The sequence below is a fragment of the Hirundo rustica genome, chromosome 11 (genome assembly GCF_015227805.2).
Source record: "Hirundo rustica isolate bHirRus1 chromosome 11, bHirRus1.pri.v3, whole genome shotgun sequence".
NCBI lineage: Eukaryota > Metazoa > Chordata > Aves > Passeriformes > Hirundinidae > Hirundo > Hirundo rustica.
The window spans coordinates 4,750,593-4,894,771 of record NC_053460.1 but is presented as its reverse complement, the minus strand read 5'-3'; the positions used below and the strand labels follow the sequence as shown (position 1 = coordinate 4,894,771).

Below are 144,179 nucleotides of genomic sequence, written 5' to 3'. Positions count from 1 at the left end.
CCATTTCAAGATCATTCCTAATCCCAAACCACTTGTTCTATTCTGAAGGCTCTATAAGGAGCTTCGTCTCTGCCCAGCCCTGCTCCACTGCTCTTCCCATCCCTTCCCTTAGTGCTGCATTTCCCTGGATCTTGCTAGACTTGTCTTTGGGAAGTCCCCTGGCAGCCCTGCTACGTCCCTGCCCATCTCCAGCTCTCTGGCATCCCACTGCCTCTCTCTACTGCCTCCATGCACAGGAAAGCCTGAAGAATAAGGCAGGCTCTTCACAGCTGACTCCACAGAGAACTTGGCCTTAAAAATACACTCGGGGTGTATTTTTGAAGGTCATGTAGGCTATAAAAGTGCTGCAAGGATGCAAAGTGTCACTGACGTACTCCCTCTGTCTCCCTCACACTCGGCTGCCCTGGACCAGGGTGCTCATGTGCCACTACTGCAAACACTCACTGAATTTACCCCGTGGAGTTCCCTGATGATGCAGAACTGTGTTAGTTCAGTGGAAATTGATTCACTAGTCATGAATTTCATTTGAGGAAATCATGTAATTTTTGGTTCACTGTCTGCTCTAAAGTGACAGCAGTTCTTTTACATACCCCAACAGGCTCAGCAAACTATTTAGTCAGTTTGGGATTGAGAAGAAAACACTGTTACATCTTCATTTCCCAAATGCAGCTGATGGTGAATCACTTGTGCCTAGTGAATGGTCTGTCAGGTCAGCAAAAACAAACCCCTTCCTTATTTTTGGGCACACATATCCAAAAGACACTTATTCTTTGGATAGAAAATGTGAATGTACTTTACATGGTAAAATATACATAAGACACTAACTCAAATTATTTAACACCTTACACTTCATTAATGTTTCACGTGTCTGCTTTCAGAACACTCTTAGAGCGTTCTGTTTCAATTTATTGAACTGGTAATTTTGAATTCATGGCATAGAATTTTTAAAAACTCAAACACTGAAGAAAGATTTTTTTAAGGTAAATTGTTAATTTTTTATAGATGTGCATCTTTCATAAACAACTTCTTTTTAAGCCTTAGTACTTAGGTAGTATTATGACTCTAAATTAATTCAAATATGTATTTAGCACTGGAACTTTTTGCAAACAAACAAGGCTGTTGTCCTGTTTCCAGAAGGGTACAGATCTATGCAGACGTAAAGCAGTTTGTAGACAGATGTGGGTAATTATATAGTTGTTTGCAGTGATCCAGTATAGCACAGTGAAAACATCTCTTTGGCCATGTGACTGAGCACATGGGTACAGATTTAAGACAATAAGTAATAAACTTTTTGCATACCAGAAATAAAACTGGGGCACAGAACTGAGCACATCTTCCTTGCATTTAATTTTTCCATTTTTGTAAGTCAAAATTGCGCCGGTTTAAGTGGAGGTCCATTGTTTTTCTAAGCAATAAAACTAAGAAAATAAGTTACTTATACTGATCTGGTGAATGCAGTTATTATAGTCCCACACTTCATAAAAGTCCCCTCTCCCAATAATATACAAAATAACATGAATTTGAACTTTAAACACAAGTGATGACCCCTAACATTTAGAATGAAGTTTCAGAATATGACTCTAAAGCAGCTACAAAATTATAGACAGAGCCATCACATTAGCTCCCAAATTTTAAAAAATGTAAAGAAACATGGAGACCATCTGTTCAGTAAGTTGCAAGCCACTTTGCAGGATTTAATGTTTGAAAAATTAAATTAACCAAGAGATATAAAAAGTGCCAGTGACTGGAGGTTTACCCTTCAAAATTAGAGTTGAGGCACACTTTTTAACATTAAGGTTATAGTGTTCTATTTATGGGACTTGGATTCACTACCAGCAATGGTGTACTTTCTGTGAATCACGTCAAATCACATGATGACTTTGTAATAATGTGGTTTAAGTAAATCAGATTTTGGGACCTCATGCAGAACATGGATGAACAATGTTCCTGTGCAACCCAGGCTGAATTCAGTTGGTATAATTGTCTTTTTGGCATTCAAATCTGTAAATGTGAGCCTGTAAGTAATATCATAACACAAAAATAAGCAAATCTGGGCCCTCATATTGAAAAGGAACATGGATTCCTCTTAGCAGAGTGGCTCTTTGGTGACCTGGTATGCAAAATATACATCTGTATTTGAGCTTTAATCTATGTTTCCTTGGGTTTTTAGAGTTCTCAAGACACTATATCCCCAAAGGTTTATAGCCATAGAATAAACATTTGTCAAAAAATGAAAACTTCGGTGACACTGAAAAAAATTTGTGATATCATATGTCATTTACTCCAGAAGGTCACTATTATTTTAATAGTTTTGTTACACTAAACACCTAAAATGCTAGAAACCTCAAGCTCAAATATGCAGAGTCTGTCGCACCATTATTTTCAGAACATTTGATGAACAAGATATTACTAGATTCTAATGTTAAACAGTGGTTAAAAATCTGTAGTTCGAAGAAGACATGATGACCAACTCTTGGAGAATGAGTTCTAGTGTGTGAATAAACTGTAAAGTGTAGATCACTCTAATGGAGCAGAAACTTCCAATACTTAACGTTCTTTAAAATAACAAGTGCTTTCAGACTCTAATTCTTTAGAATTTTACATTTTTTTTCACTGTACACACAGTATATTTAGATTACCACTGGATGCCCTTCATTGAGCAATGCCCACAATTACTTACATAATTAGATTTAATGTTGCTGCCTTATGAGTCTGTGACTAGATGGGCACTAGAAAAAGGAAAGAGCCATGTCTTGGGGCTGTGCCTCTACAGCTGCTCCCTGCTGTGCCTCTACAGTTACTCCAGGGTTTGTGCTACACTGGAGCTGTTTGGGAGGTCCCACGGTCCAGCTACAGCTGCAGAGCTTCTGCTGCCTCTTGCTTGCTGCCCCAGGCCAGCCTGCCCTGCATTCCAGCTTGCTGCTTCTGAGGTTTCCTGCTACAGCTCCTCTCACTGTCCAGAGGGGGCAGGGGGATTGGCTGTCCCGGTGGGTTCATAAAGGAATTCCCTTCTCCATGCCATCCCACCGGCTGCACCCGCCGTTACCGTGTGGAGAAAGGCGGCAGTGCTCACGCCGCAGCGCCCCTGCAGGTGTGGGGGAATCATTGCACCCCCTGCCCGGCCGGGAGCCACCAGTGTCCCTGCTGGCTGTGCCCAGAGCTGCACCCAAGGGGAAAGTGCTCCACCGAGAAGGGCTGTCCCTGGTTCTGGAGGGGTGACGTTCCACAGTTTCAACAGGGTTTTTTCACTTTCAACCCCTGGTATCCATTTCTCTCATTGACAGAAGAAAAGGGAGTTGTCAAAGCCCTTTTCTCCTTAGAGGAAATACTCATTCCAGGGTGTTTTCTTCTGAAATTTGTCTCAAAACCAAGACAAACCAAAATCATAGAATGCAGATTCTGAGGTAAAGAGAGCCTGAAGAATATCTTTGTTCCTTAAATATTTAAATTTTTAACCATATTTTTTTAAGACTATTTTAAAAAAATTTGAGACCAAATAGATTTTTTTTTTTAATTGAAGATAAATTGCACTTCTGACCTGTACAAAAAATTGAAGTGGCTTATTGATTAAATTGGACAGAAGTGTTCATTTTGATACGTATGATATTATGAAGGGTTTAAAAAATGAGAAAATACATCACCAAACAACTGAAAGTAGAAAGATTTCAGATATTCAGATTATTTTGAATAAAAATTATTTGATATTTTCTGGCCATGAGAGGAATTTATTAAACACATCACAGTGCTCATCTGAGTAAGGAACATTTCCAGCAAAATGTAGGAGATGTACAAGTGATTTAGACACTTTTTTATCCCTTACTGTCACCTTTGGAAGACTTTCCAGTCAGAGAGAAACTGGAGACTATTCCATCCATTTTTCCCCAGTGTCATCTAACCAGTATTTATCCTTACACGTGTCATAAAATATCTGTGATTCCCTCTAGAAGTAATTCACAGGTGCAAACTTGCCTTTTAAAACCTGCACTAACTATTTATGATTGTTGCATTAATGGAATCAGCAAGGCAAGAACTGCAAAGATCCTGGAGCATATGTGCTTCGCCCTGTACTGCACAGTCCGTGTGACATTCAGCAGCCAAGGGCAAGGTCTTTTCCAGAATAACAATGAATTTTTGCATAGCAAAACTAACATCTCTGTCTTTGGGGCACACTAGGCAATCATTAGCACTTTTCTGACAGACACTCTGTGCTAGATTTCGTGATTAACATATTCTGACCATTTCATTTCAAGAACAAGTCAAATGTTATGGTACGTTACGTATTAAAGGAAAGTGCTTACTGCTGTAAGCTCCACCTGTAATGTTGCTAAATAACAGTAATGCTCATTAGTATCCATGTAGGACGATAGGTTTACATGGTGCTTTGTAACTATGAAAATAACATTTCAGAGTGGTAATTGGGGAAATATATACTCTCTAGGGAAATCCTCTGATTATCTAAAAATAAACTTGGTTTGTTTAAATCCTTCTTGCATGACCACAGAAGTTTCTTGTTTCCTTGGAATTAAAATAAAATTAAACATGTGCACATCACTTTGAAATCTTCAAAACATGAAATACTTTCTTGTTATCTAGAAGGCAAGATTAGTTATTCTAATACCTTGCATTAGTTATTAGCCCTAAAAATATTCCAAAAGGGTTATGTTCCTTCATTGGACTACAGCATGAAAGCACATATAAGCATAATAAAAGCAAACTTTTCTCAGTATTTATCAGTATTTCTGCTGAGGTACTAAGAATATAGCACCTCTCCATCATGGGTGTTACTGTTTATTTCTTTGATCTTCTTTCTGTGTATGTCTTTGTACATAACTGCTCTTTGGAGAGAAACAACGGTTGAAGTGTGATCAGAAATTCCATATGTTATTCCAGAGCCATATAATCCAGCTGTAGTCTTTTTCCCACGTATTCATCTTGTGAGTCTTACCCCTCCCAAGTATGCCAGGAACCTTTTGGTCTTGTCAGGCCATTATACTGCATGTTCTGCTCCCAAGGTGTGGGATGCAAGCAGTGAACACCAGTACAAAATGCATATATACAGCACAAGTTAATCTTGGGAATTTTTTTCCCATTTTTTATTTCTTACTCCACTTCAAAACAGATCTGCTTCACCAAAATTTTCATTTTGTACACTGCTCTACATACAAATTATTTCAATGCACCTTTCCCAATTTCAACACTAGGTCTGAAATTACTTCACAGAGTGGGTGTTCTTTTTGGATGAGGCAGATAAAAGCAAAGAGAACAGTTTAGATGGTGACAAGGAGCAGAAGCACAAACTCTGACCTTGAAGTCCCATCTAAACCTCCTGTCCTGCAGAACATTCTATTACTACCTCCGCACAAACCTCCAGGACAGGTACAGGAAACACAAGTATATTTTGATTAGCATATTTCCTCTTAGCTTTGTGGTAAAGGTTTGGCAACTTAGCCCTCTTACCCCCGACTTTAATTCCATCATATTGAATGAAGAGCAAATATATGGCTGTTGCCATGAAGCATGTTGTATGTCCACACCCCAGCTTAGCACATTCCATGTTTTGTTTATACCATGAATACTGAATGTTCATTCAAACACTGAAAAGACACTGAGCAATGACTCTTCACAATGCATCTTAGTATTAAAAAGCATCTATTTAATGACTAAGGAAGCCTTTTTAGCTTGTGGGCAGCTGACCTTGGTCATCCAACCCATCTTTCTTTTGTACATCTCGAAGAGTGAATGGCTCTTGCTGTGTGGCTGAAGGCCAACAAACCCTGATGGTACCCGGTCAAATAAAGTTGGAAGTTCAAAGCCGCTTGTGGGAAGCTCCCTTCCAGCTGCCTGGTGAATCTAAAGTGAGATTTATTGAGTCAATTCACACACACTTCCGCAGATTGCACAGAACTCAGTTTTCCAAATGAAGATGCTTTTCTAAGTGGAAAAGAATTAACAAAGAATTAGTAAATAATTAGTAAATATTTTAGGCAAAATGTATTACAGAATCATAGAATAATGCAGGTTGGAAGGGACTTCTGGAGATTATCTGATCCAACCCCTTGCTTAAGGCAGTACCAACTAAATTAGGTTACTCAGGGTCTTGCTCAGTAAAGTTCTGAATATCTCTAAGGGTGGATATTTCACAGCCTCTATGGACATCTGTCCCAGTATTTAACCACATGTATGGCTTGTGCCAGGCATGACAGTGAGGACAGCAGAAGACTATTATTGACTCATTCAAATCAGATTAGTTAGCTGTCCAATTCATAAGAGTCCTAGAAGTTAAAAGTCCTTTTTGTAAGATCATAAACCATCTTCAAGTGGAATCTTAATACTAAATGTTACTCAGAGGTTTGTTATACTAAAGCGGGAATTTAAGCTTCCATTCGTGAAGTATCTGTAAAACAGTTTGGGTGTTGGAGCACCAATGTGCATTGGTCTCTGCACTAACCCTCAATTAATAACAAGCAGACAGCTGCAGCCTTCCCCAAGCTCCAGTTTGTGACTGGCATAGTGCCATGGAAAGAACATGCACTAGCCCAGTCCCAGAGACACAAATGTAGGGAATAAATCTCAGAAAAACCTACGTTTATAAAAATACAATTCTGTAATTGCCCTATTCTACTGAGGGCCGTGGAACAAAGCCCTTTGCCACATCATTGCTGCAAATGCATCCAGGAGCAGCTGAGGTATTCACACAACCGCCAAGTTGGGAATCTGACTAACAAATACATGGAAAATTTCCTCAGTAATATATTCACTACTTACATATTCAATACTGCTTCAAGCATAGACATTTCTAAATGGTTCCTCAGCTTCATCAGTGTTCCAGCCTCACCCTGACGCTGGATGGGTCTGCACCATCTCTGAACAGAAACAGAAGGTAGCTGCTGCATGGAGATGTGCACAAGCCTCGACAGGAGCCCTTGGAGTGATCTGGCTGGTGTGTGGAGCAGGATGGCAAGGTCTGCACCACGCCACCTGAGAAACCCCAGTGTTGTTCCTTAGGACCTCACTGAAAGGAGTACTGGATTCCAGTCTAGAGCAACTCCTATGACTGGAAGTACTGCCTGGCTGGAAATACTGCCAACACTTGGCTGAAACCTTATCATCAAGAAACGTAATGACCTGAAAGAACTCAAGACACATCAGTTGACAAGTCCTTGGCTTGAGTGAATTACCAGGGGTAACAGAGGACTCGCTGAGATCAAGGAATGGTACCCATCTGTTGCCAAATGCAGCTTTCAAGGGATGTAGGGCCTGAGGACAGCGGGAGGGTAACCCATGGTTGTCTCCTCAGCAGCACCATCAGTGGATGCGATGGCAGCTCCCTGCACTGCCAGAGGACTTTCAGGGCAGCGTGTGGCCAGAGCGTGCCATGCAGTGTGGTGTGGTCAGCCTGACTCACTGCAGACACTGGGACAAGCCCAGATGTGTCAGTGCCTTTCACCCACCCTGGAAGCAAACAGCCTCCTCAGAGCCCAGCTGATTGCTCCAAAGCACACTTTTGTTAAAGCAGTGGATGTGTTTCCACACGTCGTGTCTCCGTGTTTAGAGCACTGTCCCCATATTTTAAATGCAGATTAGCTGCACTCTCAGATGATTTAAGATGCATCTGTGAGATGAACGATGACAGCTCTGATGACTGCCTTTACTGCTGTCCTTAAGATAATTTGTTCCTTCCAAGCACCAGTAGGAAGTTGGTTTTATGCTGGGCAGAATTCAAATCACAAACACAAATTAAATCCACAGTGAAAACCAATGCAATAATTGAGGCCAAAACTTGGCCTACTGACCCTGCTCATCTTAATGCTATTTCTGAGGGGATAATGATGTATTATTCTTCCTTTTTGACAATTACTCCTTCACAGATAATTTCTGAAATTTTCTGTGCCATTTTTCTGTGATGTTGCTCTGGTATCCTGGATACTTAGTTGTAATATTCTGTGCTCCTGTCACGCCATTATAGTTGCCTAAAGCATGTTTCTTTATTCCTTTTTCTGCTCTACCTTTCTTTTTGGCTCTTTCCTGTATTCTGCCACCACATTAACTTCATTTGTGTAACCAAGAAAATGAAGAATTTTACTAAATTCTGAAAGAAACCTTTGTGTTTCATGAGTTTTCTTTTCTTATTATCCCACTACTTTACAAACTGCTACTTCAGCTTTTCACTCAGAGGATCACCCCTCAGCCTTCTGTATTGTACAAAGTCATCTATTTTTAGCCCTTTCCCTTTAAAACCTATCCCTGCATGGCATTATTCAGAAATTTGACTGTTACTACTTTTGCTGTATGGATGTTCCAAACCAGTTGCCCCCTATTCTAGTCTGGATGGAAAGTATGAAGTGGAAATATGATTTATCCTTCTCATATCACCTTATCCCTGTCCAGTCACTCATATAACATGGACAAGGTTCTGCATTTCCTCCTCCCTTCTGTATCAGTGATGGGGAGAGATTACTTTCCTCCTTCACATTCAGGCCCATCAGCTGGGGATTACTTTTGACCTGCTCCTCTGTCAGGTATTTATTACTGCTGTCCTGGTTCTGGCCAGGACAGGGTTAATTTTTTTTGTGGTAGCCAGGAGGGGCATGGCCAGTACCCTAATGTTGATCTGTAACATCTCACATCATTGCCAGGGGCTGGGAAGGGGACTCTTCCAGGGAGAAGGCGTTTCTTCCAGTCCAGAAAGTGCAGGAGATGGAGCTGTCTGGTATTGTTTACTTACAGGGAGTTTTTCTGCTTGAATTATTTATTTTCTTAAATTTTCTTTATTTTCTTATGCTTCTTGTCACCGTTACTGTTAATTTTTCTTATCTCATTGCTGTTTCCAGAAAATTGTTCTTATCTCAACCCATGGTCTTTCCCTTTTGTGACTCCAGCTGGAGGGGGAGCAGAGAGTAGTTTTAGTGAGAGTACTAAATTGGAGAATATCATTTCTAAGCCATGACAATAATTTAAAAAATAGTTATATCCCTGTGTGCAAGAACTACAAAACACATACTGCCACTGCAGATTCTTTACACAAAAAACACTGTTTCATATCCTAGATCTTGGAGTAACTACATCTCACTGTCCATTCATCTTGTTTTCCAAACCAGAGCCTTCATTTTTACCAAGCTGTCACTTCAAACCTTGAAAATATCTGCGAAACTATTGCATTATCTTGCCTTAGATATCACTGTAAAATCCACTTTGAGCCCTTTAATGCAAGGGCCACTTGGACTGACCAGTGTCCCCTTGTAGCCCCCTCTCGTCCCTCATCTCTTTGCCATGTCACCTTTGCAGAGCCAGCAAGCCTTCCTCTCCCGTTGGTAAAGCCTCTCTGAACATCTGAAATCCTAAATCCTCAGTACCTATAGACACATGTAGTGATGCAAAGCTCCCCAAAACCAAGGCTTTCACATCTCTGTGCTCAAGTTTACCACTTTGCTGTAAAAGGGCTAAGAAAATATTTTTCCACCTACCCCACAAGAACATGTGGTTTGTTTTATGACAGTCGTACCAGTAGCATTTGGAAAGCAATGACTCACTGAGTGGTAGTACAGCAAATAGTTCAAATATTTGTTTATGCTGTATTATAGCTAAACCTTTGTATTTTTTTAACGTGGAATCTTCACTTCTGACTAAGCTTCGGGATGGATGTAAAAGTGTTGAACTGAAGTCCTGGCCTTGAGCTGATTTTGAATGAAGCCCATATGGTGAAGAAAAATACTGCATGAGCTGTACAAAAAACACAAAAAAAAAGCCATAACTGAACAGGGTAGAGAAGAAAAAACTGTCAATGAATATAAAAGAAAACAACATTAACCATTTTCTAATGATTTCAGGTAAAAAGTTCATGTAAATTAGTAATTTCTTCCTGCATTTCTGGAGATGCTTTAATGTTGAAGAGCACCTTTAATGATAGTCATATTTTTATTTTTAAAGTATTACTTACACATTTCAAAATCTATTTGGAAACATGAGTATTTTTAACAAATTCCAGGCAGTTCTACTGAGAGGACATCATATATATCTGTTCATATAAACACTGGTTTGCTTAGAAGCCTCTTCAAGTCGTGCTCCTGTTCTTACAAACTTGTTTTAAAATCAAAAAAACTAAAAACTTCATGGTTTAAATCTCAGGGATTCCTACTTAGATTTTACTTGTATGTAAGCAAATAGGGAAAAACTGTGCGGACTTGTAGTATTGTAAAGGAAGTATAGACAGAATCTGGACCATACTAGGTTGTGCTGAACTCCTCTTTGCTGATAAACACACACATTTTCCACACACACGCTCTCAGGTAGTAGAAAACTGGAGAATCCCATTGAATTTTGTAAAAATGAGTTGTGCCAGCAAGTTTGTTGTAGGCGTGTTCAGAACTGACCACTTTTTCACATAAAGAACACCAAGAATTTGGAATGCCCTGATTCTAGCTTTCTTTTCAACTATTACCACTGAAATACAATAACAAACTGATATATTGTACGAAAGAAAACAGATATTTGATAAATAAAATGTGTCACTGTGCTTTAAAATCAACAGAAACCTACATATTCTTTGGATTTCCATGTATGCTGTATGTAATGATTATGTCTGTAAGTCAAAAGGATTTAAACCATTTATGAAGGAACAGATCCAAAGAGGTGTCCCCCATATTCCATAACAGTTTTTGATGACATAGATGCACTCTTGGGTTGCAAAGGAAAAATTCCTGTTCTTCCTCTATATAAAGAATATTCTCGTGATTTTTTCATGCACTTCTCTTGCAACTTTGAAAACATTCTTGCTTTCCAAACGAAAGCCTAAAATGTTCTTAACAAAACGAATGCATTTAGGAAGAAACGGCTGTTTGCTGTGCAACCTGTGAGCAATAAGGTTGGACAGAAATACATTCTGTGTCACAAACATGTCCAATATGAAAGAGTTTGTATGATGTAATTGCCTTCAATGACAGGAACTACACAGGTTGACTAAAAAGTCTCTTTCTGATCCCTGTGTCATCTGCCAAGTTTCGTGTTCTAGGGGACAGTATCAGTTTGTACAAAACCACCCTCCCTCCAGTGCAAGATTCTTGTGTATTTTCTTATTCCTGTTTGCTTCAAAACCCACAAGATTTGTGATACTTCTACCACAGGTATAGCCTGTACCCATACACTTCAGGATCCTAAGAAAAGAAAGTGATGTAGATTACATCCTTACACTTACAGTGGGAGAGGGAAATGGCTTTAACAGAGTCGGAGATTTGAGCACTCTTAAGTTCTGACAAGGATAAATCTTTTGGAAACAAACCAAGAGAGGACAGGGTCATGAAAATGGGTCCTGTTGGTAGAGTGAGCAGCAGGGACAGATGGGACCAAGGGGAAACCAGGGCCCCAGTGTGGGGCTGGAGGTGCAGCACTAGGACAGGTTTGAAGAGAGTAGGAAAAGAAAGGAGACCAGACCAGAATTTCAGTTTCAATGAGACTGAATTTCACAGAAAGGTGGGACTTCCCAGAAAACTGGCAAAAGGTCAGTGAAGATATGAGTGTTCATGGAAGCTGTGGTTGGTTCAACCAGGGCTTCATTGGATCTCCATTGCTAATGAAGGGAAACTCCCTCTGCCAGAAGGCCTCTTACACAAATGTTGCTCAGGGAAGGTAACTATCAAAGTGTACTTCTGCAGGCAAAGTCTTGGCTCCAGAAAAGTTAGGAATCCGGAAACAACACATGGAGCAGTAACTCCTAATGGCTGCACCACTGCTGTAAATACAGCCGATGGCATTGCACTTCTGGTTTTCCAGCTAAACCCCAACCATGGAATCTCATAGCGAGCTGCCTCTGCAGCGTTACTGTCTCTCAGGAAGGGAAAATCAAAGGTGCAGGACAGGGAGACACAGAAGATCTTACAGCATTTATTGTTCTGCTGTAAGTCTTCCCATGTCTTTGTGGAAGGACACGTACATCCAGTGCAGTGGTTTCCATACCAGTGGTTTCCATACCAGGTTGATAGGCTTTTCCCAGTGAAAATGCAGAAGTTCCTGGAGTTCCCTACTAAGTTTAAGATCTCTTCTGATTCCAAGAAAATTGGAAAACAGAAAAGAAAAACCCCATATGTTTAAAAAGAAAAAAAAAGAAAAAAAAAATAGAACTGAATAAAAAGCAGTGTCTTTTGAGATTAATGGAGTGTTCACTGGTTTTTCTAGGAAGATGTCATTTGATGTTTTCCCTAAGAGTAATTCTGATGAAGAATGGCTTCCCTTTTGTTTTTAAGACTATCTAGCCCTTTCACTTTCATTCTGACCTTCCAGGTAACAACACAAATTTAGTACTGAGGGGGTTTCATAGCTGGACCTACTCTGTGGGTCCGATTCTGAAGATAGCCCCAGCAGCCATTCCACTGTTATTTTTCTAACATGAATACTGGCTGCTTCAGAAGATATGTTGCCTCTTTTTTTTTTTTTTTTTTTTTTTTTTTTTTTTTTTTTTTTTTTTTTTTTTTTTTTTGGTACATCTGGAACAAATGCTCAAATTACCAGATTTTGTGAAATCAAATACAAATACAAGAAAAACAAAAACAAGTTACAAAGACAAGAAGGCAAAAGGTTGACTGCTAATGAGATACAGTATTTCTCAAAGCAAAGGTAACAAAAAGGTGGAAGTTAGGGCAATACTGAATTTTTAAAAGACAAACATGTTGAATCAGATGGCCTTTATCTCTCTCAGAAATCTTACTGCCTTTCCTTCCTTGGCACTTTCTTCAAATACTCTTCCAACACCCTCAGGCACAACATGGGACAAAGACTTCCAATGAAAAAAAACCCCACATAAACCAGTACAAGTCCTGTAATCATGGTAATGAAAGGCAGTTTTTCTAGTGTCTGTCAGGCAGTCACTCTGATGCTCTGAAGAGTTTACTAACAGAGACCATCTGAACAGCACTGATTACAGTTTAAATTGCTTACATGGATGTGCATGGCAAGAAGAGGAGATGACATGTATTTATTTTGGAAATCACTAAGTAGATATGCAACCTTTCAAACCTTTTTAGAAGTTTGCTGATCTCCCAGAAGGTGTTTTCTGGGAGCACAAGGATTTTTATTTATGCTCTTCAGAGCTGTGAACTGAGGTGAGTATGCTGTGCTTTGACTTTTTAGTTACAGCTGTAGAAACAATTCCGTAGGAAATATCCTTTTTTAATTTACCCTAGATTTAATTTTTTTTTTGATAAGCAAACAATAACATTGTGCGGTGAAATGCTTCTGACACAGAATTTTCTGTGGAGGAAGGGCGGTAAGGTTGTTGTACTCTGCATATAAGCAAAACACTCAAGTTCATGAAGCTCTAGATATTTGTACTTTAATTCATTAATTTGCTTTTTATTTCACATGAAGTATAGAAGGCAGCTATATTTTTAAAGGCCTTTTATTTATGACTTTCATCCTAGTTTGTGCTAGGTATAAGGCTACTTGGAAGCTAAAGTGTGTTGCAAATGCATTTGCACAGATGCCATGTTCTTATTCTATTTTTTCTCTTTATCAGTATTTATATGGTAACATACCAGAACCTCATTTCATCCAGAATTAGCCAGCAGGGGCAGGGAGAGAGAGAATCTAGGGAAGTGATGGCGCATGACGTTTCTAGCAATCTTTTAACTGTGACACCTCTGCAAAGTTTGTTTGTGGACATTGCACTTTTATTAAATTTAACTCCTTGGTTTTCCGAGGCAAACACAGTGAAATCATGGATTTGGCAACTGTAACTACCAGGGTCACTTTCAGTAACATGTTACTCAGTTGTGATTAAAGATGTAACTGAGGGGGGAAATGGAAAATCAGACACTTGAAGCTCTAGATATTTTCTGCATATTTCTCAGAAACATGTATTGCTTATTCTAGGGGAGGATTTAAAGTATTATTCTTAATAATCACTAGCTGTCACAGAATTATTTCTCATTAAGAAAACTGATGTGATTTGTGCAACCTTAAGTAAATACAGAAAGATTATTATTTCACATAGTACCTGTTAAAACAAATACACATCATTAAAAAAACAAAGTAGTGATGTTTGTTGTTACTGTGGACTGTGGATAGAAGGAAAATGAGACAGACAGTAGCAGGTGTGGCTAAAACCCTGATATTTATGCCTCCACTGAAGCACTTCCCAGTGGTACTCTAAAGGGGATAAATATTACTGAAGAACTTAAAGCCCTGTGCTAGAAAAGGGACCATGTTGAGAGGTCAGGTATATTTGATGCTACCCTCAGATGCATTCAGTGAACAATGAGGCAGTAATGGGGACAGGAAAATAACTACTCAGATTTTTTCATGTGTTGGTAGTCAAGCCAGTGGGTATTATGGTTGAAATAAAAAAAAAAAATTAAAAAAAAAAAAAAAAGGAAAAGAAAAGAAAAACAAACTAATTATGGATTAAACTTTTTTTTCTCCCCAACAAAACAATAAACTGAAAAGAGGGTTGACCAGAAACAAAACAGTTTGTCTTCAGTTTATTTAGTCTTTATTTTAGTTAGTTAAATTTAAACATTGGCAGCTTAGTTCTGAAAATGCTATAATGAAATGGTTAGTCTCTCCCAAATATATTTGCTTTCTGAATGTTTTTTTCAGAAACTATTTATTAAATTTGACCCAATTTCATAAATACTTTTATTCTCCCTTCATGATATGTTTAACTGGTTAATCACATTCTCCACTGCCATTATTTTATTTCCCAAGAACAAAGACTACTCATATTTTCTCCTTTTATCCTCCTAATTGAAATGCAGGATGCCTTATCACAAAAATACTTAGAGTGTGTTCCATATTAAATAACACCCTCCACAAAACCTCTTTACATAGAGCAACAGTGTGAAAATAGGGAATCTGTAGTTAAAGATATGCGCACGAGTGAAAAAAAGATGAGGATGGAGAGACGGTTTTTGTATGTGATCCCGAAAAAGGTGAGGTGTTTCTCCATCCTTTCTGAGGTTCTTCCTTCAAGTGAGGAGGTTGGAGAACAAAGCTGGTGCAATCCCTCAAACCAAAGACAAGTAACTCCCAAGCAGCACCAACCCGACACGGAGTTTGTGTTCCAAGTCCAAAGTCCTGAATTAAAAGGGAGGGGAATGCATGTGTTGTTTATCTGGTACAGACAGAAAAGCAGTAACCCGGACTCTCCAGTACTGATAGCTGTGGTCTACCAAGTTTAGCAGCAATATAATTTTTTCTCCAGGATGCACATGTATGTGTTTTGCTCCCTTGGTATGGCAAGCTGCAGTAATTAAGGTAACAAATCCACAGGCAGCCCACATGGAATTCCATGGTTCAATGTACAGTTTTTCTGGCTAGTCCCTGATAGGAAGATGAAAGTATTTTAAAGCCAAGGATAATTTGGACAGCTGCTCTCTATAAAGTCAACAAGATCATAAGCCTGCTATTAGTTTGGCAGTTGAAAGCCATGCATCCCACATGAGGACCCAAAAAAAAAAAAAAAAAAAAAAAAAAAAAAAAAAAAAAAAAAACCACAGTTCATTTATTTTGTGAAGCCTTTTCCCTCTTTTCAGACAGATGATCTCAAACTTGCCCAGGCTGAGCTTCAGTTAATTGTTTTGCCTCTCTGAGCAATCCTGAAGGGGACTGTGCTAAATTCAGAGTAAAGAGGGTGCCTTGTTTTGCTTCTGAGGTGGTTCTGTGTAGATATTTGAAGATATTTGATAAGCCAGAGCACAGGAAGGAGCTGTTTCTGTTTGGGATGTTGCAGTGGGAGCCCTGGAGATGGAGGAAGGTGTCCACTATGACTCAGAGACAGATGTCGTAGCACAGTTCCCATGTAAATGAACTGAGATAGAAGTATAATGTTTAGTTGCTAATTACATTTAGCCTCCTTTGGGGAACCCACCAAGATTTCTATGAATGTACAGTTCCAGCCAGTGAACAGACAGAATTAATGTACTGGTTTGCTCTAACAAGGGACCTAAAATGAACAATTACTTACACTGCTAAGATTGCCCTTCTTCAAGGTTAAATTCTCCATACAGATTTCACTGTTGTTCTTCACATGAGATGATTTTTCTTTGGAGAGCAATGAAAGTTGCTACAGGATCTTTCCACTTATTTATTCTTCTAAATTAACAATATTGCTTTGGGTTAATGATAATGATTTTTTTAATTATTATTAGTGGCATCTTTATCCTTCAAAAACCACATATTAAAAACAAAATTTAAAGATTAAAGAGTAAAAAATTAAAACTTTGGAGAGTCTTTGAAAGTTTCCTTATCATAACTGATCTTCCAGCATTGACTTTTCATGGCAGACGTATGCAACAAAGACTGTTCTAAAAACCCTCTCTACCTTCCTCACGTTACCAAGTATTATTCTAATACTTAATTCCTACTGCCATTACAGCATTTTTCCTAATGATTTCATCTGAATTTCACTTGGTGCAGTTTAAACCAACTCGCTGCCATTGGTGTGTTTGGATTTTCCTCTGCATTCTCCCTCTGCTTGAGGCTTGACCAGCATCCAGGTTCCACAGCATCATGATGCTGTTAATTCTCATTCAAGGTGCAGTCCCAATACAGTCCCTTAGCCTTTAGTGTAGAAATGTTCCTTATAATGGCATTCTCCAGCACAGGCTGATTAAATTCATTCCTTCCATGTAAGAATTCTGCCTTTGTTTGCCATTTTATTTTTTAATTGGTGCGTTCAAAAATTTTGTGCATTTACTCAAATATTGCATTCCTAAAAATACAAATTTTTGTAAGTTGGAAGCAGCAAAGTGGATGTACACTACGGCAAACAAGATCTTTGCTGTAAAATACTGCAATTTGTTGTCATCAGTTCTCTGTTCAAGGGAGTTTCAAGACACAAAGAAGACTGGGGAAGCTTATAGGGGCATAATAAATGTGTGGATCCAGGAGAATGATCAGCAACTAACAAAGCAGCAAAAAAAGCTTTATTTGGCTCTTTGAAACAAGAGGTAGCTGAGAAATGTAACAGTAATAGTCTCACTTTGCAACCAGATTTTCAAAGAAATTGTGCTTTGATTAATGATCTCAGACTCTCTTGTTTCTTCACATTGGAGCTACTGCAAGTGCCCAGATCAGATTTGAGGTTGTGTTTTCTCTTTTAATGTTTTCAGAAGGGGCAATGGCCTTACTGTCAAAATACCACTGGGGCTCTGCATTTCACTCCTGTACTGCCAAGTCTGTTCATGGGAATTCTTTCTGATGAAGTTTTGGTTTTTCCTTTTAGGTCGAGAGGATTGTAGACAAAAGGAAGAACAAGAAGGGCAAATGGGAATATCTCATCAGGTGGAAAGGCTATGGGAGCAATGAAGACACCTGGGAACCTGAACATCACCTACTCCATTGTGAGGAATTTATTGATGAGTTCAACAGACTCCACATTACCAGAGAAAAGCGATCCCGGCATGGGAAACAGGCCAGCACGCCAAAATTATTGCGGGAAAGCCGAGGGTCTTCTGTTGAGAAAATATCACACAGACCTTCTGAATCTGGGAAGTCTAAAGGATCAACACACAAAAGGAAGAGGATTAATCCGTCTCATCAAAAACAGAAACGAGGATATGCAGCAAAGCCAGGATCTGCAAATGACAGGGCTGCTAAAACTGTGACTTACCGAACTACTCCCAGCGGTTTACAGATCATGCCACTGAAAAAGCCACATAATGGTCTGCAGAATGGAGATGGCAGCCATGAGAAAGACTCTAGACATTTTGGGAATGGCTCACAGCAACAAAACGTGGATTTAAATGATCACGAAGGAGAACAAAACTTGCCCAGCGTGTTGGAAGTCAGTAACAATTCCCCTGTTGTGAATGGAATTGGTATGTGATTTAAACAACTCCTCTGTGCGGGAGGGGGGTGTTAATTACAGCAACTGCAAGTAGGGCCCACTCGTGGAAAAACTGTTGTCACACATGTGACATGGTGAGAAGCACACAAACAAGTTCCATGCTTTCCCTACATACTGTACACTTTTTTTTTAATCAGTTGGCTTCTCTCTTTCCTTTTCCCACAGAGCGAAGCGAAGCGGTGTGGGCTCTGTCATGTACCTTTGCAGTGTAAATCCCTATGGGAAGTGAGGACAGGGCATGGAGTAGGAATGCCATCTGAGATAATGGATAATGCTGCAGCTTTGGGTTTGTGTATCACCACATAACAAATCACTGCTCAGGTGTATTCAGACCCAGGGGTCTAGAGAAACCAGAATTATTTTAGAATTAATACCACTCTTGCTAAAGTGCCCTGGTAAGGGTGGCTGAATAAGATTCGAGTTCTCAGTATTAGTGCTTGTCATCGTCAGGAACACTCAGAACAGCCAGATCTCTGTCTCTGACAGTGACTGGGCACATCAAAAGTCTTAAGGCAGACTTTAGAGGAAGGTACAAACAGTCTTGAAGTGAACAGGAAGATACTGGAGGAATTTCTCTCTAATCCTCATAGTTACTGACTGGCTTAGTTCTCAGAGACTGAAGTTTATATACTCTATAAAAACTATTCAGCTTAATGGAGGTTAAATTGCTTCTTGTTATCTATATGTGTAAAATCTTTTTAGTTGATTTGGTTTTCATCCTACCAAATTTACAGTGTGTTTTGTGACAGTAATTTCAAGGAGTTAACAATAAGATGCACATTTTTTTTTGATCAGGTTTTGGGATTTTGTTGGGGGGAGTTGACCTTTACTTTCATTGAATGGCCTCTTGTCCCTCTGTGAAGCGATGAAGTGGAGGATGCCCTGTCAGTCCCTGGCAGCCCCAGTCTTTTCAGCCTTCCTACCACCTGGAAGGCTTTACTGATTCCTGAGAGTTTTAAGTATCCTCTTGTGCCAGTGGTGTGGGGGGGTTGGTTTTAATACCTTTTAAAAACAGCAGGAGCTGTTCCAAATGATTTCCTACTGCTTACTGATACAGTGATGATAGAACCTTTGGAGAATTATTTTTTCTGCTCTTGCACACTGCATAAAGGTTTTCATTGAGTGATCCACAGTTGCTCTTGGGGTTTTTTTCTTTCCTTGTTACAGTTAATTTAGAACACAGCTTTATGTATGATCCCTTTCACTACGCATTTAATCTGCTTTACTGTTGCCAATTCACCTTTTTCTTTTGATTCAGTGAAGCTCTTCAAAATTGTTCCTAGTTTTCACTCTACTTATTTTGTATTGCCTTCAAATTTTCCTCTCATATTTCTCTTCCCAGTTCATTAATACATACATTAAATAAACTAATCCTTCTGCAGGTCCTTGGGACAGCCAGCCTGACATGATAAAAAGTAAGCATTTGTTCCAATTATTTATTTTTATTAGCTACTTTATATAGCCCATGATAGTACTCATTTCCTTAACAGCTTCTGGTGAATTGCCCTGCCAAAAACTTCTCTGAAGTCAACATAAATTATTTCACCCCGCTTTCCATTTTCTACCCTACTGGCAATCTGGCAAATGCACTTAGATTTGGAAAGGAGAACTGATCTTGCCCAGTCTTACTTGGCTATATGTGATAGCTACTGGGATCTTTCAAACCAGGCTTCAAATATGCTATTAGAAACTCCCAAACCAGCAAAATACATGGTCAGATTTAAACGTGTAAGTACTCCTGATTATGTCAATGAAATTTGAAGTTAAAGCACTTAAAAAGTGTATTTTGGCTTTTGCATTTTGAGGAGTTTGAGCTCATGTAAGAATGCTTAAAAGGTTACCTACTTCTTTAAGGCAATTTGCATATCTAATTACAGATGCATATAAAGTTTTGTTGGTTTTTTAACTGTTTCTAATGAAGCTTTTCCAATCATTTGTTTTATGTTATTTGTGGAGAAGTTCTGGTACAAAGCGTATCTTTGAAATGCATTAATTCCCATATTTTAGAATCTTTTGTTTAATGAATAAAGGGTCACAAAGAACTGTAAGGTCAAATAAGCCTTTCCTCTGTCCCCACAAGAGGTAAGGAATGGCCTCCAGCACCCTTGACTGAATAACTCCTGTCAGAGAGCTCTTGTTCAATGGAAAGCTGCTTTGCCTGAGCAGCCAGGTGTTCTCTCTTGGCCCAAGAGCTGATCTTTGCAGCTCCTTTCAAACAGTTCTTTATGACAGCTTCTGCATTCTCCAAATCCATCACTTGGGTTCTGTGTTTTGCTCCCCTTGCATTCTACAGGCAAAAGTAAGAGATCTTTCAGTCTCTGCCTGGTTCCTTTCTGAAAAAGCCTATACTCAGCAGCACTGCCAAGGTCAGAAGTCCCTTGAGTCGTGCTGTGTGATACCCAGCACATGCAGAGTGGAGAAAACTACAAAGAGGAGAGATGAGACTGCCTGAGTAAGAGCAGACAGAAACTGGTGAAGAAGGGTCAAAATGAAATCACTAGGTTTTTTTCTTCATGTTGCCCTGCAAGCTTGAGAGAAGCCACATTTCTTGATACAGGGGTCTGAAATGTCAAGTGGAAGAAACTTGCACTACTCTTCACCAAGTCCAACAATTTCCTGAGCTCCCTCAGTATTCACACTCGCACAGAGGATGCCAGTGTGATTCTGCCCTGTGTCCCGTTGTTATCACAGAAACCCACTTTAATTGGGATTGATGCCACACTAAAACCAGGCTAAAATTTTACAAATTACAAATGAAGAAAGTTTCAGAGAAAAACGCCCAATTTGTTGAATAACAGAAATTTTGTTCCAAACATCTTGGGTTTCAAAACTTTCTCCAAATCTGAGCCAAGGTCCTAAGGCTGTGTCCCTGGGGAGCGGGAGCAGTGTGGCAGTCTGCTTGGCAGGACTCCCACGTTTAGCTTGGAGGCAGCCAGCTCTGCCAGAGGTTTCAGGCAGTCTGCCACCGAGTCTGGAAGTTGAAAGCCTGGCATGCTCCATCAGCATTCACAGGGCTCCCAGGCAGTAGATGTGGAACAAAGAGGGAGCCCGGAGGACCTGGTTTGGCTCCCAGAAGCTGTGGCTCCTGGGCAGCCGCGTTGAGAATCTGAGGATGCAGACGTTCGTGTCAGCTTTGAGATTGCCTGTGTGGAACCCAAATGAATGGCAGATTCATTTCACAGCTAAGTGTAAGACTGCACAGAAAATATGTTTAGAAATTTTAGGTTTCTCTTGAGATGAAGCCTAGATTTGGAAAAGTCAAAAATTCCCTACAGTTTGAAAACCCAGCTATAGGCCCAACTCTGCTACCAGTGTGGGCTTATGCTTGAAGGTCTCCAAACCCCACCTATGTGAACCAGTATATTTCATTTTATAATAATGTTTAACCACCAGTGCATTGAACCAAGCAATATAGACAGTGATGTTTAAACCAGTAGTAATCAAATAATAGCTATTTTGTCTGTCTGTCCATGCCAGTTCTGTTCAAACGAGTAACAGCTATTTGAAAACCAGCTTTTGATGACTCCTTGAATGAAGTTCGACCAGTCTGGTTTTGTGCATAAATCCACTTGGGTACAAGTGTTTCTTCTTCAGCCTCTAGACAGACTCCCATCAGGAAGCTCTTTAGCCCAGAAGGATGAGTACCTACAGATGTGTGCACAAAATGTTCAGTGCATCCCAGTGGAGGCCGGGGACCTTGTGGAAGTTGGGGCAGATCTTTAATACCAAAATCTGTCTTCTACCTTCTACACATCCTGCCATAAGGAGAGCAGAATCATCTTTAATGACAGTTATTTAAGGGTCTGCAAATTGGAAAATATTGAAAAACTCTGTGAAGAACATCCATTGATGCTCCCAGGAGCCAACAATACCGATCTTTCTGATGATATTTGTTGTCTTCTCTTATCACATTTCTGTTTCTCTCCAGCTATTGTAATTGAGAGTGATTGTTTTGTCAATTTTCTTGACAGCACCAAAAAACATCCCCTTTTAATTTTCTCTTTCCTTTTTCTCCGTCGCTCCTTTTCTGTACCATCTGCTGAAGAATTTCTGCCTGTCATGTATCTCTAACCACTGTTTTTCTCCATTACAAAGATTTTTGTAGTCTCATGGTGCTCTTGATTTAAATACTCTCTATGACTTAGTCACTGCTTCCTCTTGGTTTTTTAGCTTATTCTGTTTTATTTATTCTGAAAGAATACTGGCAGTAAAAGACAAGCAAGCAAGCTTGCTCTCTCAATTTGGATAAAAACTCATTGCTTTTAGATATCTTACAGATGCTCCCTTAGCTGGAGAAGTCTGAAATTATTAGTAAATTATCAACAGAAGGATGTACAGTATTAACCATTACCCTCAAGAAAGGCAGAAAAGAGGCAGTTAAAGGCTGTTGGGAAACCTGAGGCATGCCAAGCTGCTTTACCAGGGGGAGTCAAGGACCATGGCTTATTTCACCTAGAAAAATTAAAGCCTCAGCTCCATCATCCTTTCCTTCCAGCATAAATGCATACTGCTAACAAAAGCAGCAGTCCAGCTCTCCTTCCCACCACACCCTGATTGTTACTCCTCTCCCTCTCTATGCCCCAGTTTTAGTGCTCTTGAGGCTGCAGGGTGAACTGCATCTGTTTGAAAATTAACCACGTTTGCAGGGCGAGTTTTCAGCCAGAGCAGATCACCAGGCCAGTTCATGGTGTGGCTGCTTGTACCAGTACTGGGGTTGCTGTGGAGGGTGGTGGCACGACTGCACCATTAAACTGGCTCTGATGGAACACTCAGAAAAGATGTGTCTGAAAATAACAGGAGCTTGAGGTGTCCTCTAGCACTGGGCAGAAGTGGTAGAAGGAGATGTGGAGCTCCAAGTCCCCCAAAGCACTGAGGGTCAGTGTGATCTTTCCTCACTTTCCTCTCCCACTCTTTGTGTGCCTCAGCTTTTAGAATATAATTTTCTAATGTGTTTCCTGCAATTCCTGGTAGAATGGAGCCCCAGTCTCAGACCTTTTGGAAGTGGTGGAGTATTGTAGAAGATGCAGGGGTGAACAGCTAAAATGGAGGGGATTACAGGAATAAAAGAGGCTTTATTCCTGTTAGGAAGAGGGGGTGTTAGGAGAGTTAGGAGTTAGGAGAGTTAGGATTTAGGAGAGTTAACTCAGTTAGGAGAGGGGGTGGCTGAGGGGCAACATGGTCTGAGTTTACAAAATCAATGAGGTCTCAGGTATACTAAATGCACAACTGTTGCTCCTGAAATCCCTCGATAGCAGAACTAGGGACCACTCACTGAAACTGAACATCAGAACATGAAATAAAAGCACAGATGAAAGAAAATTCTTCTCTGTGTAGTGGCTACCCGACCAAACTCATACCACAGGATGCTGTGGAGACAGACAGCATCAACAGGCTCAGAAGGGGATTAGAGAAATCCATGAAAAGGTCCACAAGAAGGAAACAGGAGGGATGAACCCTCTCATATTTCTATACAACACTTAGGGATGATACTATGGGAAAGGACTGCAGAAAGCAACAAAGCTTGCATTTTCTCCTTAAATAGCATCCTTTCCTGCCATCTTTTACTGCCATTCTTGGCAAAAGATTACTGTTTGCAGCAGTGGTCTGGGAACATCTCAGGTTCCCTTAAAAACACACTGAAGCTTCTTACAAATATAAATGTTGGGTTAGGTATTCCACAAGTTCTACTGCTGATTAAACACAAAGTAATAATTAAACTCCCAGTAAAGGAAAGAGTATTTTCTCCCATTCTGTTTTCTTTTTGTACTTAGACTCACTTAGACTCACATCAAATACTCACTTACTATTAAGCCAGAAAACCACACTTAGATGTATCTAAAGCTTCCTTAGCTAATTTGTGATATCCTTAATTTGTTTTGTGTGCAGCATAAATTCCTTTGAGACTTTGAATGTCTCTTTTTGCCTGTCACAGTCATTTTTCACCTAGGCATACTCGGGTGCTGCTCCCCTTGTGTGCACTGAGCAGGTGCTGCCTATTGACCCTCATGCAGGGACAATCCCAATGGCTGCAGTGGTTCCAGAGCAAACCTTCAGGAGCTCCACCACCTCCATGCAGCAGACATGCCAAACTGGCCTGGTTCCACATCGGTGTTGTCTTTAGAGTGTGCTGATCATTTTCTCCAGTTTATCGGATTAAACAGGATTACAGGGATGCACTGGAGACACGGAAACAAGCTACTCGCTATATATTGTTCTGTTAATGATCCACTTTTGGAAATGGCACTTTCTCATTTATGTTTCTCTCGTATTTAATTTAGATCTTTCCTCTGGTTAAAGTTCTTTCAGCTGGCATCCAGATAGTTAAAATACTGTGATAAGATCTATAGCTTCTTACATCATTTATTCATTTAGAAATATATAAGGAAGAATAAAACAAACCAGAAAAAATTACAGTGAAGCTTCTGTTGAGCTGGATTATCTGAGTTAATTAATCTTCTACTATTCTCTTACCATCTGTATTTAAAATAGATGTAGCATAATCTTCCACACGAGGTGGATAATCAGTACAGTTAGTCTGACACACCTTCCCTTCAGTGAGGATTTGTGCCTCTGATTTTGTAAGTTTTACACTTTTTTGGGAGTTTGAAATCACTGCAATTCAGTAGCTTATTGCTGGTTAAGGGTTAAGCATTGAATAGATAAAAATGCAGTATTTAATAGCCTGCCTCAGTCAAATTAGTTAATTAGTTTCAGTACATTATTCCCTATGATATTGGTGTTCTATTAGTAATTTCACAAGCTGATTTCTGTTTGTAAGAATACATGTGGGGAAAAAAAAAATACCTTTTAGGAAAAAGAAGAAACATGCCATAGGAAATTATTCATAGCATTTAAAGTTCAAGCACATGGTAATTTCTACACTTGTAGACACTTTTTGCCAAGAAAACAAATTTCCATCTCTTCTGGTTTCAAATTATTTTTTTAAGTGATGATTTAATGGAATTTGGCCACGTTTACATTGCACCAGGTAAATCCTCTCTTCAGTATAACCCAGGCAATGCTTTAGATGGTATCTCTTAATTCAAGAACAAAAAAGAGTTTCCTGATTGACTGAACAGGCTCCTGGACAAAGGTGCATCCCCGTGTGTAGATGTGTGAGTACCCACATGCACACACCACAGGAGACCCAGTCACACACTGCTGAGCACTGCCTGTGTTTTCACATCCCATCTCCTGACTGCAGTGCACATACAGGATTTCACACACTGTGAACAATTCCACAGGCCACTGCCAACTGTGAGGTGTCAGACAGATCAGTTACCTACGTAAGCATCAGGCTGAAATATAGCTAATCCAAAATGAGGGTAAGTGATTTTGGTTTAGAGTCATCTGTCATGAATTCACTGTTCCCTTCTGTTCCAGCACAGCATTTTTAATTCAATGGTGGTCACTTAAATGATAAAATTTAAATCTGTATTCTTATATTCATGTTGTCTGCCCTTTAAAAATTCCTGGCTATTTGAAACCAGGAGCTGGAACAGGTCAGCTTTGGCAGGAGTAAAGAACAGAACAAACAAAGGTGTTTTCGTTTAGCTCTCTCTTGGCCTTTCTTAAAAATGGTGCATTATGGGCTGGTATCTATATAAACAAAAACCAGTGACTTTAATCTCTGTCCCTCAACAACCTGTCTCTGCTTTATTTTTAATGGCAATAGTGTGAAACATCTGTAATTAGAAAAGGATTATTGCATGCAAACCTTGTAAAGTTCCTTCAACACCCCCGCTCAGCACTGTTGCCAATCATCATCTATTGCCTATTACAGAAACACTGTAGACATCAGCAGAGGAACGGTTTGCAGTTCATACACAGTGTCAGTCAGAATAAACTGTCTTTTAAAACTGACTTATTATTGCTCTTACTTGTTTTTAAGGAGGAATTATATCTTTTTTCTCACAGTTCTCTTTTTCCCTACTACTGGATACTCTCCAAAATGGCATCAGTTCCTTGGGTCTAGAGGTTGTCTGATCAGAGAACAGAAAGTTCTGCACATTGGAGTACAGAAAAAGAACAATGGCTTGAGGCCACATTTGACTAGCCAGGCACATTTTTTATTTATTTTTTCTTATTATTTTATATTTATTTATTTTTGTCAAAGCTAATACAGAGTATCACTCCATTTCTTTGATGGTATAGAGGTAATTATGCTTCGATTCTTTCCATCTGCAAGGTTCTTCTCTGGCCAATGGAAGCTTGAACCTCCACAGCACTGTGAAAAGGAAACTTGATGGAGAGAAAGATTATGTCTTCGATAAGAGACTGAGATACAGTGTGCGACAAAATGAAAGTAACTGCCGCTTCAGGGACATTGTAGTCCGGAAAGAAGATGGTTTCACACATATTTTGCTGTCGAGTCAGACTTCAGAGAATAATGCACTGACCCCAGAGGTAAGTGTTTAGCCCTAAAAGCCAAAGAAAGCCATCCTAATGTGTGGGTTATCTTGCAAATACTGCACTTGAATTCGATTTTATGTCTTTTTTTCCTAATTGAGGAACTTAGAAATCTGGAGTACAGACATATCTAACTTTTTCATGCTTGGGATTCCTATCCAAATGAATGCAATGGAAATTAAATTTTAATTCACGTGTCTGGGGGGAAAAAAAAAGTAACAAAAGGAATGGCAGGATCAGTATATCCAGCATGGAATTGTGTGAAGCAGCTTTTCACATGTTGACATTACTGATACTTACTATCCTTAGGAGAAATCGGGTCTCTTTCCATTTACTAATTTAAATAGTGCTCCAGTTGCATACAGAGAATTTCAGTCTATATCCTGAGACAGCCGTTCTAAATTCTATCTCGATCCCTAATTACTTTTTCTCTGAATCACTGTATGAGCCCTTATTTATGAAATCTTAACCAATTAGGGGCTCTATCCTCAGCTGAATTGCATAAAGTCATGCAACATATAAAAGATATAAATGATTTCCCTTGTTCCAAACATCATACACACAAGGGCAGACTCAGACTTGCAGCTTGTACCACCCAAGTACACACATGGATCACTGGAAGGGCTGAGGAGCTTTTCCTTCCATTCCCTGTGGCTGCAATGCCCTGTTAGACCATCCCCATGTCGGAAGAAAAGGGGTGTCCGTAAGTGCTTGCATCAGGATGTCCTGGAGAGAAGAGAGCACACCTGAGCCCTGTTCCACAGCAGCAGTAAGGGGCTGATGGACAGGGGCTGCCATGGATCGGGGAGGGAACACCAGGAGCTGCCTCCCAGCACCAGTCTGGCCTGTCTGAGCATCCTGCAGGCAGAGTTCCTCCAAGGGCCGCCCTCACTGGGGAGTTCTCAGCCTTTTCTGCTCACAGACACTCCAGCACAGCTCTGTCCTACACAGCAGCTTCAAGAAAAGAGTGTATGAAATACCAGTTTGAGCACCACCAGAGGGAAGAGTAGATTGTAGCTTTGAGGAATCATTTTATTCAATAAGAAAATGAATAACTCTGAAGTTAATTACTTAAAATGGGCAGGTATGATGATTCCCCATCTCAAATGCACACGTACACATGGGCAGTAATACACTGAGTGCTATTAAATGGCTAAAACTGATGGTACATAACATTTATCACTCCTAGTTTTTAAACTATCTAATATTTAGAAGGACTATCTTGGTAATTACCACAGAACACCAAACTCTCGCTTTTAAGACTAATTTCTTAAAATGCATTAGATTGCATCAGATCCATCACTCCATCTCTGTCTTAATTACCACTAATTGACACTGCAGGTAATTTAAATGAAGGAGCTCAAGAGTCTGAAAAAATATCAAACCATGGACTTGCTGTGTTCAGTCAGAACAGACATACCTTTACATTCCTGGTCGTGCTGTTCCACATCAGCAGTGCTCAGATGGTCTAACCAGGGGATTAATTCAGGCTTTTTCAATCTGCCAAACCAATCCATTTCATCCTTTGAAAGTTTTCAATATGCCAGGAACCCACCTCTGTGGAAGAATAAATGATAAGCATGTAATAGTCTTCTCCCTGCATCACCAGCGTAGACTATTTCTAGAACCTTTATTGAAGCTCACTTGAAAACCAGGAAATACATTTTAGAAAACCACTTTACTGACCAGGATGGTCAGGAATTAATCAGGTATTGAGTGCTTCACATGGAGATTGTCTGTTTAAACCTCATCCAGGCCAAGAGCAATCGCAGGCTCTTGCCCTTGGAAGACTCATGGCTGTAAACATGAAACAGGTTCTTTGGCCTCGGTCCAGGCTGCTGCCTATCATCATTCACACCACAAAATCCAGCACCTCCAGGACTGGCAAATTCACCATCTTGCTGGCAATTACAGCAAAAACCCCAGGAACTGAAAGGAGGAATGTGTTGAATGACTTGTCCCTGGTTTGTCACTCATAGCCATAGGTGAGACAAACTGACAAAGTATTTTAGGGAGTTTTAGAGCATTTTCAGCATTGATTACTTTTATCCCCAGTGAATACAAAGTACAAACACACAATTTCTACAAAATGAAGAAAACTGTGTTCATTTTGTGTAAAAAAATGCTAACTTCAAGCTTTATTAGACATTCAGTAAATTATGTTTGCCAAATAGCAAATTAATCATTTATTCAGAGCAGGTCTCTTAGATATGCTTAAATAGTGGCCTGGTTATACTTGGCCATCTCCGTTGAAGAAAGAAAAGGTGTGCACTGCAAACAATCATCTTAGACTTTTAAACCTAAGCTTACACAAAATCCCTCTCACCCCTCAACAGCTCTGCTTCCCTTTGTGCTTTATAGGAATCTTTAGATGAAATTTAATAGTTGTGTTCAACTATTGGCTCCTGCTATTTATGCCAATTTAATTAAAAGCGCAAAGAACTTACTTATAAAAAAAAAAATAAGAAAGTCTAGAGAAGTCTACCTGATTCTTCATCCTGTGTTGTTGGTAGCCCCATTAGTGCAGGTGATTTTAGCATGAAATGTGCCAATGCTCTTTCCAGCAGCATTTGCACTGATTGATGTTGGCTCAGTGCCTCTTTAGTAATTGAGTTTTTTCTACGAAAATGTTCAGGGCACTACAGAAATTCTTTCTTATTTTTTACAAGAGCTTATAAAACTTCCAAGACAGTGTCATGAAACAGCAGGGTTTGTTCTTATTTCATTAGCTTAGGCTTGCTACTTTTAAGATTTGTTTTTAAATACAAAAATACATTTGTGAAATATTTCATTATGAATTCCATTAGGGCCATTTTTTTTCTTGTGGGACTTTTGCTGCTCCTGAAGCTCTTTCTCCAGTGATGCTGCTGCTGTTTTAACTCAGCACATCTCAGGGATCCAAATTCTGTTTCAGACTAAATGGACCCATCTGCTCTTCTCATTTAATGCTATTAACAGAGCTAGGAGTTAATATTCCCCTGAATTAAAAGCAAAACATTCCCTAAACAGCCAGTGCTTCCATTGAAGAGTGACAGAACTACCTCAAGTACCTTCTCATACACAAGAATCAGGTTTCAAATTTCAAATGTGATTAACAGGGTTTAAAGTTCTGCCAGGTGTATACTGGCTTGCCTTCACTTTTCCCAACCTGGAACTAATAAAAAAGAGGCAGGTACAAGTTTACTGTTCTCTGTAGTTCTGCTCTCTGCACAAAAGTAAATTGTGGGTTTGGACCAGTGCTTGTGCCTGCAGCTTTAGAGGTTCCCAAGTCCTTTAGGTGCTGGACAGAAAGGACACGAGATCAGTAACACAAAATTTATTTATGTAAAAAGGCACAAGTGGGGAACAGGTTCTAAGAACAACTTTAAAATTTTGGTTTACCATAATATTTACAGAATAATTACCTTTAAGAATATCACAGTGAGTCCTCAGAGATTCAGAGAAGTTAACTTTTTTTAACTAGTGCTTCTATTTATGTGAACAAGAGATTTCTGTTCAAGATACTTTGTGTAATTATGGTGATAAATTCCTAGCTCTTTGATTTTCCCAGAATGTATGCAAGATGGAAAGCAAAGGGCAACAAATGCCTTTGGAAATTTCCTGCATCCAGCAAAAGTCATTAAAATAAGCTCTTAGAAGTTTAATGAAGTTTTAACTGATTCATGTTTTTTTTGCAATATAAGATGTCCTGTTCAAGAACTAATGAGATTATTTACTTGACAGGATTATTTACTTGACAGGATTAAAAATATAAGCAACTATAAGCAACAATAAAAGAAGGTGATAATTTTATTATATATTTGTGTTTCAATAGAACAGTAAGTGAAGCACTAGGTCTGGTCTAAATTTCCAGTCCAGTCAACTATCAACCTAAATAACTGGCCCATAGTGCTCTGTAAATACTTCCCCAGAAATTTTCATCAAATGCATTCAAATAGAAATACTGTCCCCACAACTGAAAATTACTTAAAAGGCCATAAAAGAGCTAATTAATAAAAGCACGGATCTGGAGAATATTGCTAACGAGCTCTGGAAATAGTAGTATTAGATCTGGTCCACTAGAGAAAATAAAATTTAATTGGACAAATGCCATAGTTTTAGCAAGATGGGGAAAGGTTTAAAGGCTATGGAAGAAAGGAAAAGAATATGGAACCTGATAAATGAATGTAACTAAAGACAGGTTGTATCTCTGTATTTGAGAACGGAATTCACCACCACATTAAACAGAAATTTGTCCTTAAAAACAGAGGGCAGTTGTGAACTAAAATTATATTTGCTTTGCAGTACTGCAGTTCAGTACACAGTTCTGCACCCTGAACACAGCTCAGCTCTTTTATCACTATTTTCCTGTTTGTAGCTTCCTGTAGTCACAGAAATAGCTGGAGAGAAATGCCCATTTGGAGGAGTTGCCATAACCAGGCTGAGTGACAAAGGGACCTGGGGAATTTTGGACTGCACCAGCAAAGGAACCATGGCAAGGTTCCCGACCAAGGGAGTAGCAGTGACTTGGCAGAAATTGCTGGATTCCAATGAGCCTCCAAGCACCTTTGGATGATAAAGTTAATGACAAACTTAAGGCTCTTTGGAAAAAAACATGCTTTTTGGAGCCCGAAAATGCTGATAATGGAGCAGGAGAACTAAATTTCCCCTCCTGCTCAAAAAAAGTAACCAAAGCCTTCCCACTTTTAACCATATCTGAGAAATTGATTCCTAATAACAGACTCAATGTCATCCTCTCCAGAACACTGAAAAAACAGATGGCAGAATATTGGGTTTTTTCTTACAAGAAATGTAACGTCTGCTCAAAAATTTGGATGGGTTTTTAGATGGCTTTAGTCATCCAGATCGGTGAGGGGCAAGAAAAAAGAGGGAGGTTTGTAACAGCAATGATGTGTGTGAAGGACAGCACTGGTAACAGCAAAGAGGTGGCATATAGGCAAATACACTGGAGGAAGGAGAATCATGAAGAAACTTCAGCATGGGTATCATGGCCTCATACTTAATGCAGCGTTCCTCACTGGATAGAAGAATGTTGGACTGGTATTCCCCAATATTTATACATTCACCCTAAGAAAGAGCAGATTGTGAGATCTTTTACAGGGAATGGAAGAGGACATTGCATTCACATGGAACTAGGAAAACCAAAATACTTTTTTTTAATATCTACCACATTCTAAGTTTCTCTTTTAACACTGAACAGAGGTTTTAAGGGGTTTTCCCCTTTGTGTCCCCATTATATGTGCAGTGTTGCTGTGTTTCTCCCAGCTGAGGGCTGAGACAGCCTCTGAGACACTCAGAATAAACAGTGCTCCTAAAATCGCTGATGACATTTTCGTACCTGCATAAGAATTTCATATACACTTCCAAATGCTGCAGCTTTTAATTACTTCACTCCCACCCACCATAACACGCTCAATATTACAGTTGTTCTGAAGTGCTCTTGTAGAAGTGAAGCATCTAAAAGTTCACCACCTGCTCTCTCATGCCCATTCCAGCAGCCAGTAATACTCATCTCTACACAAACCCATAGGGAAAGCAGCACAATCCATAGGATTTTAAAAGGCTACCTAGGGGGTGGCATCAACAAAACTCCAGTGCTTAGGGATATTCCTTAAACAAGGCGTTCAGAGATCTAAAGAACTTTTGGTAACAGAAAGTAGTGAACAGAAATAATCACAGGCTAAAAATCTTGTGTTCCTCTCACATGGAAACTCTATTTAAATCCCCAGCCACATTTAGCTCTCTCTTACCTAAATTTACACCAACAGCAAATCTTTCGGTGCAAAAAAGAAAAGTTTGAGCTAGCAGGACCATGTCTACGGGAAATACTTCAACACATGGGTATGATTAAGGATAGGAGGTGTCACACTAGATTAAATCGGGGCCCTTGCAGTGAGGAGCAAATTATTTGCAGTGAGGAGCCCATTATAGAGGAGAGGGGGCTGAAATTAGTTACAGCTCACAAACCATGCCCAACTGTGACCAAACAAGAAGTTACCCATCAGAAGTTTATAAAATAATATTTCCTTTTAAAAATCATTAGGAAACAATTCTCTGCTCAGGTGAAAGGCCATTTTCTTACAATACCAACAGCTCAATTCTATAAAGATTTTTATGCAACTAATAGCTTGATCCAGTTGTAAAACAAAGTCAAAATATCTCTTTTTCAAGGGACTTTTATGATTTAACTTTTGTCTCTAACCAGAGAAAAATGAAAAATATATTTGTCATGTTGATGTATATGATGTCCTTTTGTCCTGCTTTCCTCTGTTTGAAGTCATATAAACCAAAGTAGTTGAAGAACTGAAAACTGGGGTTTAAAAATTTTGCTTTCAAGCTGTTGAGGTTAATAAAAGGCTTTTGCAGTGATAAACGTGTTCCCAAGGATACAGTGATGTACACGTTGAAAATAAAAAAGTGATATTTGAAATTATTAAATTGCAGTCAAATAGCGTGAGCTGGGGAGAATTTCCCATACAAAAAAGAACCGCTAAGTCCTAAAACCTTTTTGAATTACTGAAACATCAACAAAGCGCTGCCAAATATAAAATATTTTGCAAACTCTCAGTGTTATCGTTCTAATGATTCTAATACCATTCTCTATTAAAATTTTATCTATAATTGATGTAACTATTAATAGTGCCCAAAATTTAAGTCTCTCAAAATCAATAAGGGTTGTAAAAGTAGGGAAATGATATTGCCACGGCATGCATGTCGAATTGTTTACTTTTCTTTATCCACAGATCATGAAGGAAGTTCGGAGAGCATTGTGCAATGCATCAGCTGATGACAGTAAACTCTTACTTCTCAGCGCAGTGGGAAGTGTATTCTGTAGTGGCCTAGATTACTCATATTTAATTGGCAGGTTATCCAATGACAGAAGAAAGGAAAGCACTAGGATTGCAGAAGCTATAAGGTGACCCAAGCTTACCTATGATCTCTAAATTATGAAATGCAGTGTGTGATTATAAAAATATTGATCAGGTCCAAAAATGTTGTATATTTAAATGTTGATTGCATTCTAATTATAGTCCTGAAAATTTGTTTAGTAAAAAGAAACTTGGACCTTTCCGTATATGAAAAGAAAGCACATTTCTTCCAGTGCTAATATCCATAGGGATTTTTTTTTATTCTGATTCTCTGTATTTAGTATTTCAAATCATTCCTCCAAATTCAAATAAAACTTTGTTGTTTTTCCAAATTCAGTATTGCTTAATGTTCCTGAAAGGCACATCTTTTACTTGCTTTAATGTTCATCATTTTAATGAATTTCAGCCCAAATGGGAATCCATGGCTTACTCATACTCTATTGAAATAGCAGTCTGCCACTGTATTTCAGAACCTTACTAGAAGGGTCTCCACTCTTCTTCTTAAATTTAAATGACTTCATATATATGTAAATGTAGTTTTATTTTTGTACCTAAAATGTGACTTTCCTTATATATATATATATCAATCACATCACCTTAGTAGAATTCCAGGGTTTATGACATGCAGTCTGAAAATCAATCTGCACAACACATCACCAAATATTCCATAATCCACAAGGTAGATTTTCCAGTATAAATCAACATTATTCCACTAAAGCAAGTGGTATTTCACCAGTCTGTACCAGGCGACAATTTGGTCCCTTTTTTCCTCCCCATTTCCTGCAAATAAATATTCCTCTGAGAGCTTTAAAATTTTATGCAACAATTCTATGAAGGAATATTAAAGATTTTTTTTACAAAATATGTCTACTTGGGATTTATTAGTATAACATAAGATCAGGTTTAGGTATTACACAAAATATTTTAACTACCAGTTATCCTGGTTACAAATACTGCAGATCAGTTTGGATTCCGGGTTAAAAACTTTTGAAATTCTCAAAGTAGGAATTATTTTGAAAGATTTTAAAAGATACTTCTTACTACATTTAAGTTACAATCTGTTTATAAGACCCCTAACTATGTTTGAATATCATGGAGGGACACTTTTTTAAAAGAGAAACACTTTGAAGGACACAGCCTAAGTTTATTTTTCTAAATGTGAGAATTTTTAACAATGTGGAACCAAAAAAAAGTGAGGGAAGAAAATCACTATTCTTGTTTGAAAACACAGCCACACTCACCACCCACGAAAAGATACAAATTTAGTATTATTCTTGTAAAACTTGTGCAGCTAGGTGTTGTTATATAAGTTTACATTTATTTGCACACATCTAATATACAGGTATACTTATCAATCCAACATTTAAATAAGTATAAGCCAGACTGTGATACTCAGTTTTTCCACCCTTGGACTCACAGAACACTCTTGAAATACTGCTACAATGCACTGCTCCTTGTCAAGAATGTCGGCTTCCAGCCCACTGAAAATAGATTTTTATTGTACTTCTGGAAACAATACCCTACGTTTTCCATTTAGCACTCTCTGTGCTTTCTATGAACAAAGGACTCAACTCATGGAAAATAAACTGTAGTAAGAGAAGAAAAAATGTCCATTGCTTTTTTCAGTGGTTTGGATGTCCTAAAATACAGCCACGGATCTCTGCCTCCACTGCTTTACATCAAGTTAGACCTGTATCAAAGTGAAACTGAAATCCTGGTTACCATGCATTTCCACTTTGCAAAGCTTGGCTCTCCTACACTGGTCACAAGTTACAAATGAACTTTCAATCCCTATCGAGTCTCCTCTCCCACGAATGGTTCCTTCATTGGTGTCGTGTCCTCAGCCACTGGGGCTGGCAATGAACAGATGTGCGGCACTGCAGCTCCTCTGGAGGATCTGTGACCAGATCCATCCCAGATCCATCTCAGACCCACCAGCCGGAGCTGCCACCATCCACACGCCCTCCCACAGCAGGAAGAGGGCACAGTGTGGCCTGCAGAGCCCTGGCATTGACACACTCCCTGGAAGGCATTCCCAGCACTGGGCTCACACCATCAGCTGGGCAGCGCTGTGGGATCTGAGCCACGAGATTCTGGAGATGCTCAGAGGAAATCAGACAAGGACAGATTTACTTGCTCAGCTTCTTTACAGACCTGGATGTACCTACAAGCCCTGACCAGCAAGAAGAGCCTGAATCAGTGCAGAGGTGTCTGAGCATCCCACTTGTATTTGATGGTCAGCCTCCCAGATGTGCTCTTGCAAATCCAGAAGCCCTCTGCAGTCCCTTTTTCCTATCTTTGAACGTCTGGATCTACTATAGCAACAACAGCTATAATCTGAAATCTTTTTCAAAGACTGCTTTGAATTGAAACAAGGATCTTGTAGCCCAGCCCTGTGTGAACTTATGGTTTGGAGACAAGGAAACACGCCAGGTTCAGGGTACAGAGGTGACCCAGTGAAACAACGCACCAAACAGGAAACAAAGATAAATGGAGCTTCAGTTTCTGGAGACCAAAGGCAGGCATTTGTTCCTCTCATCATCTCCCAGTATTGTGGCTTTCCACTCCATCCTATAGGTGGCACATCCCACATGCATCCATTTTACCATCCTCTGTGCTCCCCATTCTTCCCTCATGACAGAGGCTTGCTGTGCCTTCTCAATGTTATGTTCCACTCTCTCCAGGTTCTCTCTTCCTTGCTCACTCATATGAAGACTTCCTTCAAGCCTTCCCCTCCATTAATGTGTTCTGCTTTGTTCTTCCTCCACATTATCTGTTTCCTCTCCACATCCCTAATTGCTTTTCCATATTCACTTCCAGTCCCGTTTATCACCACAATTCCTGCTTTACTCCACCACACTGGTTTTATCTGCCTCCACATGGTCCTTAGATTTACTCCCACCATTTATCCTTAGTTTGCTTTCATTTTACCTATCATTCATCACATACCTATTCCCAACTGCCGTCCTGTCTGGAAGGCTTACGTAACTCCTGAGGTTCTCAAAATTCTGGAATTAATGAGGTGCAGTGATCCACAGTCACTACTCAGTCACAAACAACTAAAGAAATGATGAGATAAGGGAACAGCATTGTTTCTGCAACAAAAACAGATCACAACTCTCCTTAACCCTGCTCTCCTCTAGACAGAAACGGTCTCGAACAGACAAAACCAATGTTCTTTATTTCACTCTCTTTGTCTTGACAGTGATCTCCTGGATTACTACTGTGAACAGAGCTGCATCAATTCTCTATTCTCCCATGGTCAAAAATTAACTCCTTACTAGAGGACTTGAAAACCAGAATTTATTAATTGAAAATTTAACACTGGGTCATCTCAGACTCTTTGTCCTCATTTAAAATACAGCCAGTGCCCCTGCACTTCAGCCCAGTTGCCACATGCAAGGCCCACCTGTACTCAGGTACAGAGGCCTGGATCCTTTTGACTTCAGTGGGAGAGCAGCAACTCATCAAAGGGTACATTTGACAAAATGTTCTTTCCTAAAATCTGCCCGCAAAGACACACTCTGAATCTAATACCCAGTGCAGTGCAGGGACAGAAGCTCCTCTTTCGCTTGGAATTTGATTTATCCATGTTTTTTTTCTAAAGTAACCGAGCATCTCGTTTGCCTCCATATACCTGCTGTGCACTGAACTGCTGGAGCTCGTAATTTGCCACAATTACACTCTTGCTTTTTCCTAATTGGTGTAAAGGCTGTTCCATTCAACAGATGTCTTTCCACAGTTGCTGGTAGGTAACTTATTTGAGAGATCTCCTCCTTGCACAGAATTTTGCATATTCTAGTTCATTCATCCAGATGAATCCAATGACATTTAACTTCCCTGTTATTTCTCATCACATTACTGGGGTAGCCAGGCAAGGGCATCTGCTTTGTTACAGCTTTGCTGAAGACTTTTGCAACGAAGACCCAACTGAAGATCACTCATCCTGTTCAAACGTTTTTTTCTCTGACTCCCCTTTGTATGTCTTGTTCTTTCTGCTGGTGTGCCATAAACATTGACAATCTCCCAATCCACTGATTGGACTTGCAATAACCTTTGACACGAGATCTTAAGAGAACTTTTTGAAAAAAATAATATTCAGACTAATATTTCTTCAGTAGCCAAACCGGGTCCATCCCAGCCACTGCGGAGCAAACCAAGAAGTGCTGTGTGTTCAAACTCAGGAGTTTACTTGTCCAGAAGTAAAACTAAACCCAGCCAAACCTTTCTGCAAAAAGTACAACACTCAGTGCAATCCAGTTAATACAACATACACAAAACTATGCCATAGTCCAGGTACTCAGAAAAATTAAATAACTAAAAATAAGCAAACTTTTCCATGTGCAAACAAGAAAGTATCTTGCAGTTATGACCTCATAAAACTGGGCATTTGTTGTGTTCTTCTGTGGTTCTAATTTGTTTTCAGATTAAATACTTTAAACTTGGGTATTTATGCGTTACTTCTGTATTCAAGATCTTTCTTTTATTTTTTATTTTAGGGATTTTGTAAAAGCTTTTATTCAATTTAAGAAGCCAATTGTGGTTGCTATCAACGGCCCTGCTCTGGGGTTAGGAGCTTCTATTTTACCACTCTGTGATATCGTTTGGGCAAGTGAGAAGGCTTGGTTTCAGACACCATATGCAACAATCCGACTCACTCCAGCTGGCTGCTCATCATACACATTCCCACAAATTCTGGGTGTTGCACTGGTAAGGTTTTCCATCAAATTTCATCAAATTGCTGAAGAACCTTTCATAAATTCCTGATCTTCTTTCTCTCTTTAAAAAATAAACAATTTTCTTAATTGTCTTTAATGGAAATGAAATCTGTGGAAAGCTCATCTTATCACTAGTGACAAAATAACCTCGGAATTCAATACCTTTATCACAAAATAACCTCAGAATTCAATATACAACACCTGCTGTACACAAGAAAGGTTGAAAAAGCAGAGGTTGTTAACATCATGGTAGAAAAGTGAGGAAATGCATTAGCAGAATAACCTTGCAGAGTAGTTGTCTGCATTATGGTAGGAGTGGGCAGTAATACACCCAGATACAGCTCTCTGCTCTTTAAAGATAATCCACAACAATTCCAGTAAGACTGCTTGGCTTTTGTCAGTATAATAAAGTAGAATTTGCCCCACAAATATTTCCTACTGGGCTCCATGGCTCTCAACACAATATCACTGACAGTTACTCCTGTAAGATCAGCAATACAGATTCACCATGCATGCCAGCACATTTCTCTTAAATTAAACCCATGCTGTGCTCTGGCCACCTGCACAATCCTTAAATAGCTACTGAAACCCCTTTTAAAGTATTTTGCAGTACGGAAAGATACAGAAGAACATTTGTAATTTAATCATAAAAATAGCAGGCAAGTATGAGAAAAAAATTAAGGGAATTATAACCCAAGATTACCAGACTCTTTTGGTTTCACAGGCAAATGAAATGTTGTTCTGTGGGAGAAAGCTGACAGCACAGGAAGCTTGCAGCAGAGGACTGGTGTCACAAGTATTTTGGCCAACAACATTCAGCCAAGAAGTGATGCTCCGAGTGAAAGAAATGGCATCCTGCAGTGCAGTGGTAAGAAATCAAACTCCCTCATTAAATGACATTTCACAGAAGTAAGGTGTGCTCCCAAGGCTCATCACAAGTGGGACCTCAGTTTCCACAACCATACCTGTGAAAGGCTGACATCAGAATACCTGGATAGGGATCAGTGAGCTCATGGAGTTTCTCATTTTTCAGGGACAGGGGTGGGGGGTTATTTCCTTTTACCATACTTGGATTTTTTCAATGAGTGACACCTCCTTGCCTCTGGTTTTGGAGGGGGCTTTTAACCTTCATGAAAGTGTAATAGTCTGGAACTCTACAACTGTACAGGGAAACCTCTGTAAGAAAACAGATTTGCCTTTCACTTTGTCCTGGCCTACCATGTTTCAGCTGAGTCTGGCAGCTTTCTGCACCTGCACAGTTCTGCTGCTGCAGAATGTTCTACACAGCACCCCAGAAGGGTGGGATAGTGCCAGCTAAGCTCTGCTGTGAAGGAGAGGCGAGATCCAGACAAGAGGGATTTGAACACAGTCTGGTCACAGTGTATTATAACTTTCCTTTTGTGTACACAAAAGTTGAAAGAAAATCCTTTCTTATCTTTACTTCCTAGGGGTTTTTCCCTTCAGGCAGATATACTCCTAGTCTGGGCACATCCTTGTTTAAAAAACATGCAGTGAAGAAAGTGATACGGGCTGCAATACAACTGCAGTAATTAAAGTGAAAATTGTTATCGTTTCTTGCTATATTTCCTACGCCTGAAACTGTCTCAGCATCCCTCAGTTTCATTTAAAAGATCTGCTATAAAAGGAGGTAGAGACACAAGAGATTTTTAATTAAACAAAGTGTAGATTAGATCTCACAGAAGACATTGAGAATGAAACACTCTGAAAATGTAGCAGAATTTTATTTGATGATGCTGATACAACGTGTATTATTTGAGTTGGGAAAACTTCTGGGCTTTACTGTGAATTCTTCCTTCCCTCACTGCTATTGCCTGTCAATGAAATTTTCTCAAGACTCCTTAGGAAGACCAGTGCTGATTTGTGGACCCTCAAAGATAAACTCTCAAAGACTTTTCACTTACAGACCACAAAAAATACACAGGCCCCTTGATTTGCTATGACACCATTTACTTGAGTTAAAGACAAATACCTCTCTGCAGTAGCAGTGTTGAAACCCACAACATGTAGGAACTGGGCTTAACATGAAGGTGTTGACAAAGCTGAGTGAAGAGAGTGCACCTCCCTTCCCACAGAGCAGGGTTAGTTATATTAAACCTCCTGTCCTCAGAAAATCAGTAATGTAGGAATTATTATTGGATTTGTTTGACCAGTTGAGTTCTTTGTGAGATACATACTGGCGGTGTGTATTTAAAAATTAATTTTAAAGGAATCAATCTCAATGTGCTTAAAAATGGGTCTGGGAAAAACAAGGTGAATAATGGGAGCAACTGTGGACCTGCAGCTTGTGCCTTTCAGAACTTGTAACAATTACTAAGGGCTTGAGGTTGGGCCTTCTATTGCAAAGAACTCAGGTGATTCTTTATATCTGCCAAGTAAATCTAACTCCAGAACAGAGTCAGAGGGTGCTTGTTTTGCTAAGAACCATTCTTTTACAAAATATTTCACTTTTATAAAAATGTAAAGGCTTAAAAAGGGATTTGCATTAAAGGCCCTTTTCAATTAATTTCTGTATTGATAAGTAAATAATAAATGATGAAAAAATGTTAAAGATAATGGACATCCTCATTTGGGTTTCCAACACATCAAACTTTAAAGGCCACCTTCCAGAAAACAGGCAGTCAGTATATTGTCCCTCACACATTTTCATTTTAATGTGAGGGAGTTCAGCTCCTTGTTGTACTTCATGGCAGACCTTCAATAAACTAAGGTACTTTAGAATCCCTCATTCTTTTAAAAACCTGGCACTAACCCATCAACCTCAATTCTTAAAGATGCTGACTATCAGCAAGTGGAGTTGTGGCTATAAATCAAATGTAATTTCTGTGCCCAAAGGAGTTATTCAGATTGTAAAACAGTCCATAATCTAAAAATGCTGGTCACGCCATTATCCATAGTAGTTTTTTCAGATTCAGAATAAAATACTGAGTCGTATTTTGGCTTTAGGTATTGGAAGAGTCCAAATGTCTCGTGCGGAGCTTCCTGAAATCCGGACTTGAAGACGTGAACGAGAAAGAGTGTCAGATGTTAAAACAGCTGTGGAGTTCTTCCAAAGGACTGGATTCATTATTCAGCTACTTGCAAGACAAAATTTATGAAGTCTGATATCTTGGCCTAACTTAAAAAGAAATTGCTCCAGTTGTGACCAGAGTCAGACACGACCATGTTTGAGAAGCAGAGGCAATGCATCAGCGAGGAATTTGTGACAGTGATCCCAATGCCCGTGGCTGTGTGGGACACACAGCTGCTTGTAGCCGGTTTGATTTTGTGTAACCAAGGCGTGGGCAGGCGTTCAGTGCGCGTAACCTGTGCAGAGGCTGCATCTTTCACATTGCTCATCCACATCCAACTCTACATTCCACGTGCTGAGAAGCACCACTGAGGCCCAGCAAGTCTCACCCAGCTGTAAGGGTTTATTTTGGCTGTCCTTAATTTACTCTTGCTGTTGCAGCACATCTGGGCTGACACAGAGGGCTCAGTCTAAAATCCGGGTCAGCACAACCTTTTGTAGACCCAAAAACCATACGTTAGAAATATGTTAATTTTTTTTTCTAAGTTCTAACAGTTTAATGGAAAAATCTGATAATTTATATGTATAATATGTAAAGTTAGTTTACAAAAACTACTAGAATTTTTTTTCTTTGTTAAATTTATTTAACTTATTTATTTTGTGTTCATATTCAGCTGTTTAATGATCACAGATCTTATTTTCATATTTCCCTTTGACTGAATTAAAGGCATCACATGAGAATGCAAACACATTTTTAGCAGCAAACTGAATAGAAAAATAAAGAAATAGAAAAATAAAGAATATATAGAAAACCCACAGAATGTTGTGGGCAGTAAATGAAACAGCCACATGCATGCTCCTCTATGTGTAAAATTGTACAAAAAATGTATGAAAACAAATTCATTTGCCAGGGTTAAGAGAACAAAAGTGGGTTCTGACACAGTGAGTCCCCCTTAAGTCTCTCTTCACTTTCTGCCTTCTTGAGGAGCACTGAAGGGCTTGCCAACCAGATGCTTTATTTAAGTTTACTATATTCCTGTTAGCCGGTATCAATAACAGGGTGAGTGGTGCCGTTCCGTGGCATCGTACTGTTTTTCAGGTTTAAACACCCCTTTTGGTCTGAAGTCTAAAAGCAAATCCTTATGAGCCTTAGTCTAGTTGCCTGATTCCTCAGGTGTGAGATAATTCCTGCTCTGGAGGCCTTTGGGTGTGGGCCAGCCGTTTATACAAGGTGCTAGGCATTGAACTCGTGGAGGCAGAGGTTTTTTTGTTTTTCCCAGCTCTCCACCTGGCCACCCCACCACCTGTTTAAAGAACTTATGGCTATCCATAAAAGCAGTCCCCGATAAACAAGGAAAATCCAATCTGCTCTTTTCAGATGTGATCCTAGTCGTGTTCAGTGACACTGACTGACTTCTGAACACTGGATCTCTGTCAGTTCTTTCCTGCTATGGGCAGTTCATATGGGAAGGACAGGAGCATGCTCTGAGACTTCACCTGCCATTTTAGTGCGCCCAAATTGAAACCTCTTGAAGCAGAAGCTTTGCACGTTTGTTTGCGTTGTAATTTGTGCACTTGCTCTCCATCCTTGAGCTCAGTGGTTATGATTTAAACCTCTGCAAATGAGGCTGCTCAGCTTTCTCCCTCTTAGCATTTCCATAGAGTTTCAACAAAGCCTTTGTAAAGTTAACGAACAGGTGATTACAGTAAACAGCAGCCTTCGACATATTAACGTAACTTTTCTTTTTCCACAAATAATTAGAAGTGCTGTTTTTATGTCCTAATTGTACCACTGAATTTTAAGGAAATCATTACCCTAAATGCAGACGTTCTCATGGAAATTCTTCATTAAAAATACCGAATCTGGCTTCTAATTAGCCTGTTTAAAATGTTCTTTTAAAGAAACTTATTGAAACCATTAGCTTATTTCAAAATGACCAAAAGAGAACTCTTCCAATAACTATCTGAAGTGATGGATGCACCGCTTGTTTTACACCGACCCTTGCTTTTGTCCACAACCTGCCAGCAGCGCCGCGGGGCGCGTTGGATCGAGGCCCCGGGCTCCTGGCGGGGCGGGTGCACACGAAGTCACCTGGAAAAAGAGGGATCACCCAAGTGAAAACCACACACACACACACACACACACACACACACGACTTTGCACAACCAGGCCTCCAGCATACACCTTCAAAAAAAGGAAAAAAAAAAGGCAACGGAAAGTACCATGATTCCTCGGTTTCTTTTATTTCCTTTATTCCTGTCCAGAGAGCCATAACTCCTAATCATGTGTTAATAAGATATTAGGAAGTTTATTTCCATACTATGCTTAGGTTTTGTAGATAAATATAGGAAGTTTGCTCAGCAATGTGAAGGAATGCGTTCTGAATGAGATTTGCAAACAGAGAAGAATCTTATGTTGTTGGATCTTTTAAACTGCACCATTTCATATGAATTTTCAGATATCTGTATCTTAGCATTTTTTATGACAAATGAATGGTTGAAATACATTTTCTATAATTATTTTTCCATTAAAGCAAGCGCTAACCATAGTTAACATTTTTAATTATTCATATCTATACAGTTACAATCTAGTTTTCATGGAATCTATTTTCCCTTCAAGAAAGAGTAATAACAATGTTGAAAGCTTCTTTTCCAGTATTTAAATATCAGAACCTGAATTTTCTCTTGTGTTTCTATCCTTACTAGGTATTCGGATATTAGATGTACTGTACATATTAGTCTGGGTACCTTTACTAATATTCACAGTATTTAAGATTAAAAATGCAATTTGTTGTTTAAGTATGTTATTTTATTCTTGTGTAAATTGTTTTGTACAATCTTTAAAAATCTACAGTTTTGCATTTGTAGATATTAAAGGTAAGCGATTTATTTTGTGTTGTCCTGCATGTATATTTTTGCTGTAGATAAGTGTTGCTTAGTTTACTATTTCAGTAATTTCTGTTAAAATAAATAAGCTTACAAACTTTAATACAGTATATATTTTCAAAATATAAACTTTTATATTTCTGTGGTAGGTTAGGGTATGCGTTTTAGGCAATCTTTTTCACTACTATGAACTGTTCTTTTAATCTGTAATATAATGGTTTCGTGCCAATAGTTTTTCATTAGAATGAAATGCTCTTCTAATGTTAGGGATGAACAGACAATTTTGGTTGGGGTTTGTTTTCTTTTTGGTTTTGGGTTTTTTAATTATTTTGCCAGCCTTTACAGTTTTAAATATAATTTATAAATGTATTGCATTTGTGAATAAGCCTTACCATTAGGTACAAGAAATCTTTAAAGCTGCATAATTGCTTATGCAGCACTAAGGACTTCCCCAAATAATTGCTGTAAGAAAGTTAGCAAATCAGAGTACAGGGCCTTAAGTTTTTCTTGTGAAAAGGGTAATACGGGTTGTTTCTTTAGAACAACATAGGTAGACTCGTCAGCATCGGCTTTGTTATATATAAACTGTGCATTTGTGCTCCCAACCATGGTAGTTTAATCTCAGGCTTTGTGTGGCTGGGTCTATAAAAGTCAAATCTGGCTAAAGCCAGCACTCTTTAGGAGACACTAAAGAAGTTTACATAAGAGACTTATAGACAATCTTATCATAGTACATTTGGGTACTTGCTATCCTCGATGTGTTATCTGTGTCTGCCCAATTAACCGTATGTTTTAAGCCATATTAAATCTCTTTACTGCTATTTTAAATAATACACTGAAAGTCATTCACTAGCTTGCTTGCTCACAGACAGGATTCCGATTTTTAGTGAATAAAAATGTTATGCCTTCCATAAAAAACAAAGGACCAAAGAATTGCATTATTCTAACAAAGCATTAGTTCCTTTGCCAGTGAACTAGTTCGACATTTGTACCGAAGATCAGTCTCTTTCTGCTTCAAGCACTGCGTCCTCATCCATGTCAGGTGTAAGGGGGAAAGATGTATCCACTGAGCTATTGGGAAAGGAGTGATGTTCAGCTGGGATGGCATGTCTATTGGTAAGGCTTATTACCAAACCTCTGAGATGAAGCAAAGAACCAAAAATTCACAAGTTATGTCAATGTAAATTTATTTTCAGAACTTGCACAAATAATTAATTGTAGAACTTTGCAAATTAGGCCCTTAAGTTATTTTGTCAGAATGCCATGGAACAGACTAAAACAGTTTCTAATATTTGTAATGATGAGTACATATTATAATATTATAAGGGTACAGGCACCCCTATATCACAGTGTTGTAAATATTTTCTGAAACTGGTACAGTACTGAGGGACTTGTATCTTCTGATATATCAAATATTGACTGTCTAGATCAAATTGTACACAGTTTATTTGTTGATGGTCCTGTAACTAGTGTATGGACACATTTCTGGGTGCCTTAGAAGTTGTATTTTTCATGTGTGTTAATATGCAGTATTTATACATTGTGAGAAGCTGCTTTGAATAAAAACATTTAAACTTCATTTCAATGCAGTGGTTTTCAGTTTTACATAATCAGAATGAATGTGATAAGTGGTAGCCATTATACGTAATAATACTATTCATGGGTTTCTTCTTTCCCAAAGAGACCAGGCACACAGTGGGCTTTTCAAAAGAATTTTTTTTTTTTTCAAATGGCAAAACCCAAGCCACTAAGAGACATTGCATTAAGAACTCTCTGAAATCAATCATGATCCATTTCAATTACCATTTCTTGATCAAGTCCAAGAAAAGCACCAAGAACTGTCTGACAAAAGCGCTTCCAGGACACCATTATCACCTCCTGTCTTTGATATGTGCACATCACCTAAAGCGTTCCTGCCCAGAACCAGCTGTTCCAGGCAGGATTTTGGCTCCACATGAGGGAATTTGATTTTGAAGTGGTGTTTGCCGGGAGGGCCAAGACTGAGCCCAGCCCCAGCCTGGTGCAGGAGAAGGTGGATCAGCCTGTGGGCCCCCCACATGGCTCTAGAATATATTCTTGCCAGGGGCTCTTGTGTACCAGAGGATCCTTTGCCCATAGCATCCACAAATGCTATTTCCAATCATGTATCTCCTGTGATTAGAAGAGTAACTGTAAATTACTTCTGCCTGAGGCAGAAAAGGGAGGATATTTTTATAGAGAGCCAGGGTTAGCCAACCCAACTATACAACAAGGTCTGAAAAAAAGATCTATACTTCACTCAAAGGAAACAATTATATTGGTTGGCTTTAAACTGATCAACACTGTTAGTAAAAAGCATGGTCAGCTATCTGTATTGAGTAATTTAGTCTTGCTTCACTATCAACAAATCCAGTTATTTATTATGGTGACTCTTGTCAGGAATTAACTTACTGCAGCATCCAGTGGACTGTGAGCAATGTGCACATGATGAAGAGGATGTGACACCTTTCCTGTCTAACAGTTTTATTGATACGAGTGATTTAGTTTTGACACAAATTGTCAACATGTCAGTTTCATTTTAAATAACTCATCTTTGAAAGAAAGCAAAGATTCTTTAAAATTAAAAACTTCATCCAAATATTTTGAGGAGTTTCCAGCTTTTTCAAATGTCAGTCCTTGTTGCAGCAAATTAATAGACAAATTACATGGAAGGGGAACCTGTTATGTAGATACAAAGAAATAATTGCATGTATAAAAGAACAGGAAGATATTAATCCCAATTAAGGTATAAAAACAGGTCAAAGCCCTGCATACACTAAGAAGTGCCACTTCTCATTTTGAATAACAGAAACAATATTGCATATGGCAAGAACAAGGAGAGGTTCTGAAAGCAAATGAAAGTATGTGAAAAAAAACCAGAAAGACAATTTTAAACACTGGGGGAGTTGAAGGCAAAACAATTGTCAGAAGTTGGACTAAGGGACAGTTTGGTTGCAAAGGAAAAAGTCAGGTTTGATTCTGGACATATTAACTTCAGTAATTCACCTCTCCTTGGGTGTCTTATTTGCCATGAAACCCCCTCAGAAGTAAAATTTAAGCAAACATACTCCATCTCTTCACGACTCTGACTTAACCTCAAAACCAATCTCCAGTCATAGCATGGAGAGTTTCAGATTACTAAGAAAGCCAGACTAACAACCCCCTCTAGAATTCAAACCATTTAAACTTTGTTAGCAGCACTTCACTTTAATTTATAATATTTCCTTGGTTTTACAAATTTGCTCATTATAGATATATAATAAAAATAGAACTGTTAAAAACTTTGTTGAATTCCAATTAAGTCCATGTGGTGTGACTCAGTAATTTTCATCTGGAACAGTTAAGAGTACTATGGGAGAAAGAAGGCAATTTTCATTTTGAGAAAATGAAACGTTTTGTATTTAGTAACTTTAAAAATTCTGTGTTGGACTGTATACCTTTCCTTATCACTTCATGACACTGGTGTCACTTGAACAAACCCCATGGATCCAAGTCAAGAGCCACCAGCATCAGCGGAGGTCCTACCCTGACTTCACTTGTTTCTAAAGAAACCCCAGTGGCTGATGGATACCACAGCAAACTCCTTCACAGTAATAGTACAGGAATATCTTGTAGCCATCTCTTCAAAAGATGAAGTGCTGTGATGAGAAACACATAATTAGCTTTGGAGGAAGGGTTTCATTACTTCAAAATTTAACAGAAGCATCTATGAAATTTATAGATTTCAACATTTTCAATGTTATTGCTGACTCCTGTTAGTAGAAAAGTCACGCCCTGCTGTTTTAACCTTCCTCAACTCTTCAGTCACATTTATCAGCTTGAATTCTGGATGACTGTGTAACACATCTGTGAAACTGATTTTATACATTGGTCATAGACAGAAATATATTGGTGATAACTCTAAAGAGAAAAGAGAAAATGCACTTTGCAACCAGGAGTCATGTTTGAAACAAGGGCTGTTGAACTGCTGTTGCTTCCTAAGATGAAATTAAAAAGCTTCATCTAACAATGGCATTTCTAAAATGAAATAATATTTAAACACTAAGCAGCAATCTCGACTTGTTAGAACTGAGTTAATTACTATCATCTAGAAATCAGTTATTCACAGTCATCCAGAAATGTGTTTCTGATGTGTCTGTAAATAAGTACTAGACTATCTATTACTCCAAAAAGATCAGCAATTTCCTAGTGCTGTCCTTCCAGATGCCTGGTTACCCACCAGGCTCTGGGGTATTCACTTCCACTAAATTAATACAAGAATTCACATAAAACTCTTCCCATGTCTAATTATCCAAGATCTACATTATTTTAGCCTCTCGCTTGTTATTTTATATGCAGCTGCAGCAAGCTTGTCAGGGGCTCAGACTCTGAGAAACAATTCCCTTCAAGTCTACCTTTTGCCCATCAGACTCAAAATGAGCAACAACTCCAAACTCCCGATGGCTGCACTGCTGAGGGATGCTCCTGCTCCAAAGGTCAGATGAGCACAGCTTTGAAGGCTGGGAGCAGCATTCCTCTGGTTGGACTGTGGGCTCCAGAGTTTCCCTTTATTTCTGAGAGCAAGCCTTACTGAGATCAGTGGTCCAGCCCTGAGTTTTCATGTAATGACCTTTTATCACTCCTTTGCATAGGGCTGCTCCCAGAATGAGGTCTGAAGCCATGTAATTTATTAACTACAAAGCAATCCACAAGCTCCTTATGCCCATGGCCAAGGCATCTGACAAAAACCCCAGACATGGAGCTGATAACACCCACCCCACCCCCAGCACCTGCCTTCATCAGACCAGAAAAACAGCACATTTTATTTTTCATGTATTTACGTGTAGCAGGATAAAGCAGACTTATTTTCCTGGATGCTAATGTGATGCCAGCTGCAAAGGAATATCCCAAAGCACATTAGACCTGGTAGGATTCATCTTCCATACATGGCTGTAACTAGTTAGAACACAAAGACACTGTCTCCTTCTAAATGATGCTTTTTAAATAAATGCTTTTCATCTGAAAATATATTCAAAGATTAAAAAGTGAGCTTTAAAGGAACAGTCTGCAATGTGGCTGATTTGAAAGGCTAAAACTTTTCCCAACCATTTCAAGTATGAGAAAATCCAACAGCTCTCCATTTGTGATTCAAGCACTTGGTAAACACACTCCACAACTGTACCATGGCTATGTGCCAATGAAATGGTGAGTCAGCAGGCAGGGGAGGGAATCAAGTGTCAAGAATGCATTTAACCCTCACTCAGAGAACATTCTGCTTACTAGCTGAATGAAAGCACACCATACAAATGCAAAAAATTACTGGATTTTTTTAACCACTAATACGGGCAACTATCTCAATTTTCTTCCAACTGTTAGAGAATTTCTCAAATTTTAAAATAGGACAAACACTTAAGAAAATAGGTAACAGCAAACTGAAGAGAAAGAGGTTAATGAACATGTATCAGTGAGCCCTAAAATCCTTACTCTGACCAAAATCCCAGTGATAGCCCTGGCAAGACTGAGTGCTGAAGGGTTTCACAAGGGCATTAGAATTGAGAATATTTGATACTTGCACAGATATAAAAAGGAGAACATTTTCCTAAAGAAAATATGGTTGAACTCATCTGTCCTATTCCCAAAGGAGTATCTCTGCACACTGCTTTGCTTCACAGTGCTCTTGTGGAGTGGTTGATAAAATCAGGAGTTTTTTTAAATTTATCCCTTGTAAAAAATTCCCCACTGAAGCATGATTGCTCTAGGTACTCTATTCAGGATGGAAAAAGAGCATACAAAAGTGAGGATTAAAAGAAATACATATGAAAGAGTACTCAGTCATCCATCTGAAGATTTGAACACTCATTTACAAGGTTGTTAAATACTGCCAAACCTGAATGGCAGCATTTTATACCTACTTTCTTACTCTTCACAGGTGTAAATAACTACATTGGACATCTGGGGAGGAGGAGAAAGGAAGGGAGAGAAAAGACTCCAGTTATTACCTTCAGAGTGTTAAGGGTAATTATAGACCAGCTGTAAATTTACAGCTTGCCCCCATTATGGAACAGATCCAGTTTCCAGTTAAGGCCAAGGACAGCCAGCTCTGCTGTCCCCACGCTGCTTGAGCCTACAAATGCCTACCTAAAGCAGATTTTTTAAACATCTGGCCCCACTGACCTCCATGGCCTGAGCCATCTCCTCCAGGAATGTGATTCACAGCCAGTATAATCCAGTTACTGTTACTTTGTCCTGCCCTGATTAAGCCTGTGAAATGGCAAAGAATTAGTTTGTATAGACACCTAGCATGTCCAGGGTGGAAATACAGTAAGCAACCCTGCAAAGATCTATGAAAGTTTGTTCTCCCATCTAAAGGCCCTCCTAAAGTCTAAGTCAAAGTTCAGACAAAACCATCACCTATGGCATTAAGAGACAAGGCCTGGCAAACCCTGCTGGAGTGGTCAGAAAGATTTTTTTTCCCCATTTTTCAGCTCCTTCTGCCAGATGTTAACAACTGCAGGGGCTGCAGATTACACAGACACATCTGAGCCAAAGGAGATAAATCTGAGCTGTGAGCTCAAATGGTTGACCAGAGTCTAGGACACCTGAAAGATGGGAATGTCCCACAGAAGAACACAACAGCAGGAAGGAGATTTTCTCTTCAAACACCACATTCCCCTCCATCATCTTACAGACTGGAAATGCAGAATTGTGACCAAAGAATAATTTTATGAGAAACCAATGTCACTCACTGTGAAGGATTCTGCCATGGGTTGCAGTTGACCTACACAAGTGTGAGAAGAGAACCAAGTCCTGCAGAAGCTCAGTTTAGGAAATTTCCCATGCATGTTGCTAAATTCCTTCATCTGAGATTTCAAAAGAAAGAGAAATGCAAAGGTTGTCAGTGTGCAGTATTAAGCTTGCAGTTTATGGAAGGAAATTAAGACACATCTTTCTTGTATGCAGAAGGCTCTAAGTAATCTTCCATCATTATAACAACACTAATTCCCAGAAATCCTGCAGAGCTCCAGAACTCTCTAGAGCACTATTTTATATACCCAGCACTCCACCACTAAAAACTATCTTTTAAAGAAATCCATTTACAAATAGGAAATTCTTTAAATTTTCTCCCAAACCCAAACAAACACCTTTTTGGTTTTCTTTGTGCATCTCCCTGGGAAATGACAACATCTCCAGGTCGTTCCATTCTACACTGCTTGGAATCTATGGAACACACCAGGAGAATCAGAGAGTGAAGGAAATGACACATGTAATGACACTACAAGGCTAAAACAATTGTTGATTTAGCACCAAAAAACTCCAAACACTTTATAGCTTGGTGGCTTGTTGTATGAAGCCTCTTCAGCTAGATAATGTGAATAATTGTTGAGAATTTTATTTATATAATTATCAATTTTTATGCAGAAAGCATTAGCAGATACTGTTTTAAATAATTTCAGATACTCAGCACTAAATAAGTGGCTCACTTTCAAGAACCAACCAAGAAAAAACATTCCACAGAATATCATATATTCCTTCCAAAGCGGAGCTACATTTCATTAGCATGGAAGCTTAAGTGGAATAAGTCTCAGTATGGGGACTGTTTTCAGCAATAGTTGGTAATTAAGAAGTAAAGTACTAATAAAACGTTTAGGCAGGTTGCATTTAAATAGCAGTATAATGATATGTAATTACTAAAAAAGAGTGCCAGAACCATTCTGCACCACATTCAGTTTTCATGCACTGTGCAAATCCATTTGAAAACAGAAAGGATTCCAATGTCCACTGTACAGTGGCCAGGGCACAGGCAAGCTGTGAAACTTATGCTCTCAGAGCAACAGAGGAGAACCTTTTACTTAAAAGCACACTCTAAGTTTCTCTCACAGAAGCTACAGAAATGAAAAGAAAATATTCTTCACACATACAGGAACAAATAAGCACGCAGTAGCAGTGAGGCCAGCAGCTCTTCTGCAGGGTCATGATGAAAAACCACCAGGAAAACAAGGAAGAGCCTGTGAGGAAGGATAATACTCACTGGCCTCACCACAAGGGACACAGCAGGAACTTGTCCCCACAGGACGTGTCTAAGTGTGAGGCATTCAATCCAAAAGTAAACTTGGTGGAGAAGGTACCAAAATGTTCTGCTGCAGCAAGGGATGGGGAGATAAGTGTAATTCTTCCTGGTTAAGCAAAATGTGAAGTAGGCAAAAGGAACTTGGCACAGTGAGGATGAATTTCAACCACTAGAAAATGCAAATATTTAGAACTTAAAAATGTGTCAATGAAGATAAAGGCTTGGTGGAAAAAATGCATAAAGGTAAAGCGGAAATGCACAAAATTGCCACCATATCAGAAATTAAATTAAAAAATACTGCAGAGACAAGTGTTTATATTTTAGATATTATCTCTAGAAGATAAAAAACAGTAACACAAAGTACAGAGGTATTTTGATTTTCTAGCAACTTCTCTTGTGATGACAGTAGTTCTCAAACTGTGGTATAAATGCAGCTGACTAGCTGAGAGTCTAGTAGGTCCCAAAATTCCTTGCAGAATCTTTACATTCTTTACAAATCTTGGTATTTCTCCGTTAATAGCCATTAGTGTCTTTTAGACTAACTAACAACAGGCTGCCACGAACATGGGCCCCTGTTCCAGAAAAGGTCCTGTTTGTTCTTAAATCAAATCTAAGTGTCATTCATATAATTACTATGATGACAAATAGTTTATAGATATACATAGTAATTGTGAAAATTTTCATTTTACTGTTATGTGACATTAAAGCTTGGCAGGCCCTTCCAACTTAAATTATTTTATGATTTGCAAACTAACAGAGTATATCTCTGCGCCACTGAACCCCTCTGAATTCCCAAGGCCAGAGCTGCCCTTGTTTTTAACATAATCCATGGAAATGACATGATGGCAGCAATGGGGCTCCTTCCAAGTCAAAGACCAGGCATCTCCTTATGTGATTTTTTCAAAATCTACATCAATAAAAATTAGGCACCAAATCCACAGAGCTGCTTTGAGAACCTCTCTTTTGAGTCTGCCCTGGAAAGCTTTCAGTGTTTTGGCAAAGCCTTTGTTCACCTAGAACTGTGCCAATAATCCCTTTTAAAATACCAAAGTGCCTGCTTTTGTGAGCACTGCCTGACTCCAGCATGACCAGTGAGCATGTGCTCAGTAACGTACCTTTCAGACAGTCAGATGTTTAAAAATATTCTTTCTTGATCACAAACTTTCCTACCACCTTTCAAAAAAGGTGAGAGGTAGGCTGAGATACTGGATTTGTAGAGATTTGGATTGTTTTTGCCTTTGTATTACTAGCAGACAATCTACAAAAACACTAAATCATTGGTCTGGTTGTTTGTTTTTTTTTTTCTTTAAATTAAAGTAGCTGACCACAGGTTATATGAAAATAGCTACCTTTTTAAAACAGGAGGAAGGTCTTGTTCATTTGACAAGAATGGTTCATTTTTTAGAGATTCAAATCTTACAACTAGAAATATAGATCCTCTTCAACTGATATAAAAAGAATTATAACCAAGCAAGTACAAAATTCTGAACCCACATGCTTGGGGTGAGAGTCTCACCCTGTAAGTCAACTAATGCTCTAAAATGTTCTCATTTCTATTATGCAAGACCTCCCAATTTTCCCTGTGCTTTGAACACTAAGAAAGATGACATTTATATTAAGGGAGTAAGATATTCAGCGGGTTAATGTTCTACTTAGTGAACAGATTACCAAGAAAGAACCTTCCCTTGTCATAAAAGGCATTTCTGTTCTGTGGATTCAGAAAGCTGATTTCACCATGTAACTGAGTCATGAAGGAAACTGAGCAGCACCAGCCAAGAAATTAAGATCATAGTGCATCTACTGCTGCTCAAACCTGCATCTTTTTTTGCTCAACCCCATTTGTACACAGTCACAGCAATCCCTTTAGAGCTTTCCTTGTAGAGCAGTTTGGTTTCCTGAAGCACAATAGGAACTTCATTCCCACCCTCCCAGACAAGTGTCCTGACCCATAAATCCCAATGCTGTGTTTGCTCTCTCTCACTGATCTGCAGAATTAACAATTATGAAACTGAACAGACAGTGGACAAACTCACTGGTTCCAATGTGGCAGCAAGGTGATCAGTAACACCCAAATTTTCCCCTTTTCTTTCCCAGTCTTTGATGCTGGCAGACGTGGTATTAAGGGACACACTTCTGTGGTGGACCTGGCAATGTTATCTTTGGTGTTATGGTCAGACTCAAGGGTCTTAAAGGTCTTTTCCAACCTAAATGATTTTATGATTCTATTACAATAGAGATGACATCCTAAACCCAGATTTGTCTCTGTTGCCAAGATGCTGTGGTAACATCGGCAAAGATAGTTCCTGTCCAAGGAGGAGGAAAATTCACCATCAGAAATAGTTATAAATACAGATACATGGAAATTTGATATTGACCTTGCTGCACTAAAATCAATAAGAGATTTTTCACCAACTTGAATGGATCAAGCCCACAGATGGGAGATCTGCCAGCTTTGCTCATCAGCCTTTACCTAGCCTTTGCACAGTCTCATTTATTACAATCATCACATTGGAGGGAGGTCTTTAAGATCAATACAGAAGAGGAACAGACACAGCAGGTTTGTATGAAATGTAGAAATGGGGTTTGAAGCTGGAGATCAAGACACAATGAGACAAAAGACAAGTAGGGAATAGCACGGGTTAGCAGGTGATACAAATCGTTACAACTCCAGAGAACCATGAAACATCTTTAGGAATACAGGGCCTGGAAACCAACAGGGTAAAGCACAAAGAAAGAAGAGGTTGAAAACGGGGCTTTACTTCAAGAAAAGAGGATGGTTGAGTACATTTTTATATAAAGGTCATTAAGGGAAATAAAATGTTTCTCTCAAAATCAGGACTCAATGGATTTGTTATCAGCCCACACAGTGAAAGGCTTTGGGTAAGAGGGCTTTTAGTGATCTGAAGGGAAGTAGGGACTAGTCTGAACATGAGGGACAGAGTAATGCACTGACTGATTTTGAAGTCTGAAGCAACAATTGTTAAAATAACCACAGAAATTTAATAATACCAAAAACTGGGCATTCTCAGAGTGCACAACAACATTAATGGGCAAGCACATTGTTAGTGGGTATCACAATTGATTTTTGGGTTCACTGCTATGAGGATTTGATTCAAAAAACATAAAGATACTGTGACTGATAGCAAGACAAATGAATTAGGGGCTGCCAGCCAAAGAGTCTATTTTATCTCAAGAGAAGGGTTGCTTACTCATCTTTAGTCAACAGGCCCTTTTAAACATACTGGAAGTAATTTTAAACCCCCAAGGAATGATGGAATTTAAATTATTTGTGAGGGTGGAAGACTAAGAGGTTTTCCTATATGACCAGTTATTTCCCAGAAAAATATCAGATGCTCTATCATCATATTTGATATTTTCCCCAAATTAAACTCCAGCCAATACAGCTTAACTCAGACTCATCACAGCAAATAGAATTTGCTCTCCCTTTCTTTGCAACGTACAATTGTTGCAATCTGCTATTTACTTTTCTCATGGTCATATTTCTGAATAAATCAGTGCATTCAAATAATTCCAGTGAATCTGTTAATACTTCAAATGAAGTTCAAATAAATTCAAATGAATCAGCCAGTTTACGGAGAGAAAACAAATAAGTAGGTCAAGGTGGTGGGTTTAGCTCTATGAAACCCAGGTTCAATCCTCTGCTCCAGCATGAGGTGCTCCACACATGTAGTGTGACATGTGAATTGCTTTAGGGATCTGTCTGCAAAATATTTAGGCACTTTTCACTGAAATCCCCTAAACCAGACCATCAAAGAATCCTAGTCCATCAACAGTTTCACAGAGCCATTGAATGATTTTGGTTAGAACAGTCCTTAAAGTTCACCTCAGTCCAAGCCCCTGCCATGGGCAGAGACACCTTCCACTACACCTGGTTGCTCCAAGCCCCATCCAACATTTCCAGGGATGGGACAGCCACAGCTTCTCTGGGAAACCCCTGCCAGTGCAGGCACAGTAAAGAATGTATGAGTAAAGAATTTCTTCCTATCATATAGTCTAAACCTTCCCTTTCAGTTTAAAACCATTGTCCCTTGTCCTGTCACTATCTGCCCACAAAAAGCTTTTTTATAAGCCCCCTTTAAGGCACTGGAAGGCAGAAGAGACAAATGAGGTCTCTCTGGAGCCTTCTCCAGGATGATCAGCCCCAGCTCTCAGCCTGTCTCCATGGCAGATGCGCTCCAGCCCTCTGAGCGTCTTCATGCCCTCCTTTGGACCCCTCTAACAGATCCACATCTTTCTTGTGCTGTTTTCCCTTGTATCCAAATTATCACAAATTGTAACTCCAAAACTGTGATCAGCTGTTTAAATCAAGAGAGGGACAGCAAAACCATAAGCTCAGATATCAGAGGGGAATGGAGACATATTTTTGTTCTATACATGAACGCCACTCCACACTTGAGTTAAATCTCCCTTTCTGAGACACTGAAGTTCCTCTGAAAGAATAAACATCACACAGATTAACCATTCATCCATCCATGAGATAAACTCAAATTTCCAGCTCCACAGTTAAGCAAATGCAAAATAAAGTGACTAAGAAATTAGTCACTGAACAAGTATATTTGAAAATAAATTAAACATATTACATGAATGGTGTCTACAAATGTCTTTTGGAAAGGGCATAACTCTGTAAGCACTGAAATCAGTGATACAGCCCAGGTTCATTTCCACAGGTCAGGATGAGAGTCTTGAAACCGCTACTGAGATCCCAGGCATTTAACTTGTGCTGGATCAGCCCCTCAGCAGACAGCAGGCAGTTACTCTCTACAGGAAATCTATCAAGGATACAAAGAAAAAAATATTAAAAATAAAATGAAGTCCCAAAAGTTCTTTACTATAAATACAGACACTACTCGTGGATGGGTGAACCTCAGCATTTAGCTCCAATACAAGGCAGAGAGCTGAAAGGGAGTACATATTTCCATCTGGGCTCAACTCCAATTTTATATTAATAAACTGGTTCTTTTTTGTAAACAGAATCAATATCCTGCTTAAAAGTGATTCTCAGAAGAGCAGGAAATTAGAAAATATTAATATTAAATTAATCAAACTTCTCTTCATGAAATATTGTTCATGTTAATGAATAAATTTCTTTTTTTGTTTTTTTCAGTGTATATACACATGTACACTGAAAATGCTACCCTATGAGCTATGTGCTCATTTGAGATATGCAAAGCTACATAATTCCTTCTTATTAATTCTGATTTTATGAACACTGAGTGCAATTCTTACTTTCAGGGATTATGAATTATAAATATGATACAATTTTTCAGGATGAATCATAAAGAATAAGTTTCTTTTTGGTCTTTGGTATTTTTCAGCAATACTGGATTTATCTCTAAAATTAGAAAGGAGTGGAGGGAAACCATGCCATAAAGCTGAAATTTCCTAAAACATTTTATTTTATTACTGGCACACCAAATTCCCATTTCCCTGTCCCTGTCAGGAAATTTCAGAAACTCAAATGTCATCAGTTACATCACTGGAGGCATTCTAGCCCATGGCTTGCATTTTTACATAGCTGAGGAAATTCTAAGTTCTCAACAGTTCTTCTTTTCCAGAAAGGTAATAGCCGTTCCCAGTTTAGAAGAAATGTATCCAAGATGGACAGAGGCCATCCTGGGGAAGGAGCAATGAAAGCAGGGATAAGGAGGAAGAGTGAAATGGGGTGAGGTTTGGGGGAACAAAATGTCCAAAAAGATCAGAAATGTGGCTTGGCTTGTGAACCTGATGAATATTAAAAACATTCAGAAATTATTATTTGGTCTGAATGTGGATAAGAGGCATGGAGTAAGAGAGGAAAAGAAAGATTTTGCAATCTTTCTTAAAATCTAAACTCATAAAAAATCTTCTTTAAGAGGAAAAAAAAAAAATCTGCTGAAAAGAAATTAGTTTGTAAAGCAGGCTTACTGTGCAAGTCTAAATTTAGCCATAGCACTCATTACCAAGAACTCTTTAAAACACATCACACCCAGGGAAGGCTGGTTGCTTACTCCATCCAGTCTGTCTTTCTAGATCTCAAAACTTTACTTCCTTGCTGCATCAAGCTGTTTTAACTTTTGAACTGAAGAGTTGCACAGGCTTTGGTATGACCTATGAAGGAAGTTACACTTGAGCAGAACATGCCTGAAAAAATGAGTGCATCAACCAAATACCATACTGAGAATCACTTGCAAGAGTGGTGTTTTATTTCCTGAGCCTTTTTCCTTCTGCACATTCACAAACAGTAACTTTTTATGATGTCTACTGGAACCCCAGTGTGAGAGTTCACTGTGATGCCTTTGAAGCAATAAGTAAACATTTTTAACTGTGTGTGTGCCAGATGAGCTGGGAATTTCCCACGTCCTGCCCTGCAGCCAAGATCACTGCTGACTGCCCCTGAGTGTGGATTCCACAAGCTGCTGAGTGGGAGAGAGATATGACAGTTCCCTGAATTACTCATTCATCCCAACACACACTTGGTCTTTCATTACAAAGTACAGAATTCACTCAGGGGAAAGAAAGTGAAGTTATTCACAGTCTTCAACTTTTCTACCCTTCCACTAACATATTTCAACAACTTCCAATCATTTGTCTTCTCTCTGTTATCTTTAAAATGCTCAGGTACTCATCCCACCAAATTGGAGATACATGTCCTCAAAACTGAGCACATGAATCTCTGAGTTTTAGTTTGCAACTCCTGACTTAAACACACAAATAAAAATGTCCACCAATTAAAACATAATGACTGCAGATACTCAACTGCAGATACTTGCACATTTAGCACAAGCAAAGGCAATTTGTACTAGAAAAAGGTAACACAAATTACAGACTCTCCATTGAATATACTGCAAATGAAACCACAGATCATGGCCAATGTTCTCTTCTATTGTGCTGTATCTCTCATAGGTGTTTTAAAATAAACATTAAATAATAATTGCTTAATGCACCTTAAACATGCCTCTGGGATGCTCTGTGGACAACTGCAGAAAGTCTCAAGTCCCACAATATCCTCAGTACATTCGAAATTTTAACTTCTGTTATAATACAATTATTTTCTATTGTTACCTCTGTGAACAATAATTGCCAAAGAATATTTGTATAGAAAAATTCACTCTTCTGTGTCACTGATTAAGGCTTCAATTCAGCTCCTCAATCAATGCAATGCAACGCAAAGCAATGGCCACAGATACACTGCATTTTTTTCTACAGTCATAACCCGCAGTGAAAACTCTAAATCAGTAGAGAATTTGCTGTTAAACACTAAAATTCTAGGATGCCTCTTTATTTTTATGCACTGAAGAAAGTAGAGGGATATAAATATAGTCAAAGGTTAAACGAAACTGTCTTATTTTATACACAAATGCAGGGTCAACACAGTAGCACATTTTACATATGAGACTGTGTAAAACGCATAACCACACCTAGTAGGTTGGGAAAACTGAATTTTCACATTTGGAACAAAAATCAAACTTGTCTTGCACATTCTAAGCTAAGAGCACCTTTACTGAAGCAGTTAAATGATCTTGTTCCAGGTACAAGGTAGGATCTCCCAGAACAAGCCTGTCTATTAAAGAGGTTTCATTGCAAAAAGTAGTGAGAGGTTACAAAAAGTGTCTGTGAGTGCCTTTAAGAATGATACTCAACCTGATTATTTGCTTTATTCTTTAAGTAAACACATCATTACACCTGTAGCCTTATAAAGCCTCCTGCACAATCCCCTGCCTGGGAATTGCACAGCAGCAGCTCAGTAAGCCACAGCTGAGCTACAGGAACCCTCCGGCCTGGCAGCCCCAGCAAGGGAAAGCCCAGCACGGCAGCTCTCCTTTCAGCTCACAATGCCTTTGCCAGACTTTACACACCCATGCCAGTCGTCTGTCAAGATGGAGGAGAAGAGCAGATAAATAGGAAAGAGAACTAAACCACATTTGGCAGGATAAGACTTTTCAGTGGGAAGGGAAAGGAGAGAACTTGGGAGGTGCTATGCAAGGTGCCAGCAGAACTAGTATTTGGAGAAACATCCCATACATTATGTAGCACCACATGGCCCTAGATTGTGTAATTCCATGATATTCTTCTCCACGCTCCCTGGTGCTCAGGACAGAAACATGTGCAGCTTGGTTTCAGAGGAAAAAGCTCCCATGTTATTGTCAAAGTTCATGAGAACATTTGAAATGGGAGGGCACTCCCATTTCAGAGAAAGGCAAGCAAAAAGAAGCAAGTTCTCATGGTAGAACAGCTGCATATTGCAGAGTAGAATGGGATTTCATGCTCATCTTTGATTTACCTTCTAATCATTGGAAAATCTTTTGAATCAAACTTGGCCCACAATTTCAGAGCTTCTGACTGTATACAATGTTTCTGAACACTCACCAGCTGCACTGGAAGCTGTTCCCTGATTACGGGCTGAACAGTCCACAAGGAGGTTGCACACAGGTAACTTGAGTCCTAGGTGTCACAATTTAGGCCACCAGAATTAGTATAAACTGTCATTAGTTTCCCTTGTTATAGTTTATTACATGTAAATTGGGAGTGGTACACACATCTCTCTGACTGTTTTGAAATAAAATGATAATCCAAGAACAAACATGCATGAAAGCCTCTGAAGGAATTAATCTATTTTTCTATAGGGTTGAGTGTGAATTTGTACATAGGTCAACTGAAAATATCAGAAGAAAACAAAGAACTAAGTTGCTGTCCATTTTAATGTACAAGGAGTTCATTCACAAATTTCACTCTTGAAATGACAGGCTTTCCAGCAAATTTGACAATGTGCTTTCACCATTTTGCATAAAACATTTACAGAAGGGATACCACTCATCACTGAACTCGGCTGACACATAAAAAAAGCAGCAATCAAACCTTCAGTTTTTTAATGGGGGCATGCATATACTGAAACTCCCTTATTTTCTGAGAATGACAAAGGAGGCTGCATAGTATTTTGCATCACAGATCTTCCTCAACATCACTATACCAGAACCTATTTTACTATCGCATTCACTCTGCTCCATGCAGAGCAAGAAGTACAGATGAATTCTTGCTGTTAGAGAAAGAAATTAACCATGAGGTAACACTAAAGCCTCCAAAAAATCTATCTCTCCTTTTGAGCTCTACTTTTCTCTCTTTTGAGTTTTACTTCAGAAAACACATGCACTCCTACAGAACCATGTGTTTATTACTGGAAACCCCAGCTTCCTTACTCCAGTCTTTGTATATGGGTATTATCAGCATCTGCAAGAACAGTTTCCACTACTGCTGAAAAGGAGAGGAAGAAGCACAATGTGGGACAGAAAACTATGTGCACAGCTTATTATGTTAAAAAACAGCTGTGAATTCATGCATTCATGTGCAAGGATTACTGTAGCAAAGCTTACAACCACAGATAAAATTAAACTGATTTTTTTTTCAGCCTCCATAGTCCTCATGTAATATAAGATTTTTACTTTCCCTTTCTGATGTGCCCTAAAGCTTCCTGCATTCCAGTCCCATGGTCTTCAGCAGTGCTTAGAACGAGCCCAAAGCCTCTTGTTCCAGTCAGCTGCACTTCATCAGATCTACTGGGAAGCACCAATACTCAGAGACCTACTGGGGAGACTGAACAGTTCACAGCATTTCCAAGATCACAACTGCACTTCACTGTACACATTTCACTTATTATGTTTTAATTCAGAATTTGAGAGGTGGGGTACCTGAGAATGGCACTGCAGAAGCTGGTTGATTTGGTAACCACAGTACTTTGTCATAGTATTTTTATACAAGGAAAGTTAAAGTCAAAGAATATCATGTTTAAAAAAATCTAAGCCCATTTCTTGTTTCTTATTGATCTGCAGGAAACAATACCAGATTTTAACTAGTTTGTATCATCTGCCAGAAACAACATTAATCTATCCAAGCACACCAACACTCAATATCCTTTTACAGGTGTCAGTGAACACAGCAGGAAGATGAGATCACATCAAAACTGAGAAACTTGGTTTCTCAGTTTTAAAAGCGACACACTATCCCAGGGAAGACTTTTGTCATTTTCACAGCCTGAATGAAGCATGAAGCTCAAAGGCAGTACTTGTACCAGCTATTTCCTCTCTCATACTTCTCAAATAAAACATTTTCTGCTTGTAATTTTTAATGTAATATTTTCAAATCATTTAGATTTTCATTGCTGCAAGAAAGATAGACATAAATATTCATGGCATCAAATATTGTAAGGAAAATTCTTCAGAACAAGATCCCCAAGTTCTAAATTATATACCATGATCTAGTAGAATGTATGGAGCTGTCATAATTTACATCCATGGAGAATCTTGCTCATTTCATACATCTACTGAAATATTTTGTCCCTTGGTCATGATACAAACATCTAATTTAGGATGCTTTCATTTTGTAGGTCCTCTGGTGAGTACTTCACTACAGAAGGCACTGAACCTTATAAAAAAACAGAACATCTAGATGAAATAGTGTCACTAATTTCAAAACATGCAGCTGATAGTAACACATTTCAATAACGCTTCTAATCTCCCATCATAAATTATAAACCAGCTCTCTGAAAGGCTAAATAATCAACTTCAGCTGCTATGATCTGCACAAAGACCCTGCTTTAGTAAAAGATATTTGGTTCCATAATTTTAATATATCAGTTTCTGCTGTACTAGATAATCAGTTATCCAAGTTTTAATTTCCCAGCTCTGTGCTGTCAACATTCCACAGTGTTTTCAAAACATGAAAATCAAGAATAAAAATATGACAACAAAGAGAATGGTGAAGATGATCTAAGAAAATCTTTCTATTTTTTTTAACCTGCCTTAACTGTGTTTTATATTGTGTGTACTGAATACCTGCAATGATAGGAGTTCATATTAATTACTTATCTTATTCTCTTAATAAGAATGTTCATAACAGACTGGCTGCTGGTTCATCTTCTGACATAATTAAGAACTCAAAGTTTAAGAAGTACACACTATAAACCCACAGGAGACGCCACATACAGGTTTTTCATTTACTGTTGTTTAAGAACATTGCTCCCAATCTTTAAAAACAGAATAGGTTTGCTCTGCAGACACACATGGAATTGTCCCAGTACTGATGGGGACAGCTGAGAGCTGTCCAATAATTGCTGCTCCAGAGCAGAGGCAAATTATAATTTCACTGAAGTGAGACCCAACACTCACTCATAGCCAGGTTTCCTCCAAGACTTGGGGGGCAGAAATAAAGAGTTCACACTTTGTTATAATTTCAATTTTTTCTGTTAAAACAATGCCATGGGTTCTTAATAAATGCCTTGTTAAGGCTTAAGGGCAATACCATAAAACAAAACTTTCTGCCATCAGCTCTTTCTACTTTACCTTACTACAGATCCTCAGCGGCCTTGATCGAGAGATGAGAAGAGAAGGAAGAAGAGGTTATTAATTCCTGAAGAAACGTCATCCAAATAATGGGGAAAAAAGATAATAAAGAACAATACATTCTCAACATCTTGTTGCAACCACGAAGAAGGATCTCTGCCAATCCTTTAACTGACAGTATGTTCAAGTGTATTTTCCTGAGAAATATCATAGCAATACTTCCTTGGGTTCTGAATTCCAATAAATTAATACACTGTACAGGAAAGGATAAGAGAGAATGGGACATTAACATGGAGAGATTTCCACACCAAATAAGTACCCAAGGGGTTTGCAGGCAGCCATTTCTTTCACCAGATTTTTCCTTCAGCCCTGCAGAGAAGAATTTGGGGTGTGGACAAACACCCACCTTGTGAAGACTGTATTGGTGGGAAAGGTTTATCCCCAGATGTTCATCACCATCAGCTGCAGAGGTTTCTGCTCCTTCAGAGCAGCTCCCAGCTGTCTTCTCTAACCAGTACCAAAACCACTTCAGCCAAAACAAAGTAGATTAGCAGATCTGCCTCTTAATGCTATTAAAAATGCTGAAGAAAGATGGCAAATACATCCCCTGCCCTCCCCCCTCCAATCCACTCATCCTCTCCCTCATGCAAACAGCACTTAACTGACCCCTTCAGGCATCACAGGATGCTAAATAGACAAATAATGATTTTTTTTTTTTTTTTTTTTTTTTTTTTTTTTTTTTTTTTTTTTTTAACAGGAGAAAAAACAGGAGAAGGGGAAAAGTAGGAAAGCCTTCCTCAGTTGTCAGCTTCATGTATCCTGAATTATACTAACCAGAAAGCCACGGCTTTATCTTCAGTACGCAAATGGGAGAAGGAAGTTTAATTTATTTCACTTAATGAGAAATATAATGTTCCCTCTTTAGCAGATAAAACACAGAATGGGCCAGAAAAGAGTAAACTAAGTATACTGCAAGACAGGTATAAATTATCCTAGGTCTTCCTCTCCTTTAGGATCAAGATCTATCCTTTTCATGACAAGAAAATATTTTACTGTTCTCCATTTCGAAAGACTATTCAGATTGGTTTACTTTACATTTTTCAAACCTGAAACACCAGAATGAATAATTACAACTGTTCACCCTTTCTACTACTTTAGGGCCCTCTAGGGCAAGCTGTTTGATTCTTGCCTTTAAGGCTAAACACTATTTTTCCTCCTTGAGAAGCAGTACAGAGAATGGCATGGGTTTGATCAAGAAATACTTGAAATACAGAATAAAATGGATCCTGCATTATGGGTAGATGCTAGGAATCTCTTCCCTCCATCTCTTTTTTTTCTGTCTTTGAGGAAGACAAATTGCTAAAAGTTTAGACACATAAAAACTAACAGCAGCATCAATTTTGAAGCAATGTGTATTTCAGCAGACAGCACATCAGTCAGTTTGTTTTATAGAACCTGAGAAATGATGTTTTAACTTTTACTGTTGCTTCTGTCAGAGTTGAAAAGATGTAGTTTCTCTGCTTTGGAGTACAACAGATAATGCTGTCATATTCAAAATTATACTTATAGCTTATGCATATAATAACTACAGCATTTGTCCTGCATTTAATTTTATGTCTGTGTTCAAGTGTTTGCTTGGTTAAAAGAAAAAAAAAAAAACAACAAAAAACAAAAAACATACACATTGCACGGGTATTCTGCATGTAAGTGCATTTTTTTGATGTAGAGTGTCTAATTTGGAGGAAAAAAAGGATGAACTGTTGTGTGTTTTAGGGAAGGTAATTCAAAAGCCTTCTAATATTGAGCTAAAAGATAATTACACCTTAGCTATGGCAAGTGCATTTCTGCAACACAATGGTAACAAGCTCAGACCAAAACTTTCTGAACTCTTCAGTTTCTCCTGCCCACTGCATAAATAACTCTCACCAAGTGGTGTTGGTCTTTTTTCACACAACTAATGTGTTTTAATGCATGCTGGGTAAATCTTGCAATGACAAACTTAACCCATTCACTAAACTGACCTGCACAGAACACTCCAACATGAGCTTTTCTTGCAGAAGGTAAGGCCTGAGCAATCATGCTTGCGACCCGTGGCAAAAACACCAGTTTGCACGTAATACTGATGTGAACCAAGAAGAGGTCTGATCCCTTCCACACTGAAATGGCAGGTGGAGGTGAGTCCTCCATACAGCCCATTCCTGTCAACTCTCACACAGCTGAGGTACAGCTGAGGTGATCTAAAGGAACAAATAAAGCATTGTGTGAGGTCTGTCATGCAGTGAGGGTCACTCACAGTGCAAGACAGTCCCTTCCCTCCCTCCATACCTGGAGTTGAAGCTCTTCTCATTCCATCACAAACATCAATCTTTCCTGCTGAGATGTCTTTCCAGAACAGCTTAACTCCCAGTATTCCATTCCCAAAACATCAGCTCATTCTCCTTCCTTGAAAGCTGGCTAGCTAAAATGTTTTAAGTGCCAAAATATTAGTATTAAGCCAGAAATGCATTACTCAGCCAGTCAAACAATACCTCAAAAGAGCAAGTACAAGTGGCACTGCAGCAGGATCAATAACATCCAGAGGACAAGGGCAGAACAGATCCCTGAGGGTCAGTCTGCTGGAGCTCACTGACAATAACAAAGGCTAGATACAAAAGGCAGTTGAGGCACTTCACAAATATACTGCCCTGGAACAACATACTCTTTGGCCCTGATGGAAGTAGCCCCTTTAAACAACACTCTCTCCCTCAAAAATCACTACCATAGACAGTCTGGAAAATTATTGATTTATTCTATGTGTTTGAAAAATGACAGTAAATCCTCATCATTTCACAAACTCCCTTATTCCTTTGCCTAGTCTAATTGTAAGCTCCTCAGGGCAGAAGTTAGGTGAGTTTTAACACTGCAGTGAAGAGTACTAAACCAAATATGGCTTTAAGCACTACTTTATTGTCAAAACGATAAAGGTCTATTTCATCCAAACATTGCTTGGTTGGTCAAAAAAAGCGCAGTATCTAGAATCCTCCCCTTTTCCATTTCTTTGTTGTAAGATTAATGAACCTTTCACTGTGTTCATCACTAAAACATATATTTAACTCAAAAAGGACCCCTAATAAGACTTCCTCAAGATGCTACTCTTTCCTCACTGCTATGACTTTTGGCTGCTGACTCTTTCTTGTTTTGCTGACTCCTCCTAATTTCCTTGTGCGTGTGTGCATGCTTACGTGTGTGAGTGCGCATTTCCTCCTCCACTCCCGAGTTCTTCAAAGCAAGCACAGGGCTCCCGACCAGCACACGGAGGCACTGAGAGAAACAAGGATGCCAGTCTGACTCAGAGTGGCTGTGAAGAGATAACGAACAGTTCAGTGGTTGAAATCAGCATCATCACCCCCGGGCGCAGGCCCCTGCCAGCAGTGCCTTGTGCTGCCGTTCTACAGAACGAACCGGTCCCACCCCCCACTGCAAGAAACCCCTCCCTGACCTGCTGCTGGCAGGTGGAAGTCACAGCCAGGAGTCAGGTCTTCCTTTGTTACCAACATTTGTTACCGACATCGATCTGTGCCCCCCCAAAGCACAGAACTCCAGCCCAACCTCAGCTCTCCCACCACAAGCTGGTTTAGATCCTGGGGCAAACAACACATTGAAGCCTCATAAGTGAGACCCCCTGCACAGCATTGCCTCTTAACTCCTGAGCTGGCATTTTACATTTCCCAATGGATAACCCTGCCCAGAAGCCTTTATATCACGGCTGTGAGCGTCAGTTCAAGATGATAAGGTAGCACAGCATTTAATTTCTTCAGTTCTTCCAGACACTTATTATTGCTGGAATATAACATTATCTCTTTTCATATCCTGGCTGGTCCTGACCTTATATTTTAATACCAAAACTCTCTACATTACTGTCCCAAAGAACAGCAACAGTAAACACCAGCAGAGAAGAAAGAGTCTAACCTAAGTGGTGCAAAGGAGGAAAACCACTGAGAGCCTCTGTATCCTCATGCTTTTCCTGCTTCTCCCGGATTATGGGCTATATTTTTTGTTGGTGTGAACCAGCACAGGCTACATCTGCTACACAGGGTTGACATCACAAACCTTGTAAACACACAAATGTCTAGAAGGAATCTGCATCCTTCAACACCATGCCAGCGCCACCATCTCCTCAGACATGCTTAGTAAGCACTGCCCCAAATGTTTCAACTAAATCCGACAAGGTACAAGAAAAAGTTGTAGAACAGGTCTCTAACTTGACAGAAATAGGTCGCAGGGCTGGAAGACAGCCACCTGTCCACAAACTATTGGAAACCACAGACAGACATCTTTGCCAGTTTCAGATGAAGTCTGCACCCATCTCTACCTTCTCATCAATATCCAGCAGAACTGTGTCCTCCAGCAAAGGTGGATTAACACCTCCAGGGAGAATTTCCCAGGGTATGTTCACACAGCTTCTGCTGCAATACAGAAACCACTGGCAAAGATAAGTTTCTGGGGTCAGCAAACTCTCTGTAGCTCAGAAAAATGAGTTTCATTCTATGGCCCAGGACCCTCTGAAGTAGATGAAATGATATAAAGGCAGAAACAGTTGCAGTGTGGATGTAGGAATTACACAGCTGCTTTTGTGACCATGGAAAACATTCAAAGAGGCAATGCAAAGTAGAGGTGGAGGTAAGAAATAATCCCACCTCAATGGATCTGTCCCTGTGGAAGCAGCCTTTTGGATTTAGTGACATTCTACCTGTACTCTGCACAGGTACAAAGTGAGCAGTGCTGGAGCCACGATTCAGAGCAGAGAATGGCACTTTCCTGAAACTGCTTTGTCACAAAAGAATCTCCTGTATCCCAAAACCCGCCTAAAGTACCTAAATCAGCAATTACTCTCCTGATTGAACAGTTTGCACAAGAAAGGGTATTTTCAGAACAGTTCTAGGTATCGATGTGTGCTAACCACTGGCAGTAAGAAAAAACATAAAAACCTTGAAGGATGATACAGACTGTCCAGGTGTGAAATATCCACTTGTCTCTAAGAGGCAACAACAGCTACAGCAGTGAATGCTGAGAAGCCTCTGCCGTCATAAGTGCTATGTTATTTTAATTCAATCTTGGTTTTATTTTCACACAGAATCCAGCCCCTTCCCTGCACTGGAAATTTTATGCCCTCTAGAATGCAGTACTGTAAGAAACACTCAACATTGTGGTGAGTTCCAGAGAACTGGTGATGACGTGATATTGTCAGCATCTGTTTTAATATCCATTGAGTTGGGATACTGAACAGACATGGGGACCTTCCTCACAAATAGACAAAAATAAAAGGCCTCTCTTTGTTTCTGTAACAATATCAATATATGCATTAAAGGAGATTCAAAGCAAAAGTAAATTGTATTTCAGAAAAGTCTATGCAAATGGAAAACCAGGTACATTGTTTTAAGTATTAGGCAGCTTTTTATGTGATATGACAGAGGATGCTGGTGTGTATGAGTTCCTCTGACTCACGTATTTTGTAATATGTTCCATACAGGCAAGTCACTGTCTTCCAGTCCCACTGTCTTTGACATGAATTCACAGGAATCGGATGACACAGAGAAGTCTGCAGCTGGTTTTGGTGGTAAATTCCCTCCCTGAACATCCACATGGAAGGCTCCATGACATTCTCCTCAATGCTGTGCACATTGACCCTGCCCCAGGGAGATTCAATCCAAAAGCTGCATGGCAGAGCCGTCACGGAGCGTGAAGGGAGACAGGAAATGTGATTCCTGCCAGCATTCAGAACTGCACCAAGTGGAATCACTCCCTTCAGCAGCTTATAGATACACCCTAGTTAAATTTATAATATTAAAGTGCACAGGGCTCTCTGGGTTTTTTTCTTTTTAAGGCTAGAAAATGAGGTTATTGTGGACAGCTCAGGTATCTTGTAGATGCTTCTGTGGGGGTTGCATTACCAATTAACTTTACCAAGTAATGAGGTATAATTCCCCCTGAGAAAACCTGCTTCATCTGTGATATACTCCCCACAGAAATGTAGAAATCTCACAGCCAAGGCTCAGATTCATGAGATTTTGGTGGTTTTTTTCAATATTCTTTGAGAAGTAACAGGAATAAAAATTTTACATGGGAGCCCTTCTACTGTTTTCCTCTCTGGGACAAACACTATATAATAATTGAAAAATGTTTTAACAGTAAGAAACGTAATAATATTTTATAATCAGTGCCCATATAAAACTATGTGTATTTAAAAGTTCAGCCAATCTCTCCAGAAAACAAAGAAGATAAATGACTGCTGTGAATTAGTTTGGGGCTGCTCCTATAAGACAGCTCTGTTTCTCTCATATAATAGGTAGTGAAATTAAAAATTTACTCTGACTTTTATTCACTGCCACTGTAATAAAACACCCCAACAATTTGGCAGCAATATAAACGGTTTCCCATCAACATGAATAGTGTCAGTATGTGGACCTCTATCTATTTTTACTTGAGCTCAACTAAATCAGAAATTAACCACTTCAGTGTGAATTACAGTGATACAAGTTTAAGAAGGAAAAAATCAGACTTGGACACTGATTCTGCATGGCCATTGCTCAGTCATTGTTTATACCCTCACTGAATGAGCTCACAATCATTTGGATACAACAAACAGCTCTTGCAGATGGCTGACTGCTGAAGAGGAGAAAAAAGAAGAGGTGTATAATGGCCACACTAAAAGGCTTTGATAACAACACAGCAACTTCATAAACTTGTGTCCTGCAGTAACACAAGTGAACATTCAGCCGACCACAAGAAACAAAGGAGAATGTGGATGACTTCATCAGCCATTAAGTCTGTTGCGCCCTGATCTAACAGCATGATTCAAAATTAAAATCAAGGAAATTTGTCAACAAGCATTTCCTCAGCTCAGAAGAATCCTCAATTGTTGTGGCTTTTCCTCTGCACCCATTTGGGAGTGTCACACAGAAAATGAACGGGGAGGACAGGGAGCAGACCGTTGCTGTATTTTACCAATTCTGAATCAATAAACCCAGTCACTGAGGCAGAGGCTGAGCCTGTATTGGGTTTAATTTACTCTGGGGACTGGAATGGATATACACCAGCACACTCCAGCAGTTCCATCTCTTCCTCCTGCACCAAGACCTTCCAGGCTTGTGCAAACACAGCAGAGGAGCCTCTGCGATTCTAAGTCACAGAGGTCCTGAGAAGTGAAATCCAGAGTGGCTTTCTGTGACTGTGGAAAGATGTTCCTCAGCAATGGGAGTTACATGGAGAACCAAGAACAGATTAGATGAATATTCATTATTCAAATAGGATTAAGAAGTAAATGATGGTTTGAGGATGTAAATTATGAGGGAGAATGACACAATCCCATACCATTTAAAGAGTGCCTTCTCAAACTGCCCCCGTACTTTCACACCCACACTTTTTCCCTTCCTTTAAATGTTAAAGAGATGGGGAAGAGGCCTCATGCACAGAAACTGCATATGGATACCTCCCCATTTTTTCATATATTTCTGAAAAAAATCTGAGCTTTGGAATATGCAAGAAAAAAATGGCATACAGGACAAATTACTTCAAGGCATATTTTACTCCTCTAGCCAATAAGTATTTCCAACTCATACACAAGGTAACATATTATTTTTCTGATCTGAAACATTCTTGTATAAATACCAAGACAGTTTTCAATACCAGTAAGAGTATATAATACACATCTTAACTGACTTCACATTTTGCTTTATCAATGAATTCAATCAATTTTCAGCAATTAATCCATTTAAGTGTTATTTTTAAAAGTTTCTGATTTCAATCTGATGAACTGCAACATAAACCAAGATCTTTATTCTGGTTTCATCCTTTAGAAATCTAGTTTTTGGCAGGTGTTCAAAGCAGCAAGTGTTTCTATAAACTGCAAGTGCAAATATGTCTCACAGAATGCATTGAAAACAGAGGACTGAGGAGACATTTAAGAAAACACAACTGAACAAAGGGGTGACCTCGATTACAGGGGTAATTTGTTTTATTCACCAGTATTTTATATATGCCAGTATTTGTTTCTGGCCAAAACTCTATTCTTTTGGAGCACTCTGCTAGAAGTGTAAGAGTGTATTCTCTTTGCACTCCAAATTTTCCGGCTTTTAAGGGTCTCAGTCTCAGAAAAATTGAGGATAAAAAAAAAAAAAAAAAAAAAAAAAAAAAAAAAAAAAAAAAAAAAAAAAAAAAATAGAAGAGAAGAAAGAAATCAAATTAAAGCATGGGAAGTAACTCCAAGCACTCCACCCACAGCTGCTAATCACCACTCTATAGACATGGGTAAACCAAAGGAATGGAGTTTACCCGCCTAAACTCACAGCCCAAGTTCATAGGACAGTCGGGAACAGAACACTAATTCTCCCTCCTCACCTGAGCACCAAGCTACAGCTCTTAGAAATGGGGAAAAATATTCACAAAAAGCCTATTCCTATAAAGGGAGCATAGGAGAGAACAGTCTCATTGAGGTAAATACTTGTTTGTGGAGATTACTGCTTGTCTCACCAATACCCCAGGGACCAACTTGTCTGCACCCATAATTAGGGCAAGCCCCTCTGTAACTGCATGAGGTCATGTTTTTCTTTCAAGCAGTAGTAAATTACCATGCTTGTTATCACTCCTCTCTCTACACAGATTCTCTCAAAAATTAGATTATCTCTAGGGCATCCTTTGCTATTTTGTCATTTGCAGTATCATTCTCTGTATAGTAGGAAAAAATGCCAAAAAAATCAGCATTTAGGGTTCAAGAAACAAAGATATTAAAGCATTAAGGGGGAAAAAGAGTGAAAGAAGCAGATCATCCTGGAACTGCCAATTTTCTGTATCCTTTGAGGATTAGATACAAGCTTATAATTTCTGTGAGCAATTATCTAAATAGAAATGCTCTAATTGCACTAGGATTGTGTTTTCTCTGGAGTGTTATTTCTTTCAAGTATCCTGCTGTTTATTTATATTCAGCTAAATAAAAGGTGTGCTGAGTTACCCAGTGATTTACACTGCAGTAGGGACCTTACCAGTGGCACACAGGAGACTGCTGGGGTAGCACAGAAAGCCCTCTAGGCTGTTCTAACTTACTAGAACTAAGCCCATTCCAGTCTCTGTCTTCTAAATTCACAGTTTAATAAAGAAAACAAAGCAATACTTCTTGGATGATTGCCAATGAGCTTTGGTGCCTCTGGAATCACTGCCAGCTCAGGGAAAAGTAGCGAGAAAATTAGGTATGATGCACAACTACCCAAGGAAAACAACAGCTTGATGTCCCATGAGTCTGGAAGTGTGTTAGAGGAGAGCCTGGCACAGAGGCAAAATACAGCCCCACACACTGTGCCCTCAGCAGTGACAGTAGCTTACACTGATCACTTCCATGTGCTTCCATGCCTGCTCTAATCAATATTAGATGACTGACAGAGGCAACAGCACCAAAACAGCCAGGACAAAAGACCCAACACTTGTTAAGAGTTTCATTCCTAGAAAAGGAAGGTTACACAGTTTGGCCTCTACAGTTATGCACCATGTGCTCCACTGCTCAAAAAAAGTTCTGTCTGTCTTAAAGATTAATAATCCTGTAGAATGGTCACACACTGGAGGGGATTGCACAAACTGTCCTTCACATGGAAGTGTGGTGATGGTCTAAAAAGGGGTCCTAGTCCTCCTTCTTCTGAATCACAGCAAAACATCAGAAGAAAAAGCAGCAAGGGGAACCTCACAGCTCACTGCTTTCAGCTTGAAAACCAAAATGGATCACATCACTCTACAAATCTTTAGTGACAACATCAGGAGTGGATATAATCCTTAAAGGGTTAGGCAACAGAGGAAATTTTCTATTGCACACATTCATATCAAACACTACTTACTACCCTAATTTGTGTTTATTTATGTCTATACAGAGTAAAAGAGGGGGGGAAAAAAGGCAGAAAGGGCCAAAAGTGAATTTAGAAAATTCAGGAGATTGCATGATAATTATAATTTCAGGGGCACTAAGTATCAACCTAATAACCTAGAAATGTCACTGATTTTTCAAAATTCCAGTCAGGAACAGCTGCCTTGTGTTAACAGGAAAGAAACAATAAATAGCACATTCCTCCTTTTCTTAATGCGCCTTCATTAATAGACTACTCAACAGAAGGAGTAAGCGAAGAGGATTTCTATCTGTTTTAATTCTATTTCAGTGTGGAATAAATTAATTTTAACCATTTTCAAACAGGACAACAACTTTTAGAACCATGGCTCTGTTCTCATTTTAAACAAAATAAAACATGACAAATGGGAGTTTGTATAGAAGCCTAATTTTTGTACCAAATTTTACCATGCAAAACATGCACAGAGCACTTGTTGATGAGCCACAGGCATCTGTGAAACAGGTCCCAAGAATAAAACACAAAAATATGTTAACTAGCAACAAGGCCTGTAACAGCAAATACATTCCAATTCCTGTCAGGGACTGAAAAACATATATTTCAGACATACACCTACTTAATTTTCTATGCTGCCATGGACATTACCATCAGTGAAACAGTATCTCCTTGCCTGTCCTTTAACAATGAGGAAGATGACTGTGAGTAAAATAAACATGATAATTTCTTGTCCAAAGCTGTCACTCAGATTGATGGAACAACTCAGTTTTTCGACAGCTGAATTAAAGCAGAGACATACCTGATAATTGTATTGCTTTTCTCTGTTTCTCCAACTGAAGTGAGAACCTTCAGAGCCTGGGACATCCAAACCCAGAACAGACAAGTCCTACTTACAGATATGCAAACATGAATTAATGTCAAAAAAGGGTCTGCTGAACAAACCAGATTCAGAACCACTCTTGAAGGAAAAAATTCTATTTTAGCCAACTGGAAGTTTTTCTAATTCAGTAGGTTTCTACCCTTTAAGTCCATAGTTACTTCAACCACTTAAACCTTCTTGCTTCCCAATATCACAATATCCTCACACAGAAAATTTTCTAAGTGCATTTTAATGATTAAGCCTTTGACACAAGAGATATACACAAGCCTTTGATTCCTTCTTGTTCAAGTATACCCCCTTAGAAACACGAGCTCAAGCACACAAAATGTCCATGTGGAAGCAGAACTCCACAATATGAATTAAGGGGCTTTTTTCCTCCCAAAAGGGAGGGGGAAAAAACAGGAAACAAAGGAACATGATTAAGGGGTCCTGGAGAGCAGAGCACTCAAGAATCCCAGCCCAGACTTCAGCTCTTCCAAGCTTCATTTCAGCTGAAAGAGCAAGAATGTGCCAATGAGGAACTTGGTGTTCAAATCATCACACACAGATTTGATGATGGACCTTTTGCAAGTCCTGCCTGCTCATCCTTCTTCTGGCTCTAGAGGAGGCAAAATAGTGTTGAAAGCCAGAGCTTTCATGGCATTTTAATGACCTTGGGATTCCCTGTCCTCCACATGGACCCCCAGATGAAAACCAGTTCCTTTCTATGTGCTCAAAGGTTTACGTACGTCTCTCTTCAGGATGTTTTGCTATTTTTATACAAATATCATGCTATTCAGTGGCAGAAAGAAAGTCTTTCTGAAACAAACTCATACTCTGCTTTGTCTTCCACAAAATAAAATTTTTACCACCTAGTCTACAAAAAGTGATTGCACAATTACTCTTGCAAAATTCCAGCAGTCATTCAAATTTCCAGCAAAACAGGTCTATTCAGGAGTACCGGATTTAGAATTGAAAACCCAGAGGATGCACAGTAAATTAGTACTTTAACTTAGCTGGTAGCAAACCATAAAGTTCTATCAAAAATTTTCTTCATTTATTATTTATAGAATAGGAGTGAATAAAATTTAGAAGTTTTCCATCCAGGATGGGGGAAAAAAATTGAGATTCCTCATTTTAAGACAAAATAAGAACAGTTTTCTCTGCAATTAATTTGGTATTGATTTTTACTAAACCATTCAAGGAAGAGGCAGTATCTTGAAGGCTCTCAGTATCCAAGATACTTAATGAACAACTTCTGGATTCTGAAGGCACAGTTTGTATCTCAAGCTTAAATCCTACTTTATTTCTGCTTCATTATCTCCCTCTCAGTAGAAGACAGTTTCATAGTGTTTTTCATGTCATTACTGGGTGCAGTAGCATTGTATTTCTATTTATTATGAATGCAGTACTCTCTCATCACACATCCCCTTCTGGCTGCCTCAATGCTGCCTTCTTAAATATATTCTTTCAACTGTGCTCCCAATTTCCTGTGATTGAGACTCTCTTATATGAAGATGTCCCCTCCAATAGCCTTCTCTTTCTCATACATATTCAAATATCAAATGGATCTGTATTTCTCCTATATCTTAGTAAATGTTTGCATATTAAAAAATAAAAATTAAAAAAAAAAAAACCAAGATGTTTAAGGAAAAAACCTGAAACAGTGTTCCAGTCATAATTCTCACAGATACCAGAAAAAGAGGATCAGCTGCCTTCCTGGTGGAATTTCACCCTGAGTTTTATTCGATAATTCTGGTTGATACAACCCAACAGACAGGCACTGGTCCCGTCTCCTGGGAACAAACCAAATCTGTTCCATTAATGTCCAAGAAACAGACAGGCTTGAATGGTTGTATCACCATAAAAAATCATTCATCATCTACATTCCTAAATACTCTCTCTGTTTATGGAGAATATTTTCAATCCCATTCAGTGCACTGGTGAACTTAAAGAACCAAAGATCCAGGGATGTAAACAGTTTTCACACACTTTTTTCATTACTTCTCAGGACCTTTCATCCACAGCAGGCAGAGCACAGGTGTGCAAAAGCAACTAGTGGTCACATTCTGTGCTCTAGAGCAATAGCAGCTTTTCATTTAATTAAGAGAAAACATTTAAAGCCATTGCTGCCTCCATGAACTGTTCTTCTCTAATATAAATGGAGGGAATTACCATGGTGTCTATGAATGACAAGTTTTCCACACTACTTTTCTCCTGTCTTAAACCAGTCTCTAAGTGAAGATGTTTAATTGCATATGTGGATGAAGATATACTAAGGTAGTGCTTCAGGCTCCAGAAACATGGAAAGCACGAGCTTTGAAAACTTTACCAGTTTGAAACTGTTTAAAAGTTTATGAGAACAAATGACAAAAAGTGATACTGAAATTAAATACACAGAAATAACTGCAAGGCTACACTAAATGTATGGCCAAGGGGACAGGATCAAATGGGTTTGCATTAAACAAGGGGACGGGGGGTGGAAAAAATACTTCAGGAAAACAGAACAATGGCATAATTTAGCATATTTGTACTTGGGCCAGATCCAGCTGATTGCTTTGGAAAGGATTCTTCTCAAAGTGAAAGGTGAATGGAGGAAGGGAGTTCAGGAAAGAGGTGGGTGTTTTGTCTTTAAAATAAATTATTTGGAGAATGCAATGAGCAGTGAATGTATTACGTTGCAGTAAACATTCCAAATACCTCAAAAATACTATAGCAGTGTCTTCATTGCTTTGATTGTTATTAGGTAGAAGGCAAACAAATGTTTCTTTGTGGAAAAGAACTTGGAGTTCTGCCAGGAATGGTCATGTCTAACACACATTATTTATAACTGTATAAAGTGCAAGAATATTAGTCACTTAATGAAAAGCTGGAGGATGTCTCTTACAAGATATGAAATGATCATAACTTGTTAAAGAAGGTTAAAAATGTGAATCTCTGCACTCAGGAAGCTGCTGTGAGTCTTCACCTCAGGTCTACAGAAATGTACAGCTGTCCCAGGCATCACTGCTGACCTTTGTAAATTCAAGACATAACACTGTCTTCTCCAAATCTTTTACATACCCTCACTGATCGCTTTGACATCACAAATTACCCATCTCTCCCTAAAACTTCAGTTTGGTACGGTTTATACTGTGGGCTTCCTCCTTGCCCTTCTTTTTAGAGCTCCATTCAGTGGTCTGTTCCTCCCGCTCCCCTCACACCCCTGTGGACATTTTCCAAGGGGTTCTTCTCACTCCATCCCTTTTTCACATTGTCTATTTTTACCCTTCTGTTGACCCCATTCACTCATATGGTCTCTCCTCAAGCAGGGACCAACAACCCTCAAATATTCCTCTTTTGCACATCTGTGCTCTGCTACCTTTCTCTTGGCTCACAGATACTGCAATACTAAATACAACAATAGAATTACACATTTATCCCACCTAACCTCATTCCAACCATCACCTTCCTCTCCAAAAAGAATCTTTTACCCAAGTACAGATGAAGGTTTTGAAACAGAGCAGTCATAAGATAGATATTTTTTCCTTTATTTATATCTCACTTATTTCCAGTCTACATTGTTTATTCTAGATATTAAAGAAGGAGAAAAAAAAGAGCTGTCTGAGAAGGAGGAACTCCCTTTGGATTTATATTCAAAGAAGGAGATGAAACAGGACAAGAAGAAACAATAGCTTTTTGTTGTTGTTCAGAAGATTACTGAAATTTTGTGAAATGCAGAGCTCTTTGTACCTGGAATCTAATTACATAAAGTGTTCTGTACCTCTGCCACTGAATGTAGTGAGTTACAGGGTTTGTTGCTCGGGGGTTTTAAATTGTGCTTTTATATTATTTCAGCTGTTTTAAAGCAGCTTCCCGTTTTCCTAAAGAATGGCTGTTTCCAGCCATCAGACTTTGCTACCTCTGCTACAACAACGTGACCATGCCTGGCTAAGTACTTGCTACATCTATTTATTCAGCTTCCAACACAACTCAGCACCATGTATCATACACATCGTGCAAAAATTTTGCTCAAGCATAATCATGGTTCTTAAAACTCAAACTTTGCCACACAATGACAAGGTCTCCACATTACCAGAATTACTTTCCCTCCTCCTCCGCCCCCATCCAACTTCTCATCAGTCTCAAGCATGACTCAACCCCGTTGAAAAGCTGTAGGTTTACAAGTCATTTCATTTCTTTCAAGTGAGATACATCATATGGAGGAAATAAATAAAATGTTTTCAGTGTCTGGTCCCCAGTGGATGATAGTCTATCTGGTTTCGTAAGCTGCTTCTAACTGGAAATTTTTCTACATTAGTTGTGGCTTAACCAGAGTGAGATCCCCATTTTGAAGCCGACTCTGTGATGCCAGCAGAACCTCACCCAGTAGCACAACAACATTTCCTTCTTGTTCTTTGAGCTAACAAACGTATTTTGGAACCATTCCTGTTCCAATTCCCGCCTTATCTCCAAGGCTGCGGGCATGGTAAAAACTGCCTTCGTACAAATGTATTTTTCCTAAGGTCCTGTGTTGAGAGCCATCTTTTACTTGCCAAAACCCCAGACTTCAGCGACGCTCTGAGGTTTTCAACACGTTTTTAACCATTTCACTTTCAGATCCTAGGCAGTTTATTGGCTAGCCAGGAGATGATTACGTATGTGGTCTTCTCTGTCCCCCTCTCACTGGCCTGTGTTAAAATTTAAACAAAACAAAAGGGATGGGGGGGGCAGGAGGAGAGGGGGGAAAAGAAAATTACTGTCATGAATCATCCTAAGGAAAATTAAGTGGAAGTATCATGTTTTCAGTAGTCCTGAGGGATTAAAAGCAGAAGCAAACATTTATCTGGAACAACTGATATACCATTATGATTGCAGCTGCTTCCCCCACTAAGAGTTTCATGGTGTAAAAATTTTGAGGATGAATTATGTCAAGTTTTGAGTATCCCTTGCTAGCTGCTATTTGCCCTAACTTCTAGTCAAATTACTTGAACTGATCACTGTCAGCACTGTGCAGAATTAAAAGCCCCATAGGAAAAGCATCCCGAAACCTACAAAAATAATTGCAGAAGAATCAAAAGGGGCAGATGTGAAAAAAGAGCAACGAGGGCTAACAGAGAAGAGATGGTTCACTGAATTGAAAGGGGCCAGGTAGTCGCTGAAATTTTCAGTATTATAAATAGGACATTATGTAGCTGAACTAAAAATAGGAGTTTTATTTTTACTTGATGTTCCTCGCTGCTGGCTGCTGACCTAGAGAAAGAGGACTCAGAAAGGAGAATTAAACAATTCTCCACAACCATGCAAAAAACAAAACCACTAGCCTGGCGCCAGTGCCTATTTGTAAACTAAGAAAAACACTATTTTTTAAACCATTTTCAAAAGATGCATAATTGAAAGAACTCCCTAATACTGCTGTGAAAAGAACGTAATAGAATAGAACCATTTCTGCAGAAAAACAACAGCAATTACAAATTCCCTGTCTACATACTCACTTGTAAAAGAAAATGGCTGGTGTATGTACTCTGATTCCTTCACTCACTCTGCACATGTACAACTGCTCTCTATGCTGGAAGCACTCTCTGCTCAGCAGTAATATCACATTATCATTCCAGGACTCAGTTTCAAGTCAAGATTGAGGGGCCCAGCAAAGGTCTGGAGGAAAACACTCTGTCAACTTGCCACCTGCCAACTGTCTCAGGGCAGCATCTTGAGTTCTTCCCCTTCCTAAAGGCCAATTTTACTTAAACTGAGAATCCCAATTTAGGTATGGTAAAATGGCAGCTTTTCTGGCCAGCTGCTAAAGTGGTTGTTCATACATTATTTCATGTAAAAAAAAAAAAAAAAAAAACCAGCACAAGCCTAAACCACTAAATCTGGATTGAAGTTTCAAGCCCACGCATCTAATCTTCAGGACAAAGAGACTTGAAACCATGGTTTTGGTTCTTCTTACAAAGATAAGAGGAAGTTGTAAAACAAAACCAGATCTGAATTTGAATTTCACAGCTGTATAAGACCATAGTTTTTGGAGGACCCCATCACCAGCTCAAATCTAAAGGATTCAATAGACTTGAGGTTTCCCCGGGCTGATTTTGGCTTTATCTGCTAAATACTGGATCTTTGCAATGTACACTGACCCCAACGGTCTGTGCTCAAGTATTTACCCATCACCACTTTTGTAGAAAGCTCAAATGAAGATGAAACATGGTGATTTAATTTTGAAGAGTAAGCCATAATTACTTGAAATATTTTATGGCATCAACAAAAATAATTTGCATTACTTGTCATTACTGATGAAATTTAAATAAAGGTAATTATTATAAGAAATTATTGTAATTATTTAAGGGAAAATACTTAGCATTTGTGTAGTCTATATGCAAATCTACTAGTCAGTCATCCTTTGCCATGGGCTGAAAAATAGCAAAATTTGTATTTGCTGTATTTGTACCCTATTCACATCTGTCATTACATCAGTGATCTGATTTGTTTGGGAATGCTAAGACTCAGGACATAATTCTGCACTTAGCTGAAATAATTCTAAAATGCAGGTTAGCACAGTGGCAGATGATAATTCAAAACTTCTTGCTGCTGCTAAGCTATTTTAGTTTCTCTCACTGTCAAAGCCAAGTCAAACACACCTAAATTAAAATGCCTATTTGCAGTGTGTCAAAAGATAACATAAAGATTTTCTTTTCCCTCTTGATTTTTGGTAATATTATTTCACTTTTCATATGGTGAATCAAAATCCCCAAATAAAAGTAAATGCCCTCACTGCACTGTTGTATTTCTGCTGGGTTTTGATCCATCAGACAGCTTGAGAGGGGAACAAGGACTATAACCCTTCCATACGGGAAATGTTGGGTAAACGGGTCATCTCTTTTCTTTCTCCACTGCACCAATTTTTATATATTTATACATACCTATACATACAGATAGAGCTACACACGCACACACACAACACTACCCCAAATCTAGTTTTAGATGCTACTAATAATTTTGACAATCCAACATTTCTGCCTTTACTTCTTCCTCTTCCCATTTCTTGATAACTCACTTGCATAAAACAGACAAGAGTTGCTGGGCAACCTCTGGAGCAGCAGCAAATGGGAGGAACACAACTAAGAAATGGACACAGCAGAGACCCAGGTTCACCAGAACCATACTTGCCAAGCATGACCTACATCTCTTAAGCACCATTTTTGGTGTAAGGACACAAGGAAACTTCACCTTAGCAGCATCACAATACACTAAAACTGGCCTGATGATCTGTAATTACCTCAAGCCACAAATAAAAGTCCTGATGATTAATGTCCCAAGTTCTTCTGCAGATATTCAATCTATTAAAAGACATATTTTCAAACAAACCAGGTTCCCTTCCTGCTGTTCTCTTCAAAGGGAGAATTCTCACTTCCCTTGCAGGTATCTTCACTTTCTGTTTCTCCCATAAATACTTATAATACACAACTTCTGTATGTAGTCTCTTCTAAAACATTGTGAGACATAATTAACAGCTAGAGGTAAAATTACAACATCTCCAGTGAATACTGGACACTGGAATTGGTTTCCACTCAATGCACCACTCCCTGCAATAATTTGCAACTTCCCAACCAGATTTAGATCAATGAAATCATTTTTGCCCTCACTTTGAACACAGCCCCAAGCATGGAAACAGAAGCCCATGAACACAAGCCCAGCACAAACAAAATCCAAGGGAGAATGTCTAACTCTTGTCATACCAGATGATTTAAGAGTCTCCATTTTAAATATCAAGCAACTCCAGAGGAAAGTGTCAGGTTTCCTTGTTGCTGCCTCTCTTCAGCCCTCACCATCTATTCTTGGTCATCCTGCAAACAGAACCAAGAGCAGCACAGCTGCATCACACTGAGAACAAACTGGCTTTCTGAATAAACTTCTAGTATTTACATCTTCTCTTCACATGAAATGTCATAAATGAGCCTTTTCCTATTTTCAAAAAAAAAAAAAAAAAAAAAAAAGGCATCTTGTCACTGATTCTCCAGTTGTTCCCTCTCTTGCAGTGAAGGGCCGACAGATTTCAGACTGTTTGCTGCCACACACTTGTACATCTATCTAAATGAAGCCACTGTAGACCAATTATGAAAGATCTGTTATTCCATTTGGAGCTACTCATTTGGGAATTTGATTTTTGATTTGTTTTCCTCTGAGGTTTTTTGGAAACACTAGTGGGATGAAGTTTAAATTAAATTGGGACCATCAGCACCCCAAAGACAACTATTCAGTAGCACACATTTAATATTGATTTAATATGATTATGTGGGCTGTTTATAACCGCAGCTGTCTAACTAATGCCACTTAGACACAAAGTACTTTATATATTCATTACCAGGAATGTTAGAATATGAACCAAACCAAAACACAACTAAGTAATCCACACAAATATGTAGTTCTGAAAGCTACAGGAAAATTAAGAATTAAAAGCTGCAGTTTTCAATTAACAGAGACAGCTGAGGTGGATTGTTTTGCACGCATGATCTAAGGTGCCACTGGATAAATAATTACAATATTACAGAATACCCAGAGCAAGTGACAAACCAAGAATTACGCTACACAAAATGAATCAATAATAAATCAAAACTTCATCCCTGACAGTTGTCTTTGAGGATGACCTTTTATTCCTGGCTGCTTCCAGAGCCAGGTGCACCAGCCAGTTCCAACATCCCGCTGAACTTTGGGAAACAGGAATGCCTGTATTAGGGTACAACATAGCTGTTTCTAAAATATCTCTTATAGCTAAAACTACCAGTCCAGGGGTGGAAGAGAGTGAGATGTAGTCTTCTAATCCTATCAAACACCATACAGAGGATTTTTGCTAATGTCAGTACCAATCCCCACTGTGGTTTGTGGCTACACGTGGGGCTCTGTGCCTGGGCCTTGCTCAGTGCTGGACACAGCAAAGTCCAACCACGTTTGCTAATTTCAACAGTGCTGGTTTGAGCACAACATGGATTTAAATAAATTTTAAAAGTGGCTGATAAACAGAAGTAGGATTGTGCAAGAGGATTTAGCATCAACGAGCGATCAGCAGCATCCCCAGACTACATCAGAGCACGGGGGTAACCGTGACATCTTCTGGACCATGAGGGAAGAGTGTGGATCTCATTTGATCTGACACAGACACTGTGGTTGGGCTGCACAGAATCCGGGAGCACCTTTACCAGCACCCGGTTCTTACAAGGGCTGAGGCCATTCCTCAGCAAGGGCACTTGGGCACAGACCAACACCTCAACACCACAAGGCTGGGGCAAAAGCAGCACCCAGAGCCCCGCCAAGATGGCGGCGCGGCCTGAGGGAGCCCCGCCCGCGCGGCGGGGAGGCCACCGCCTCCCGCGGGACGGAGCGGCCGCTGGGCGGCGCTGCCGAGTCCGCAGCGAGGGGTGCGGGAACGGGCTGCGGGATGGGGAGAACGGGACACGGGCAACGGGACACGGGCAACGGGACACGGGAGGCCGGGTTGTGGCCGCCGAGCCTGGCGACGTTCCGGACTGCCAGGCGGCGAGTGGAGACGGCGCTGCCGATCGCGGTGATCTCGCAGCGCCAAGCGCTGGCGGCTGGCCCCGGGAGGCAGCGGAGGCCGCCTTGCGCAGCTCCGAACCGGCCGCCGTCCCGGGCTGGGCACGGTCACGTCCGGTGTCTGTCGGCTGACAGCGAGCAGTTCTGCCAGCGCTCGGGAAGAGTACCAAAACATTCCCAATGTTCTTCCTGGCAGTCTGTAAAGAAGGATTTCCCAGTGGCACCGCCGGGACGGAGCCGCGGTCTCCCGCTGGCACCGTGGCACAGCCGGAGCGCGGTGATGCCAGCGCGGGGAGCAGCCGCCTCAGCCCGGCGCTGGAGGGGAAATCAAATTAACTTCAAGTCGAACAACTCAAGCGTCGGGCTGCTGGCAGCAAAGGTCATGAATAGCTTTCAATCAAAGATTTTTGTAAATACTATACCGCTAATGTCATGCTAGCAAAACACGTCCTTTGCTCTCAGCACCTCAGTGTTGGGGACGATATGGTCATATCAGCGTTCGTGTAACTTAGCCACACATATCCGTACTCTTCAAGGCATTTGACGCTTTTGCCAAGCTGAAACAAATCTCCGGATTCTGGATGGCTGACGTCTGTACTGGGAATGAGTTCTCTAAAGCCATCAGTAACATCTTTCCGGGTAATTCATGTATTTTTGAAATGTAACTTGTTTTATCTAAGGGTCTACATTAAGATACCAATAAAAGTCTCACTGGTTAAAGCAACAGCTCCACAGGAAAGTTCCCAGCCTTTAAAATGTCACCAAATAGTTCAAAAGAAAGAATTTAAAGCATGATGATCCACAAGAACCATTTTCAGGCTAAATATATATTTTGTTCCCAGTGATCTATTTTTTGGTACACAGCAATTTAAGTAGGTTTGGGGAACCTGATGTGAATTTACTATTCACTTTCAAGTTTTTATTAGTAGACCTTCATGTACTGCAAGGCAGGTTCTGTTGATGAGCAGCATGGTTATTACTGAGCCTGTAAAATAAACAATCTAATGGGACCACTATTTGCTGATACTCCATTCTAGTCCGTGTTAATAAACCTCAATGTGTAACATAAGTTGCAGCACTAAAATCCATTATGTTGTCCAGGTAAAGCATCTCCTTTGCTTAAGCACTAATGTTAATAATTCATTTTTAACTCAACTATCCGAATCTGGTATCACTTTTAGGTATTCCACAGAAGCGTGCTTTCATTTATATCAGAAAAATTAGATATTAGGTATTATAGGTATATATAGATACCTATTAGGTATCTATAGGTATTAGATGTCATGATTTTTTTTAAAGCATGGGCAGTGCCAAATTCAGGAATGCCTGACTGTTGAATACACTTTATACACAAGGTGTGGAGCTTCAGCAAATTGCGTAACACGTCGGAAATACTCATTACCGTGATTTCCAGTGACAGAGGGAATAACTAACTCACAGGATTAGTCCTCACCCAAACTGTACAGTCAGCTCAACTAAATCAAGGCTTTGCTTCAAGGACTAGAAACTACACATTGTCTTTATCAGCAACAAAGGACATAATTCCTTGAGGATGTTCCCAACTAACGTTTACAGGGAAGACGAGTGGTGCATTCATAATATATTAACACTCAGTCCTGCAGCCTAACAGGAGCACCGGATTCAAGCCCTGTTGTACAAAGAAATTAACACCAGAGCAAGAACTCACCCTGCTGTTCTTACACTATGCAGCTGCTGTTCAGCAGAGGATTTCTCCTTCTACTAAAAAATAGATTTAAAAAAATAAAATAAGGAAAACAGAATGTAATTTCATTTTCCAGCAAGAGAAAGTACACTACAGATAGTGTTACCAGGTGTTTCTGGTAAAACTGGAGAGATTTTGCAGGACTATTTCCTTTCTCTGTCCTCCTCCTGTCCACATGAACTTTTATGGCACTTCAATATGGAAAATCCTCACTATTATGGCCAGAGCTGCCATTTGCCCTGTTTTCCCTTTCTTCACTTTCCCACGTGAAACATTCATGAGCTTCTCACATGTAATTCAACACAAATTACATCATATTTGTTTCCTCTTTTAAATACACTCTTTCAGAAAGAATAATGGGCAAAATGCTTCTATAGACAAATAACATTGCAATAAAGCATCTTCAAAGTCTACAGAGATAATTTTATTTCATCAAGCTCACTTTAGGAAACAAGGAAAAAACCCACATTTACTATTTCACCCTTACCCCTTCCTCTGTCAGATACACCATCAGTATTATTGCACTATTCGAGATCAAATTAGCAACATGAACTCTCTGTCAAACAAAAGGAACAAAACCCACAGGAATCAATGGGCACTCTCATATCACACTACTAGTGGGCAATTAGCAAAGAGAAATAGAAGGAAGACCATGATCAGACTGTCACTAGGCAAACAAAGCTGATCTGTAAAATAGATTTATAAATAAGTGCAGTTGAAAGTATCAATAGGAATTGTGTGTGCCATTTGGTCTTTCATTCACTAAGCACATTGATCTTTGCAAACATGATTCTGACTAATGAGCTGTGTTAAGTGGCTCTTGGTTTCTTATTTTGTTGCTGTGTGAAAGATTGGGACTCACAGAAGCTGATTAAAGAAACAAAAGCTTCAGTGCTTCTGCACTCAGATATCAGCTCCTCAACCTAATCTCTGGAACGATTCTCAATTTATTTATTTACTTAAAGACTACAAATCCTATTTAAGAGCTTGCCTGAAGTAGGTTGTGTCATCTCAGATGGAAGAAGTATCATGGATGCAGAGTTCCCAGACAGGGGAGTTCACTACAAAGTACTCTTTGAAAATACTCTGAAAAGTACCAATAAAGGCTGCACCACTTCCAACCATTCAAGTATTCAAACAGTGCATCGTTTACTTGTTCTAAGAAACAGAGTGTCAAGATGCAGAAACAATTGCTTCAGCACTGCTTGCAGTTTTTACTGAAAACATCTGTGGTTTAATTTTACCAATTTAATTGGGTCCATCCAGGTATTGAAAAATAACTAAAATTATTCTATCTAATTCACCTTTCAAAACAGCTCACAAAATACCATTTTCTTCCAAAAACAGGGGCATGTACCAATTTCCAGATTGAGTATCAACAACAGTTCTTAAAACAAACCATTAATTCACTGTAGAACAGGCACCTTTTTTCCAAAAGGTTTCTAGGTACTTTGTATGTTTGGCTCAACAAAATTTATTTTTTTATAAAAGTCTTTTGCTGCTATGCAGAACAGAGGCATTATTTAAAAGTAAAGTGAATCCTGCAGACACACAGAGAAGCAGCTCCATCACTGGACAAACCAGTGTATGTTTTGCTATCAAATCTTCTGAATTCTAAGACTTGTTCTAGGCTTTCACCAGTTTGATGGCAAATAAACACTTTTTATAGGCTAACAAGGCAACTTGGTAACACAACACACATTGACTTGCCTGAGAAAGTTACACTTTCATTTCAGTGTCAGCTTTTCTTCAACCTCAATAGTCATAACTTGACTTTACCTTTGTACCAGAGAAAATTGAAGACCTTTAGCTTGTATTTTTGGCAGCGCTCCTCTTCAAAAATCACTCAGCACACATTGATTGTACTCAATAAAAATCAAGGGGAAGCTTTGTAAATCCCTGGAAATGTTCCATTCTAAATTTCTAAAGCCGCTTGCTTTGGGTATGATGAACAAATTGTCTTACAACAGTCTACATTGTACATATGGTTGGCAGGGAGGATTTGTAATCTTCTCAGCTGAAGACAGTAGCTTCATCCTTTTAGCTCCAATAAAAATACTCCAATTATTCCCTGATAGACAATTTCCAATTTCAAGCCACATCTGTTTAAAATTTCTTTTTCCTAATCCATTTAAGAAGTGTCATCCCAACATTACAAAAAGTGATGGGAAAAGTAATATCGTGTTTTGCAATGAAAAACAAAACAAAAAACTCCCACGAAACCCAAGATATGAAAGAGAAACTGCTAAACACAAGGAAATAAATGCAACTCAGTACAAAGCAGGGAACACAGCTGCCCTGAACACACAGTACCTCACACACACCAACTCCTCATTGGTGTGTGTGAGGTACTATGCCAGAACAAAACCTTGCCACAGTAGTTCTCTCTCAGAGGACAAAAATTAAGTTAGGTTGTGAGCGATGTATTGTATTTATTTTTTCACAATTTGCCTTGTTGGGAATGAATTGGTATTAGATTCATTTATTTTGTCACCATTTCACAAACCACAGGCTGAACACTGGTGATGAAACACAAGTATTCTGTCAGCTTCCAAGTGAACGTCCCTCTGGAGCTGCAGCTGTCCAGCCACAGCACAGCTCACTTCTCTGAAGCTCTGTGAGCATTTATTATCTTCTGTCGTTTCTCCCGGTTTCTGCGCCTGTTTTCTTCATACTGGAAGATAGATAAGGAGATTAATAGATCAGCTGTTATCATTTAACAGGTGTATCAAATTTAAAACTGTAGAGAGCATTTTTTACCCAGGAACAGAAACAATATATTTGACTGATGCGTTAGAAATACAGCTCGTTAATATCTAGATATAGGTTCACTTTTACTTTGAAATTGACATTTATTCCATTAAAATATAGGTTTCTAAGTTTGAGGTTATTAAGCTACAGAGTATTAGAACATTCTAATAAAGAATATTCAGTTAATCTTAAGGAGGAACTTAATTATACAGTGATCTAACATATGACAACTACACTTCACATACGAACTAGGAAAAAACGTTGCACTGGAGCTATTCTAGAGAACAGGTCAAGCTTTTTTCCTTTTACAAGACAATGATTAATGTGTATCTATCTTCTGAAACATGAATTTGTCATCACAGGCTTGGTCTGGTTTTGATCCTTAATTAATTATATGCACAGATAAAGCAGGATACCAAGATTCAAGGAACAAAGGCAAATTTGGATTGAACGAGGGTTAAGGCATGTGGGGATTTTAAATGGTTTAAACAAGAACTACAACAGAGGCAGGACTCCAGAGTGAAATGGAATCAAGAAAGCCTTCACAGTTAAGATATACATGTATACGATCACCATGCTTTCAAGTATGCCCCTGCACTAGCAGAAGCTTGAAGAGCCTTTCTTTCACTGCAAACAAAAAGGAAACATTTTCATGGCTCAAATAAATGAAAAATTAAAAATCAATGCATCATTTGATATGTATTTCATGAGAAGCAAATTATTCTTGTTCTTAGGTTGGAGCATATATTTGTTCAATATTTTAATAATTGGTATCAAGAATAAAACCCAAGTAAGCCACAAATATTCAATTCTCTATATAATGTAATAAACTGCTAAAGAAATTGATTTTGAAAAGGATTTGCAGTTTTTCATCCATTATACTCATTGGTCTATAACTGAAATAATGACCCAAAACATTACTTAACATTTACAGAATGCTTAACTTTTTCCCTTGCCAATATTTAATTTTTCAATAACCCATCCATGTTTTTTATGTAGAATGAGAACAATGGATCTTTACAAGCTACATCTGTACCTATTCAATATCTGTGATCAACCTTTCAGGGGCTTCCTAATAATGGCATATCAATATAAGCACATTTTAAGAAGGCAGACAAATATAATCATCAAGAACTCCTTTAATGTAAAGGCTTCAATGGAAGAAAAAATAATAATGAGATTATGTGGAAAGAAACTTTTTAGCATGGTGAAATATATGTAAAAATTAGTAAGTACAGTTTCAAGTTAAAAGGTGTGTGAAATGGTCATTTATATGTTGTCATGTAGGTACAACCGCCATAAATATAAAGAACACTCTTCTGAAAATGAGCTTATTAAAACAGTTAATCCACTTAAACTCCCATAGTCTTCATTCCTTCATATCTGCAGATATTTTCATTGAGGGCCTAACTCAGCAACTCATTAAGCAGTTTCAGTCAGTGTAACTGACTTCAGCTTTAAGTGTTACTTATGCAGAGGTAACCATTACTGCTTTATATTAAATTCTGTGCAAATACCACTACTAAAAAAAAAAATTAAGAAAAAAGTCAGAAGCAATCTGTGAAGTGTCAGTTCCTATCTGCAATGTTTGTTTCATTAAAAAGTGTTTGCCTATTTTTGCATATCAAAAAATACACCACGCCATTTGTTAATGCCACATTTTACTTGACAAATTTATTTTAAAAAGTTTAGATTTGGTCTCAAGTGCCCACAGCAGAATGTGCTTACATTTATTGATTCATACTACTTAGTAAAAAGCAACTCTAGTTCTTTGCCATTTTTTATTAAGCATTTCATTCACAGTATTTATAATTTATTGCTTACCTCTTTTTTTAAGCACTTCCTCATCTCACGGTCAATATCATTGCAATGGCCAAAAAACTTCAAAACATTGTGCTGATGAGTTAAGGAGAAAAAAAAAATTACAAGTCAAAGATTTTTTCCTCTGAAGCTCTAAATTTATTTAAATTCATTTGCATATTTCAACACATCCTGGTCTTTTCCTTTCCCTTTCTTGTAAAAAGTGGTATTTGGTAACATTTTCACCAAGCAGGCAGAGGTTCAAGCTACTCCTGAAGCTCACTTGCTGAAAGTTAAAGGTACTCACCATGTATAACCAGACTAAAGGAGAACACCTAAGATGAAGCAATTGTTTAAATGCAGAACTTACATTTTATTGATCTAGAAGTCATTGTCACAACTCTCACTCACACTAGGTTAAATAAGGTACAAAAAAGAAATATTCTGGACTCCAGGTTGTGATGCAGAGGCAATGTCCTCCCTGCATTAGTTTTCATTATTTCTTTGTGACCTAGAGAGGCAAAGGATTCACTGCTCCATTATCCCAGCTACATGAAGAATGTCGTGCTTGCTGGTCCAGAAGATGCAGGCACTGGGCTTGACTGGAACATTAGAAGCAGTACAAAAAAATATCTCTGGATCTTGAGGTTAATAAATAACATGCATTTACCATCTTTATGGCACAGCTCAATTGTGGGCCTTACACACATTTAAGTGTTCCTAAGTTTCTAAAAAACTGCAGGCCTTGTCCTCATGAGGGCTCTCCATGGTATTCACCATAAAAATCTGTCCTCTTAGCCAGGATTTCTTAAAGCAATTCCACACTACCGGGCATTAAACCACTCTCGGAATGCTTGGCTGTAGGACTGCTTTCTCAGGGGGATGCTTGTGCCATGCCACAGAATCTCCTGGCAGAACCTGGCAGCAGAGCATCCAAGTGATCTAGGAGACCTGAAGGAGGGGGCTTTTAGTAGATATTTGCAGCTATACAATGAATGGAGACAACTCAGCCTATCTTGCAGACAGCTAATGAATTTAAATTCAAAAGACCCAGAAGAACAAAACAGATGCAAATGAAGTCCCTTCCATATTTCAGAGTTCCCACCTATGTGCATTTCCATAGCTGACCAGCAGCGGGGTGGATTCATACAAGTGATACATGAACACTATTAGATTCAAACAATGAACAGGATCTCAGCCAATAGAATAAAACTGAAGTAAGAGTGGGTTAACAAAGTCTATGACAAACACTTAACTATTGAAGTGCTATAATTAGGTTGTTTATACCTCTGTGATTTATAAAGGGCATCAGATGACTCTGAAGCAGTTGCACAGAGTAAGTGGTCACTTTACTGCACACCGATCTTGCTTTTACAACATATTCATTCCAGCTAAAATGGATTTAATTTCGGATTCTACTCGCATATCTGCATGTTAAATTTCAAGGCCAATGCTCAAGCTAACTCCACTCTGAGCAGTGCATACAGTGGATTTAATCTATGTTTATTTAGCCAGATTCCTAAAATGTCAACTTCTTGGCTGAGATTATAAGGGAAAAAAAGAATCGGTTTCTCAAAAATAGCTATTACACCCATTACAGTAATACAACTGCAAGACAACAGACATTTCTTTGAGCTGCTACCTATAAAAATTTGTGTATTTATAGCACATACTTGGCACCAGAGTGGAGTTATTAAAAAAAAGTGACATCAAATAGGAATCCCATTAACCTCTCCTCACTAGAAACAAAACTTGATATACAGGGCAGGTTCTAGATTAGGGATAAAGTAAATCAAATTGACTGCTGTGAAAATGGACACCCAATTAAAAAATAATGCTTTTCATCCCTCAGGAATGCTGATTTAAATTGCAGATGAAGGTTCTTAGGACATTCTGGCATTATAAGAAAACAGCAAGTAGTCACCAATAACTCATTAAGATCACTGACTTCAGATTTCAGTGAGTTCAATTTAAAAAGAATATTTCAGTACATTCCCCTTGAATTTCAAATGAAAAAGTGTTGCTCCCTTTCAACTGAATGTGAAAAAGTCGTCCTCACCCTTTCTGTTCTGAGACTGCCAGCACAAACATCCTCTCCCAGCTGAGCACAAGACTGACAAAAGTAATTCCCCTCCATGTAAAGATCAACTTCAAACAAAACCTAGAGAATATAATTCTGTGTGACTATTATTGCTGCTCCTAGTCCCTTCATAAGTCAGATTGACAATAGATTCCTTTGAATCACTTGCTGCCAAGGAGTTCAAGTGCACCTTTTAGTTCCAGTTCTCAAGGCACTCTAATAAGCTACGTCACACAAGTCCATGATATTTCTATCTTGACATTCATTCAAAAACAAAAGAAAAAACAACCCACAAACAAAAAAACAGCCAACCATTCATTACTTGCAAGCAGTAAATCAATACTGCTGCATTCCTACTCAAATCACAAAAAGCCCCTCTATACACACAGGAAAAATCTGAATGTGTTTTCTTTCCTCATTGGATTTGTTTTCACAATTATGAAAAAATAATTACAACACTCTCAGTTTATATTGCTTACATGCTGCCTATTCTCCTAACTGATGGTCTTTTGGCAATCCTTTTGATACTGTAGTAGTTAATGCACGTGTAGTCCTCTCACTTAATCCTAGCAACTGAACATTTACCTACATTACAACACTGAAATTATTGCAAAAAAAAAAAAAAATCAACTAAAATAATTAAAGGAAAAAAAAATTCTATAATCTCTCAAACTACCTAAAGCATTTTTAGGCAAATTAAAATTTCTGCTCAGAAGAAAAGCGTAAGTCCTACATTTAATTCAACTTTTAAAGCTTGGAGATGTTCTCTACAGGAGCAGTGGAATGGAAAGTACCACCTATGAGATGGTATCAACAGTCTGCAGTGTGCTTTTGTTTCAAGATACTCCTCTCCAAGTGCCAATACTCCCTGCAAATGAAATTTAGTATTAAAACTCTGCTCCCTTCACTGCTGTAATTTAGAAACCATAAGAAAGTGTGGTGCTGAAAATGTTTTTTAATATGTTACTTTAGCCACATTAAAATCTTGTAAAAATGTTGCTACTCCTCTTTCAGATAAAATGTCTTCTCTTACATTTTGTGAATTATCAGCCTTATTTCTCATCCTGTAACAGCATTTGGAAAAAAAATTTACAATTTTGTTCAAAACTGTAAAGCTACCATTAATATTGTCGTAGAATCTAATTGCATTAGAAAAAAGTATCAACATCACAACTAACCGTGGAGGTAAAAATATTGTAGATTACATGTAGTGGTGTAAATCAGGGTTTTCACATTCACAGTGAATATTTAAATATGTTTTTATCTCAGTAGAAACGATGAAATTTAACTTTTTTATGCAGTAATACAGCAAGATTATCTCTGCAGAACATCTATTTAGAATATACTGGGAAAATAATTAACAACGTTGCAATGACGCCGCAGAAAGCTTTCAATGCAGGGGCCGAATCTTCCACATCTCGAGATGCAGAAGATGTAGACAAAGCAAATTTTTAAAAAGGCTTTTAAACAAGTGAGATGACAATTCCATAATTCTGAAGCAATGAAGAGCCTGGAGAAGTCTGAAGACAATTTAGCATCTCACATCTTTGAGTAGGTGCCTGTTAAGAAGATGGAAGTCAAACAGTAATTCCCAATTAGCTCTCCAAGCACTGAACATCAGGCATGTGGCTGTTGGGATCCCCATCAACACATCTTATAAGCTTAAAAGCACACTGAAGCATCTGCCCCAGGGACAGCTGGAATACGGAAATGCCATGAGCTTACAAAAGGAGGGCATTTGAAGCTGATTTTATTATTGCTTTTTGAGGGGGTACACAGTACTAAGAGGTGCAGAAGTTATTTCAGTCCTTAAAATAAGTCCCTAAGTGTTAAGCTGTAGCACAGAAAATTTTAAGGTATGTTGTATTTCCTAAATAAATCACTGGCGTGATTTCACATACAGTCATTAGACAGCTCTTCAGTGAAAACACACCAGCTATATTTCATGGCTGTTCTGCCTAGAGGAGGGTTTTCTCTCCATGATCATATAATATCATCACTAATTTATCTGACATTCATTTCCCCAACCCACCCACTCTTTTCTCTGCTCAACATTTCTTACCTCCTTGTGACACTGCTTGAGCAGACTGATAATTAGGTTACACTCTTCAGTGTGCAGATGAGGAGACAGGTCTGGATGCATCTTTAGTTAGGGATGATTTCAGTGCCAAAAGGACAAGAATCTGAGAAAATATCCACCTGCCAACATTAAAATAGTGTCACTAGCAAGTCTGAGTTAACACATAAGGTATCATCAGAGTGTTATCTCAACAATATTTGAGATCAAAATGCAGTTTAATGCGTATAATTTGTATTACATGGTTACATTCATTAAACCCAGCACACATCTGATCTTCTAAACAACCCAAATGTTAACAGTCAACTAGAAGTTTATAATCTTGGCTATCACAGACATAAGCACACAGCTGAGATTTTAATTTTCAGGGACTCTCTAGCAGCATTAATCTTCCTTGAACTCCAGATTATCTTTTAACCTTCCTACTTCAATTTTCTGCTTTCTTGCTTTAAAAAGTTGTGTATGCGATTTTCTTTCTACCTTTTACAAAGATTACAACAGGAAGCACAATGCTATTCCATTACAGCACTAGAGAACTGGCATCTTTTTTAGCTATCTACACACTTTTAAAAAAATCCTAATCCAGACATTAGTGATGCTTTAAAAACCGGTACTTAATCACTTTATCAGTAATGATATTTTTTTAAATCACTAAGAATTGAAATGCCTCTTCATGCCATGTTGTTGCCTCTTGCTCTTTTGCTATGCTCATTTGAAAAGCAATGGAATTGGTCTCCTACACTCCATCAGATAGTGGAAGGAAGCACTTAGGTTTCTTCCTTCATGTTTTCTCTCTGGAACATTAAAGGGGAACACCCTTTCCTGCAGGGTTCTGTGGGGAGGGAGTGAGTTCTTTAGTTGAAATGGATTGAAAGTGTCATATGACAATGGCTGAAGGAAGATGACATCTTTGTTCAGGAAGAACACCAGGAAGGGGAGGAGAAAAGTCCAATTCATGCCAAGACAAATGGGCTCATCTTGGTAAAATTCTATTTTTATGGTCCATACTGCCACTGAATTAGACAGAAGCCTGTTTGTTTGTTTGTTTGTTTGCTTACTTAGTATTTGGTCATTTCCCCATCTCCCAAAGGGATCACCTTTCCAGTTGCAATACATCAGGCAAACACCACTACAATTGTACTAAGCAGCCATCACTGTCTTAGCACTCCTGCCAAACAGACTGGACAAATACAAGTAGCCAATGGTCAGATTTCACAATTGCAAAATCCCAAAATTCAGCTGCAGTGCTGACAGTTATAACCTCCACTGCTATTCCTAGAAATCTCAAGGAATATATTCAGCTTAAAGAGCCACATACACTCATATATCCAGTACTTCCCATCATGTGTTCAGCTTAACAAAGAGTCAGATGCCCACAAGCAAACTTAATTTTAAAAATCCAAACATTTAAAAGCTTGAGAACCGTGAGAATATGTTGCACATAGTGTTGTAGTGATTTCTTCCAAAAAACCTTCCCCCATACTATCTGGAAGTCTAATATTACACTATATTTACTCTTAGCACAGAAGTTGTTGGAAACCGTACAAGTTGCTTAAGCATTCTTTTCAACAAATTAACAAATGAACCTTTAGAAATATGACAGCAGGAGCACGACTGTAACAGCAAAGTGATTAAGAACCCTGCTGTGTTACTGCCACCAGCTTTTGATTGCATGCCACACAAAGTCAATATGTTTTAAATTTATCAGTGGAGCTTTTTTGATAGCTCTGGAGTTAGCGTTCCCCTGAGAGGGTGACCTGCACAATGGCTGTGTGTTACTCTAACATGTGTGAACCCAGATGATTATTAAAGCTCTTCATCATTCAGCCTCTGCCTGCACTTCCTAAAACGGTCATCCGAGCTGGCAGTCTCAGGAGAAAGCAAGAGCAGTGTCCTAATGGAACAAGGAATGCACATCAGCACAGGCCAGGGAGTCAGATGGAGCATTTCAAGGAAAAATTCGTTATTTCTAAACTAAGAACAGTAATCACTGCCACTGTTTGCAGAAGTATCCTCAGTGGATGAAAGCCACCAAAGCCACAAACAGAGGTGTTGGTGCACTTCATTAGTCAAACGCCTTCTAACAACTCCTAGGGATTTTCCAATAGTGCCTCTTGTAGAACAGATCCCACAAATCAAAGGTCTTAACTGTCCTACCAGTTCATAGATCAGTACTCCTGAAACTTTCAAGTAACAGTCAATATTAGAATGTTTCAAGATCTAGCACTCAGTTCTTGTAGGATGTGATGGACTAAGTCACAAAACATCTTTCTGTGCTTCCTTGGAGGCTTTAAGCATTTCTCAAGCTCTGATGGAGCAGCGTTCCCAGTGCTCAATGTTAAACTGATGTTTAGAATGTCAGATTACACAGTGGTCTATAAATGAGCAGGGAAGGCTGAAATCTTTTTGCTGGAGGGGAATGACTGACAAACCAAAGAGTTTCAAGAGAAACAATAATGTGTGTGAAGAAAGGACATTGGTTTCCTTAGTTTCTTTTTAATAACATTCTAATGAAAAATAAGAATTGCAAGTTGCCATCTTACCAGACCTTAAATCCAAATGAACAGAATTTTATATGGGTGGTAGCTTATTGGGACTTGATAGATAAAAGAATACTGGGAAGACAAAACAAAGGAAAAAAAAAAAAATCCCAGGAAAAAAATGTGAATAAGCAATATAAATTGCTCTGAGGAAACTACTAACAGAAATGCAGGGTAAAGAAAGCCAAAGTAAACACACAATTTCTGCACAAGAAATACTGGAAGTGAAGTAAAAGAAGAATATTTAGAAAATACAGGAATTGCTTTAGAACTGCAAAATGCTAAGCAAATGTTAAGATCTTTAGTGAATATTTGGAGAGAAGTACAGAAATTATCTTTTTCCGTAGTGGCACTGACACATTTCACTGGTTTGCACAGAAATATTCTGCCCTTTAATGTGTTTGATATGAGACTCAGTGCAATTTTTTCTTCCTCAATAAAAATTACTTCACATAGGCACATCCATGATTTGGTTAAAATACCTTAAAAAGACAAACTTCTATAAACTATCAGTCTCTGAACATAGAAGACATGGATAAAAATAATTAATTTTTCAACTTCCTAAACCAATTTCTAAACCTATGCTATTCTTCTGGGAAAAAAAAAAAATTAAGAAATTGTCTCATTCCAGTATCACATTCTGTCTGCTTTCTCCTTAAGTAGAGAAAATATAGGATATTCTAGCTTTATGCTTTCCAACCTAAACCAGATTTTTTCTAAAAAATCAAAGGTCTAAATCTGGAAATTCTCTGATAATGATACTGAACTCCCAATTCTAATATTTCTGTAGAAAAATAAGGAGATAATTCCTTGTGTAAGCAATCTTGGGGACACTAAGCATCTCAAATTTCCTAACAGCAGTCAACATATAAATTATCAAGACGTGATACTCATCCCTAATCTGAAAATTGATCTATACTTGTGTTCAATACATTAAATATTTCATATTAATTGCAAAAGGAACCTACATGTACTACAGAATTCAAATAAAACTGCAAACACCCAGGAAGTAGGCAGAAAGCAAAGGCTGACCCAAAAGAGCAGGGAAGAACACTGTGGGCATTTCATGCTTGACACCAAAATTTAGGATAAAACGCTCGTTTCTTTCCATATGCCAATTTCTCCTCCTGAATTCCTCAAACTTCCTGTGTGGAGAAACAAAGGGCTCAGTACATTCTCACTCCTTCCCAAAACCAACTATGAGGTCAGCATGTCAGGGAAGTTCCTTTCTTTTCTCAGAATCTCCAATAAATATGAACTAATCCGTTCCCTGATGCAGAAGGTAAACTGAATTAGGCTCCTTTCGTTTTGCTGATTAGCCCAGTGCTTAATCTTTCCATGCTTGAGGGACAACAATGAAGGGAAGGTTTAGGTCTAGGTAATTTTTGCCATGAGATGCTTTTTCCATATTTAATTAAGACATCTTAGAAGACTACTTTTTAAACTGAGCTTTACTATTTTTCCATTTGAAAAGAACACAATCTTTTTTTTCCCCCCCAGCTTTCTAAGGTCAATGGTAAAAAAGAAAAAAAACCCAAACCACATGAATTCACACACTGTACAGAAAAAATGATCTCTTAAAGCAAAATGCAAATCCTTGTTTAGCAACCCTGATGAAAAATTACACCTGAGCACCTGCACTGCTAATGATGAAGCTCTCTAACAGGAACACAGAACTCTGCTTTGCACAGCACCACAGAACATAAACATTTGCTGCAAACGCTCAAACAGAGCCCACAAGGCGGCAGCAGGACCGTGCAAACCTCAACAGGGATTCACAGCAGGGAGGGGAACAAACCCGCGATTCCTCTGAAGCCACTCCGCTCTCCACGTGCAACATTTATTTTTGCATTTAATGTCACTGTCTAACTTGAGCAATACAAAACGTTTGCAGTTTCACATTCTCAGTTACACAGTATTGTTCTGTTTGGTGTTTGGACATAAATACTTACACTCTCAACAACTTTTTGTTTACTCAAATCCTGTTTTCTCTAAGATTGTACAAATTTTTAGCATAAAAAATTCAGCTCCACACCTAACAGGCTGGTGTTTACCTCAAGTATCATTCGTGCCACTTCAGCAGAATTCCTGAACTCCTAGCGTTCTTTCCTACACAAAGAATTTTGACAATAGCTTTGAATACTGTGATCAGCGAAATGAGAAATCACAGTTGATGCATACAATTTCAACACCCGAGGGAACTCAAAACTCAGGACTTTTTTTCTACCTTTCAGTAACATCATTAACAGCTTCCAGACCAGGATATTAAAGTGTCACTCTATGCTGATGTCCCTAAGGCTATGATTAGGCACAATGAGAATGACCCTAAGCTTTTCAGCATCTCCAAGAAATTTAAAAATCCACTTTAATAAACGAAGCTTAGCTAAATCTTACAAAATCTTTAATCATGACCTCTTGAATTTTGGTCTCTAAAACTACACACTAGTTTTCCAACATTACTTATTAGAATGGAGGAAAACAATTTAGACACACATCGAAAGATATCTATGAAGACTAGAAAGAAAACAAAAAAAGGGTCAATTATGCCTACTTTGAGATCTTTTTAATTATGTAAAATGTACTTACTTTCCCTGAACCTAAAGAATAGTATTTTTTAATGTTGATTAAATAAGATTCATATTGATTTTCCTTTTACATGACCACTTTCTGCCAACAATTCAACCTCCCTCAGAGCAGCAGAATGAGCTAACCTGCTTTTAGTATCTGATGAAACTACATCATACCTGATTTCATACTTAGCAAAACAAATCAAGGTGTTAATCCTACGGAACAGAGCAGGTGGAACACCAACCTTTATACTAATTTCTACAATTTTATTTAAGGTTGAAATAGGTAATTGAGTAAAGCTCTAGAAGATATTTTCACTTCCTGGCAATTATTTAAGGTCGTATTTGTACAAGAAACATCAGCAGAATTTTGCCATGATTAGTGGGATATTTTTATTACACCAGATATTTTTATTATATCATTATAACAATTATTATTTATAATAAAATAATTATTTTATTCTACCAGATGTTTTTATTATACCACTGCACAGAACAACACTGTAAAACAGATTACTAAAGCAGTCTCTTCCTATTCCTATTGTGCCTTTGCAGAATATACAGTTAAGAATTACAAGGTCCATACAGCATAAAACTAAAGCACTGTTTAGTGGAAGGTGTCCCTGCCTATGGCAGGGGCATTAGAACAAAATAATCTTTGAGATGCCTTCCAACCCAACTCACTCTGCAGTTATATAAGGACAAGATGCTGTCACCAAATTCCTGTTTTGCCAGCTGCTCCCACCAGACCGGGCTTTATTCTATCTCATCTCCATTTCATTAATTTCCCAAAGAAGAACTCTATGAGCCTATCAGAATGCTTTTTCTTACTGTAAAAGTTTTTCCCCTTCAGAAAGAAAGGGAGCAAGAGGATCACATTTCCACGTTGGAACACACAGGCTCCGACCCCTCTGACAGCCCGATCCCGTGACGTAAGGCAGGTAGCACTCGGCAGAACGTAAACACTGTTTAGTTTACTAAACATGGCAGGGTTCTGCCGTGGAGTGCGAGGATCTGGGGCAGCTATTAAGGCCGGGGGGTCCCACTGAACCGGCCCGAGCTGTCCGCAGCCCCTCACTGCTCCCGGGAGGCCCTAATGAAGGGACGGGACACACACACAGGCACAGGAAAAGCAGCTTACGGCAGCCACAAGGGAGAGACCCGTGATCCCACTCAGACCTGCCCTTCCAAAGCCCTCCGGGAGCTCCGGAGGACGTTGCGCGGTGAGCGGAGAGTCCCAGAAGGTGGACCCGAGCTCGGCTCGGCACGGCCCTCCCCAAAGCCAAGCGGCTGGAAGGGAAAGCGGCAGGAGGAGGGGGGAGGGTTTCCCCTATACCCTCTTTTCCCTGATTTTTTCCCGTTCCCGCTGGCTCTGCCCGAGGCCGCCCCTCACTCGCCCCAGTGCGGGGAGGGCGCAGTAACTCAAGCGGCCCAGGCCGGAAGTCGCCTCAGAACGAAGAGCGCGCACGGCGCCGGCGCCGGAGCGGGGCGGGGCTGCAGGCGGGCGGGGAGCCCTGTGATTGGATGAGCCGGGCACGGCGCGGGGTCTGATTGGTCGGTTCGAAAGGCGGGCGCGGGAGCGGCGTGAGGCGGGCGGGCCGGGTTAGGTTCGTTCCGCTCGGTCTCCGTGTTCTGTGCGCCCGTGCCCGCTGTCCGAGGGTCCCGGACACTGATCCGACCGGACAGACAGCGACAGCAACAGCCCTGAGCGGCGTCCAGAGCCCCACCTCTCTGCTCACACCAGGCCTCGGTCAGTAAGGGAGACTTCTAAGGGCGTGACGTGATTTGGTTTGTTCAGCTTGAAGGACATGAGACTGAGGGGGGAACTCATCGCAGTGTACAATTTTCTCGCGAGGGGAAGTGGAGGGGCAGGCAGTGATCTCTGACGACTAGAGACAGGATCCCAGGGAATGGCATGAAGCTGTGTCAGGGGAGGTTTAGACTGGATATCGGGAAAAGGTTTTTCATCCGGTAGGGGGTTTGGGCACTGGAACAGGCTCCCCAGGGCAGCGGTCACAGCACCAAGCCTGACAGAGCTCAAGAAGGGTTTGGACGACACATTCCGGTATCTAGTGGAATTCTTGGGGTGTCCTGCACAGGGCTGGGAGTTGGACTGTGATCCTGGTGGATTCTTTCCAACTCAGGATATTCTATGTTCAGTGTCTATGTAAGTTATTGCATGTATTTTAGCTTGCCATTGTCTAAATCTGTAGTAGTGCCGCACTTGGGACTGACATCAAAGGCAGTTGTGCCGAGGTGCTGCTCTGTACGCCTTCGAAGGGAGCAAGTCCTGTGGCTTGGTCTGACCTTTTAACCTTTCATCTCTCCAGGTGGTTCCATCATGGATGAAACTGTGGCTGAATACATCCGAAGAACTGTGCTAAAAATCCCGAGGGATGAAATCAAGATGATGCTGGAGAAATGGGGCTTTCTCTCTGAGGCACAGCTGCAGACTCTAAATTGCCACCAGATAAAGGACAGCATTTCTCAAGAAGTTGTGCAACTCTGTGAGGTAAATTCTCTCCTTCAAAAAATGTCAGTGACATGTAGGATGCATGAGAGGCATCATGAAAAAAACCTGAAACATTAATCTTTGCCCACAACACAGCCTCAAATGGCACTTTGTAGTCTGCAAAATGTAAAGCTGAGCTGGTAACACCATTGATTTTGTCTGATCTATAGAAATGTAGAACGGACCTATACTAAGTATGTTTTGAGCTCTAAGTTACATATGGTAGATAAAAGCTCAGTATGCTAAACTTTGAAAAGTGGGTGTATTTCTAGACTGTATAATAAAGGCATTGATTGAGATGTCTACTCATTACAAACTCCTCATTTAAAGCTATTTATTATGGGTAATGATAGCACTAGTTTATATCTTTTAGATTTTTAATGCTTTGGGGTTTTTTCTTAACTTTCCTTGGCCAGAATTACTTCCATTGAGCATGCTGTAAACAAAAAAATTATATGATCTAACTCTGATTTTAGTGTACCAGGAATTTTTATATGTACCAGAAGTCTTTAATATCATAACCCCAACAGATGCAGTTATTACTTATATATGTTGAATTCTGTAGCTTTTGGTATGATTCCCTTTGAATTTCATACTCAAAATTTAGAAAGAAACTCTTAAGTTATTCTCATAAGATAGCAAATGCCTTAATTTAAAATATTTTTTTTTTCTGAAATACTTGTATCTGTAACAAATTGTCGTGTAGTTTCTTAAAAATCTTTTCTTGGTGTAGAGCATAAATAAGCAATAACCAATACGTTAAAACTGACAGTGAAATACTAGTCACTGTTGCATTGTCACAAATAACCATTAACTTTCTTTCTATTTACTTGTACATCCCACTGTAAGGATTATGTTCCTCTTGCTCTGCAGAGGAACACTTAAACCTTGCTGAAATACTTTTCAGTATTGATTTCCCAAAACCTGGGACCAGGTGTGCCTTTGAAGAGAGTGTATGTGCTGTGGGCTTCAATGAAATGTCCTTTAAACTACCAATACTGAGATTATTTTTCACTTGATAACCAGTGTGATTGGGCATTCTGGACCTGTAGTTCACTGTGCACTCTTGTTCTTTCTAGGAAAATTCTGCAGACATAAAGCAAGCAGCAGTTCTAGACATAATTTGTAAGTAAAAAGTGAATTAAAATTACATTTATTTTTTTCTGAGTAAGTTCATAATGTCCTTAATTACACAGTGATGACCCTTGTGGGGTGCAGGTGCATTTGGGATAAGCACATCACATTTTAGATGAATTTTATTGGATGTGACATCTTTTATAAAAAGCTCAAGATCAACAAAAGTATGTAACTCCTAACTCCAATATTAATTCACAGCATGATTAGATAACCTTTAAATCTGAAGGTTTTTCTAACAGTCCACATGTCTTACATTGGGCAGTTTAGGTAAAATCCTTCCTCAAACTTTGAACCCCAGGGAAGCCTTTTATTAACTGCTCACCAAATTACAAAAGAACTTTACATCTTTTTTAATTAAAAAAAAAAAAATTTGCTTTTATGATTGCTATGGCTGGCATTTTAAGAATGTTAATACACTATATTGCATTGTCAGAATTAATATTTTTAAAGTAACCTGTCTATAAAAGTTTTGTAAAATTCTTCGTTCATTTAATTCCTGTTTGATTATGCATTATGTTACTGAGCAATTCCTATTTTTCTCAGACAACCACATCTACCAAAACAAAAGAATGTGGAGTGTTTACCAGATGAAAAAATCAGGTAAAGTGTCTTTCCTTGCTGTAATCCCATATTTCTCAGCAGCTCAGTGCTGTGCTGCCTCATATCCTACGTACATAACCACAAATGTAATTTCATCTGGATTTTTGCTGTAGAGAGATTTTTAACATTTTACTTCAGCCTAGTATGGATTTTTCAGTGGACATTATTTTTAATGTTTTTAGAATACTTTCCATTAACTTCTCATGCAATTATTACACATTAGTAACTACTAATTGAACGTTAATATTTTCTCTGTATAACAATAATATGGGTCAGAATTAAAATATAGCTTTTGTTATAAAGTTGCGCAACTTCAATTTTTTTCTGCTTAATTCTGTTTAGCAAAACTAAAAACATCTTCTTGTACACACAAATCTTACTTCTGGTTGGGTTTTTTTGTCTCACGTAACAGGAGAAGAATTGGAGAATTTTGACATAACAGATTTCAAAAAAAAGTTTAAAAGAATACTTCGGTCTACCTTGAAAAATGTAAGAATAAATCCACTCTAAATTTACTTCCCAGCTGTGGTGTTAATATGTTGTTTTCATAACGATTCCTTACAGTTTAAGTCAACAATTAAATAGAATTATTCATTTGGGTATGATAGGAACTGCGTGTGAAATAGGAAAAATGTACTGCATCTCTGTTTTAGCAGCTTCACAATTATGCAGGAAGAAAATAAAATGTAAGTTTGTTTTAAAATGTGACTGGCTTGAAGAAAATCAGCACTTGGGTGGTTTTTTTAATCAAGTCTTTGCCCAATTTGCAGGAGCCTTTAGTTGCTTTAGCTCACCAGCTTCATGTGGGCAAGGGAATAGAAAATGCCTCTGGCTGTTCATCTGTGTCACCCACTCACAACAGGAGAGGGCAACAAATCCAAATCACTCTCACAGCCAATCAACTGCAGTTCACATCACCCTCTTATTATAAAGTTTTGCAATATTTGGGGGTTTTTGTTGTTGTGTTTGAAGTCAGCCTACTTGAGTCAAGGTAGAAAGAAGTAACAAGGAGCAAATCAATAAGAATAGAAATGGGAATGTTCAGACTGTTGATTGTGTGTTCTTGAGCAGTGATAAATATTATATTTGGGTCTAAAATCACAAGGTGATCAAAAGTTTAGTTTCTCCAGAAACTGACTTATTGGAATTATTGCTACTAGCCCTCCTTCTAAACAGACATTTTTGTGTTGTTTTCCCAAAAGAGAGATCAGTGCTTTTGTAATAAGCTATTTTCAACCTTCATAAAAAAATGCATATTGGTAGGAAGAAAAGCACTTTTAGAGTTTAAAAGGGGATTCTTCTTTTTATCCCAGTTTGTGAGGTTATTGTTTTTCTGTGGAAATTTTATTTAAATACAATTCTTATGACACTTAGTGGGGTTTTTTTCTTATTCAAGCAGTGGTACTAAATTATGTTTGGGTCTTGTGAACAGAGATGTTAAAAGATAAGAAAATCTTTGTGGATACCTAAATGTGTTGGTAAATCAAAACTTTTCTTTTTCCCAGGTCACCATCACCTTTAAGGAATATGAGGATAATGCAATCTGGATTAGAATTGCCTGGGGAACACCATATAAGAAACCAAACCAGTACAAACCCAGCTATGTTGTGTACCATTCACAGACTCCCTATGTCTTCATTTCTGCCTCAGTGCTGAAGAGCAACATGCCTCTGCTGTGTCAGGTACAGAACCAAACTGCTCAGACCCCGACTTCCCCACAGTCATGTAGAGCTATAGTTGGGTTAGCCTTTAAGAGGATTGGGAAAGATGCCTCATGTGACATAATTTGCTAAACTATGTATTTTATTTTTTTTTCTCCTTAGCACATGATAAAAATGAGGCAAAACCTAAATCTTTGGATTGGTGCATTGTGAATAAAGTCAGTTTATTGGGTTTTTTAGTGCTCCTGAATGTAATTTCTTAACCAAGTCTTGGGCGGTACTCCATTAAATTGTCTCACAGAGGTTGAAGAATATTAGATCAACACTTTTAACTTCAAGAACTAAGCATATGAGCTCATCAGGGAATGCTGTTCATTTCTGTTAGCTTGTGGTGATCAGCCTTGGCAGTATTTTTTCTTCTATTTAGAAATTTCCTCAAGTTTCCGTAGTAGCAATTCAAATATTTTATGATTCTGTTTGTGTATTTTTCAGCTGATAAGACCATGGGACTTAGCTTGTTAATAATGTGAATGCTTTTAAATATTAACCTGAGCTGCGTAGCAATGTCTGCAACATTTTTTCAGATATGAAAATCCTAGTTAAACGGCAGTTGCTTACCTTGAAACAAAAACATCACCATGTCTAGAGATGCTATGTTTTTTACATATTACAAGCACAGTGATGATTAAGACTGATGTTAAAACAATTTCAATTTTTATTTAAAGGCCCTGATTGTTGCTTCCAATTACCATGACATCCGTGAAATGGAGCTTCGAAGTCATTCTTTAAACTCCCTTAAAGATATTGTGTTTAAGAGATATAGCCAGGTGAGCCTCTTCACAAGTAAATCCTAAGATAAGTCTTGCTTTTTGTTTCAGGCCTAGTTCTCACCCCCTAGCAAGGGGGAAAAATCACCTTTTCCAAGAGACCATCAAGTTAAAATAATATTGAGCTTCTGAGGTCGACAGCCTTTCATGAAGGTAACATTGCAATGGGGATGTAATGATTTAGTATCCCACATACTCTTTATTATTGTAATTCCTATTTACAATTAGGCTAAACTCAGTCTAAAAATTATATTAACATCTCAGTCCTAATCTTCTTCAGCATCTTTTCATTAGGCTTCCTAGAGCCATGAGTTGAAGGCTGTTGGAATGGGTGCTTAAGTCTGCACCCATGTAAAACTGGTTCACAAACATCCTAAGACAGGCATTTTTTTTCCAAATTAGGTTGGCTTTTAGACTTCCAATAAAGGTCAAAATTTGGAAGATCATTTTTCCAGAATGAGAAATAAAAGGAAATATATTAAAGTTCTTTTCAGCTAGAGGTTCTAAAAGTAGAACAGAACTAAAATCTTTTTTTCCTCTCTCTCCATTTAGAATTTCCAAACTTATACTACTCCTCTGCAAGGAGAGAATGTAGAACCAGAAAATGGTATGTATATTTGAAATGTAAAGGCAGTTTAAATGTTATTCCTGCTGGCTTGTGAGATGAAATTGATAAAAGGAATGCTCCATTACCATTATGTTATCCATCCCTAATGCCTTAATACTGGCTGGCACTGGGAGAGGTCAGTATTCCCATGACTGGCATTGGACATGGAAACCAAATCCACTTAATACCCAGCATCTCACATTAGCTTGTGTTTCCCTCCTGGTAAGAACTGAAAATATAAATGATAAGGACAACTACCTTATCAAAAAAAGAGCGCCATGAATTCATTAAAACTATTACTTACAAATTTTCATTGGAATAATCTGATCAGAAAAGCGGTTTTACAGCAGCTGACAACAATGTCTTTCTGTTTTCTTTTCCATACTCTTTTCCCCTGCAGCAGATATAAGGATAGTTCAAGAAAACAGAAGTGAGAAAGAAAGAATCCACAGACTGAACCAGGGAGATTTTGGTAGTGGTCCCCAACCAAAACTCGAATTTGCACAATACAGGGTAGGAAAAACAATTTGATTTGGTGTTTTCTAATGTTAATGTACTGGTAGTTAAATTAAATTTCAAATTTAAGAAATACTGTGGGGTTTTTTAAACTTTAGGGAGGACATTTTAAAATAAATGAGTTCAAAGTCTCTGTAAGAAACAGATTGAAATTTGGTCAGAGTTTTAGATTGTGTTTCAGTCTTTCAGCCTTGCAAACTCAGCGTTTGGACCTGTTTTTGTAATAAAGGTAGGTTTAGACTAGCAGTGTGTCACAGCATGAGAAATTAGGGTTATTTTAAATACATGCAACGCTTATGCTGTGCATGACACCATAACTGACTTCTCGATGATGCACAGGTTTTATTGCAGGAACAGATAAATCAAAAATTCTAAGAAATATTTCATGATTTACAGTATTACTGAACAAGCTGCCTCTTGCTTTTAGTAGTAAACTCTGCCACATGGTGGCACCCTCAGATTTTACTACAACATTCCTCCAGCTGGAATCATGTAATCATTACAAATTAGAAACAGTCTTATTTAAATCTTTAAATATAATATGTAATAACAAATAAATACATCGCTTATACTCACTGGTTAAATTTTGTGTTAACAGCTTGAAACAATGTTTAAAAGTGATCCTAAAATGGATGTTTTGGATAAAAAAGAACCATTCAGATGTTTGGTCAAGTTTTCTAGTCCACATCTTTTAGAATCCCTGAAATCCTTGGCACCAGCAGGTAAGGGTTCCAGCTCTGTAAAATGGAGGGAAATTCCAGTGTTTTAAATATTTCTGTCATCTTACATTCTGCTTGTATTTTGCATAAGGGATCAACTTCCTAGTTTGTTTAGAAAGAGTCTAAATATCTTTCAGTTTATTCTTAGAATTACTAGTTTGTACCTGGATACTCAAGCTGTGATTTTAGTTTTAGTTGCTTAGTTTTGTGTTTCAGTTTTATTAACAGTTTATGAAAGGTAAATAATGGTTGAGTACAGCTGCAATTATCTCCTCTCTCTTTCTCTCTCCCAGGTATGGCTGATGCACCACTTTCACCACTCCTTACATGCATACCACATAAAGCTAGGAATTATTTTAAAATTAGAGAGAAAAAAAGTTTATTTCCAGAAAGTTTTGTAAGCCCTTAATTTAAAAATGATTCATAGAGAAGTATGCAACTCATTTATTGTTAGTATTAATCTAAATAGTCATAAGCTTTAAAAAAAATAACTTATTCTTTCTTAATACCTTAAAGTTTTTTCCAAATTATAGCACTTCTTGAATTATTTTTCCACAATTGTCTTTAACAGAAGTTAGCATTAACTAACAAGAAAAAGCTAGTTGCCAAGTTTAAACAGAGATGATGGTTATTTAAAGTTAAAATGTGATGAATGCTCTTAACTGTACTTTGAATAGTATTTGTGAAGTTAATAAAGACACAATAATAGCTGAAGCTATTCAGTTTGCTGTCATAGCTGTAGATGGCTGCAGTATTCCAGGTGGTGTTTCATATTTTGGGCAGAACACCTGCCCTGTTTGGAACAGTGGAACAGTCCCATGCAAATGGTTAAGGCTCCCTGGCTGCAGCTCCAGGCATTTTTTTTTATCTAAGTAGATAAATTGTATTCTAAGACTATTTCAGGGCATGGTGGAGAATGGACTTTTGGAATGTAGATGTCAGTAAGAAGCTTCCATCCAGCTTTAGGAGGTATTAATTCAGCTTCCAAAGTTTTGCTCAGAGTGCAACAGCCAGCAGCAAATACTTGAAAATTTGCCTGTTGCAGTTGATTTCTTATGACATTTTATGTTGGAAGAATACACTGAAAGAGGCAGTATTTTCTTTTGAGGAAGGTACGTGTTTTAGAGTATCTCAATTAATATTTGATCCCCTCTGACACCTTTGCCCATTGCCACTGGTTTTTTGCTTGGGGACAAAGAGTATGGGATCAAGATGGCAACATTCACTAATGCAAACAGCTTTGCATTGGAGTTCCTTAAAGTTGGTAAATATTGGTAATTGTATAGATATTTCCTGCTTTGTTTTTTGAGATTGATTCGATCTGAAGATTCATTTAGAATGTACAAGAGTTTGTTATTATTCTGTTACCTGGATTGTTTTGTATGTACTTGGTGTATGTAGAATTCCAATACACTTTGAATATCTCTGTGTGCAGAAGCAGCCATATTTCCAGAGGCTGTATGTGCACGTTCTTTAAACTGTAAATAAATTTGTAAATTAAGTCTTCTCATAAAAGTTTGTTTGGCCTGACTTGAAAACATTACTTATCATATACTGATTTTTGCTTTGGTGTGGTTTTCAGTGCTTCTATAACTCACACATGAAAAGAGATCTGGAACTGTGTGCTAGTGGTACGGATTTTAGGAATTCCACCTGTGTGATTTAAATGTTGCTTTGACAAAATACTTAACATAATGTTAGGATTCTGGAAGAATTCCAGGTTTGGTGTGATAGACATTAAGGGCTGGCTCTTAACATGCCTGACCATACTTCATGGATTCAGATCCATTAAGGTTCCAGCATATATTTCACTCTGTGCAACTTTGTTCTCTCCCAAATAACCTAAATGTTCTCTCCCAAATAACCTAAATGCCTGAGATGGCAGTGATTTACCATAAAGGTGAAGTTCCCAAGTGCTCTAGAATGCTGAGTACCTGGCCAACTGCCTCTTGTTTCTGGGAAAGGCAGTCTCCATCCCTTTTTTAACATCCCCTTTTTGGTATCTCTGATTTTGAGAGACGTTTCATGTGACTTCCTGTAAGCAGGGATATTCCAGGAACTACACAGCAGTTCCAGGCAAGGAGGTGTGTATTTATTAATTTGTCAGGAAAGATCTGCAGCTCTGGGGTTCCTTCTTGGTGAGAAGGTGTCCCCATTGAGGAGGTGAGAAGGTAAGGTGGAGGGGGAAATGTGGAGACTACTCTTGTCTTCTCCATTCCAGTTGGTCTCTTCCAGCAAGCTGGAAGTGTGGAGTTGGACTAGACGATGTTTAAAGGTCCCTTTCAACCCAAATTATTCTTATCCCAAGCAGCAGAACACCTGCAGCTGAGGGCACGGGGCTGCAGGAGGAACACACATCCTGGGGCTGTCCCTATGGCATAAATCTTACCCAATAGATGGTGTTCAGCTTTTCCCTTAAGTTGACCTCTGTGTTGTGTTGTGATTCCAATATCAGGAAGTCAGAATATTCTGAGTTGGAAAGGGACCCACACGGTTTGTCAAGTCCAGCTCCTGGCCCTGCACAGGACACCCTAACAATCCCACCCTGTGACTAAGAGTGCTTTCCAGATGCTCCTGGAGCTCTGTCAAGCTGCGGCCACTTCCCGGGGAAGTCTGTTCTAATGCTCGACTACATTCTGGATGAAGGACCTTTTCCTAATATCCAACCTCACCCTCCCGCCAGAGCTTAGGCCGTTCCCTCGCGTCCTGTCACTGATCAGCAGAGAAATCACTGCCTGCGTCTCCACTTCCCGGAGCAATACAATAACCGCTAACAAAACCAACACAGCGGCCCCTGAGCGGTGTGCCCAGGCGGGCCCCGTGCCCAGGCGGGCCCCGTGCCCAGGCGGGCCCCGTGCCCAGGCTGGCACTCGCCGTTTCCCCTCGCGTCCCGGTGCTCCCGGGCCGCGCGCTTTGTGCCGCGGGAGCGCGCACGGGCCCGCGCTCGGCCGCACCGCTCGCAGCCGCCGCCGCGGGGCGCTGGCGGGCGGGGGCGGGGCCGCTCCACGTGCCTCATGAATATTCATCGGCACCGCCGCCGATTGGCCGCCGCCCCCGGAAGCGGAGCGGGGGCCGAACAGCTGACAGCAACATGGCGGCGGCGGCCGGGCGGCGTGGTGGGGGCTTGGGGCGGCCCCCGGCGCCCGTGAGGGACGTGCCGCCCGCCGGGGAGCTGGTGCGGCCCTCGGTGACAGAGCTGTCCCAAGTGCGGACCAACATCCTGTGCACCGTGCCCGGCTGCGGGAAGGTGCTGCCCAACAGCCCGGCCCTCAACATGCACCTCAGCAAGGCGCACCCGCTCCAGGTACCGCCGTGAGGCCGGGCCGGCCGCGCCGCCCCCTCCCGCTCGGCCCCTCACCGTGGTTGCGGGGCTCTGTCGTGGCGCAGCGCCGCGTTCCGCCCCGGGGCCTGCGGCCGGCTCGGGTCCGGGTCCGGGGGGCGGCTGCGCTGTTGGCTGTGCTGGGGTTTGGTTCGTAGTGAGGTTGAGTGGGGGCGTGATTCCCCACCTTGAGAAGAATTGGGATTCTTCCGAGAGATTCTGAGAGAATTGGGATTGTTCAGCCTGGGAAAAAAGGGTGCTTCGGGGTGACCTAATTGAGGCCTCCTAGTACCTGAAGGGAGCTCACTGGGAGGATGGGGACAAGAGCCTGGAGTGGCAGGACAAGGGGGAATGGGTTCAAATGGAAAGAGAGTAGGTTTAGCTTGGCTGTGGGGAAGAAATTCTTTAGTGTGAGGGTGGGGAGGCCCCGGCACAGGTGCCCAGAGAAGCTGTGGCTGCCCCATCCCTGGAAGTGTTCAAGGCCAGGTTGGATGGGGCTTGGAGCAACCTGGGATATGGCAGGGGTGTAGAAGAAGATGGTGTTCAAGGTCCCTTTCCAAGCCAAACTATTCTGTGATTCCAGATAGGAATAATGAAGTGTTTCTCGTTGTCTCTTGTTTAAATTTCCTCTTGTGAAAGGCCCCTGCAGGTCCATGTATAAGTACACAAGTGTGTGTGTGGACGGGCTGACCAGTTGTGTTGAGAATTCCTCTAAAATTACTTACAGAAAATAACCAATTTTGCACATTTTTGTAAACATTCCACAGGCAGTTAAGAGTTCTTTGGGACTCGGCTTCTGTTGTTTTACTTGCTTATCACCAATCTTTGTGCAGTAAGTCTTTAAAGCCCCACTTGTGAGGTGCTGTGCAAACACGCAGCATTTCCTAACCTTATCAGCTGGCAAACCATCTCCATCCCGGTGCCGAGGGCTGTTATGCTGGGGTTTTGTTTGTTTTTTTAAAAATGTCTGAGCTAAAAAAAACCAGCAAAACAGATGGATGCCATTTTGGAAACAAGCCCTCATTTCCATAATACTCCTGAGCTAAGCATGTGCTGGGGGGGAGGAGAACCACGGTTCAGCAGGCACACGTTGAGAGTGTGCCTTTTGGAAAGATATCCTTGCTTTTCCCAAAATCATGATGCCAAATGTGCAAGGACAAATAGTATTCCTAGAAAACTTCAAGTGCAGCATTCATAGCTGCATTCTGAAAGTGCAGCCTCAGTGGGTGAACAATAAACATCCCTGTTTTGTGAAATGGCTACAGAGTCAAGTGTGGGTCACAAGTGCTCGTTGGTGAGGAACAAAAGGAAATAGTGTCGAGTGTACTTGGTGTCTCCTTCTCTGGGATGTTTTAATTTCATTTCCTACATGTACTAACAACTTTACTGTGTGTTATGTCTCAGATCTCATATGTTCATGTGGGGGGAGGTACAGCAGAAGTTCAGAGTGTTCTCTCAGGTTAGCAGAGTCATTTTGGTTGTGAGCTGATGCTCTGAGCGTGCACTGCAGGTGGTGAGTTACATAACTCAGAGTATGATGGGTGAGGAGATGCTGCTTTCTCACCCAGCTTGCTGTTAGCCATCAGAGCCTTGTAGAATTAGAGCATACTCCATACACCTAATTAGGGAATCATGTGAGAGCTTGGAATGAATACTGAAACATGGATGGATGCAGATTTTCCGAAACTTCTTGACTTATTTCAAGGGCATTGTAATTGAGACTAAAATGTGGTTGAGGCTTAAGGGAGGCAAAATATTTTAATATTGTTATTCCCTTTTAAGAGGTAGCTGATTCCCCAGATAAAATTAATTTAGTAGATTGCATTTATTAGTGAAATATTAAATTAGTGAAGAGTCAACATGGCAAATCAGATGGTAAGAAGCTATTGGGGAAGGAGAGAACATAGTACTCCTGAAGAGAAGGGAGGATGACTTGCTTCATTTTCATTGATAAAAGTAGCACCAGTAGGATGTTTTGATACCAAAACCCATGAGGGATTGCAGTGGGACAGGAAGGACATTTGCATAGGAAAGCAAGATTACCCTGTAAAAACAGAGTCAAGTGTAGCACTGCCAGGTTTTAATTTTGTGAAGTGGTAACAAACAGTTTGATCAGCTCTGGTTTGTAACAGAAATAACCTGAGGTGGGAAGCACTTGCAAAACAATTTGGTCATACACAAATGAGCATTTACGGTAAAGCTGCTGTGGGAAGGGCAATCCTAAAATATGGCAGAGGGATGTTCTGTGTCAGTACTGTAGGGTAAGAACCTGATTCAAATAAGTTAAAATAACCCCAGAAGATGTGAAGAAAATAACTGCTAAGGGTGATAAGTGTTTCTGACAAAGGGAAGTTAGAAGAATTTGGTGTGTTTTGCCTAACAAAAGAAGATATAAAGTGTTGATGTATAAATTTTTATTTACTGGCTCCTTGACAGAGGATAAGCCAAGGGAGGAAAAAAAAAAAAGAGAGAGAGCAGTGGATATAAATAGACACTTAATATATTAGAATTGAATTTTTTATTTAACTTTTTGGTCTTTCGTCTATATTATTTTATGGGAAGAAAGGGTAACTACTTCTGTGTAGTTGAAAATGAAGCTGGAAGAGTTCCTGTAAAGGAGAGGATTCTGTGGGTTCCTGTGATAACACAGAGGCTGTAGCCAGTGTGAACTGGGAAGGGTAGCATACCCTTGGGGTAGGTTTACTCAAATACTGCACTACCACAATAGTTGTTATCTAAGAATAAATGCACTTCTCTCCATGTCCTATTTAGTAAAGAAATGGCTGAGCTTCGGCTGCAAAAGCCCTCATATTTTAAATAGGTGCTTACAGCCTACTGCGACATCATTTGAAATTAATCCTTTGGAGTGAACTTTTCTGGGGCAGGAAAGCAAGACACCACTAAGTTCACCTTGACCAAGTCTGTAGCAAGGAGTGGTGATTCCCTTTGTTGTCCCAAGCCATGTCAGTATTCCTTACAGTGCAAGGGTCTGCACTGGGGTCATCAGACCAATATCTACCAATAGTTTGGGTGAGTGGATGTTATAGAAACATGGGACACAAAATCAGATAGGTAAGGAAAGGAGCTGTGAGAATGTCTGAAACAAGACTGGCCAGGTGGGCTTTGAGAAAATGCAAGATTAACCATTTAGAGCCACAAGGACTTGGGATAGGTCAAAGCAAGAATACTGTCCATATACGATATCTTATATGTGTAGAGTGTCTCTCAGCTTGCCACAACTAATGTGTTGTGGTCTCTGCCACTAAAGGCTGTGTTCCAGATGTTAAAAAAGCATCTTACTGGTGTCTATAAAGCTTTTAAATGCTTGGTATTATTCTATACCTTAGTATTTCAGTAGTTTTAAATAACCTGACTGTGGTTTACCTGTTAAGTGGCTGAACATGTTTCCCATATTGCCCTGTCAGTTGTTGGGCTGTGATGTTAAATATAGCACACTTAATAACATTTTATTTAAGAATAAGTAACTCTAATTGGCAGTTACTCAGCATATTGGTATCATCTGCAGTGGGAGAGGCCAAACACAGCTTTGACTTAAAGACAGATCTTCTTTTCTCTGAGGACTTTGACATGTAATGAAAGTGTTCTGTGTTAAATCAGAGTTTAAAAGTGGAATTAGGGCTGGAACAACTAGATTTCTTTGTGTCATGTTCCTGTTTGGGGCAGTGGCTCTAGGAGGTACAACAATAGTCACAGTGATGATTCAGCAGAGATAGAACAGGCCTGTTTATGAATGGGCTGTCCACAGGGAAAACTGCTGTACATAGAGGTGCTTAGAAAGTTAAAATGTTACATGAAAACTCCCTTTTTGGAGAATTATTCCAGGTTTTCTTGATATGGCAGCTGATCATTTTGGTCAAGAGGCTCTAAACAAGAGGCTGCTTGTTTGAGTCAGGTGTGTCATTAATAAAAATGAACTCGTGGCAATGCAAGCAAGTAGCTGTGTTGAGTTTGTAGAAATATACTGAAATATTGCTTGAAGGGATAACATTTTACACCAAGTATCTTAGCTCAAGAGGTGATTTGGGGGAAAACAAAATCGTTGAAATACCCCCCTCCTCAGCTTCCTGAGGTGTAAATGAGAGGACCTCAAAGGCAAGGCATGAGTGGCTGAGGACAGCATTGTTGGGTTGTGAGTAACTGCAGGTGGGTAAGAAGTGGGGCTGTGAGCAGTGAAGCACTTTGAGCCCTGGCAGCTGAGGTACACACTTTGTTTGCTTCAACAAGGACTGTTGTGCTTTCTGCATTCTCTGTGTTTGGTGTAACCTGTGTAAACACAACCAGCTGGAGATCTGCCCAAAGAGGTAGTTAGGGAGTGACTGGTGTGAAATCAACCTTCGCTACTGACTGTGCTCACTATCCTCATGCTAAGGAAAGTGGGCTGCAGAGTTCAAACAGGGCATGGTCCCATTTCTTAACCTGAAAAATCATCTTGGGGATGCCATCATGGACTACAGTAACTGGCTCTGGGGCCTACGTTTGGTCTCTTATTCGCTCTCAGGATGGAAGGAGACTCACAGCTACTCTGAGCATCAGATTTGAAACAGTTCACTTCTAATTTATTGCTTAAACACAGATGCCTGGTGCTTCCACTGAGACTCTTTCAGATAGGCTATGTCTAGAGGTATATGTCTTGTCTGCTTTCTGTGCCTGTGTCCTCAGTGGGAGGGGATTCTATGTGGTTGAACAATCTGGACAATCCCACCAGTATGTCCTGCTCAGATACTTTAGAGGTCCCCTTTGACCAGGTTGTGTTGCTTTCTTCTGTGTACGTGTGAAGCCAGTGAGACAGCTCACATGGAAAGCCTGCTTTCTTCTATGTACATGTGAAGCTAGTGAGACAGCTCACATGGAAAGCCTGGATAGATTGGTCACTTAGTGTTTGGAGGGTCAGAATTAGCATACCGGTTGCTTCATAGACTTAAGTAAGATTTGGATTATGATCTAAATTATGTGGCAGAACATACTTGCCATTTTTCGTTTTATTACAAGTAAACTCTAAATAGTGCTAACAGAATTCCAGCATCAAGGAAGTGTGTTTCAGTGACTAATCTTAATGGAGCTTCACATGCTGTGCTACTAACAATTAAAACCACGTTGAATCAGCAGTCTAGGGTAGTATCTGTATGGAGTTGGGGTTTTTTGGCTCAAATAACAGGAAACATGGGACAGGGAGTGTCTTGGTAAAAGTAAATAATACAGTGTCACTACTCCATAAAGCTTGTTGTAATTGCACCTGGTAAATTTGATGGGATATTTGCAAAGTGGCATCCACACAGGGCAAAAATTCCATTTGAACTTTCAAATCACATAGGAAAGTGCATCCAACTCATTGAGATGTGTAAACTCAGTGAGTTATAGTTGATGTGTATTCTGAATATTGTCTTGAATATGCAAACCTGTAGAATTGTCATCTTCTCAACTGGTTCTTTTTCAGGATGGAAAACTTAATGCACCAATAAGGAAGGGTTTGAAAACTTCACAGAAATTCTACTGCTGTCCTATTGAAGGCTGCCCTAGAGGACCAAACAGACCATTTTCCCAATTTTCTCTTGTAAAACAGGTATTCCTGTTTCCTGAAGTATTTTCACACTGATTTAATCCTGTCTCTACTCTAGAGAGTGTGCACTTTTGCATACAGATACGAGCATAATCTCTCAGCACACAGGCAGAAGTTAGAGAACTGTATGCAGCAACTGCAAGTGCACATGTGATTCATGAGTTTGCGAGTTTGCATGTTTGCATGTTGATATTAGAGGGCTTGAACCTTTTGGTCAGACAGATGCCAGTATGTTCTTATAAACTACATCAGAGCCCCTCTCCACAAATTAAATAAATGGAGAAAGATTAAAGAAGAGGGGGGAAAAAAATCGCACTAGCAACTAATGAAGGTTTAAACTGTACCTGATGCTTGTAACTGCTTTTTCAAGTGGTCAAGAACTTTTCTCTGCTGTAATATCCAAATGCATTTGTTTACTAGTTAACCTGTTTAAGAAAACGTGTAAGACTTGTTTCTACAACTGTGCTGCAGTTGGTTACCTTGCTGTGCTGGGAACCCTGTAGGAGCTGTGAGGCTGGCACTTGGTGCCATAAATAAAAAGGAGAAATTCTGGTGTTTGCTCTGGTGTTGACCTGTATGACTTGAGATTATTTGCTCGGTTGTAGATCTTCAGGAGCGTGCACATGTTGCAGCATAGACTTACTGTGCTCTTTTGGCAAGGTTGATCTGTAGATTTATTATGGTCCACAGGAAAGCTTCAAAGGCACTAGAATAGATAAATGTTTATCTGTTTATCTGTGTTTTTAGGATGCATGTAGCCTCAGCAGATTTGCAAGCTTCAGATTCTCTCTATTGACTTCTTTAAACTTATTTGTAGTAACGCTTAAAAAAAAATAATTAATGCTACACTTCAGTGCGACTTAGCAACTAAAAAATTGCAGATATTTTCTCCCCTAACCATGATTTTCTTTTTTTAATCTTCACTGAAAGCTAATGTTTACTTTCCCTTGTGTATTCTAGCACTTTATGAAAATGCATGCTGAAAAGAAGCACAAATGTGATAAATGTAGTAACTCCTATGGCACAGAATGGTATTTGAAACGGCATATAGAGGTCTGTGGCAAGACTTTCCAGTGTACTTGTGGGTGCCCTTATGCCAGCAGAACGGCATTACTGTCTCACATTTACAGAACTGGCCATGAAATTCCTGCAGAACACAGGTAAAAGTGAAGCAGTGAAGTAATGATGCATTTATCACCAAGTCCTGTGTGTCTCATGTGCTGCCTTTTTGTCTCCTTTCTGTTGATTACATAGGAAATAGGATCATGTTGTTTTAGCTGCAAAGCAGTTTGCAGTTTCTTTGTTGCTTTTAGGGGTTTCTGTTCTGTTGACGTCAGTGGTGATCATCTAATCAGTAAGATCTGGTTTCCCTACATAGAAAACAAAAAGTACTGATGACACTGCAGTGCTTGGCATAAATGGTGGTGGTTCTTGTTGCATCTGCTTTTGCAGTTCTGTGAGAGTAGAGATGATTTGAAAATGTTTATAGCTGGCATCTGAGGTGTGGAATGCAGTTCAGATTACTTTCTTGTACAGTCTAGTCATTGTTGCAATTGTTGGTGGATGGTTTTTTTTTACTACCTGTCTCTACATGTTTAGATTTATAGTTTTAATATGTACATATGTTCCATAAAGGACAATCTTTCTGAGGCCTAGCCTGTCTGTCTTTGAGGTTCAGCTGCAGCAAAATTTAAGTTTTGTGTGAAGAATTACTAAATTTTATCTTCCATTTCCATGAGAGACCATTACTGGTACACATATTTTAAGAGCTCAGTCCCTTCAATGCTCCATCTGGGTCAATGTCAAAATAACACATTAAAAGTCTTCAAATCAGAGTGCTTAATGTACAAGGGGGAAGAAGCCATCTAGACTTGCACATCCGTTTGGAAATGGGTATCCATAAGGGGTATTGTTTATTCTTTTTTAAAATGAGAGAGCAAGGAATGATATTTAACAAAATTGAACTTCATGGAGTCTTTTTATGTTTTAATCTGGATTAATTGTCTTCTCATAATCCAACCTCATCTGTGACTTCAGTTTGTATTTTCAATGCAGTGACTCAAAAGAATGGAAGGCAGATGTTCTGTGTTTGAAAGAAGTATAAACTGTTGATCTCATGTTCACAGGGATCCTCCTAGTAAGAAAAGGAAAATGGAAACCTCCCTACATAATCAGCAGTTGGCAGAGAAAGCAAACGAAGCCTTCAGCAATACACACAGTACTGCTCCTGGCACTCAGGAATTGGAGTCCTCTGAAGTGAAAGTAGCAGCCTCTCTTGAAGGCTCCTGCAGTTCTAACTTCACGAACCAAATGCAGCCCAAATGTGCACCAAAGATGCTTTTACCCAAGCCCAAGGTGGCTTTGGTTAAACTTCCAGTGATGCAGGTTGCTCACTTGCCTGTGTATGTATCTGCAACAGACTCTTCTGTCAAACCTGCTGTAGTGGCTGTTGATAATCAAGGCTCAGTTGTAAGTACTGTTCATTTATTGCCTCAGTCTATAGGAATTCTGATTCCAGCCCTGGAGGCAGAAACACTTGTATTTAAAGACAGTATGCCTGTTTCAAAAGTGACAACGTCTGGTGATCGTGAACCAGTGAGTACTGGTGTACAAGTTGAATTGGATAAGGTTACGTCAAATAACGCAGGGCAAGAGCTGGGGAATGTTGGTCACAAGAACAAAATTTCTTCCATAAATATCCAGACTGACTTATCTTATATCTCACAGAGCTTTGTACCAGCTGCAGCCTGGACTCCCAGTTCTTCTGTGTCCTCTTGTTCTCAGACAGATCTGTCGTTCAGTTCCCAGGTTTCATTACCCATCAGTGTACAGACGCAGACACTGCTGCCTGCTTCCAAACTGACTTCATCCATAGCTGCTCAGACCGATGCTTTCAGTCAGGGCTGTTTTCCAACGTGTGGCGTTTCCAGAGAGACTCAAACCAGTAGGACACAGGACTGTATTGATGGAAGAGTACAGATGGACCAGGCTGTAATGTGCAGTGACATTTTTGACAATGTCCCTTCATCATATAATGTTTCTACTCACATTGAACTTCCAGAAAACAATTTAATGCCTGCAAATATCGATCAAACCTTGCTGCAAAGAAGTAGTTGCAAGAGCCTGACTCAGGATACAGTTAAGTCTGAATCCCTTATCAGCTTCAATACACAGACTAATATACTTCCACCTCAAAATACAACAGATAATCAAACCCAGACAATGGACCTGCTAAGTGATCTGGAAAAGATCTTTTCGGGAAACATGTCTGGCCAGACACTGGATAATCGTGGCCTTTTGTCTGAGACAAGTTCTAATGCTGACACACATCTTCCATCTGGTCCATCACAGAGCACAGGGATAGACTTTGACATTGAAGAGTTCTTTTCAGCATCCAACATCCAAACTCAGACTGAAGAGAGCGAGCTTGGTACCCTGAACTCTGAGCCAGTTTTGGAGTCACTTGACATTGAAACTCAGACTGATTTCTTATTTTCAGATAGCGCCACTCAATCATATAACTGCCGAGGCAATTCTAACTTCTTAGGTTTGGAGATGTTTGATACACAGACACAGACAGACTTGAATTTCTTTTTGGACAGTACTACCCATCTGCCTTTAGGAAGTATTCTGAAACAGTCCAGTTTCTCGATGAGCACTGACTCATCTGATACAGAAACCCAGACAGAAGTATATATGGCTACTAAAAATACACCTACTCAGAATATTGAGAGCAAAGTCCAACTCAGTAGTGCTGAGACACAGACTATGGATAGCTGCTTTGAGAATCTGGGGAGTTTATTCCTTACCAGCAATGAAACACAGACAGCAATGGATGACTTCCTTCTGGCTGACTTAGCCTGGAATACAATGGAGTCCCAGTTCAGTTCAGTAGAAACACAGACCTGTGAAGAGCTGTGCTCCTTGTTCCAGAGCTCTGACAAGCCCAGCCACTGAGTGCTACTTAATATAACTTTCCTGTGGTTTGAATTTAACTTATTGCAATGGGAGAGATGGCTTTACCAAGTGATCCACTTAGCATTATTGAATGTACTTGTCATGAGCAGTTGACCTAAGAGGCTTTTCATGCTGAAGGTACTCTATTGAATATGTAACTTTACATAAACTATGTGTGTATAAATAATGGGGAAAGGGGGGGCTGTAACATGTTAATGTACATTTGAACCTTAAAAAATTATGTGGTGCCTATGTTTTTTTCCTCAAACTTCTTTACGAAGCTGTTACTGCTTTCATCTAAGTGGAAAAACTTTGAAAATTGTTCTCTACATCTCTGTTCCTGGCTTACATGCAGGGTTCCAATGTGCTGGACCAAAACCCTGACCTGTTCAATTGAGATGCTTCCCTGAACTTACGGGGGAGGATTCTATTAGTGTAAGCTACTTCTGTTTACTTTTTTTAGTAGCTTGTATTTTAAATCCGGCATGAACATAATCGGCCGTATTGTCTTCTTTTATTTATGCCTTCACAGCTCTTTCTCCTGCATAAGCTGATATCTTCCAAACACCTGTCCAACACACTAGACACATAGAGATTTTTGAATTGTTGAAAATATTTATTATTAAAAATGTGTGTATAAAGCAGTATTAATTTTTTTTCCCTGAGTGGCACTGATGCTCTTTGAAAGGTAGGAAAAGAACTTGGAATTCGTAATTGTAGGGAAAATTAGTATGTCGTCCTTTTAGCTAGTGTTATTAATGGGACTAACATTTTTAGAGTCTTCAGAAGGGATTTGCTTAAATTATTTCTGTCTGTATGATGCAAATGTTACAACGTGTGCCTCAGAGACTGGAATTATTTGGTTTTGCTGAAATTCTCCTAGCTTTATTGAGATACAAGTTGAGACATGTTAAAGTGGTTTACCTTAAGAGAAATCTTTAAAAATGGGCAATTAAATTCCTTAAAACACTCACCCTGACTCCTGTTTTTGGACTTCCTGCTTCCAAAAACAATTGGAATCCATACAGCAGAGCTGGGAGATCAGCTCACAGAAGCGCTTCCAGAACATCTCTATCTTGCTTTTGCACATTGATCTTGCAGCCCTCAGTTCCTGCAGCTTTCACAATTTCCCTGAGTATAGTCAAATTCACACAAACTGATTTTTCAGAGAAGCATGTGACCTCCTGGCACCTTTTTTTTTCATGTTTAGGTTGTCCCTCATGCCACTGTTTGTGGTATTTGTCATTTACATAAAGCCAGTTGTGAATGTATGTTGGAATTTGGCCTTAAGTAATTTTTATCTCTTACTATAATTTCTGTGAAATGTAGGCCTCTGGTTTTGTACTGGACAGGTTTTAGTTTCTGTAACCTTAAAGGAAAAAAAGAAAACTCTTTGTGTCAAATTCCTGGGCCTGTAACAGACTTTACTCCTCCATTGTTAGAGGAGGGGGATTGGCTGCATATTTACTGTGCAGCCCAGCGGCAAATGTATGTCCAAGCCTTAGGTTTCGAGGACTCCCTATGCTTTGTGCTGCATATTCTCAATTCAGAGATGTGGGAGTTATGTTACTCATCCATTGCAGCCAGCTTGTTTTTGTTGCAGATGAGCAATACCTTTCTTTTTTCCCTTTTTTCTTTATCTTTTCCTAATACTCTTTATATTGCTGCATTGAGTGTCTTTACCTTTACTAAAATAATCTCTTTAGATTAATCCTGAAGCTCACATTTTCCTTCTCTAACTCCATCTGTGTTGCCTGTTCGATTTTTCAACATTTCTGGTTATGATCTCAGACATTTCCAGTCTGGCTGAAGAAACTGCAGAACGGAATCTTGCAGTTCCTCAGGAGAAAGTAACTCTGCAGTGGGGAATGCCCCCAGGTTTCACAATGTCTGTCCCGTTCTCATCTAATGGGTGGGATATATTTAAAAAAGGAAGGCCTCACTTGTAATTTTGTTTCTTGTAAAGATGACTGACTCCTATTTACCTGCCTACTTTGAAATTGAGAGATAAGATAAAGTTAGGTTAATTTATTCTATTGCAATATCTTTCCAGTAATGTTGCAACTTCACGTTTTAAAATGTTTTTCCTTTTCCTTTCCTCCCCTGGCTGGAATACCAGAGAACTTCTTCATACACTGATTTCTGTGTTTCCCATGTGCAAGTTGTCTGTACTGACATGTGAAAGAGAGGCAGTTACTGTAAACTTGGTTTGGAAAAAGGCTATTTTCACAGCTGTAGAAGCTGTTCATTACCCATGAATTTAGAAAGTCAGTCTTTACTCTGCAAGAGAAAGAATCTTGGGTGCTGAGGAGCAGAATTACTGAAGGGTTTGGATTATAGCCATCTGAGAGATCAGTGAGGTTTAAAGTACTTTGAAACTAACTTACAAATTAGAGTGATAATTGCCATGTTGTTTAAGCCAAAGCTCTTAGCATCAGGAAAACCCAAAAGTTTGTGTAGAGGAAATCTTATCATTACCCAGTTATTGTACTTTGTAATTAAAAGTGTTTCTGAGGTTTTGTGTTTTATTGGAACATGCAAATCACAATCCTTTCACTCGTTCTGTTGGTTTAAAACTATTTGGACTTTAATAAGGTGAACACAGTACTACAACATGAAGTCGTTATTGAAAGTGCAGTCTTAAGAAATTGTTAAATGTCTGCACTGTCTTAGGAAAACAAAATTAACTTTTTTCTTCACTAATTTGGTTCTCCATAAGTTATCCATAAAAACGAAAACCAGGTTTGGATCATATATGTCTGGCATATGTCACTCAGTTTGGATTGATTAAGTATTTTTGTGAAAATGTGGAGACTGCAGCCAGACTTCATAGTTTGGTGAATCTCACACAAAACTTCATGAAACCTGATCTGAAACACTATTGCTGAATATTACAAATTCTTCACATTTAAACAAATTCTCTGGTTTGTTTAAAGAAAAAAGGCTGATTTTCTACTTTTGCCGTCATAAAATAAACTTCAGACACAACTATTTCTGGGTAGAACTAAAATGATACTTATCTCCCTTTTTCTGCAGTTTGTCTCTGATTTGAGTTTTGAGGCACTGTATTGTAAGTATTGGTCAGCAGTAATTATCTTACTCTTTTTTGTATCTCCTATTGCCATTAGAGCTGCTGTACAGAAAGTAACATCAGATTCTCTGTAGCCTCTTAGCACAGTTTTTAATCTGGAAGTGATACTAATGTTACATGTACTTACCCTTTGTGTTTCCTGCTTAATTCTGTTAAGCTGTGATTGCTTGATCTTGAGCTGGATGCCTGTGTAACACTATTATAAAATTGAGTAAGTACTTTTGTAGTTTCATTTGTGCTTTTCTTTAATATATAAAGGGTCGAACAAAGGAAACAGCAGATTTGGGACTTGAATTCTGTGAGAACAGAAGTACAAATAAGCTGAAAAATTATTGCCTTCCATATTTGTTTGTCAGAATGCTGAAAGTTTGTCTGACAGTAGATGTTTCTTCTTCTTATGGCTTTATTTGTGTCTATTTCTGTTAATACACCTGTAAATACTTTCTGCTGTGCATAGGGAGGGAGTCCTCCCCAAGACTTTGTGTTGGCATAGAAAAATTGTAGTTTTAAGTCAGAGTTTGCTAATGCTACATATTCTTAGTTATGCAAAGCTGCTTCTGTCTAGAAATGTCTCACTTCTGAAGGATATGAAAGCATTTAAAAAAAAGGATATATACTTGCAGCTGTAAATTAAACAGCTGCAAAAGAAACCTTGTGAAACCTCGTTTAGTTTTGAACAACTTGGTCAGTGTCTGTAACTAATGTATGTCACTAACTCCTTACAAATTTTTATTCCAAGGCACAATACACTTTTTTTTTTTTCCTGTTGGAAACAAGAGGCTTAATTTCCCTGTTAGTCATATGGACCCCATTTGTGTAGGGGCAACAGAACAAAGAACAATGGCTGCCTTCCACTGTTCTAAATCCTTGTGCTGCTAAGATGTGAATTGATTTTTTTGTGATGTTGGGTAGAAGCATAAGAGTTGGCAAGACTGGGGGCTTAGGGGGCTAGAGAGAGTTTAATAGCCCTTTAAATGTAGGGAAAGTTAATAGAACTGATACTGAATCAATGTAGGGTGCTCAAGTTGCAAAAGAATGTGTTCCTGAAATGGCAACTCGGAGGTGAACCAAATGTACTTTCCTTTATCATTAAGGTTGTACAGCTTCCTTTGCTTTAATATATTTCTCACATGTGGTGATTTTTTAAACATGATGTTAATGTACCATTTACTGTTCCAAATACATTCACACCAAATTGTGGGTGATGTTCTGGGCCTTGCAAACTTTTCCATTCCTGTTTGGTTTAAGATGCTGCTATGCTTGTGTCCTGGTGGGATGGGCCTCCTGTAACCAGGCTGCCATTGGTAACAGGAACACTGTGAGGATACGGCTGTTTAATGGTAGCAAACCAGTGCACGGTGCGATCATGCATCTTCTGTTTCTTTTGTTGTTGTTTTTTAAGAGGTGATGTGAATTCAAATATGTGTGAGAAGGACTTGCTGCTTAGAGCATGACTGAATTCTCTTGTTTCAAGTGCCATTGCTATGCAATGAACAGAGGTCAGCGCTCAGCCCCGCGGTCTGGGTGAGGGAATGTTTGTGTCTGTGTGTGTGACTCTTCACTGAAAACAGAACCGGACTGCCTGAAACTCCTCGAGGAACTGCAGAGTTAAAAAACAGAAGTCCCTTTACTTGTGACCATTTTTCATATGCTGGCTTTACAGTACCTTCAACAACTAGCAATGAAATATAATAGATGACTTGTGATGATGTCAGCTCTACATTTCACAACATCCAGTGCTTTACATGCTTCAAGCACCTGCATGCAGAGCTAGGTTGACGGTACCTCTATCTACTCACATTTGCAAGTGCATCTGTGATAAAACTAGATATGAAAAATGGCCATATCTTTACAGCTTAAAGACTTCAACACCTGATTACCATCTCATTTAAATTTGTAATTATTTCGAATGGATGAGTAATAAATCTCATGGGCGAGTCTTTCCCAAAGCGTGTGAGTTAATCTCAGCAAGGCTGAGAAATGTCCTTAAAACATTTTTCTTTTCATTACTGGTGGGATTTTTTTTTTTATTTAGTGGACAAATCTAGTATTCAAAGGATGTTCGTATTTAATTCTTGCTATTTAAGCCAGTAAACTTGCAGTGATCAGACAAAATCAAGCATTCATTTCTTAGACCTATTTTACAAGTGACAATCCCAAAGAAGGAATGTTGTCCTAGTAACTGTGAAACTTGTAATTACATTATTGCATGCAGAGAAAACCTTGTGCCAAAATACTGTTTCATATTTCCCTCTGTTGGAAACTGGAGTGTTACACAAAGCTACTAGTAAGTTATTCACAAGTGTTGAAATGTTTTGTTCACAAATGAAGCACTTATTCAGTCGTGTAAACTATACCTATTTTGGAATAAAGTTAACTTCAATCTTTTTTTGCCTTCTGTTTTAATGGCCATGATCTCTGCCTGCAAAGGCCTGGGTGGGGGATTCAGGGCCTATTGGCACATACCACCCATTGCTCCTGAACATCTTAATTTTAATTTACAAAATCTCTACCAACTCAAAAGCTTTCAAAACTTATCTTACGATGTCAGTTCTTGATCTCTGGAGGTGCAAAAAGGTTCTGTGTCTCAAACCTCTTGTCAGCACATGCAAAATGTAATCTTTACCTTGTATGTGCAGTGGAATGAAAACCTCTGCAGTTTCAGCTCTGTGACAGATGCCTCACCTCTACAACACTCTCGGGGCAGGGTTTCTTTGCTTTCTTCCTCAACCTTACCACCCACCCCTCCTGTAGCTTTCAAGATCTCTAGTGTCTTAACACCAAGTAGAAATGCAGCTACATTATGATGGTTGTTTTTCAAAGTATCCATTCTCTCTAACACCTTATTATTTTGTAATGTATTTTATATAACTGAGAAAATATTTTTGCTACTGGAAATATTAAAAAAAAAACCAAACCCTAGAGTGGCTTGGTTGGAGTATATCTCATACTCTGTCCTTTTTCTTCCTGCACAGTTCCCATGCTTAGTGATGATCCTTGTTAGTTGGAGGATATAAAATGCTGATTTCTGTTGATACCTCTAAGTCTTGCATGTGTGATTCAGAGGAGGTGAATGAGCAGAAGCCTCGTGTCTGAAGGTTCATCTGCACTGTTGCCTCAGCTGTGGTCTTGAATGAAGCATTCCCCGATGGACAGCAGGAAGCTTCTGTGTTCAGCCCTGTCACAGTCCGAGGTAAGCATTTGCAAACAGCAGTATCAGGTATCTCCAGAGGGGAGGATGTCATAAATTCCTAGAAACTAAATTCCTGAGCATTTAAAATGGAAGAGTCAGATGTGTAAGAGCCCTCTAGAAATACCAGTCCTATTCCCATCATAAGGATGGTTCTGCTTTAGATGAGGCTGTTACTTCAGGCTTTTCATCATTCAGAACAGATTTGACTTAGGGGCAAATTCAGATATTTTGACAGACTGCACCTCTGGAAACTTTACAAATTGTCTGAAAGGCAGGAAAAACTTAACTCCTTATTGAGAGCAGAGTGAGAAGAAAGTGGCTGTTCAGAGATAGGGAAGCCCCATGTATTTTCAAACTACATTCTTGCCTGCTGTTGCTGAGAATTTTGCTGGCAGTGGAAGTGTTCCTGACTGGTTTGGGTTTAGTTCCTGAATTTCCTTGGCTTGAAGAAATTGCATGCTGGCAAGCTGATTGTTTTCCATCAGAACAATGCAGTTAGAGGCTAATTTTCTTTCTGGCCCCAGGATTTGACAGTGACTCAGTCCTTTAGATGTTTGGACCTAAAACAATAGGAGAAAAATGTTGATTTAACTTTCAGGTGTTCCATCATTGCATTTTTACATTGTTGTCAGCAATTCACTTGTTTTGTTTTGGCACCTTGAATGCAGGAAACACTTCTGGCTGATCCAGCCTGGAACTTTATTTCCTTTCCTTGAACAGGAATGGTGTTCTTGAGAAAACACAAAAACAAGAAGCTGCTGTTTCCTCTGCTGGAAGAGCCCAGTGTATTCAGAGGCACATAACTTGATTAGGCTTAATGTGGCTGAAGTGTTGTGTATTTGTTTCTTTGTGTTCTAGGTCTTCAGTCAGCAGCTTTTCTGGCCTTCTGCTGCAGATCTTGTAGAATAATCTTTGAGTGTGGTCCATGTTCTTGTATCAGGTTGTAGTAAAACCTCTGTCTATCTGTCTGACAGTTTCAAAAAACACAGTGAAACTCTTACCTGGCATGAAACACTGGAAAACATGGAAATAAAATAGTTTTCCCTGCATTTTTTAAATGTACTCCTAAAAAACTGATTGTCTGCAATGGCTGAAACTTAAAATTAGTGTAACAAACATCTTTGACTTTAATTGGTAATGCATTCATTTTTCAGCTTTCTCACTGAAGCAGCGTTATTTTTAGTTGTTGGAATGGAAGAAATTATCTCCTAGGCTTTGAGAAATGTTTCTAGTTTCACAGCTAGATATAGATAGAAAGATAGATATGTTTGCATTTTCAATTTAGTGGAAAATGCAGCTGAACCAAGTATATATGAACTTCTTTATTTGGGGGCTATTTGTGAAGGATTCTTGTTTTGTAGAAGCTGCATTTTATATCTAAATACGTAAAACAGATTTAAAAATATTTTACTATAGAGGGAAAGGTACAAAGAAGGGAAGAAAATGGTCTATTAGACCTTGCTGTGAAACAAAAATAAAGTATGCAACAAGCTTATTTTTGGGTCTTTAAAGTCATGAACTAGTGCTACTGAGACCATTTGCAGTTGATAGAAAGCCCTGTGGTTATTTTATAACGTGGCATAAAGACTGAGTCACAAGGACTCTCACCAGAAGATGAGATTTGGGGACATCCCTAAGGTGCATTTTTTCAGATACTTGTGTGAAGAGCTGTGTGAAAAGTTCTAGACCTGAGAGAGTCCCAGATCTGCTTGCTGTTACTTAATCCTTGTTAAGAAAATTCAATCCTTCTAAAAAAAATGCAGAATTATTAGTATAAGGAAAATAAATGTTCTTTATCATTTTCTCTATAAATGTGTTGTATGTCTTAGGTTATTCTTTCTTTTTCACTGTCTTATCTGGGCGCGCTTTTTTTTTTTTTTTTTTTTTTTTTTTTTTTTTTTTTTTTTTTTTTTTTTTCCCTCTCTCCAAAAGTCTTAATCCACTCAAGAGTCAGCAGACGGTTAATGCTTAATTAATAAAATTGTGTGTGAGCGCCATCATACTGTAAGGCAGATTCACAAGGTCATGAACGTAGGTAAACTCTTAAAACTCCATTTTCTTGTTAATGCCATGTCTTCATTTGGATCCCAGTACTTAAAATAAAACAACAACAAAACCGAAACCCTAGAAATCAATACCCAAGCACAAAAAACACACCCTTTCCAAGCATCATATCTCTTGTGTATCAGAACTTTCAGCCTGTTGGAATTTACTCACTGATCATGGTTTGACATCAAATATCCTTGATATAACTCTATGAATCAAAGAATTTTCACCTTAACAGATAAAGACTGCATAAACTGGTTGGTAAAGATAATATTTGATACAGAAATCAATACCATTGTTCTTTTACATAACACCTGATTTTTTACATATATATACCTCAAGCACACTATTTAATCCTAATCTGGCGTTTTTTTAAGATGACTAAGATATTTTCTTGGGGAAATAAATAAAGTCTGAGTTAATCATCAGCCTGGGAAGGCATTTTTGAAGTAGAAGCATGCAGAACAACTGTATCAGGCAAGACTGCTAGTGTAAATACTATTGTCACATTCATGTAGTCATATAAAATGATTAAACTCAGGGGTGATATTCTCATGTAACACCTACATAGTTCATCAGCTTCAGAGGAGCTGCACAAATGAGAGTAGAAATTGACCTTTACAGTTCATGTACTGAGTCACAACTTCATCTCCAAAGCTGCTGTAACCATAATGCACTTCGCCTTTACATCCATTTTATCTGCCTGCAATTCTCATTGCTAAATATAAACCTGTTCTGGAAAGTTAAAGTGGACATGTGACAGTGGCCACTTTGGATAAGCCCCAGCACTCAGACACTCTGCCCTATTAATGGTTCCATCATAGTTCTGCCTAATGCTCCCCAGCAGCAGTGTTTGCTTTCTCCTAGATTACCTGGACTCAAGACAATCAATAAATGCAGCAGAAGAAAGCTCCCCGTTCACTTTCTGCTACAAGTTCTGTCTTTTTCTTTGCAAATCTTTTAACAAAGCAGGACCAAACGTCTCTGTTCATTTAGCAGGAAGTTCTCAAGCATCAGACGGATTTTAAATGCACTTTGGCATGGCAGAAATGTCAGGGGCACTCAGCTCACATAGGCAAACAAGAGGCTGTCTTTAAATTTTTTGATGTCAGCTGGCAGATGCAGAGACAGGTCAACAAAATGTTATTAGGACAGTGTTAATTAGGACAAACCTTTATCCTGTGACTGTGCTATTTAAATCTGCAGAGAGAATCTGGAGGAATGGAGACAATGCCCGAACACCATTTCCTAAGGCTATCGACAATAATTGCAATGTAAGACCTTCTGCTCTTCTTGCTTGCCCTATAATAGAACAAACCTGCATAGCTCTAGAATTTACAGGATGCTGGCACATTCAAAATTATCTTGTCAAAAAAATACTACTTTCCAGTAAAAAGATAATAGGTATTTCTTTAAAGGGGGTAGCTAGGGCAGTACTAATGATTTCTGCATCAACTTGGTTTCGAAAAATTATTTAGAAAATAGTCTTGAAAAATATCCTTACCATAGCGCTATAAAAGCAGAGACGGATCAGGCTTTGAAACTTCAGTGTTCAAAATTTTGTGAACTAAATTAAGACCGAGAGGGGGTGGTGGATGGCTGCCTACTACTGCATACATTAAACCATCGTTTCCGTGAGTGGTAGTGCTTACTTGCTTCTAAGGATTTCAGCATTTGCCGTGTGCAAATATTTATAGTAGGCAAACCCAACATTTCTTTTTAAATTTCCTTTTACAAATGGTGCCTGATGCTTCCCATCTTTAACTCAAACCACAGTTTCCACATCACAGAAGGATGCACAAGGCTGCAGGCTATTTGAGGGAATGTCTGCATGTATATTTGTTAGATTTCAGTGCCAAGACTTTCATTTACTGCATCTGTCTTGAAATTCATCAGAGGGAGCAGACCAGCCTGGTAGTAAGGACACCCTCAGAAGTGAAAGGCGTGGGTAAGAGTTCCCACAGCTCACTTGGCAAGTGAGCAAGAGAAAAAGGAAAGCATTGGCATCCTCAGATTCAGTGAGTCTTACTGGGAATGTTTGGATTGAGAGAAGAAAGTGAGAAATACCATTGTGAGAATTCTGGTGGTGTTTACACAGTGACAATGCTTGAGACAAGGCTGAGGTGCCCCTGCATCTCATGTTGCCTTGACCTGGCTGGTCTAAAGCTTACTGTGTTGGTTTGGGGTTTTGTTTTGTTTGGGGAGGGGGATGTTTCCTTCTTTTCACTGTAATTTCTTGGGGTTTATGCTATTTTTTTTTTTTTTTTCTTACTACTTTGGAGGAATCCTTATTTTCAACTCAGTTGCATGAACTGCCTCACCTGCAATCACCAGAGAAGAAGAAAGTTGGGGTTTTTTGGTTCCACGAAATACCACAGTTGTGGAAGGAAAGAGGAGACCTGAGGAAGCCCAAAAGCAATACTATTTCACAAGTTTATGATAAGAAGTTGGGCAACTAACTAACTTACCAGAAGAGGGGAAGTGAAACTTTACAAAGGTGCCCCAATTGTGTAAAGTACAGCAGAAGCTAAATTACTCCAAAGTTGTGGTCCCAGGCATACCATGAAACCATCCAGACCTGACTGAACGTGCAATTTGGTTTAAACCATTTTAGCTGATGGTTTCACAGTGGTTTAAAAATGCAAAGACATTGCATATTGATGGAAAAAAATAAATTCTCTCTACTTTAAATCTACTTGATTTAAAGTGAAATGAACATCAGCAAAACCAAGTGTTAGTACATTAGAAAATGTCCGTTATGACAGAGAGAAATTACAGAAAAAAATCATTCAAAAGGGTGTAGCCTTAAAATCTGTTTGAACAATTACTTGAGTCTGTTCTTGCTCTCCCCCATAATAACATGAGTAGACAAAAAGCAGATGTGTTCATGTTGTTTTACTGAGAAATACTCATTTCTGTGAGGGAAACACAGGAAAGAGACCTAAAAAAAATCTTTCCCATGGTGTGCGTTAAAGGACAACTGAGACAATTTAAAGAATATGGGCTAATGAATTCAGATGTACTTATTTATGTTGTTCCAATTTGATTTTTCAAAACCTGTAATCAGGCCGCAAATGTGAGACAGTGGCACAATGAAACATAACGGTGTCAAATTTAATACTGATGGGCATCATTTTCCCTACTTATGAATCATCTGTCATTGATTTAGAAGCCAGCAGCAATAATCTAGGAATTATTGTCATACCTATTAGTTAGGGAATTAAAGCTGATTGTTCTAATATGAGACAATGGGTAACTTTTCCCTGTGTTCTGGTGGCTTTTTTTTCCTCTTTTTACTCTCTTATCAGGTTTACTTGTCCTAGTCTTAATCTTATCAGCTGCATTTCCACTGCCTAGACTGTCAAAGGAACACCAAGTGCTGCAGATAAAATGCTAGAGGTGTAAAAAGCTCCTGCTCAGAAGCTAAATCAGAATCACATGTCAACACAGTTCAGGCTCAGGCTCCGGCCGGATGGTAGGATCATTGTTTTTAATGCCATTTACTAATTAAAAATGAGTCCCAGCTTACGGAAAGTCTGGAATGAAGCGGCTTACTAAAGTGATGGTTTAGCTCCTTGAAACGGCTACACCAGAGTCTGTCATTAAACTGTCATTTACTTGAATATTGCTCAGCGGTTTCCAAGCGCTCTTCTGACAAGAGGCAGCGCGGTTTTTGTTTCGCACAATCATCCCCCCGTGTTTCCGCCGGAGCTCCTTTTACCCCGATGGAGACGCGTGGCAGGACTGCGGCAGGTGTATTTTATTCGGCAGATGTACTGTAAACGCATTACAGCAGATCAGCTGGATTTTTCCCTTTAAATGTACCCTGTGAGATCCAACTTGCAAGCCAGCTGTTTCTTATCGGCCCGTGTAATCTTCCCGAGCCCGGCTTTGCCTCTTCCCCTCGCAGCTATTTCTGTAACGGGATCGGACGAGCGAGAGCGCCGCTATGAATTTTAATGCTTCCACTGGGGAATCCCTGCCGCCTCCTCCTTTTGGATGAGATCCTCGAGGAAAGACCCAGAACAGAGCGAGGAGGAGGAGGAGGAGGGGGACGGCGTAGCCGCGGTAGCGAGAAAGGAGGAGCCGCGGGGTGTAGTTAGGGACCGTGGCGAGGCCGACACCGAGGCGGGCCCTGGGGCGGCTGGGAGCCATGGGGAAGGAAGGATGGCTCGGGGCGTGTGTCGCTGCCTGACCGCGGCACGTCACCAGCGCCGGCAGCCGGAGCGCCGCGGTCCCGCCGCCGCCCCCGCACACATGAACCCGCCGGCATCCCCCGTGGCCGGCCGCGACCTGGACAGCGCCGAGGGCATCCCGCTGGCTCCGGGCGAGAGACGGAGCCCGCGGACCGGGCGCTAAAAGCGCCTCGCCATCCGCACGCCGCGGTCCGAGAGGAGGAGCCCCGGGTGCCGCCCCAGCCGCCGGCACCGCCGCCGCTCCCGCCGGCACCCCATGGATAAGGCGGGCTCGCTGCACAGCTCGGTGCCCGGACCGCCGCCCCGGCTCTACCTGCCGCGCAACTTCAGCTGCAGCGCCTGCCTCTATGGCAGCCTGGCCGAGCAGTGCAGGGCGGGCTGCAGCCCCGACGGCGACGCCGCGCCCACGCCCGTGGTGCGGGAAGCGGCGGGCGAGAAGCCGCCGCAGACCCGCGGCCGGGAGCCCACGCTGCCCGCCGTGCCCCCCAGCCCCACGCAGCGCCGCCGCGCCAAATCTCTGCCCACGCCCGGCGACCGCAGCCTGCGCCCCGCGCTGCAGCAGAGCCCGTCGCGCCGCAAGAGCGTGCGGTTCGCCGACTCGCTGGGGCTGGAGCTCACCTCCGTGCACCTCTTCTGCGAGGCCGACCTGCCGCGGGTGCCGCTGCCCGCGCCGCCGACGCCGCGCCCCGCCGACCTCTTCAAGACCAGGAAGCCGCCGGCGCTGGGCGAGCTGGAGCCGGTGCTGTTCGGGCCGCCGCCGCCGCTGCTGGAGCCTCTGTTCCCTCCGCAGCCCGGCGCCAGCCCCGGCTTCGCGGAGCGGGTGCGGCAGCACAAGGTGAGGCTGGAGTGGGTGCGGGCAGAGCCGGCGGCGCTGCGCGGGGCCGTGCGCGTCCTCAACCTCGCCTACGAGAAGGTCGTGTCGGTGCGCTACACGCTCAACGGCTGGGCCAGCTGCGCCGAGGCCGCCGCCACGTACCAGCCGCCCGGGCCGGCCGACGGCATCACCGACCGCTTCGCCTTCCTGCTGCCCCTGGGCGCCGCCGCCGCCGACACCGCGCTGGAGTTCGCCGTCCGCTACCGCGTCGCCGGCTCCGAGTACTGGGACAACAACGAGGGCAAGAACTACCGGCTGCGGGGCCGGCAGCGCGTCCCGCCCTCCGCGGGACCCCCGCAGGACCCCGACAGCTCCGCCTGGATCCACTTCATCTGAAAGCGGGGCAGCGCGGGGTCGGGGGGGCCCTCCCGGGGCGCTCGGTGCCCTCCACCCCGCCGCCTGCCCCGCGGGCCGCCCGGAGTTTTCCCGAGTTCTGTTTACAGAGGGGTGATTTGTGTTTTCCGTGTCACTAGCGGGGCCGGGGGGAACCTTGGCTCGCCTCCCGGGCGCTCACGGGGTGTAGGTAAGGGAGGCCGGGCGCGGGTTCCCCCTCAGAGCGCCGTGGCTTCCACCAAAGCAGCGGCTGCCGGCCGGGCTCCGGTGACAGCGGCCGGGAATGTGCGGGGTTTGCCGGGCAGGACCGGGATCCGCAGGTGAGTGCGCATCCTCCCGGCCCCGGAGGTGAGGCCGAGCTGCCGTCACCTCAGCAGGTTCCACAGGGCATCCTCCCGTCCTGTTTGCCTGATCCTGTTCAAGCAAAGCCTGGATCCGCCCTCAGCGCCTCGCTGACCCACTCGTGTTAATTGTCCCGCGGGGTCAAGGGCCTGATAGCGCAGGCTAAGGGGCAGATTAGTTTAGAACCCAAACAGACAAAAGTACGGATGCCCCAAGGCGTAGCTGTGTTTCATTATGCAGTGAAAGTGTTCGATTTCAAGCAAAGTTGTTGGGTTTTTTTGTTTCTGTGGGGTTTTTTTTGTTTGTTTGTTTGTTTTTTAAAATTTGAACCCTATTTCGGGTATTTAATAACAGTTGGAAAGGAAAAAAAAAACAGCATCACATCCTATTTGAAATGCAGCTCACTGAGGGATTTTTAAAAGAAAGTGTTTTGGCTTAGAATTCGTGTGGTACGTTGATGGAAAATTGTGTCAGGATCTGGTGTTTGTTTCAGTAGGATCGGTCCCACAAAGCTGCTTGTGTTCAGGTCAGCAGGAAAGTCGTGGAATTGCACCAAAGGAACGAGAGACGGCAAGCGTTGAATCCGTAATTCCAGTCTGCCTCATGAGCAACACCTTCATTTTTATTCCTGTTAACAGTTTAATTAAACAGTACCAGTGTAGGAGCTGTCTGAATTTCCTCCTCCAAATTCTTCATAATAATTTCAGTAAGTGATGGATTTCACAAAAGTGGTGAGGTTTAATCAGACAAATCAAGGAAAGATCTACCTTGCCCTATAAAAGTATATCAATCAAAATTACGCAGCATTCTGACTTCTGCCTCCAAAGGTATGTTTTAAATTATATTAGCACTAAACAAAGCCTTTTCCTTTTTAAACATGCTTTTTCAGGGGTTCAGCTGCTTACAGGTTGCACTGGTGCCAAATCTGGGTGCTAATTTTCCAGGATTGAGGCATGTGTGTGTTTGCTGGAGAGGGGCCTCTGCAAATATAACTTCTGAGAGTGGTAAAACCCTCTCAGTGTGATTTTCTGGTTGTGAAGGGCTGTAAGATCAGGCCCTTAGGGTTTGGATTTTCTGTAGGTTGTTTTGGGATGAGATGCGATTTTTTTAACTGCATTTTTGTTTCTTGGAAGAGTTAAGTGTCCCAAGTATCTTGGTTAATATCTGGAATAATGAGTTCTCACAGAACCTTTTGACTCTGGTGAGAGTTGAGAGCAGTTTTGTCCCCTGAGAGTCTGATTCAGTCAGAATAATTAAACTTCTAAATTCTGCAGGAGAAAAGAAGCCTGGAAATTCAATGGGAAAAGAGTATTTAATTTCATTTCTATAGATTACTGATTCAGATTTAATGGAAGTAATAGCAAGACTGCTTTTTGTAGTATTGGTATCTTGGTTTTAATTTCCCAGTCCGTGTTCTAATCCCTGAGCTTTAATGAAGCCCAACTTAACAGAAATACACTGTCAGCATCTACTGAGTATTTCACATTTTAGTATATTAATGTCCCCATCTTGTGATACAGTAATCCTGTAAGTTACTAGAACACATTTATAAAGCTAGAATTGCACAACTAGGGTCTTAAAATGTTAATGATTAAAACACATTAAGTGGTGTATTTGATAAAGCAAGCCCAAGTGTCTTTTAGTTGAACTTTACATTTTATAAGAGCCTTAATACTGGAGAGAAGGAAAAGGACTTGTCTCCATTTGAAAGCACTTTGAAATTTGGTAGAAATACAGCGAACCATCATTTATTTATGTGTTGTAGCTTCCCAGAGCTTGGCCTTTTTAACTGACAGAGTGAACCAACAGCAGTTATGTGGACTAATGAAAATGCTTGGAGGAGAAAGTAGTTTCTATGCATTTTAGATCAACTGATGCTGCAACTTTGCTTATGAAGTTTTAACAGGATTTTCTGTTTATTGTTTCAATGGCTTTAAAAAACACGGACAGTGCTAACACTGAGCAATTCTAGAACTCCAAAATTATTTTCCAGTGATTGGCAGTTTTCACTGTTGGTTGATTTATGCAGCATATATAAGTCTCTAAAGTTTCTCTAAAAGTATCCAAAAATATATTAAAATCTCCTTCTAGTACCTGTGGCTTAAACACTTTCAATTTGGATTACCTAAGTGGATGTAACTGCATCAAGTGTTGTTGTATTTCACTTTATTTTTGATCATGGCTTAGGTGAACTTACTGTTGTTCTTGGTTGGAATTTTACAGGCAGAATTGGGCTATGGCTTTATAATACCATTCAGGTATTATTTTTCTTTTATTTATGGCCCCCTTTGTCAAACACAAATCTGAATATTCAAGCTTTTGACATTGTAGCGTACCAGGAGAGTGTTTTGCAAAACAGTCTCCTGAGCTTTCAAGCAGTTAATTCTGACCTCAACCTAAATTTTGTGAGTAACTTTATGGTTTTGATCAGAGGTTATTGATGAGACACATGCAAGTCCAGTAAAAGACGTGGTCTTGTAGAAGATTTAGAGGCAGCTCTATTGTAATGCCTGGGAAGGGAAGGCTGCACCCAGGCAGCTTTGACCAGAGAATGCTAATGATGAAGTCTGTGGAAGGAGATTGAGGTGTTTTCATAGAAATTATCAGTAGCATATGCCAAAGCTGCACTACTTTGGTTACACATTTGCACTTCTGTCACATGAATTTATTTCTGAGAAAGGTTTATTCACATTTCCAAACACACGTTCAGTCCAATGGCGGGGAATGGCTTTTTCCACTGGCAGCATTCATGTAGTTTTCAATCCATTAGATTTCAATCTGAGCCCATCTATAATACTGTAATACTTGCTAGAAGCATAGTGATAAGTGGACATGAAATAGAAATGTCAAATGATATTTATATAATACATAAACAATGACTTTGAGGAGAAAAACCCGTGCTGAAGGGGGGTCAAGTCGGCAGGACACCAATTATTGGGAGCTTGAGCAAAACATCTTTTAAAGATGTTAAAGCTTATATTTCTAAAGAATATTGTTCAAGAAAAAAACTTTCACAAGAAAAGTTAAGTATTTGAAAATTTTCCAGCCAGTCTGTTTCTGGAAAAAATGTATTTCTATGCACGAATGGGGTCAATGCCACCTCCCTTTCCAAGTGACACCAGAATGGTTTAGGCAAGGCAATAATCCTTAGGTCATGTACTTCACTTGTAAGTGAATTATTCATTGCTTATGTCTCTGTAGGTGTGAAAACGTGTCTGTCATTTATGGTGCAAAGTTGTAGCTTTATGAAATGTGCCATGTTGTTTTATGTGCACTATAATGCTCATTTATACAGCGAGTTGAGTTGTACTGTATGTCTGATAGATGTGGATGTTTGCTGCTTCACACTGCAACTGGTAAGGTTTTTGCATGTGATTCTATGCCTTCTGTGGCAATATTTTGGAGATTTACCCTAATTATTAGAAATCCTAAAACAAATGAGAACTATTAAGTGACTGTAAATGGAATTTCAGCTAGCTAAATGTATTATTTATTAGCATAATATCGGTAACTAAAGGTGGTGTACTTATTTTCATGAACTGTTCATAATTTCAGGTAAATTAATTTTTTTCTCCTTTTAACATTTGCAAGTAACTTTTTGATGTGAATGTGTGTGCCTCAGTATCTCAGTAAACTACAGAGTAAGTGCACACTCAGTTGTTTCAGCAGATGTGAGGGGCAAATATATCACTTGAATGAACAAATGTCTGTTGATGCATGAGCATCATCCCTTTACAGATACATGAATTGTTTTTCCATAATGCCAACAGGCAAGCAGCTGCTAATTTTAATGGGAAGTAACCTGCAGAAATATGCAGAATCTGTTTTTTTTAACATATCATATATTAAAATTTTTATGTGCCTTTTAGCATTTCCTAGAAATAAAGCTCATGTGTTCCTTAGCTCTCCCACCACAAGTCCACTAATGAACTTGTCATTAAAATGAAGTTTTTACAAAAATATAATGATCCTAATTCCTGACACATTTTTAGTTGTGCCAGGAATCATGTATCTATAGCAGCCTGAAGAATTTGATAATATTTTCCTATATTACAGTGGAAGAAATGTCAGTCAAAAATATATCTTCCTGGTACACCTCTACATTTATGTAGTTAACTTAAAAAGAAACCAGTTGTGACTAGAGTTAATATAACAGAATATATTTGTTGTACATATTCACCTCTTGCACAAATATTCTAAATATATGTTCTATCTGAAGCCAGAAGTTCTAGTTTTTTATGAGATCTGTTGGTGGAGACCTGGCCTTTTCAACTTTTACTGTTACTTTTCTGACGCTGCATAATGCATATTGTTAAAATTTTTGGATGGATTTAATCTGTCGGCAAGGTTTATATCATGAAACAAAAGTGCTCAGTGCAAGGAATATCTGAAGTGAATTACTTTTACCTTCCAGCTATTCTGCATGGCTTTTTGGCAAATCCTCAGTAATTCTGTTTCCTGTAGGCACTCCAGGTGCCCATGCTTGGAGTAAATGGAAGGATTACTTCATGGAATGGAAATATTTTTGAGCACTGAAATTAAGGATTTTCCGACATAAAGAGTTCAAGGCAAGAAGTAAATATAGTCAATATCGCTGTAAAACAAAGTCCACCTGCCTTATGTAGAGCTGATCAGTGTTTTGTTTGAAATGGAAGACAGTGGTATTCCAAAATCAAACATGATCAGGGAAACACACCTGATTCACTGGAGGTTTTCTCAGGTTCAGCTGATAGGAGAGAATTGCCCTAAAATGAAGAAGTGATAAGAGTGTTTCCTTACATCTCTGCATGGGCTTGAATGTAGGTCTTCCATGAGCAAAATGAGCTATAAAACCATTGGCTATTGCTTGGAGGTTTTCTTTATCCAGCTTACAAATACTGTTTGAAAGTACCCTCAGAAGGAAGATTTTTGACCCTGGGTTTCCCCATCTCATGTGAATATCCTCTTCATTAATCACTCTGGCTTTTGCTTGAGGCCTCTGTTGTTGAGGTAAGATTTGATTTTATTTTTATGCTGCATAGGAAGATTATTTTACATTAGATTTTTGGAGGGGAAGGTAGGGAAATTTTTTCCTTGCAATTTTCTTTTTTTTTTTTTTTAGATATTAAACAGTAGCATGAAGTATAAAAATTGCTTGAAATTACATATGCACTAGTGATTCCAAAGAATATAGCTAAGAATAATGTCAAGTGTGAGATGTGCTTTTTAAAAAACATACGTGCTTTGATCTAGAAAGGCAGGGAGAAAGTCCTAGTCTCCAGTGTAAGCTATTAATGCCAGGGATTTCTTTCTATGCAATTCTATGGTGCACCTGTTTTTATAGGGATTAAATTGATTGGTGTAGTTCATTTATCAGTGTGTTATGTGTAGAATACTCTGTTTAAAGTGTCAGTAAGGAAATTGTGTGTCTTAAATGGTGTTACAACTTTAGGCTCTTTTTTTTGTCCAACCTGACTTCACTAAATCATAAGAAACTCCTCTGAATAACAATGATGAGACAATATTTCATAACATTGCATAATCGAGTCTCACACGTTACACTTATCACCTCCTAGGAAAAAAGTTGTGTTACTGTTGTGAATTTTAAAATTTTTGTATTTCTGTATCTTAAAAAGCCAATTCGTGCTACACTTTTAAGCACAAAGAGCTAATAAGTGTGTTTTTAAAGCTGATCGAAAGTAGTCAAACTAAAATTGGCTGGGATTACTCGTGTGTCAAGTTTCTAAACTGTGGTGTAAAAAACGTTTGTGTACCTCCTGTGCCTCCTTCGTGGAGGGGCACCCTGGGTGCAAAACCTGCCAACATCTGGACGTGAATCCAGGTTGCACTGCAGGAAAATTGCTGGGACAGAATTGCTGTTCTCAGAGAGGTTTGAACAAACCCAACTCCTCCCTTGCAGTGTTACACAAATGGAGATTCTGTCTGTTGAAGAGAGTGTTCTTCAACATGCAGGTTTTTATTACTGTTTCTTTGATTTACTGTGACTTCATTCTGGAAAAAAAATTATGTTACTTAGCTCTGTACTTGACTAGTAAATTACTTTTGGTTGTAGCGTCTTCTGCAATGTTGATATTTCACCAAATAACGTTTGTTTCTAATGTTTGTAAAAGTTAACGTACTATCACCAAAAGTCAAAATCAACATTTTCTAATAATGCCTTGTAATTTACCTAGCCTTACAGTATTTCAGAAAATTTTCCACCAAAACTGCTTCTAGTCACTGCTTGTCACAATTATGAAAAAGATATATTTATAAACCTGTAGCTTCTAGCTGCCATTAAAGATTATTGAGACAAATCATGAGCATGTGGCGACTATAAACATTTTTTTTTCTTAAACCCACAAACCATGATGTCTTTTTTTGTTGAGGATCTGAAGCAATGACGTTCCAAAGCCTCCACCGTGCATGTTGGGATGTACCTGCAGCTCTGAGACAAATCCCTGCTATTTGGGGCACATTTCCTGGTGTCTCCATGGAGTGTTCTCTGTAGAAAATGCAGGAGTTCTGCTGGGGGATTGGGAGTGGATGTAAATGTATGTGGCTGGGTTTTTTTGTCTTGTTTCAATCGCACCATTTTGGCGTTCTGTGGCTGAAGAAGGGCTGCCTGAGCTGCAGAGCTGAGCCTGTCCCAGCATCAGCTAAATGGTCCCAAGCACTCTTCCAAAGATTTTCTCTGTTCATGGCCCACTTCAAAATATTTGTTTCTTGAATTGTTACAATGTGCTGCTGTGCAATCTTTCTGTGTGCTCAGCATCTTCTTTTGCAAGGCCTAGAACAGTTTTCAGCTTTTCTTCAACTAACACTTTTTAAACCTTTTTTTTTTTTTTTTAATAATACAGATAAAAGCCATATAGCCACAAGGAGAAAAAGTGTTCTGTGTTTGTTCTCATGTAGTTGGTACAACTTTTTTTCTCTTTCAGAAATATCTGCCTAGCTGTCTCTTTAATTTTTTTTTTTTTTTTTTTTTTTTTTTGCACATGTTTCTTTGGAAGGGTGCAGTAATTAATATTAGCTCTAGATTTCTTTTCTTTTTTTTTTTTTTTTTCCCCCCCAGAGGGAATGTTAAATGATTTAACATCCATCTAATCTTTCAGTTTAAGTAAAAATGATCTCTTATCCCACATAAATTACACAATCCAGAACTGTTTTCTTAAGGTACCATTACATAAATATTAGACTGCATTAGGTAGAACCACAGAGTGTAATTTAGATTTCTTTTTGGTAAGGAATATGCTTCGAATTTAAAACTGCCGTTATACTTGAACGGTCCTGAAATAATTAGATTACAGCTCTGAGTGAAGATTGTAATGATTATTTTTACATTGTTCTTTGATTCATTTTTCTCTTTTTTTCACTCTTCCATGGGACAGTATATGACTACGGTAATTTTTCAGACGATTAATCAGAATTACATGTTGTAAATAGCCTTAGTAATAACAGGAGTTAAGTCAAGTATTCAGACAGTCGTACTACTACTAGTGATAACAATAATAATCACTGTGGATGAGGGTGATACACTGCAGGAAAAAAGAGTTGTGCCACAGTGATATTACAGCAGTTTTATCACTGGCTTTGCCTTACCAGTTGTGGCACAAGTGAGGGCTTCTCACAACAGCCAGGAGTTGCCAAGAATGCTTAATTTTGTCATTTTCTCTTGATCCAGGCCCACGCAGTAAAGAAAGGAGGCAGGTGATGGCAGAAAGAAGTTCCCTTGTGTCCTGAGAAGTGCAGACTCATCCTCTTTGACTGACTTTCATGGTCAGAGAAAGGTACAAGTGTCCTACCTGCATTTAAAGGCTTCTCTAAGCAAAATACATTCAACAGCATAAATAATTAAGCACTAGAAACAAATGACCGATAAAACACCCTAATAGCAAAGGATGTTGGATACTTGTACTGCATTAAAATAGATCAGGTCTGAAGTGACTGAATTATGCTTTGTCAAGAAGAGAGAGACATCAATATTGTGGGAGCAAACTCAAAGCAATCCAGATACCACAGAGTCAGTTCTCCTGCCAAGGACTGTTCTTAGACTGTCTCAGGCAGTGTGGGGAGAGTGGAGAAAATTACATCAAGGACACTCCTGAGCTGCTCTCAAAATTTGTCTGTGCCATCTGCAGCATATCTTGGTGGTCATTTGCAATGATTGGAATATTGCCTGACATGCCCGAGGTGCTGTTCCCTGGAAATAGCATCCCCGAGGATGCTGCTTTCCATCAGCTCACTCACATGACGATGGGTACAATGAAACGAGCTTTAAGTTAATTTCTTTGTTACGTGCAATGCTGTGAGAAATGTGATTGTGTGTTTTAAAGCTTTCCAATGGAGTAGGGTGTCTTCATCTTTTTTTGCTGCTCTTGCAGTTGCTCTGGGCCGTTGTTGAGCCCCGGCTTCAAGGTTCCAAGTGCCACCACGTGGTGAATTTGTGCGATAATTCCTTTTTTTAATTGCAGCCATTGCGGTCACAGCACCGTTTGAGACATGAAGCTCTTTTTTTTTTTTTTTTTTTTCTTCCCCCCACTGGTGACCTGTGTTTATTAAATAATTCTGCCATATTCTTAGGTTTTCTTTCTCTTCTCCAGAATATTTAGGGCAGGTGATGCAGTCCCCTTTGCCTCTTTGCTGTGTGATCTCCGCACATCACAGCAGAAAAGCCTCAGAGTGTGCCCAGAGGTTGATTGAGTGCTGCAGTTCAGTTTATTCACTCGGCTGGGCTGAAGATGGATGTCGTGTCCTTTCTGTGTCAGTTTGGCAGATTAAAACCCAGTGATGGGAACCATTTCTGCAGGGAGATTTCATACTCCCAACCTATCAGTCTGAAGGAAAAGGAAAGAGGATCCTTAGCCGGAGGACATCACTTGACTGCAGACACCAGTTCAGGCAAGCATTGGATACTGAGGTTTGCTGCATGTCTAGTCAGAGCTGCTTAACAGATTGCCCCACTGCTAATTTAATGACAGTGAAGCTGACATTGCCCTTCTTTCATGCTTTCATGTATTTTAGTTTAGTTTTAAACATTGGTGGCGTTTTTTTCCATCTCTCTCTAGTAAGAAGTAACAATTACACGATTTCTATTTATATACATTATAAGCCCAAGATTCACAGAGACATGCAGCATTCCATTGGCTGAAAAACAGACAAAATGTAAGGTATTGAAGCTTTTGGGGACTGATGTTAATAAAAATCTTGGAAAATAAAATTCCAAGTTTAGCTTCTCTTAGATAGATAATTGGGGAGATAAAGGGTTTGGTACTTGTGGAACAGTGACAAGTGTTGGCACAAAGAAAGGTGACGATATAAATTAACCCCCAGGAGATACAAAGATGTAATTACTGGTTGTGGGATTATAATTTGCTATAAACCAGATCTCTCTATTGAATCTATAATGTATATAAATTATCCTGTAATTGTTACGTTCTTAAGCTCAGGATGAAGATTTAGAGGTCACAGATAAAGTGATTATTTTTGTAAGAAATCACCTCCTTTATTAATTTTCTGTAGGAGCACACACTGGTGAACAAGTTTGATGTTTTTCCCAACAATTAATACAAAAGCATTTAAAATTGTGTCATAGACCAAAGGTAATGCACATTCACTCCATCATTTTATGTTGATGAAGACATTGATTGTGGATTCATGTCTGCAAGCGCTGCATTCCTGCTCTTGCAGGCTGGCTTCAGACAGTGCCTGGTGCTCTGCCTGAGGCTTCCTGCTGCTGCTGAACTCAGTGAAGTCATGAGATGCT

At 39.5% G+C, this 144,179-nt stretch overlaps 5 protein-coding genes across 9 annotated transcripts in view; 4 read left to right on the top strand and 1 right to left on the bottom strand.

Annotated features, from left to right (window-relative positions):
• The window catches only part of CDYL2 (chromodomain Y like 2), a 59,785-nt gene extending 14,460 nt beyond the window's left edge, over positions 1-45,325 (top strand). Inside the window, exons 2-7 of the mRNA XM_040075560.2 lie at positions 17,213-17,807; positions 26,025-26,242; positions 32,989-33,161; positions 37,614-37,824; positions 38,557-38,700; positions 40,797-45,325. Coding sequence (XP_039931494.1) covers positions 17,213-17,807; positions 26,025-26,242; positions 32,989-33,161; positions 37,614-37,824; positions 38,557-38,700; positions 40,797-40,955 — 1,500 coding nt within the window. The 3' untranslated portion in view covers positions 40,956-45,325. The remainder of the gene's footprint in view (positions 1-17,212; positions 17,808-26,024; positions 26,243-32,988; positions 33,162-37,613; positions 37,825-38,556; positions 38,701-40,796) is intronic.
• A 40,188-nt stretch (positions 45,326-85,513) lies between these two features.
• Positions 85,514-100,384, bottom strand: CMC2 (C-X9-C motif containing 2). 2 transcript variants are annotated; one of them, XM_040075489.2, is made up of 4 exons: positions 100,068-100,384; positions 93,805-93,941; positions 89,687-89,758; positions 85,514-87,785 (listed from the first exon to the last, which is right to left on the bottom strand). In XM_040075489.2, exons 2-4 carry the CDS (start codon positions 93,883-93,885, stop codon positions 87,711-87,713), a joined length of 228 nt encoding a protein of 75 aa, XP_039931423.1. In that variant the 5' UTR covers positions 93,886-93,941; positions 100,068-100,384; the 3' UTR covers positions 85,514-87,710. The 2 variants fall into 2 exon arrangements, with proteins under 2 accessions (XP_039931423.1, XP_039931424.1); XM_040075490.2 differs by having other exon boundaries at positions 100,106-100,384.
• Positions 100,385-100,507: 123 nt separating this feature from the next.
• CENPN (centromere protein N) lies at positions 100,508-109,015 on the top strand. Its single transcript, XM_040075138.2, has 11 exons — positions 100,508-100,676; positions 101,257-101,438; positions 102,518-102,563; positions 103,119-103,175; positions 103,588-103,664; positions 104,681-104,857; positions 105,562-105,663; positions 106,216-106,270; positions 106,671-106,783; positions 107,385-107,508; positions 107,799-109,015. Exons 2-11 carry the CDS (start codon positions 101,268-101,270, stop codon positions 107,912-107,914), a joined length of 1,038 nt encoding a protein of 345 aa, XP_039931072.1. The 5' UTR covers positions 100,508-100,676; positions 101,257-101,267; the 3' UTR covers positions 107,915-109,015.
• Positions 109,016-110,614: 1,599 nt separating this feature from the next.
• On the top strand, positions 110,615-126,465 carry ATMIN (ATM interactor). Of its 4 annotated transcripts, none has more exons than XR_009208207.1 (5): positions 110,615-110,809; positions 116,280-116,405; positions 117,363-117,562; positions 118,529-120,794; positions 126,426-126,465. XR_009208207.1 is itself a non-coding variant. In XM_040075136.2 (4 exons), exons 1-4 carry the CDS (start codon positions 110,780-110,782, stop codon positions 120,357-120,359), a joined length of 2,187 nt encoding a protein of 728 aa, XP_039931070.2. In that variant the 5' UTR covers positions 110,615-110,779; the 3' UTR covers positions 120,360-125,838. The 4 variants fall into 4 exon arrangements, 2 of the variants coding, with proteins under 2 accessions (XP_039931070.2, XP_058278026.1); XR_005702601.2 differs by lacking the exon at positions 126,426-126,465 and adding an exon at positions 123,396-125,838; XM_040075136.2 differs by lacking the exon at positions 126,426-126,465 and having other exon boundaries at positions 118,529-125,838.
• Positions 126,466-133,134: 6,669 nt separating this feature from the next.
• On the top strand, positions 133,135-140,823 carry PPP1R3E (protein phosphatase 1 regulatory subunit 3E). Its single transcript, XM_040075364.2, has one exon. The coding sequence runs from the start codon at positions 133,142-133,144 to the stop codon at positions 134,093-134,095; it is 954 nt and encodes a 317-aa protein (XP_039931298.1). The 5' UTR covers positions 133,135-133,141; the 3' UTR covers positions 134,096-140,823.
• The last annotated feature ends 3,356 nt before the right edge of the window (positions 140,824-144,179 follow it).

Coding starts and splice junctions, on each gene's coding strand:
- CMC2 (XM_040075489.2), bottom strand. CDS start 93,885: ATGCATCCAGACCTGTCTCCTCATCTGCACACTGAAGAGTGTAACCTA. Junction 89,759..93,804: donor TCAAGCAGTGTCACAAGGAG/GTAAGAAATGTT, acceptor TTAACTCATCAG/CACAATGTTTTGAAGTTTTT. Junction 87,786..89,686: donor GGAAGTGCTTAAAAAAAGAG/GTAAGCAATAAA, acceptor TCTATCTTCCAG/TATGAAGAAAACAGGCGCAG.
- CENPN (XM_040075138.2), top strand. CDS start 101,268: ATGGATGAAACTGTGGCTGAATACATCCGAAGAACTGTGCTAAAAATC. Junction 103,665..104,680: donor TTCGGTCTACCTTGAAAAAT/GTAAGAATAAAT, acceptor TCTTTTTCCCAG/GTCACCATCACCTTTAAGGA. Junction 106,271..106,670: donor GAATGTAGAACCAGAAAATG/GTATGTATATTT, acceptor TTTCCCCTGCAG/CAGATATAAGGATAGTTCAA.
- ATMIN (XM_040075136.2), top strand. CDS start 110,780: ATGCACCTCAGCAAGGCGCACCCGCTCCAG. Junction 110,810..116,279: donor GCAAGGCGCACCCGCTCCAG/GTACCGCCGTGA, acceptor GTTCTTTTTCAG/GATGGAAAACTTAATGCACC. Junction 116,406..117,362: donor AATTTTCTCTTGTAAAACAG/GTATTCCTGTTT, acceptor TGTGTATTCTAG/CACTTTATGAAAATGCATGC.
- PPP1R3E (XM_040075364.2), top strand. CDS start 133,142: ATGGATAAGGCGGGCTCGCTGCACAGCTCGGTGCCCGGACCGCCGCCC.